The sequence below is a fragment of the Ciconia boyciana genome, chromosome 2 (genome assembly GCF_034638445.1).
Source record: "Ciconia boyciana chromosome 2, ASM3463844v1, whole genome shotgun sequence".
In the NCBI taxonomy this organism is placed as follows: domain Eukaryota; kingdom Metazoa; phylum Chordata; class Aves; order Ciconiiformes; family Ciconiidae; genus Ciconia; species Ciconia boyciana.
Window position 1 is genome coordinate 141838095 of NC_132935.1, and position 144179 is coordinate 141982273.

General features: G+C 41.8%; 4 protein-coding genes across 6 annotated transcripts; 2 read left to right on the forward strand and 2 right to left on the reverse strand.

The window, feature by feature from the left end:
- The first annotated feature begins 1872 nt into the window (after nt 1–1872).
- On the forward strand, nt 1873–9243 carry BET1 (Bet1 golgi vesicular membrane trafficking protein). Of its 2 annotated transcripts, none has more exons than XM_072854254.1 (4): nt 1873–2090; nt 5277–5392; nt 7396–7452; nt 7977–9243. In XM_072854254.1, the coding sequence occupies exons 1-4, from the start codon at nt 2072–2074 to the stop codon at nt 8130–8132; spliced, it is 348 nt and encodes a 115-aa protein (XP_072710355.1). In that variant the 5' UTR covers nt 1873–2071; the 3' UTR covers nt 8133–9243. The 2 variants fall into 2 exon arrangements, with proteins under 2 accessions (XP_072710355.1, XP_072710356.1); XM_072854255.1 differs by having other exon boundaries at nt 5277–5374.
- Nucleotides 9244–10519: 1276 nt separating this feature from the next.
- On the reverse strand, nt 10520–106031 carry LOC140648377 (probable acyl-CoA dehydrogenase 6). The gene is made up of 9 exons (XM_072854256.1): nt 105797–106031; nt 88563–88683; nt 46960–47089; nt 39635–39741; nt 33486–33653; nt 27039–27212; nt 21026–21187; nt 20721–20871; nt 10520–12255 (listed from the first exon to the last, which is right to left on the reverse strand). Exons 1-9 carry the CDS (start codon nt 105953–105955, stop codon nt 12165–12167), a joined length of 1263 nt encoding a protein of 420 aa, XP_072710357.1. The 5' UTR covers nt 105956–106031; the 3' UTR covers nt 10520–12164.
- A 109-nt stretch (nt 106032–106140) lies between these two features.
- LOC140648378 (guanine nucleotide-binding protein G(I)/G(S)/G(O) subunit gamma-11) lies at nt 106141–109949 on the reverse strand. Its single transcript, XM_072854257.1, has 2 exons — nt 109654–109949; nt 106141–106587 (listed from the first exon to the last, which is right to left on the reverse strand). Exons 1-2 carry the CDS (start codon nt 109747–109749, stop codon nt 106462–106464), a joined length of 222 nt encoding a protein of 73 aa, XP_072710358.1. The 5' UTR covers nt 109750–109949; the 3' UTR covers nt 106141–106461.
- Nucleotides 109950–113224: 3275 nt separating this feature from the next.
- TFPI2 (tissue factor pathway inhibitor 2) lies at nt 113225–119029 on the forward strand. 2 transcript variants are annotated; one of them, XM_072851496.1, is made up of 5 exons: nt 113225–113676; nt 113786–113965; nt 114414–114593; nt 115869–116042; nt 118361–119029. In XM_072851496.1, the coding sequence occupies exons 1-5, from the start codon at nt 113595–113597 to the stop codon at nt 118459–118461; spliced, it is 717 nt and encodes a 238-aa protein (XP_072707597.1). In that variant the 5' UTR covers nt 113225–113594; the 3' UTR covers nt 118462–119029. The 2 variants fall into 2 exon arrangements, with proteins under 2 accessions (XP_072707597.1, XP_072707596.1); XM_072851495.1 differs by having other exon boundaries at nt 113238–113676; nt 118358–119029.
- The last annotated feature ends 25150 nt before the right edge of the window (nt 119030–144179 follow it).

Here is a 144179-nt window from a genome sequence, read left to right on the forward strand (position 1 = left end):
TGGTACTTTTCCCTTCTTTGAAACAACTGATGTATTTCCCTGAAGTGATGTAAATCAAGTCTCAAGTCATCAGTGATGGCAGCCTGCAAACTCCTGTAAGAATTGCCGAGTTCCAGACAAAATCCCATTAAGATTAGCTTCACACTGCGTAGCATATGGGTGACAGTTCTGCAGTTCATTTCTTCTCTTTGGCCTTCTCTTCTGTTTTGTATGTGCAACTAATGCCTTAGTTGAAATTTTGGATAAAGCGCTTAAATTATAAAATATTAAATAAACTAAAGGGCCAGTTTCTACATTATACTCATTTTGCTCTTTATAATGCTGTTTGAGAAGTAGGCATCCAGATGCGACTGAGAAATAAATAAAGGAACAACAGCTTCTCAATGTCTGTCCTAAAGATGGGCTGATACAAGGCTAATGTCTCAACTGAACTTTGACAAGTGGAGAGAAAAGAAGCGCTGCAATTATTTGTGGTTTTATGCACTGCAAAAAGATACATGGGGTGTCTTACAGCAATTACAGGATGTCAGCAGGAGGGCATAGGCCTCCTTAATGACAGAAGTTATCTTATTCTTCCTTCTACAACTTCACCTGCCTAGATGACGACTCCTGTTATACTGCAGGCTCATTGAAGTAGGGGCTTTGGTCTGCATTTATACAGCTTGTACGATACATGTGGGTCTCGGTCCAATACTGCGTGTCTTAGTTCCTACCAGAACACAAATACCAAAGCAATTAATGATATGGCAGCATGTTGTAACTGGAAAAGCCAATGCAGCTTCTTTAGTCCAGTGGATGCCACACCTGAAATAGCAAACTCTGAATGGACTCCATGATGTTGTTTTCTTTATGCTGGAGTACTGATAAATCGTACTGGGAAATAAATTCAATCCACTGGTATACAGAGTGAGTCACATCTTTAATAAAAGCAGGTAAAACCCATTTCTGATAAAGCATTGCAAGGGGTTAAAGAATAAAGGAGAAATTATCTTTGCAAATGAAATTTAAATCATTCACAGATCTGAAGAGTCAATAATAATGAAATCTGCAGGTTTCCAGTTCAAGTTGCTGTATGCTGCAGTACTGTGCCTGCTGCTCCCAAATAAATGGGGGCGGGGGAAAGGTGGTAAATCTCCACTCAGCACTGAATTTTAATGTTTTGACTGCCTGTTACAAGACAACCACTGAGAATCTTCCCTTTCCAAATAAAATGATAATGTACTGATGGCCTCCTGAAAGGAAGGCAGAGATTTTTTTTTTCCTTTCAGGATCAATTCTTAAAAGTTTAATGCAAGCTGAAATAGGTAATGTATTGAGTAACTTCACGGCTGGTTACATTTAATAGCGTTTGCTCTTCTCCTATGGCCGCGCAGGGAGGAAGCTGCTCTGCCAGTGCCCGCTCCAGCTGGTGGCCAGGCTGCCCGCGATGCTAGCCTGCCACCTTCTTTTGCCCCCCGCAACCACCGCCTCACAGTCCAACTCCCTGAAACCTACCCTTCTAGTAAAGCACGCCATTTTCAGGGCCTGTTGGGCACACGTACAGTGCGTGGGCCGAACGGTCTGTCACACTGCCCCTGGGAAACACCATGCTGGTTCAATGCCTTGGGGTGCTGCAGGGAGGCCCTGCAGACACCGTGCTCCAGCCCACGGGAACCGTGCCCCCCGAGGCTGGAGGAGGCTTGAGGCTCTGGACGGGACCGCCTGTATCAGGGACCCGACCCGACCCGACCCCTGCCTGCCTGCCGCGCACAGCCGCTGGGGCGCTGCCGGGACGAGCCTCCCCTCAGCGGCACCGCCGCCGCCCCGCCTTTGGCGCGGAACTACAGCCCCCATCAGCCCCCGCGCGGGTCGCGCAGCCCTGCCCTGCACGGAACTGGAGCCCCGTACCCAGCGGGCCGCGCGGCGCGGAGCGCTGTCGTGGCGCTCCCCGGGTGAATGAGCCGGGCGGCCTGGCCGGAGCTGGGCCGCGGCTGCCCCGCCGAGCCCCGCTTCCCTCAGGCGCTGTGGGCGCGGGAGTCGCTCCCATCCTCCTCCTCCTCCCCCTCCTCCCTCGGCAGCTCCGGGCACAGCGATGAGGCGCGCGGGGCTGGGTAAGCGCGGCGGTGCTCGGCGGCGGGGGGTGCAGCTCCCCTGCGGGCCGGGCCGCGACACCCGCCCGGCCTGGCGGGGCATCGGCGGTGGTCGGCGGCTGCGTGGCGCACCCTCGGCTGCTGCTGGAGGGTTAAACGGAGAGGGAGAGCGGGCGAAGAGCGCGGCGGGGCGGGCCCGGGCAGCCCGTGCTCTCGTGTGGGCCGCGCTGTGCCTGGGCCTGTGGGAGCCGCTGCCGGAGCCGGCTGGCAGGGCCCGACCCGTCCCGGGGCAGGGGCTTTGGGGGGTGGGTGGCTCTGCGTGAGGGGCTGTGCCGATGGGTGTGGGCTTGCAGCAGAGCTCGGGAGCTTTGGGTGGGAAAAGTATTGTGTCCGTTACCCGTGCTTCTGTCTCTCTTCTCTTTTTAGCTCAGCTGGACTTACAGAGCAGCGCTGGGATTTGTATTTAATTGCGTTCACGAATGGTTCTAACGCACTGTTAGTTTGAGCCATGTTTCCATGGATAGACAGATTTGTCACTCTTCAGTCGAGTCCTTTCCAAATTCTCAGTTGTTTTTTAATTTTAGTACTTATGTATGTTTTCCTGCTATGTTTGGGGAAAAAAACCCATAACTGTTGTAAATTTATTACAAATATAATCTGATGCAAAGGCAGAAATCTTTGCAGAGTTCCTGCTGAATGTTTTGAGAAGCTTAGGCCCAGCAGCCTAAGTCAACCGGCAGCCACACCAATGACTATAAACTTTGAACTCCCACGTCATGTTCTAGAGCCGTGTAGGTGCTGTGACCTCACTGTAAAGCTTAGGTAATGTTTATGCCTCAGAAGTTTATGACTGAGTTCTGGTACTTCTTCCTAGAAAGTGAATATTTAGGGGCTGATAAATGCCATGTGGCTAAACCAGGTGTGTCTGTAACAGCACCCTAGATTTACTTCTACACTTTTGATTTGTGTTGTGTAATAGTATTTCCACAAGATAAAACAAGTCTTGGATATGCTTCTTACTAGATCAAGAGAGGTGTTGGGATGTTTATCATAAAAAGGTGGGCATTTGATAATGCTTAGGTCTTCAGTCCTTTCCTTTGTCAGACTAACAGCTTGCTCTTGGGTGTGAACTGAGAGGGGTTAGACTGAAGGCCATCCAGGTCAGTATGCTGTTTCTGAAAAAGTGAAGTGATGTCTGTTTATGGAAGGGAGTGCAGGGGAAAGAGCATGCCTTCTTTTAGCATGCCTCTGGAAAACAGTGCTTTAAGGAACATCCTGAAGCTACTTCTTAAAAAACCTGCTGGAAGGTCAAACAGAAGACGTGAATGTCTATTATAGCTGTTATCAGTTGCCATAGAATTTGCTGCTTTCCCTTGACATTTCAACTGTCAGTCTAGAATTCCTTTTTATGTAGTAGGCTGGAAATAGAAGCTGGGCACCAGTATTTCTGCTGTGGGCACCAGCTACCTGGTACCTGTTTTTTAGCCTGTGATTATGTTATGGTCCTGTCCACATTACATGTCCTGTCAGTGAACAGTGTTGCAAGACAGCCCATGGAACTGCCATGTTGAAGTTTCTGTCCTTCCTGAAAACAGTAGTAGCCAGGCTTCTACCTAGTGCCTTCTGTTACATATACAGAAGTGGCTGTGCCCATTTAAAAGCTTTGGGGCAGTTGTTCACATCTCTTATGACACAGTCTATGTAATAACCATAGTTACGGTATTTTGGCCTGAAGCTATATGGTATATTAACTTATAAACATATTCAAACTTGTGCGTCACTTGGTAGGAAGTACTGTACTTAGGTGCTTTTGTAAAACAAGACAAAGGGAACAACCTGACTTTCCAAATTATGTCATTTTAGTCAATTTCCTATATTGGTACTTTTGATTGGGGGGAGGGGGAACTTCTTGACTCTCATTGTGATGAAATGGAAACATACATTTCACACAGTCTTGTTGAGAATTTGTCATTAGCTTAATTTATAGAATAACATTAAAACAGTGGACAAGTACAAACTAAAAAATTGTTATTACTTACACTTGAACAGCATTATGGGTTAATATAAATGATAACTATTATGAAAGTAGCATCCTAATTCTTTCTTTTAAAATCTTAATGTTATGTATGCCAAGCATACAGTGAAACTGTTTGAGACAGAGCTTTATCTATGAATATGGTTGGTGTCTCTCTTCTCTCCTTTTTCCCTCAAAAAGAAAAAAGGCGCCCAAACACAAAAATCTTTAAATTGCATTGAAGAGGAATTAACCAAAGGCATTCAGACAATTTTAGTGTGGCATTCTGACTAGCCATATAAATATTAATGTTATAGCTGGATTCCTAGTTGAATTAATCCAGTAGGATCTTTATCATAAAGCTTATAATAGTTCTTTTCTGTTTGCCTTTCTCAGTCTTGGTCTCTCTTCTTTGGTTTCAAATCTTTGATTTGAAGCCTAAGACTGATTTTTGTCTAGACAGGACATGGCTTTAATTCTCCTGTGCCCGTGCTGCTGTCCAAGTGTTGTCTGTAGGAGATCTTTATTAGAGGTTGGAGGAAGCGAATGTGTGGAGCTGAGGAGCTTTCATTCCCTTTTGCTCCACTCACTCTGTGGAGTCAGTTGTCTGGATAACAGTCCTGAAGCTCCGTCACCCAAAAAGCAAAGGCAGGAGTGGGAACAGAACTGCAGAATGGTGACAGAAGTGGCAGTGTTCTGCTCAGAGGCCTGGCTTCTCATCTGAGGTCTTGTTTGTAGAGAAATACATGTAAGGATCAGAGTATGCTCTCTCCTTTAAATGCAGGTGTGATCAAATGGTATTTGTCTTTGTTAGAGAATGATCTCAACTTTCCTATTTCGAGTTAGGTTTACTGCTCTATGTAGCAGCCTCAATGCTCCCTTCACATCTCCATGTAATGCCCAGGTTGATTTCCATAGAAGTAATCTGAAAACATTATGTGGGGAAAAATTTTATAGTACTAAATTACAACCATTCCTCAGTTTTCGGCCTTTGATTTGCATATTGAAAGATAACTGACACATTTGAAAAAGGTTGAATCTCTATATTGGGAACATGCGGTGCCTCTTCCCGATGGCCAAGGGTGACATTAAGGAAATGCATTTTTAAATGGAAAGAGTGCTTTCCATTTAAATGTGAAGAGCACTTGCTCCAGTGGTTTTTTCTGTCTAACTGCTGACTCTTGTGTTTATAGGCGACGGAGCACCTACGGGTAACTATGGCTATACTAATAGTGGATACAGTGTTTATGAAGAAGAAAACGAAAGGTTAACAGAAAGTCTGCGTACAAAAGTCAGTGCCATTAAATCAGTAAGTATTTAATTATAGTGGTATTGTCATATTTATTGAGCTAAATTATACGGACCAGTGAAGCAGAAGACTTAGTTTAAAACATAAATTTAATACAAGAAATAATTACTGTCAACCAAAATCCATAATCATTCATTTGTATAACTGACTCTTCCCTTAATCAGATTTTTAGCTAGAGGTGTCCTTTTTTGCTGATCTTGAGGACAGCTGTGATGTTACTTATGGCTTATTGTCCCACAGAATGAATTAGTGTCCCTGCAGAAACTAGAAATTTTGAGTGTAGGTCAGTAAACTGTCTCAGGTTCATTTAAGAAAATGGATTACTTGTTTTTGGTGTTATCATTGTGGCTCATCAGCTTCTGCTGTATCTGCTGATAAATCTGTAATGTGAAAACGGCTGTTAGAAATAGCATGCCAATATACTCTGAAAGAGAAATCTGTTGTTTTAATGATTCTGATTCCTTCCAGAGAATGAGGACTTCTTTCAAGCAAGTCCAACTGGAAGACAGCTCTGTGATTAAAATTGTGTGGGGTTTTTTTCTTAACAACTTAAGATATTTTTAAAATACATTCTTAGCAATAGGTGCTGTTTCTGTGTATGTCGTACAAGCCAATGAATTCTTAGGCCTAAACTCATTCAAATTCCTATTGCTAATAATATCCTGTTGCTTAAAAGTAATTTGTTTAGTCTCAAATAGAAAATAAAAACTTGGGTTTAAATTAAGAAATTATCCACCTAAATAATTCAGAATAAGTTAAGGAGGTGAAAAGAAAAGCTTTGACCTTTGTTACAGAATTTAATTTCTCGTCTCCTTCTCTGGTATGTTATATTTCAAACCAGTGTCCCAGGGTGTCTATAGTGTGGTTGTAGCATGTGTGCATGGAATAGCATGTGTGCTCCTTCTGCAATTGCATCTTCTAGTGCAACGTAATGACCTTGGAGTATGGAATAATCTTCCTAGAAGCCTCATGTTTCACTCTTGACCTGATGATAGATTGTGGTGAAATGCAGCAGTAAGAAATAATGAGATTTAGGTTCTGTCAAAAAACATACGGGTTTTGGCTAATCCAAAGCATCAGGGCCTGGAGCACATTTCCCTCCCTTCTAGGAGTTGAGCTGGTTGTTCAAGGCCAGCATGCTGCTAAGAACTGTTACGGAGGAAGAGCTGCTAAGAAGCCTCAGTGGGGGTTCTCCCTTACTTCAATTGGGAGCGGCTTTTAAGCTGAGATTCTCCTGGCTGGCCCCTGCCTTTGCTACATTGCAGCTGTGTTGCAGCTCTGTCTGCTCCTGGTCTCACACCCTCCCTGATTCCAACCCTAACCTGCAGACTTGACTTTCTGGCTTGACCTTGGACCTGTCTCATCGCTGTGGATGTTCTGGGTGATCACCAGGCTGTTGCTGACCCTGGTTACTACCTCTGGAGTGACTCTCACTTGCATATGCAACTGGCCTCCTTGTCCTGCTGTGCCCTTGCTGTTTCATGACACAAAGCAGAGAAGGAATAGACAAATTCACAAAAGACATTCCCATTTATAGCTTAGCAGCAACTTGTCAAGAGATGAGTTAGCAGGTTATAGGTGTCGACTCCAGCGACACTGAGTCAAAAAGAGTGCTCGTGGTCGTCTGTGCTGTGTGTCAGTAGTTTTAACAGTTGTTCCAGGAAATGGGTAATTGCTACTTAGACTTGACTAGACCTTGAATTTTTGAAAGTCCATGCAATAATTCTAATAAGAAATTCTCTGTTCAAGGAGAAAAGGGGAGGAGGAGCATTGAGTACCTTCTGTGACTCTCTAGACTCATCTAGTCAAATGACAAATATTTACTTTCTTAAGGGTTATTGACAGAATACTGTGCATGTTATTTTGTTTTTTGAAAATACCAGGTACTGTTTTCACATTTTACCTGGGGAAATGCTAGTCACGTCACGTATGTTAGACTGGTTTCTCTAATCTATGTATAACTGATTAGTCATATTTAATACTTTTTGGGTTTTTTTTAATAGCTTTCCATTGAAATTGGAACAGAAGTTAAAAACCAAAATAAAATGTTATCAGAAATGGTAAGTGTTTAGTCACTAACTTTCTTTAAATATGGGGCAAGATTAAGAAGTTAGTAACGTAAACCATTCCTTTAGTATGAACATTTGTATCAAAATATTGACAGCTTATTGTTGACTGTAAAATGTGATTAGCTCAGCAGCAATACTTCTGTTCAAAAAGCTAGATGTGCAAATGCATTACTTCCAAAGCATAACCAGGGTCTTTATACTTCAGATACAACTATTTGTTTTCAATTAGCAAATGTATAGCATTATTAAAAAGGCAGTTCTATATTTAAATGTATTTCAGAATAGAAGAGGGAAGCAAAAAATAAGGAAGTCAGAAATGCCTTTTTTGCTTGCGTCCATCTGGATAAATGCGCGAAAGTTCTTCCTGGTTAATTTTCAGAAACTGCCTCTGAAATAATTTTAGTTTTCAAAAATTAGAAAAAACAGGAAAAACTACACTTAGCAAGCTTCAGAGGTAATCTTTTTTCCTCAGAGTAATGTTTTTTGTTGTTTTGTTTGTTTGTTTTTAAATGTAGGATAATGATTTTGACTCTGCGGGTGGACTTCTAGGTGCAACTATGGGCAGACTGAGAACACTCTCCAGAGGAAGCCAGACAAAGCTATTGTGCTACATGATGCTCTTTGCATTGTTTGTTTTTTTTGTAATATACTGGATTATTAAACTGAGGTGATGCATGTTACCTTCGGTTTAAATTGTGTAATTTCAACTAAAAAGCAGTCTTAATTAATGAAGACATTGATCTGAAGTGGCATATTCTGTTGATAAAACACAGTGAAATTGTTGTAAATTGCATTAACTATTAATGCAATGTTATATATAGTTCTTAATGTATCAGAATTTTTCCCATCATCCCCTGTTTTGGGGGGATTATATGTAAATATGCAGAAACTGCTAGCATAGTAGATTGGTTTTTTAGGGGAAAATAGTTTTAGAATCAATTTAAAGAAATACAGAAAACAACGATTGTTCGGATATGAAGTAACTGCAGAATTACAAGACTGACTCATTCTGCATTTCGTTCTGGGCCATGCTCTAAATTAGAGCTCCAGTTTCAGGCATATAGTAATTCCTAGGTTGCAAAAGCATGACGAATATTTAGATCTTTCTAAACTGGTTTTATCTGTGGATTTTTAAAAGGCTGGCCTGAAGCTAACACATGTAATAGTGGTACCCCCAAAAACTATTTTTGTGGATAGGTCTGATAGTATGTGTGTTTAAGTAGCTTAAACTGTGTTTTGGGGAGAAGTTACTTAAAACTGGATATTTTTTTTTTTTTTTACTTAAATGTGACAAGTCATGCTTACACATCTACTCTTTTAAGCAAATGCCTTTGATCATTGGGATCAACCAAAATGGACATAGTACAAATGTTTTCTTTATATTTAAAGTATCTACAACTTAATGATTCCATTGAATCACTAGAACTTTTACCATTAGTATGTTTACTGTTCAATCTGTGATGATCCCTAGATCTACACTGCATGATATCTGAAATATGAGGTCAGATATTTTGAATTTTATATAAAAGTATATTATGATGCACCTGTTGGAGGTGCTGTCATGTTAAGGTTTTTTATTTTGAAGACTTAGCTTTGGCTCACCAAATAGTTTCTAACAGTTGAAGCTATTACATTGCTGAGTTGAACATTTAAAAAATTAAGTTTCCTGGATATTGAAATTGCGCTTACAATTTTTGAAAAACTTTTCTAGAAATACTGTATAGCATCTTGCCATTAATAACTAATTATAAACTGACAAATAAAGTGTTCTGTAGTATTCTAGCTAGTGTTGTTTATATACATTCTTTTCTACTGTAGAATACTGGTGTATTTTTTGGAAATACTGCATTTAAGGGGCTATACTTGTGTGGGGAGCACTATTAAAATAAGAAATGGAGGTGTATGCTACATTTCTTTCATGTTAGATTTCATATATAATGGAAGTGTGACATGTGAATCACTTATACAAAACACTCACAAAGAAATGTGTAAAAGTAATTAAAGCCCAAATATTTCTAGCTGATTTAATCTTTGACTGGTGAAAGGTCTACAATACTTCTACAAATAACAGAACATCTAAGTACTAACACCAGGGTAATGCATTGTCTTTATATGAGAATTGCTAGGCTTGTTAAACAAGTATAGCATTCCCAAAGCTAGTCAATAGGATATAGTTTGCCATCCAAAATTGATGCGGTTGTATAATTTTAATGAGAGAATAGAGTGCAAGGTACCTAACAAGTGAGATGATAATTACTGATATAACTGTTTGACAACCACATGCCCCTGATAGTTGATCATTTTCTAGAAATATATTTCTGGCTGTTAAACATGGTGTCTGAACAATTTCTAGCCATGTTTTTTTTTAGCAATTAATCTGTCATACTAATAAATGGAAGAAGTTTTTAACTACCTAATATAAAGTAGAAAAATGGGTGGATGCAGTTAGTTATATGGCCGATACATTTCCTTTGTTCTGAAAAATATGCACGGGTGTCCCTTAAGTCTTGACAGAGCACATAGTGGTAAAAATCTTTTACCAGCCCTTCAGATCATGTATAAAACCAACAGGATTTTAATTTTAAATGTCAAACCAGATTAAAAGGTAATTAATGCAGAATAGGAACTAGCTCTTCTTCCCCCCCTCCCTGCCCCCATTCTTCAGCAGTGCAGAGGAGTGAGGGGAAATAAATTGGGCAGGGAATCTTAAGCCTATGTCTTCCTTTCTGTGTTTCTTCATTTAAGGAGGGTTGTGAATTTTTTTGTAGTTGTCTAGATAGGGTGGGAAATGGGGAGAAGGCTTAAGCACAAGGAATATATGAAGCCTCCAAACAACAACTTTCTACATCTCTATTAGAAAACACATAAGGGCTTTTTTAATTAAGTGCTAAAACACAACTCCATTAGGGTCTTTTAACATGAACTTCCTGAACTGAAAGGTAACTGGAAATTACATAGTCAAAACTGTGACATATTTCTGTATGTTTTTATGTTATTTTACTTTTGGAGCAAGTACAGAATGTAGCACATTTCCCTTTCTTCACTTCCAGTAAAAGGTCAATTTTCAGTTTAAAATCTGAACTGAAATCCTGCAAGTTTGCTTAGAATGGTTAAGGTGAATTATGTAAAGGTGAAACTGCTTTGAGAGTATTTATTTCACTTGGGAAGGGGAATGGCAATTGGTGGAAACCATGCGTTGCAGCCTTAGTTTCCTAAGCATCTGTACTTTACTGGCAATTTTCTGGTAGAAAAGTATTACTCTGACAGTCCTTAAGATTCACAAATAGTTAGCAAGATTTCAGGATGCTATAGTGTGATCCTGTAGAATTAGAATACACTATGCAGTGGATATGACAGAAGAATACTGGTAGCATTTAATTGTAGTTTTACAAAGTTGCAGTTAATAGCAGTTGCGTAGGAATACTGCAGTTATGTTTATTCTTGGTTTTGAAATCTGGTACGTAATTTTTACACAATATTTATATATTGTGTTTTCTCAATTTAATGTAACTTATACTCTACCTAGCAACCATACAGATTATTTCCAGGTGGAAGAAAATACATCTTTTAACTACCAAACCATTAACGTTACAGTATCATGGGGATTCTTTAGAAAATGCTTAACACATCCAGTTGGTTACAAGGAAAAGTCCACTGAAGCTTTTTTTTTGCAATAAGGCAGGTTGTCTCTTCTGACCTAAACGGCTGCTTTAGGAAGAGTTGCTGATGTTGGTTTTGAATGTATGGCTGATATGCAAGTAAACGTAAAGAATAAGATTTAAAGAAGATCAAATTAAGAATTTATGCTTATCATAGCAGATGTATATTTCAGTGAGACTTTTTATGTAACAAATCACAGTAATTTTGAAAATACTTAGTATACACTTCTGGTTTAAGATGTGTGGCATATAACATAAATTGTACCATCTCAAAAGTAATAACACACAATTTTCATATTAACATGTGGGTTTTTTTAATCTTTAATAATGACACACAAAATGCGATACCTTACTGCTGAAGTTCAGGCATCCAAAAGCTTCAGATACAATTAAACAGTTGTTTGTAGAATTCTACAAATAAAAATCAGCCCCCACTCCCACCACCAAACATCCATGACAAGAGTGTAGTACAAGTCGATGTGAACTTGGCAAAGATGACAGAGCTCATTTTGGTGATTTCTTGCTGAAATTGAAAGATAGGGAAGGTACTTGTAGTTGAGAGCAAAATCACTGTTCCAGTATTTGAGTATGGAAGGGAATAATTTGTGCCTTGATTATTGATCTTGAAAGCAAAGTTACACTGAAATTAGATTAGGCTACTAGTGAAATCATAGCTGTATCCATATGGAAGTTATGTTTCTTAATTGGTGGCTTAGATGCTCTAAAATGTAGGTACACCGTGATTAAAGAAGACTTTTTTCTGGGTGTTTAGTGTGGATCACTAGACCTGCCCAAAAAGTAACCTACTGAAAAAAGGGAAAAAAATTTGCAGGAGGCCATGTGCTTTCAGACTGCTTTGTATCAACAGAAATTGGATATTGGAGAACACGCAGAATGATAATGGTCAAAGACCCTGATAAGCAGTTCATTGGCAAAATTACTGTTATGTCTTCTACTTACGTTACCCTTGAAACATGTACTGACTGTTACCTTCATGTTACCATGCTCTTGCTTGCTTAATTTTCAAGGAAGAGTGGAAATGCATCACTTGCTTGGAAGTGTTTCCATGTATTTGCATATGATAGAAAGCATAGTTTCATCTGTACCAGCTCCTATTGACATTAATCTCAAGTCTCTGTAGAAATAAAGAGTAGATTTAAACATTTGCATGCTATACTGATGGAACAAGTACAGAACTGTACATACCCATTTATTCTATGCATTTATTATGGAGCTGCTTTTATTACATTGAAACCTCTTGTTACAGAAGTACATACATGGTGTGGACAAATGTGTTGTCAGCATCGTAAATACCCTTTTGTGTACTGTTGCTAATTCAAAATCAAAAGGCTTAAGATATAATTTGGCACATCCAATTTTCAGAGTCTTTCAAAAATAACTTTAACTTGGCATAACACTGTATTTTCATCTTGAAATAAGTTAAAACCTCTCCTAGCATACAACTGCCCGTGCTTAAGCCCAGCCAGACCTCCTGCAGCTGAACTCCATACAGTCTTCTGTTTAGGTCTGATCACTTTGGACTGGCATATAAAGCATCGCAGGCTCTTCCCAGGGTTTTCTGCTGGACTGCCTGTGCAAATGACCTACACGTTACACCCTAACACCAGTTGTCTGCAGAACACCTCATCCACTGCCTCCTCCTGGTGAGATGGTCTGCAACACTGCCCGCAACATCCCTGGTGTTCCTTTGCCAAAGCTGAAGGTGCCTAAGCCTGCAGTTGAATTTTAGGAGAGGAAGGAGCTTTTGGAGGGCCAGCAGCAAAAAGTGTTGCAGCACTTAACTTTGCTTAACTGTGTGGTAAAAAGAGTATTAGTCAATCAGTACATGAGGTGTTGGAGAACTGCACGGAAAAGGTACGTTTTCATTCAAGTTTTTTAACCAAAAGCGTCCTGGTCTCCTGTCCTGGTTTCAGCTGAGATAGAGTTAATTTTCTTTATAGTGGCTGGTATGGGGCTATGTTTTGGATTTGTGCTGAAAACAGTGTTGATAATACAGAGATGTTTTAGTTGTTGCTGCACTAGTCAAGGACTTTTCAGCTTTCCATGCTCTGCCAGGTGCACAAGAAGCTGGGAGGGGACACAGCTGGGACAGCTGACCCCAACTGACCAAAGGGCTATTCCATACCACATGACGCCATGCTCAGTATATAAAGCTGGGGAAGAAGAAAGGAAGGGGGGACGTTCGGAGTGATGGCGTTTGTCTTCCCAAGTAACCATTACGCGTGATGGAGCCCTGCTTTCCTGGAGATGGCTGAACACCTGCCTGCCCATGGGAAGGAGTGAAGGAATTCCTTGCTTTGCTTTGCTTGTGTGCGCGGCTTTTGCTTTACCTATGAAACTGTCTTTATCTCAACCCACAAGTTTTCTCACTTTTACTCTTCTGATTCTCTCCCCCATCCCACCAGGGGGGAGTGAGCGAGCAGCTGCATGGTGCTTAGTTGCAGGCTGGGGCTAAACCACAACATCTCCCTAATGGCTATGTGAGATCTGGCATAATCCGTATTAGTATTATATAGTATTATAGTATAGTATTATATAGTATATAAAGCTTCTCTGCTTTAAAAATGAATGGCTGCTCCAAGCTTATTTACTTTTGATTTGATATTTCTAATCGCACTCATTTAAAAACTGCCATTAATATCACTGAGTCATCCCTAACAGTATTGCCTAAGTTCCCTGTGCTAGCCCGATTGCAAACTACTGCAGCCTTAAGCAATTTTCTTCACAAATTTCTTTTCTCCTTGGGGAAAAGAAAAAACCCCAAAACACTAAAACAGTTCTGCTAAACTACCTCTACTTAATTCAACCACCTGGAGATTCCCCACCTTCCTATGGGCCTTGTTGAAGGCAGCAGAGCTGGAAGAATTGTAGGTTACTTGTTCTTCGTGCTGCGGTGCCATCTGCTTTTTCAAGCTGCAGAAGGCCCCTGCCAATGCTTAGCCTCTTGCATCTTCACAGCACTGTAGCAAGAGTAAGTAATTAATCCTCAGAACTCCTCTGTGATGCCGATTAAAGCCCTCCATTTGCAGCAGGAATCCTGGACACATGTGGCTTGTTTATATGAAGTTATAAATAGGCAGTGGTAAGATCTGGCTTTGCTGGTGTGTGACAGACATGTTGGGTTATTATATAGCCATTACATAACTAGATCTTAAAAAACACCAAAACACCTTTCACATGTGTTTGTGTGTCTTTACAAAATTGCCGGTGATAATATTTTTGTCTCTATGGGTGAGATAAGGAGTATTTCCTCCAGAATCTACAGGCAGGCAACTAATGCCCATCTCTTCCTCACAGAGACAAGACAGAAGGTTTACCTAGTTTAAGAGGGTCGAGATGACAAAGGACTTGAATGATGTTAATCTAGCAGCCCTCTTCTGGGAAAGAGACTTGCTTTCAGTGTAAGAAAACAAAACCTCGGGACTAACTATCCTGCCAGGAGCTCTGTGAGGAACCTGGGGAAGATAGTAAAGTAAGCTTGTATATCAGCTATTTATTGTAAGTTTATGGTTTGATATATTATATCATTAATGCATTATTAATACAGCATATAAATACTTCAATATATAAAAATATTAGAATTGTATTGCTTTAGGTAGGCTATCCCTGGAATGCTTTTGTTCTGGCACAGCAACGCTTTGCTTTCCGATCCCGCAGTCGCCCTGCCGCTGCCCCCATGACAGAGCAGCACATCCTGCGGTACCTGCAGCCCTGCCGAGGTGAGCACCGGCCTCTGGTGGCTTCACCCTGATCAAGGACAGTGAGGAACCGGCCTGCAACGCACCAAACAGCTACGTAAAGGTGTCGTTTTGAGGCACCGAACCTCTAGCCACTCGTTGAATACTGTTTTCCTTAGAGAGTGGGAGTTTACCTGAGGCAAGAGATAAATCCTAACCGTTGTGTTCTCGCCCCACAAAACACTCCCTGCAAAGAGCTTCCTCTCATTCAGGAAACTCCATGCACCTGAAACATCAATTGTAGATGATAAGACTTACTCTGCTCAACTAAATCAAGAGATATAAATGTTAAAAAGCAATCCATTTTTTAATGGGTTAAAAAAATATTCGTTTCTTGAATGCCGAGTTAAAAAACTGTATATATGAGGGAGGGTGAGGAACCCTTCTCACCCACCAAACTCAATCCAGGTTATCAGTAATTTCTAGTTAGGTAGCAAAAGGGTCAAAAAGAACCCCCCACATCATAAAACAAAGTTTCCCATCTCCATAGGTACCGTATCATGTAACTTCCTTCAGAAATGTATCAAGCACTGCTTTAGTGAGAAAAAACAAGCTCCCTTTAATCTTGGACTATCCTAATTTGAAGGCTGTCACATAACAAAGTTGTTCCTATGATCAGGAACCCTCTAATTTACAGCCTGAAAGTGTTCCTGACTAGTATAATCCGCTACAGTCCTTCAGTTTAACGTTCCTCTTCTGGCTGGTGTTGACCTCTCTGCATCCAGAGCGCCATTCAGCCCTTGTTTTGCACAAGCCAAGCCGTGTCCATCACCCTGCCTGTGAACCTTTGTCCTGGTTTCAGCTGAGATAGAGTTAATTTTCTTTATAGTGGCTGGTATGGGGCTATGTTTTGGATTTGTGCTGAAAACAGTGTTGATAATACAGAGATGTTTTAGTTGTTGCTGCACTAGTCAAGGACTTTCAGCTCCCCATGCTCTGCCAGGCACAGAAGAAGCTGGGAGGGGACACAGCCAGGACAGCTGACCCCAACTGACCAAAGGGCTATTCCATACCATATGAGGTCATGCCCAGTATATAAAGCTGGGGAAGAAGAAGGAAGGGGGGGACATTTGGAGTGATGGCGTTTGTCTTCCCGGGTGGCCATTGCGTGTGGTGGAGCCCTGCCTTCCTGGGGGTGCCTGGGCACCTGCCTGCCCATGGGAAGTAGTGAATGAATTCCTTGCTTTGCTTTGCTTGTGTGCGCGGCTTTTGCTTTGCCTATTGGGCTGTTTTTATCTCGGCCCTCGAGTTTTCTTACTTTTGCTCTTCCGATTCTCTCCCCCATCCCACCAGGGGGGAGTGAGCGAGCAGCTGCATGGTGCTTGGTTGCCGGCTGGGGCTAAACCACAACAACCTTTTGGTCCCGGTTATCCTGAAAATGCAGGCTGGTCCTTGCTCCAGTTTGACTCTCCCTTGGGTGTGATTTCACGAGCCATGAAGCAGGCACAGGTACCTATCTCGTAGTGAGTGCGTGTAAAGCTTTTGACATTGTAACGTCCTAAATAGGCACTAAGGCCACAGCTAATGGCACACTACACCTGTCTCTAGCCTCAAGCTTATAAAACGTGATGGTCTTTGCAGTTGTGCATCCCACTACCATTTACTACCTGCAGCTGAGAAGCTGTGCCTGCTCAGGCAGCTGCTCTACGCTACATTTTCCTCTTGAAAGCCATACGGTGTTTGGATCTAAAAAGCCGTTTCTGTTCACAAACAACCTGAGAGGAGCCTGCTGCACTATCTATCTTCAATGCAGATGTCTTCACATAACTTTAAAGTCCTGAGAAAACAAACTAAGTCATTTTCTTTCCCTTTTCTGGCAGTGATCAGTACCGGTCAGGCAGGAAGAAAGCAAGTTTTGGTGACTCCAGCTCTGGCTTCATGGCAGCAGTCCCTCAGAGATGCTGCTCATTGCTTCCCTGGTTAGGAGGCCATTGGTAAATCCTTCCCAAGGTTTATGTGGCTCAGAGAATCACTGCTTCCCAGAAGGCCATTTACACACTGCTTCCCTTCAGTACAACTTGCACTTGATTACAAAACGTTTACCCTTTTTTCTCACAATTATTATTTTAAAGTTGTATTACTGGCAAGATTTTTCTCTACAAAATATATTGATGTACCCTCAAGTTTAATATTTTGTGACTTCTCCCATCTTCAGACTCAGATAGACTGCTTGTAGGCTGGCCAAATTAAGCAGCAGCTAAAGGAGACTTTGATCCAGAGGGAGAAGTTTGAGCTGATACCACCCGCCGCAGCAGCAGCAGCCCTCCAGCCAGGCTGGCACATCCCAGCCACCAGCCTGCCAGTTCGCATGGCCCTGCCTGTGTCCCCTGAGGGGCATTTTGAAGGGACAGCTGACCAGGAGTGGGCATCACCTTGGCCTGCTCTGGAGCGTAGCTCTGCATTGAAGTCATCACTGTACAGTCACCTACTTTGATTTGCCGTATTAGAGCTAGATGTCATGTGCTTCGTCTCCTAAATTCCCTCTCAAGGTACTCATAAAAGTCAACCAAAGTGGTAGACAGGCATCTGTCTCAAAACCTCTGCAGAAAAGGGTTGAAACTACAGATTTATTTTCACAGATGACTGAGGAATCGTTAAGTCTTGTCCCAACAGTTAGCTACTGACTTCAAAGCAAATTGGTTTTGTCAGCAGAAATTAATAGGTTTCATTTCGTTCGGTACAACTATAAATTGTGATAATGACAAAGACTGACTAAAAAGCCCACAATTGTCTAGACTCATTCTAGCTTAGACATGTTTTGTAAAGAATGAAAGAACATAAAAAAGAAATAAAGAATGAAACTGAATAAAATATTTCAACTGACTTTTTAAACATGTGAGGAATAAAAAAAATAATTTAGAAGGAAATGCATTACTTATTCAAAAAAATTCCACTTAAAACTATATAGAAGTTTGATTTTTAGCTATGCTGAATTACAAATAAAACTTCATATTGCAATACCTAGGTGACAGTTGAGGGAAAAAAAGAAAGCTGTTTTCCTTCTGCAGCTATGTGCATTTGCAATGCTGTTTACACTTTATCTATTTCACATGAGTAGTCAATCAATATTTTTCACTACTGCCCTCTCAAGTCTTTCTCAAGTCTCAAGTCTCTTTCACTACTGCTTTCACAATGCAGCAAGTAAAGAAATTACTGCATTCTCCCCATCACACCCCACAAGAGTAAAGCTTGTAAGAACTGGCAGCAGTTAGACACAGTGTTTAGTACTTAGAAACAATCTTAATTTAAAAAAAACCCAAACTTTTTTAAGAAGATCAGACAAGTTCTTCTTACAACAATTGAAGTGTACATAATTGCTATTAAAATACGTAGATCACTACCTGAAATTTTTTAAAACTCACATTATGAAGTCTGAAAAATTGCAATATACTTGCTACAAAAAGTTTTCCTCCCTCTGATCTCTCACAACCTGGGGCTTTCATATAGATTATTGTCCCATAATTGATTTTTCCTAAGTCATGATGTCTTTGAGGTATTTCATACAGGGGAGAGAAAAATAAACACACACAACTCCAGTCTGGCGCTCTCCTTCTCCAGAATCCTGCTAGTAGGGTAAAGTCTGGAAAGTCCACTCTTATTGTTTTTTATATTGGCTTGTATTTTTCTATTAAACCCTTTGATATTTGGGCTCAAAACTTTTTTTCAAGCCCATTCTCCTTCTCAGAATCCCTACAACTGAAAATGAGACATTTACGTATATAAAATCAGCCCAGTATAGGCACCTACACGGTAAAACAGCTATCTTTACGCCTTCTAAAGAATACTGCACTTTAGAAAAGTCAGTTGTTCTACAAAGTTTAAAAGACTAATGATTAAAATGACAGATGTGAATGAAGTAATTTGGCAGACAGTTTTGTGCCAGGTCTGTTTATTATCTCCCCACCAACACTAACAACTACAATTCAAAGACTTCATGCACTAGCCATGCGCTATGCTGTGCGCTCTTTGAGGCGTAACAGCCTGACATGTGTCAAAGACTAACATTTCCTTGGAAACTTGTTAAGGATTATGCTACAAAGATCTTTGTACGCTATGAGTAGATGTCATGCTGTGCAGTTATGCTGCTCGCTACTTGACAAACATCACAGTGACGTGAATGGTTACTCAGACTTCTGTACAAAAAAGAACGGCTTTAGGAAAGTTGCTGCTTTGCTTATCGTTACAGATTAACAAGATTCCGATTTGAACCTGTAACTGGTTATTTAGGTAATACTCTACTTCTCTCCTCCTGGAGCTTACGGTTACGCAATGATGGAATTTTACTGATTCACAGAAAATTTTAGAGTACAGATATCACACCATGTTTAGCCTCATTTATAACAGTGTTTGTTTTGGAGGCAGAAAGATATGTTTCTTTAGCCGGCTGACACAGTTTATACCAATAGGAAATACTCTGGATTTCTTCTCCGGAAAAATGTGACTCTGCTGGTGTACTCTGGAATTTACACAGAAAAGCCCTGCCCACAGTTAGCAATAATATACTGGGCTAGGACATCTAAACAAATCAAAGCTATGTAAAAGCACATACACATTAATCTGTACACATTACTAGACTGACAGGAAGCACTTCAAGACAAGGATTCATTTTATTGAGAGTGCCTACTGTGGTACCTTTTAACATCTGCATCACCAGGGACCATTAGCTGCTAATGAAGAGGCTGTGAAAGAAATAACTAAGAAAAACCATCATATTGACAGCTGGCTTAAAACCACCACCATATACCAGCCTGTACCTTCACCAGAAAATTTCAGGAATCCACAAGTCAAAAAAGGTTGAGGATCTCTCTGACTTACCACAATGGCATTCTTGTTCATAAAATGCTATTAAAAATATAAAAAGTAACTCAACCTACTAAAAAGAAACAAGCTTTTTACAGATTTTTTTTTTAAGTGTTCTGCTCTCACTTTACACAGATAGGTTTACCAAAACTTTCAGCTAACTGAACCACTAACTAATCTTGCTAACCTTTGATTAGGTATTGTAAGGGCTGAACTGAAATCTGTTACTGCAAGAAAATGCAAGCTCCATTTTGGTCCTTCTACAGAATATGAAACACTGGGGCCTGAATTTTCCTAACAGCTGCCAAGAAAACTGCTTAGAGAGAATTTTGCTCTAAGTAGATATATGGCAGAATTTGAAGGGACTTCAGTTAATTTGCAAAAAGGCCTCTGTACCATTTTAATGATCTAACAACTTGCTGGAAGCAGCTAGATCTCTCATATGTGTCACACGGTATCTGGTGTGACTAATCAGGTGGAGACTGCTATCAGAAAAGACTACTGCAGGAGCCTAGTGGTGAACTCCAGTTTCACACTTCTATTTGGGGAAAAAGGTAAAGCTGATTTTCCTTGGTTTTGGAAGAAAGCTTCTGTTTTGTTTTAGTTCTGTTCTTGTAATTAAGACTACAGGCAAACAAAGAGCAAAGAGAAAAAAAATCACTTGTTGGTAGGCTTACCCTTTTTTTCCTTGTCCTATTGTCTGGCAGGTACCAGAGGACCATCAGGGAAAACATGGGGTTTACTTCTTTCAGCTGACATTCAAGCTAACCTGTGGGTAGCTCAAACTACACAGTTGTAGTGCAAAGCCAAGATTTGGCAAAGGAATAGTCAGCCTACGTCCTGACACTCACTCACACGTCACCCCAAAGTCAATGGGACTGTGGATGCCCTTGCATCCACAACGTACATCAGTGACATGCCATTCAGTGGAACAATACCATTCACACCGGTGCCCTTTTCAAGTGGGTGATCTTTTAGCGGGACATTTAAGAGGCCAAATTTCAGTAAAGCCATTTCCTGTTTTCACCACTCACTTGCTTACCTGTAAAACCTGCTCACCAGAACCTCGCTGGTGAATCCCATTCCTCCCCAAAACTGGAGACAGCTATCAGTCACTTCACGGGCCAGACGACCTGCCTTTAGCTTAGCCATGGAAGCAAATTTTGTCACATCGTTGCCTTCCACATAGAGAGCTAAAAAAAAAAGGAATAAAAAAGCACAGTTATACACACAGAGTCACTGATCACAGCCTGCCTCTCTGGCAATCACCTCCCCATGCTCCTTTAGCCTGACAACGTTCTTTGCATGAAGAGAAGCACATCTGGGAAGGCAGATGTGGGAGCTCACCAACGGTGCGGTAGAGCAGCGAGCGAAGGAGCTCCACTTCGGTTGCCAGCTCGGCCAGGCGGAAGTGCACAGCTTGGTTGTGCAGGACAGACTGGTCAAACACTTTCCGCTGGCGAGTGTAGTCAATAGTTTCTTGTATTACAGTTTCCAGCGGTGTCAGGACTTGAAGAATCAAAGCATAGAACAAGACATCATTTTAGCCAGATCTGTTTTCTTCTTGTTCAAAAATATGTTTTTTTCACATTGAACAAACAATACATTAGGTTTTCTAAAGTAAATTATTCCATACGCTCAGTTTGGGGTGCAGTTTCAGTTCTGAAAAAAAGCCTGGTATTTCCTTGTACCTTGAAGACCTCTTTACTGCTATTTCATTTGAGCCCCAAAATGCCAAAACTCAGAGGAGAGTGAAGGGGGGTGGTGGGGAGGAGGGAAGGAAAGTCATAGAGAGCAGTATGTAATGACAAGTATGTAAACTTTATCCTTAATGCCTCATTTGGGGCCCTAGCAAAAGCTTGTGGCAACTCCTGCTTTCCATGCTACCTGTGTCCTGAAGGTCTGTCACAATCCCGAGAGAAAACCTGAAGGCAGACAGAGTGCTCACTGAGGAATGCTGTCGAAATGTAAATTCAAGGAAGCTTTCAGGGAGAAGGCAGAAACCTATTCAGAGATCAAGGAACACAAGCACTCTGCATTCTGTGATCAGATCCCAGCATAGAAAGGAAGGGAAAAACATTAAGATTCACAGCCACTTTTAGTAAATGCTAAACCGTGCTTCTCATGGAAACAGAATCAAAATAGGATACTGCTGGAAGACAGGTGAGAGAGATGGCAGGCACTGCTTTAAAGCAAGAGAACTAGTTCATTGCTACTTTTTGAGCAAACTTAGAGATACCTTGTTTTAAACAAGAAGAAAAGGGGAAAGTTTCTTTTGCAAGGCAAACCAGCCTTGAAGTGAAGGGCTAGGCTATCAGTCTCTTGCAGCTTAGCTAGGATAACAGCAGGTGCTGAATTTGTGGAAAATTTTGTTTGGCAAATGTGGACCCATGTCACTATGGCAAGCAGCAGGGAGACGGAGAGAGTTCACAAATCCATCTGTATAAGAAGGGTCACATTTTCTCTTTTCAAAATATGCATGTCCACATCCATTCACATTTAGAATGTAAACCACAAAACTCTGAATCTTAAATGCAAAATACAACCAAGCCCTGGACTAACTACAAAATCCTTTTTCCCACCTGCTAGTTTCTCACATGACAGTTACTTACAGGAGCCTAGTGTGCTTCCATATTCCTTTCTGCGTCGCTTTCAAGATCACCTCTATTTAAACTTCATCCCTATACTGCTCTCATATGCAGACTCTGTATCCCACCAACTGCCCCCTGCCATGGTCATTCACCAGCTCTTCCACACAGCACTATTTTTCACGTGCTGTCCCCACATTCAGTGAGGTGATCAGCTTTTCTCATTCCTTAAATGTTTTCTCCTCCTTTCTCAAACAACTAGCTTCAATGCTTATTTTTCAAAAGAGCATATACAATAATGTCCTCATTTCTTCTGTGTTAATACACTATGCTGCTACCCTAATGCTGGTTTTCCAGACAGGAAAATAAATTGCTGTTTCCAGGGTCATCTCTCGTACAGAGGAACATCCCTGTTCTTCCAAAGGGACCATGTAACACATCACTCTAGCACGAATAACACTAACAGCTTTTTCACGTGTATGTCTACGGTCTCCAGCTTGAGAGATGCTGAAAAAAGAGCAAGAAGTGTCTAGGCATCTCTTGTCCCTTGCCCCCAAACTGATACCTGGGAAGCATACAGCCGAGTCTGAGCTGCTGGGAAGGAAACTAAACAGTACATGCCAGTGCTAGGAGAGCAGAAGGGAGGTGGGAGGCATGAGGACAAGGGATTAGTCTTGTGTTGGTCTGTCAGAGCAAGGTACTCCAGCATGGCTCATGCGGTTCCCAGCATCCAGCACCAGGGAAAGAAGAGACGGGAAACAGCAAAGAGGAGGCAGGAGCAGGACTGGGCGGGAAAGAACAGAACAGCCCCTGCTTGCAAAAGGGCTGAAGATCATGAAGGGGTTTTGTCCCATCTCTGCTCAGGCTGTCACCACGCATCAGGGCTGGAAGTGGGGGGCCTGAGAAAACTCCTCTCACAGTGTCCGCCTCTCTGCTTCACTGCCTCCTTCCTGCCCCAGCTGATCCACCCTCCTGTTTCTTAGCTGCCATCACCACCCCTCTGCTTATTCCTGGAACTGCCATTTGCAAACAGAAATAGACAGAGGAAATCTTCTGAGGACAGTCCTGGGCTGCATCAAAAGAAGCGTGGCCAGCAGGTCGAGGGAGGTGATTCTGCCCCTCTGCTCTGCGCTGGTGAGACCCCACCTGGAGCACTGCGTCCAGCTCTGGAGCCCTCAGCGCAGGAAAGACATGGACCTGTTGGAGCGGGTCCACAAAAATGATCCGAGGGATGGAACACCTCTCCTATGAAGAAAGGCTGAGAGAGTTGGTGTTGTTCAGCCTGGAGAAGAGAAGGCTCCAGGGAGACCTTGTTGCAGCCTTTCAGTATATAAAAGGGGCTTATAAGAAAGACGGAGAGAGACTTTTTACCAGAGTCTGTAGTGACAGGACAAGGGGCACTGGTTTTAAACTGAAAGAGGGTAGATTTAGACTGAACATAAGGAAGAATGTTTTGGGGTTGGAACTAGATGATCTTTAAGGTCCCTTCCGACCCAAACCATTCTGTGATGCTATGACTACAGGTATTTAGAGCTATGAGCATAGCTCTAACATGGCAAAGCTTAGCTGTGCAGCAAACAGCAACGAAACGCAGCACGTCATGAATACCATGACTGCCAACAGCCTTCTACAACATAACAGCACGCAATACCTTGCCAATCATATAAGTACAGAGAAATGCCATTCTTAACAGTGAAACTCATTTTCTCTCTGGACTTTTTTCCCCCCTGTATATTTGTTTCCTCTTTTGTCATACAATGTTCTCCACATCCTCAGACAAACTTGGCCCCATGGGTTTCAACTGACAGCACATGCAGGAAATTTCACTCTAGGGTAGCCTAAGGAATGCATGATCTACCACACAGCCGAGAATTGTGAAAGAACTTGAAGCTGCCAGATGCAGAACAGTCTTCCTCATACCTCCATCCAACTTACTTTCTTCCACTTGAAACTTCTGCTCACTGTGAACACACTTTGCCTTGCTACATCTCCTCTCAAAACAAAAGGAAATTAACGTTTTTCTTAGGCTGTTGCTGATCACTCTCTAGTGAGTTGTCCAGCAAGCTCCAAGCTGAGCAATCTGTCTCTTAAGGACGTGCATGCCCATGCAAAAGGATCTGTCATCCTGCTTACTGGCCATGACTCAATGGTGCTCATAAAACTGAGACTACAGGAACAGATAGAAGTCATTAGAAAAGTGCCATTCTGCTCTCTCACAAACACTGAACTCCCTCTTTGCCTCCAAGTTAAGCAATTCACAAAAAACCTGTTTGCTTTCTTGCCATAGCAACATTCTTTTCCTGTGATCCGTGCAACAGGTCCACAAATGGACGGTGTTTACCAAGTGTCACAACATGGGAGAGACATGTGGCAGCTCTTCTCTTTCAATGAAGCAAGAAACACAGTGACTTTTACCAATGCCTTTGATAACACGTCACTCAGAAGAAAAGACCACACCTGTGACCAAATTTTGCAATTCCAGGAAATTAGTTTTCCATTTATATTTTCAATCTGTTTGACTGAAAATTCATTTTAAAAGGAAAAAAAAAAAAGGTGAAGAAGGAAGGAAACTCCCCACACATTCTGAAATTTGGCCACAAAGAAGATAATTAATAAACAAAGAGAAGGCTGGAGCACATGATAGTTGATACTAAAAATACATAAAAACAAAAAAACCAAAACAAAACCCCCAAACATAACAAAACAAAACAAGGCCCAAAAAGGAAAGAAAGAAAAAAATGGCAGTCAACTGCCTCTTCCAAGTTTTAGGAAGCAGTGAAAGCGAGGATGCCAGGACTGGTCCCTAAAGTGTTTAAAAGCAGACTGATGATTTTCAACGTCACATGAATAGTTATGAACTGGGAAGGAACAGAAACGTCCTTCTGAGGGCCAGAAGTGAGGACTAGGATTACACATGCAGACCTAATCACAAAACTACTGAAGGCACGTACATAGTTTTGCACATCTGAGCCTTCAGCAAAACACTTGTGGTTGAACATGCGTTAAACCATTTGCAGGACTGGAAGTTAACAGCTAGAAGTCGTGGTGTAACAAACCACATCTATCAAGCACCTGGCTCCCTTCTGAACATCGCTTACTCTTTTTTCTTGTTTACCACAACTGTTTACCTCTGAAGTTTGCAACTTGGCCCAAACGATGGGTCTTGCCCCTGCTCCCAGTGCTTTCATGCATTTGGTATCATCAGATAGTGCATAAAAACAAAACCAGGGGGCCCAGCAAAACACACTGGCCACCGCGCACTGCAGGAGGCAGCTCCCTCTCCCTTGGTGAGCTCAAGGCTCTTCCTCCCTGATGGCCCCTGCCTGGCCATGGCGGGGGGAGCGAAGATGCCCTTCCCAGACTGCTCATCCAGGGCGAGGGTTCGCCTGCTCCTGCTGTGTTGTTCTGAGCAAAAAGAAGAATTGAAACCTGGTGTCCCACTTCCCGGCAGAGCACGGTGACTGGCCAGTTGTGCAAGGCTGGACAGTACCAAGCTGCCCGTGGTTTTAGCAGGAGTGATCTAACCTGCCAGGCTTTGTGTTTTGATGCTGTCAGCACGCGTCACTTTTGCCTGGGGCATGACTAACGGCCGTGGGCTACTCTGCTGCCTGGGGAGTATCACTGCAGCCCAGGGCTTCCGATTGTTTTGTTTAACTTAGACTTCAAACTGAGCATAAAAATGCACAATGCACGTCCTTGTGGTCTCTGTATGCCTCGATTAAAGCAGGACCAGCAGTAGGACCACGTCTCCTCCTTGCCTGAGTCTGCAGGGGCATCCCTTGCAAGTCTAACCTCCTGTTCTTTGCTAAAACTACTCTCATATTTACTATTTATCTCAGGCTGAACTACGAATTTTGGCCCAAACCAAAGATTTTTTAAAGCATTTGAACTCTAAAATACTCAGTCTGGGATCAACCCACAACAGGGAGTAATTTTTTAATTGGTCACTGAATCAGAAAATCACTTCTTAAGAGTTCCCAATTCCCCAGCCACACACAGACAGTAACAGACAAGATACGCACAGGAGCATGAATATGGTGAGATTATTTATACAACCCTGAAATTTAAAGAGGACCAATCTTCTTACAGTGAACCACATTACATTTAAGTTGAAGAAGCAAACGCTGTGGGGTGGGGGGGAAGGTTGGGAGGCTGAAAATGGACAATCCAGACTTGGATCTGGTTACCCGGAATATCCGGAATCTGTGTAACTCAAATATGCAGATTCAAGTACGGCCTGAGTTCAGACTAACAGGAACTCTGTGACAGCATAACTTCAGGGAAAGGAATTTGGTGCTGTACCACTTATGTCCAAAGTGTACAGAGGTAAAACAGATCCACAAAACAAAGCTCTTACATCCTGTAAGAGCCACTTCTTTACACAGCCACTAAGCTAATTTTCTAAAATCCAGGATAAACATCATAGCTTACTGTACTACAGGAAAAGTCACCGTCCTTCTAATTCATGCCAGTATTTTGATAGCCTTTGTACTATATTTGTAGCAGACATAACATGATGCCGTATTTTCTTATCAGCAGAAAAGCACCAAGAAAAAGAAACAAGGCAAAACCAGCCTCTGTGATGCCTCACAAAATATTTTCTATTTCAAGTTTTCCTACAGAAAGGGAAGGCCTGTATCCAGGCTATGACAGATTTCAAAACCAGATTGTAAGAGGTCATTGCAATTTACAATAAAAGGAAAGTGCTGTTACTCATGCAAAAGGTGACCCCGTGTCCCCGCCTGGCCCCAGAAGTACAAATGATGACTTACCACTGGCTACTCCCCACAACCGCTCTTCTTGGAATTGCAACATCTGATATGTAAAACCCTTTCCTTCCTCACCGATGAGGTTTTTGCTGGGGACCCTTACGTCTTCAAAAAAGATCTGAGCTGTGTCCGATGACCTCATGCCCAGTTTGTCTATCTTTTTAGCAACGTGAATGCCTGAAGAAAAAGGGGTATTAGAAAGGCCACAAAAAAATAGAAGCACAATGTACACGTACAGCATTTTAAGAAAGCGAAGTTTGCAGATGTGACGGTATGTGCCAAGATTACAGTGAAACCTACCTTTAGGAAAAACATAATAGTATTCTGGAATTTAAGAGTAAAATGGCCCACATCCCATTTTTAAGAGTTTTTCCATTTTATTTACCTAGCAAATCAGAAACTGCAATTGTAAAGGTCCCACTTTTCATTATGCCCCCAAATAATAATTGTTTACTAGTAGCAATAATCTTATTTCATGCATGTCTTGAAACAATGCAATATTTATTTGCTTATGTTTGATATTTAGTGCACTATAATCAAATGCTGGAATTCAATTCAGCAGTATTTGCTGAGTGCCTGCACTGCTGTGAAACAGTAGAGCAATATTTAATAATGACAAAAACAGAGCTATGTTTTAAGCTGCAATTAGAGAATTTCTCCTCCTGGAAATCCTCTTCCTTCCCTCTCTTCCACATTTATCCTCCCCTTTCTAGCCTACCCTGATTTTTTTTGGTACCTGTAGATGAGAGAGTTTATAATCACACCACACTGCTTTTTCCTAATAGTAAAAGGTTAGACTCAAATTCATAACTGCTACAAACACCCAACAATTCTGTATCAACTCCAAATTTTGTTAAAACTGTGTATTTTATGATGGCCTACAAAATACTGTTTCGTTCATCTAAGTAGTCACAGAAGGCTTCATAACGATCACAATTAATTCCTCTGAGTTTTCATGTGGACATGCTTGTGAAGAGGACTTGCTTCCCCACAGATCTCCCTACACAGCGCTAACTCTGACCCCACGTGCAACGGTCTGTTGGAGATGAACCTGGTTCCTTCAGGTTTGGCCACGTAAGACTTCAGCTACCTAGTCACACCAGGCAGGACTCCTTCCTGTTTTTTCTGTTCTCCTAGCTGCAAGTTCTTTCTTGCTATTGTTCAGATGCAAGCATGGCTTACCACTGTGCCATCAGAGTTTAACAGCCATCCACTGATTTTCTGTGGCAATTCCCTCGTCTTCAGTTTTTACCTCCTTGTTGCTCTGGGGCTAATGTGACTATTTGGGCTGGAAGTCAAGAATGTTTCAGAGGTAAACTGAGGCCAACAACCAGGTATGAGGATTTGTGCAAAACATGCTGATTACATCTGCCAAGTCGATATACGTAGAAAAACAGTCCTCCAAATCGGCATGTATGTCTTTGCAGAAAACCAAACATTTTACTACCCGCATACACGGTATTCTAACCAGTTTTGCGATGAGGAGGTATTCTGGCAATATTTCCCTCTTTATTCTATTATTTTTTTTCAGTCCTCTACTACTCTCTAACATGGCTTAGTAGGAGTTGGTCACTGCACAGATTGTGGTGGTCCCTCTCTGTACTTGTTTGTACCTTGCTATCCTTCATGGTTTTCAGTGAACATCTCTTTCTGACATCTCAACTTCTACTGACAGGAGGACTTCAGCCATGTGAAAATTACTTTGGTTTTGCAGGCAGAAGAAGTTGGCAGTCATTCCCTTCAAATTCATTCTCTCTGGCTGCATTCAATAAGGTTATGGAAAGTTTCATCTCTCTGCAGAGATGAAATACCAACACTATTTCCAAATGCCAAGACTGCTCTCAGAATAAGGTCCACATAGACTTCCACGCCTTCCACTCAAGATTTTTCTCCACCAGCCAATCTATAAACAGATTATGTGTTAGGAATACTTGCTTTGATATATGTTCAATGCAGGAAGAAAATTAGGACAGCTGTATAAAAATTTTTGACTCTTGGATTGAAAATTATCCAGCAATTTGCACCCAGCCATGCCAAAAAAAATATTTGTGGTTTGTTTCAGTATTAAAATCAGAGCTAAACAAACACACAATGAAACATTTACAGGCCCAAATGATTTCTGGAACATCTTTTCCTGTTGGAATGTTACTGCTTGGTTTCTTTGAGAGTCTCAGAGATCATGTCTTTGGTCTACTTCCAGCTGGTTTTATGCAATCACTGCTCCTCACCCATATGAAGATGCACTTACTGCTCTTGTTAGTGGGTGGTTTACTAAGGACTCTGCTTGAAAAAGTACAACTGTTGCCAGTTCTTTATATTGCTAAATCAATGCTGTTATGTACTTCCCCAGATCCACGTACCACAATGACTATTGAGGAAAGCTCTTACAGGTTTGGTTAGAGGAGCTAAATGTGTTAATTATTTCTATCCATACTTCTGCCAGATTGGGTTGCGTGTTCAAGTTTCCTGAATCTAGCTGCATCCCCACTTTGTTGTGCCTTACCAGTTTCACTTGGTCTTAGATTAATTCATGTTTCTCATTCAGAAGGAGGCCAAACTGCATCAGCCTCCTGTAGTGCCCCCTCTGTTGCTAGCACATGCTTTACATTTTCTCTTTTTTGAAGTCAATGATTCATAATCATCTCTTGGGCTACAATACGGGCATCAAAATCTTCCTTTACTTAATTACCTTCATTCGCTTCATAAGGGGTACTATATACTAAAAATTACCAGCAGCAGTAGAAATCATCTGCCCAGATAACTCCTGGAGTTTGTCTGTATCAAATAAATCACGAGCCATCCAATAACACACAAATCTCAATCTAGCAAGGCCAAGTGCCTGACTTACTAAAATCACTCTTAACAGAGCCATCTGTGCTACTTGCACCAGTATCACTGAGATGGATTGCTATATCTCTTCCTGGGCACTTTTTTCCCAGGCATCTTTGATTTTTAATTTTCTCCCACTCCTCCAGCCTTCTGACAATCTCTTTTATTTCCTATATTCTATCTTGAGAGAAAGGCAGTTGCTCTCTCCTGACACTATTTAGTGCCATTACAAATGGAAAGAGGCACATTTAAAATTGCAACCTGAGAAACATGCTCTTTTCCCTTTCCTGGATGCTCTTCTCTTTATTATCTCCTCCTTGCAATCTACCCTATCACTATCTGAGGACTCAGAGGACAAACCAGTGCACAAATAGTTACCAGATTAGGGCTGCAAGCCATTTGTCTATATATCTTACACACAGACATGTTACGACTTGTTAGATTCTCTTTCATCATAAGAGAAATTCAGCTTTTTTTTGAAGACATCATTAGTATGAGGAGTATTCACCTAATTTAGATATCTGCTGTGAATCCACACTGCCATTATCGAATTCCCTTTATGAGAAATGTATTCAGCAGTGTCTTGTCAAATCTGGACCATGATTTGCTCCACCCCAGAATAGATACTGTACACACCTAAAATTAGAAGAAGCAAATCCTACTTCATATCTCCAGTAAACCACCAGCTGTTGAAGTTCATAATTTGCTTTCAGACTTGGAACTTTTTTTTTTTAATCACCACATTATACAAGTACGAAACAATTAAGATTTTCACAAAAAATGCTGGACTAGTCTCCCATGGCCTTCCAGCTGCTAGCAAGGAATGAGTTACTGCTGCACCATGGATCCCTTCCTTACCTGGCCATATAGGCTGGTGACTGCAGCAGTTAGTCAGACATAACACACTCATTGTCCGTTGCGCTCGTTCTTGCGCTTTGACACACATACATCTACAGATGCTTGATAGTGCATCATTCGGTGATGTCCTCCAGACACTTTCCGTACAGTCTTGGTCTGCTGCCCTCCAAGGAGCACAATCTTTGGCAGACAGACATCCTTAGGATATATCAAAACAGCTGGAGCTTCCTCCTCACATCTGTGTCAAATGGCAGCCTTTTTCATACTTTTCCTCTTCCTGAAAAATCTCACTTCTGATATGACCCACCCACTGAGCACAATCAACCATCTTAATACTTCATTTCAAAAGGTCACTAATGTTGGTACAGTGACCCTTTTGGAGGTCAATATCTGTATCACACAAAAAAATGAAAGTATATACACTTTGAGGAATGCAATTTTTGTTTCTAGGAAGACTTCTACACTTCTGCAGATCAGTTTCAGGTGACTCAGGCAATTTTGCCACTCAAAATCTATTCACTGCAGGTAAAGAAGGTCTGTGTATATGCTGTGTGACCTAACAACACCCTCCTCTAAAGCTACAATGACTCACATGTCTTTCTGGAATAAGCAAAGTAGCTGAAAACCTCCAAGTCAATTTCTGTATATTTGATCTGCCTCCAACAGTGGGTTGGCTGCTTTGTTGTTTTTGGAAAACTGATCTCGGAGAAGTAGCATTGCATCTGTACTCTGACCCCTTCATGAAAAATCACAAGGAGGACTTCATGCAGATGGCTGCTAAGTGAGTTTACCTGGAAATTCAGGGAGATTCTGGCTCTGAGTTACATGTTTGCTCATCACTTATCAATACGGACAAACTCAACAACTAATGAAGCAGCTCAGGCCCATCTTCTGTGAGCTCCCATTCAAAGCCTGTCTTGCATGAGCAGCGGTTGTAGAAACTCACAACCCACTCAGAACTTGCTTAATTCCCCAGGCAACTCACTCACTTGACTTACTCTATACTGAAATTCACTTACAAGACATCCCCCTCTTTTACAACATTGGAGACCTGGGTTTTGTTCTCAGTCTGGTCTATTAAGTGAACATATGGACCTTCACTTCACTGCCATGGTGGTGTCCCTACATGTGAAATGCTGATAATGACATAAATTTTGTATGTAAAATACTCTGAATTGAATGAACAAAAATGCCATAGGTTTTAATGTTTTATATTAATATATAAATACAGCAATATACAGTATTATATATTAAACAGATATTATATATTTGAAATATGTGTTAAAATATATTATACATTATATATCAAATAAATTAATATCTTACATAATTTTCTAAATATTAAAATAAGTGAAAACCAAAAAGGTTTAAAAACTTTTGAACAGTTATTAAAACTGCAAAAGGTCCCCACCAACATAACCTTAACCGTATCCTCTCTGAATGATGTCCTTTATGAATACAGCACATTATTGCTGCAAGGTCTGCAGAGTACTCAGGAACAGACACTGAGTGGACTGTACCACTGAAACCTGTACCCTTAGATTAGGATGTATTTCTTCAGTGTCTTCACCCAAATTACTAGTCTTCTTCAAAAACAAATCCCTGCTTCCAAAATCTTTGAAGGTTTCACTCCAGCCCACATTCAACTCACAGACTGTTTTTGTAATTTAAACTGCTAACGATAGTAGTGCCCTGGCAAAAAGATCCCTTTGCAGAGCACAGCCATGAAATGCCCTGGGTATGCCTGCACTTCTCTTCAGCAAGCCCACCAGGTTGGGTGGCAGAAGATGGTTATCGGAGGAATATCAGGACCATCCACACAATACAATCACGGCACAGCATTGCATCCTTCTAGTATTCAATGCAGCTGGTCAGTAAGCCCACCCAAACAGAGTCAGATACTGCCCACAGACTCCTGGGAGGCAGGTGTTGGTGTGTGGGATAAGATTGTTTTGGGAGCTATTTCCCATGTATTTCCCAAGTTTGAAATCTCTAAACTCTTTATCCTTCTATTTTCACATGTTTGAGAATCACTTTCAGTATTTTCTGAAGAAATAAGACAGCAAGCTTAAACATACTTCTCCATTCATTGGAAAAAAAGTATATATTCTGTTCACCAGTCCTCATACAAAACAGGAAAGAGTTTTACACAATTTTGGAAAGATAATTTAAGAACATTTTACATATAGTTCATATGTCGCAAAGATCTATGTAAATAGAGTAATACATTATTTATTTTGTGGACTGTTTGCATCTTAATGCCTTTTGGGGACAGAAAACTAAGATAAAAGTTTTGTGGAACTTCTCCAAAACTAAAAGACACTGGATGTTACAACTTCCAAAAAAAAAAAAAAAGTTGGCTCTATTTTTAATTATTTCTTTGAGGCATTAATTTTGTCCTTCGCATTGACTTGTCTATTCATTCTCACAGAAAGTTATGAAATATTCCCATGCAGATGTATCTGAACAACTTTTATACATTTATTTTTGGTGAAAAGGACTCTCCATATCAAATTATTTGGGAGTCACAAGCTGAAGTCTGCAAAATATTTAACTTCCTTCTCATTTCCTCTTGTCCCCTACTTCTTTGTGGAAGTGTGCAACTGCATTTCAGAACCAACTTTGTATAACAGTTAAACACCTAACTTAGAAGACCATTTATGGGTGCAGTCCTTTCTGTCAAACACCTTTCCTTCTTGTATTGGGCATGCACAAAAACACCAATAAAATCAAATTAGAAGAGAAAGAGTTCTGTGTTATTACCAGGCAGATTCATTGGCAGACATATGAGAGATTTATTTCGATGGGGAGGTCCTTCATTGGTGTTTGCCAGCAGGCACATCCAGTCCGCTTGGCACCCGGACGTAGTCCACATCTTACCACCATTTATGACATATTCATCGCCTTTTCTCACAGCTGTTGTCTTGATACCTATTTCAAAACATAGGAAATGAAGGGTTAATTCTTGTGAAGGAGGGATAAGCTGGTCCCTGTATGACTAGCAGAGTTACTCCCTTGCTCTCAGACAGATAACTAATATTTGATTCTCCCTTTATACCCCCCAAGTCCTCTAACCCTTCCGGGCTGCACAAGGCAGACCCGTCTGGACAACTCTTGGAAGGCAAGCCAGGGAAGCCAGACCACTTCTCTCGCCCTCCTTTAGGTGGAGTCTTCATCCCAGTTGATGAAAGCAGAAAACTTTCCCTATGTAAATTTGGTCATCAAAAACTCTGGCCAGAAACATTTCAGTCTGAGGTGACCTATTACGCATTTCTGTTACTGTGCACGCTAGTCACTGAGGAGGCCATTAATTTCAGAGTCCTGACTTAAACAAACATAAGCCTCAGTATCTGTGTATGCATAAAGATATACATACACGCACTTCCTGCATGTTCTTTGTCAGAATGGCGTAATAAATTCAAAGCTAGTAAACTTTCAAAAGGCCAAGTCTAAATGCTAAGAATGTCTGTACACAAAGGAGTTCCAAACACCTGCTATTTATACCCCCTGGAAAAAAACAATCTTATTTTCATCCGTGAGTGTTCACATCACACTGCAAGCAGCCCTAGCTGCAACAGACAGCCAGAGTGAATCATTAGTTATTATTTACACTCCAGGAGAATTTCCAAAAGGCTGTCTTCTTTCCTCTGCTATTGATCTTCTTCAACTAAAACCCCAACTGAGGAAGACTCTCCAACAGATATCTAGCTATAAGTAGGTGATGGTATAAGAGAACCCTACCACACCCCTAATAGCACCTGTAAACCTAATGAGACTATCAAGTCCATAAGAACCCACCTACTGAGGGAGGCAGTAGACTTGGAGGGTGGGAGCCAGACACTGAGTGGAGTGGGCAGGCACATTTAAGTCAGCTGGTTATACCTTCATACACACCCACCTCAATCTGCCCATGAACCTTCTTCCCAAGGGCTCCAAACATAAAACAAACCAAAACCAAGTATCTGATCTTCATTTACAAGATAAACTGGGACTGAGATCAGCATGGCTGAAAAGAAGCCTTGTTAATGAAGGAACTAGGGAAAAATGATGGGAGAAAATTGTATAAGGTATAAGACAAGGGAGTATCAGATATAGCTATGGCTAAAGGAACTTAAAAGCAGGTAATGATGAACGGCAAGGGAGAGTACTAATGTGGATAAAAACAGTAGCCACATAGCTATTCAGTCAATGAAAGGACTATGCCAAATCTGTCCAAGGGACTTGATATGAAATCTGTATAATAATGACGGCCAACCAACTGAAGGAATCCGAAATACTGATGCTTATAATAGATGGACACAGACACTGGACAGTCACATACATGGAGACTAAATAATAAATGAAGGACACACAAGAGCCGGAATAAGAATTACAACACTGTACTGAAGTAGCGTGAAAAGGATGGGAGCATACACAGTGATTTACATCACACATCCCTTTGTTGTGGAACAGCTACTGAAGGGATTAGATAGAGGTCCCATGGAAGGTCTGCAGAGGAACAATGAGCACTGTGATGTTATCACAGATGTAAACAGTTCTTGCAAGCATGGCGTCACAGGAGACTAACCACCCAAACACAGATTAATGAACAAATGCCTTTCTAATGGGAATGTTCAAGTACTCCCAGATGTGATGGTTTGACAGTTTGCTTCAGACACTTGAGAAACAGCTATTTAAAATCAACTTATGAAGAGTTGATTCTCTTTAACTTTAATTAGAAGAAAGATGATCAAGTCAACAAGTAAGTTTTATGTTTAAAATACAGCAGGCTTTGAAAACCTACTTAACAATCTACTAAAGTCAAGTGGCTTCAGTCTCAGGGATATGGCTATGAAGATAATTCAGAATATTTGACTGTAATTATCCTCCCTGATAGGGCATAGCTCTGGGAAAAGGCTACTTCAGTCAGTGCTCCATAACTCATTTTTGGCAGGTCCACACCACTGGCCCTGTAGTGCCTATAACTGAACAACTTACAGAACGTGCTGTGAGGGCCCCTTCTAGGAAAGACCACAAGGCATCATCGAAAGGCATATAATACAGATGGTGCCATATAAGCAACCAGGGCTGGTCACTTCACCATTCAAATCACAACATACTTGAGCCTCAAGTTTTCTTCTCCACTGTGCTCTTGAGTCCAGCCATGCATCTAAATAGATCTGACAAAAGGCAAGGTTGGCTTCAACTTTTAAGGTCAATATGATGATCAAAGATAGGCAATGAATATCCTTAAAGTAAAAAATGAGGAACACATATCTGGAATTTACATCATCAGCATAGGAAAAAAAAAACCCAAAACTTGCATGAAATAATTTCAAGTCTCACTGAATGAATAATCACTTCAAAAAACAGGAGAAGGCCTACAGGAAAGGGAAGAGATTAGTTATCAAAGCTACAGTTTGGAGGTCAGAAGGTAAGAACTATCACAGGTCAAACTAAGTTAAATCTTGCAGATGAAAACCAACAAAATTGAAGAAGATTGAGGCAGCAAACAAAAATGTTTCAGCCACAGAAATGAAAAGAGAAGGAGAAAAAAAACATGAGACATATAGAGGACGCCTCAAAACTAAAGAAGTATTTCACACGAGATTACAAAAAGATTCACAATATAGCTGACAAAGAAAGACATCTACAGGAAGGACTGTACAGAAATTAAAATTAGTGAAAAAAGAGGTTGTTGGTTTTGGCAATCCGCACAGCCTCAGAATACATTTGGAAAGAAAAGATAATTCAGTTTACCAGTTGTATCTTATCTAAAACCAATCTGATTTATTTATAACGAAAATGGATTTTCTAGAGAAAAGCAGAACAGGAAAAATCCTGTTGGACCCAAGCAAACTAAAATTGATGCTACTAGGTAACTATGAGTTAAAATTTTGAAAAGATAAGAATTAGGACAAAAGTGGAAATGTGGGTAAGGAACTTGGCAAAAGGGAAATTGCATCAGGTTGCATTAAAAGAGGACGTGCTGATGTGCAGGGAGGGTACTATTGGAGCTCCTCCTTGGATATCAGCCTTTGGACAAAACCTATTGAATATTTTCATTAATTATCTTTAAAAGAAGAATAGGAATACACTAATGAAATTTGCTGGTGACACAAACTTGGGAGACATCACCAACACAGAAAACTGAGGTATCGCCCAGCAAGAAAGGAATGATCTTGAGTTTTCAAATTCAACATGGCAAGTACAAGTACTTAGGCACAAAGTAATAAGAATGATTGCTGTATCTTACAATGTTAATAGCAAACTGCTAATGAAGATGATCTGCATAGTTAATTACAAGATTCACAAGCCAGCAAACTGTTGTATAACATTACACATCGGAGGGTAATATTCCTATTAGGGTTGGAGAAGTATTTGTGCCATTATAGACACCATGTGCAAATTTGTTTTTTCATGCTCAAAAAAGACAACCTAAACCCAGAGAAGCAGAAAGATTGGATTCCACTGAGACAAAATGGGGCAAGATGTCTACCTCTTCAGCATAGATATGAACAGGGTTACTTCGTGCAGTTGCCCGGAAGACATAACTTGAAGAAAGAGGAAGTGTCCTCCATGATGTCTTCTTGCATATCCCCCACAGACTATCAGCAAAACATTATATAAATTGTGGAACAGTAGTGAGATAGAATGAGACAAAATCATTAAAACCTACAAAAATGTGTATGCTTTGTGGTACCAAGAATCCTGAAATTAAAGAAAGACACTTTCTATACCAACTGTTCTATACTGTTCTGCTTCTCGGGTCATGTCTGTGCTAGTTTTGTTGTACGTGGTCAATACTATGTACAATATACAACAACTACGTTTGAAAGCAGACAGGTGCTCCTTCAAATTTACTTGAAATTTATATTAGACTAATATACACAGTCCTTTTTGTTCTGTTGAATTTTGAATAAATTAATTCCAGGCACCTTCACTTCTCATGTAAAGAAACACTTTTTTGTCTTCTGTCTTCACATCACCTTTGTTCACATCACAGTTATTTTTGGAACTGGCAGAAGAAAATGCTAGAGATACCTTACTCTGCATCATTCTTCAAAATATACTGGCTCACATGGCAGAAGCATGTCCCCAACCTTAACATGTGAATAGTTGCTATGCTTTACTACCCCTTCACTTATCTAAGGGAGACAAACATCCCAATAGCGTGAGAAACCAAAGGAAGTATCAAGTGCTGTTTCATGCAGTTCAGTCTACTTTAAAGCTGGGCCACCTGGAACTTATATGTTCTCTCTGCCTCCTGCAAACCAGTGCTACTCAGAACATAAGCTAGTGCTGCTCATGCCTAACTTGTCCATTTAATTACCCTTTAGAAGCATTGTAAGCTGTTTTCTGGATTTATACTAGGGATCAGATCTTCCATGACAGGTGAAAAAGTATCGTCATTTCATCCTGTAGTCTGCCTCCCAGATGCAGTCTGGGTTCATGAGATAATCCTAGTTGATTCCAAATTTCTCTTTAACTGTATTAGTCCAAGTGTATCATACCAATTAAACTAGATGATAAACAACATGCAGCTAAAAGAATATTTATGTTACTTATTACCTGGAGCACTGCATCAAAAAATTAAAATCATATTTAGAAACTTCTGATAATCATCTAAGTAAACTAGACAGGCATTAATTAAAATAAATGATGTTGTATTTCCTACATTAGCAAAATTCAAATTTCAAATTATTTTAATGAAAAACAAGTCTATAAAAATTATGGAATTTTTTCTTATGAACAAAATCAATTAACTAGAAAGGAAAACAGCAATAGATCATAGAGGAAGATTTAGTCCCATTATTTCATTATCCCCATTAACCCTCTTGAAAACTACCTGCTGCACCCTTGCTCTAACACTGAATAATTATCTATTTGTCTTGAGAAAACAACCTGAGTTTGGTCAAGGAGGTGGACATAGGACTCTGCTGATCAAAAAACTTCTGTCAAACTCAGCGATTTTGTCTGCAGGAACACGTCTCAGTAATTTGTAAGAGCACAATGTATTCAACTTAGCCATCCTGTGTCAACACAAAACCTCTAAAAGTGGTTTCTTGTCATTCCCTTTTCCCTGAAGTCCACAATTCACAGTCAGAGGAGGTATCTTTTACTTTTTCTACAATATCTGTTTTAATTTAATTGTTCAAATTATCTATTGCCTCAGGAACTTCAGAATAATAGTTTCATTTGTCCATGTTTTTAAGCATATTCTTGCACTAAAACAAGAAAAATTGTTGCATGCAAAGTAGCTAAATTAAAGCTAATAGATTTGACATGGCAAATTCTTCATTAGCTCTAAATAAAACAATCACCAGTTCAGAGACATTTTTGCTGCACCGGAACAATGGAAGGGGCCGAGGTGAGGTAAGAATGAGCGAGAGGAACCCATCGTGAAAGTGATGCCATCATTTTCAGAACGGACTAGCTCTGCGATTTGCCCACGTTCAGTGGGGAGGTCTGTTTTAAGGAACTGCAAGTTTTAGTACAGTTGAACAGGCCCCACCCCTTATCACGTACGTCTGCAGGTTTGCACAACGGAGGGTGGCTGTGCAACTACAGGAGGTGCTGGAGTGCTCCCTGCCCGCCGTGAGCTCGGACAGAACAGGGAAGGCAGCAGCAGGACAAACACTAGGAGAAATCCAGGGCCAGCACGACAGCTGCATATTAATCTGTTGTGCTCAGCCTATACAGGGTTATAGCTATTGATTCACTGAAAATACATTCAGTTTGATTGCTTTTGGCTGCATCAGAGGCATATGTTACTGCTCCTGGAATATTACTTTTTGCCCTCACTGCACCAGACTTTCCTTCCTTTGTATTTCTTACAAATGATAGTGGCAAATGGAAGGGTCAGGGAAACCAGATTCTTTCCATTAAAATACCAGGCTGTCCAAAATTGGCAATTTGCTAGGTTAACTTACTTGCGACATCTGACCCAGCTCCAGCTTCACTGATTCCCAAGCAAGCCACAAAATCTCCAGCTATAGTTGGTACAAGGAACTGTTTTTTCAACTCATCAGAACCAAACCTGCAACAATATAATGAAAAAGATCAGATATTAAAACTTTTGAAGGTAAACTTTATTTACAAGTTAGTTACAAATTTAGTTATCCCCACAGAGTCATCAATTTTCCTATGACGAGGTAAAATCTGTCCAGAGCCAAAAGACAGAATAGATACCCTCCAAAGCTATGATTCAGAGCCTTCACCAGAAGTGCAGCCACAATCATTTTAAATAAGGTTTTTACAAGTATTCAGGAATCTTACTCCCACAGAAACGTGTGGTCTAGATGCCCAAAGTTTGATCTTTATGACTGTTGTTTTGAGAGCTATCAGATCTAAATAAACATAGTCCCTGGGGTTTCCCCCTCAACGCTCCTGCACCAGTCTGCAGTCAGTCAGGATGGAGGACCGGCTCTCTGCATATTTTCTGACTTTTGCACCAGCTCTTTGCCAGGTTTTAGTGGTGACTGAAAAGTTATGACATGTGATGGCCACCCTCTGCAAATAACTGTATTTACATTATTAATATTTCACATCTGCATTTAAATCACATAGTGAAATCCATTAGTGCTTCTTCCCAGCCATTCTTTTAGTCCCCACAAAACTAAAAAGGGAAACGGCAAACTGTTGATGGCATTTTAACACAAAAAATTCACTTGGCCATATTTCAATTCAGTTAAGAGGCACCCTCTTTTTTTCCAATGTTTAGCTGCTTTCATCGATTCAAAACATGGTCCATCTCATTTCATGGTCGATTTTGTCCTAATTAACATTCACTGATTTGGTCTTGCAACGTGAATGGTGAGCTCATGGTCTAGTTCTTGAACCTCTCTTGTGCTAGACTGAAAAATTCCTCGGGTCATGAGATACCTCTTCTGTGAGCAGAAATCCACAAAAGTCAAGTTCCTCCTCAGCCTCCTCATCGGTGTGAGGCTTCTCAGGTCAGCATCTCCACTCATCTCCTTAGGCTCGCTGGCTGTCTAAGCAGGCTGCAGTTATCTGGGCCCTCCTTCTAAAACACTGTCCCAGTACTTCCAAAGGAGTGATGCCGTTTTAGCTAAGACTCTGACCCTTCCCCTCCGCTCCAATCCTGACACAAAACAGTCAAAGGACACGGGACGGCCAGAGAACAGACTGGGAGGTGGCAGACACTTTCACTTTGTGCACATAGGGAGCTCAAGTCCCAGTCCTGTCCTTGCTGATAATCATGGCAGCAATCCCAAATAAATACAAGAAGCGAGCTTGGAGTGTTTACTCCTTCCTCCAGCATACTGGGACAAAGTCCCCATGTCTGTTATGTACCTCCCCGCCCTGCCCAGGACATGATCAAGTATGGCCAGCTGAACATTTATTAGACAAAAGAAAAAACCAAAACCACAAACAACCAACAACATGAAAAATCAGATTATGAGAGGAGCTAGCAGGGAGTTTTGGCAACGCTTTCTGATGCTTAAAATTTTGCCAACCTTTAGTTATTTCAACAGAGGATTTCTATGACAAGAACTTTCCTCAGAATGTTTCTGGTTTGATATCTTTCTTTGTTTGGTTTAAGTTCCAGAAAACAGTTCAGCTCTTCCCATAAATGAGGCTACAGCAGAATTTATTTTGCAATTATAAAAAAAGCCTGGCAACACTATCTTCAGAAGATCATGGTTCTCTATGCCTTGCAGGAAGGACATGCAGCTCAGCAAGCAGCTAGCTATTGTGTTAGAAATACGTTGTTTTGGTAAAATTCTACCCATCTTAAATGCATCCCAGAAAAACCTCAGGTTTGCACAAATGCAATACGCACTTCTTCCCAGTTTTACAGCTCCAGAATTAGGAAACTGTTTGCAAGACTTGAGCTCTGACTCAAGACAGACCAGACTATGTCTGCTTACTGGACCGGGGCCATACCCCAGAGCATAGTTTCCCATGGGATTGACTGTGCAGCCTTAGCATCGCTCTAAAATTTATTTTCATACATGTGTGTACGTATACACACACGAGTCTACAGTCAATAAACTGGAGCTCCTTGTTGATGCTGGGTAACCCAGAAGTCCCAAGTGTGAGATTCTTACACACTAAGAGTTGCAGGAAAGTGGTCCATCTCTTGTTGCTCCATGCTTTATAAGTAACATTGATGGAATGTCATGAATACAAACACAAAAATGACAATCGTATACAATCTTGTAAATGGTGGGTAAAAGGAAAATAAAACCATGGCAAAATACAGATGTAAGAACACTTCCTTGATCTACATAGTTCTGTTTATGTGTTCTGCCAATTAGAAATTTTAAGTCACCTTTATTCATCTCAAATATATATAAAAATCTGGTTTCTGACAGGTTAGATTGCTACATTGAATGAAAATATGTCTATCGCACATCACTATTCTGACTTAATTGGGCTGATAATCATCTTGGTAGAACCACAGATCTTATTCACTTTTGTTTCTTCTGCTTCTGGGGAAAAAAGCTCAGCTGAAGTGAATTAATTAAATTAGTAAGGAAAGTTCTGAGTAGAACTGACAGATACACTAGTATGATACACTATTAAGTGCAAATTGAAATTCTGAATACGAACAGCTGCAGGCAGTTGTAACACAGCTCTCAGCTTTTCATCAACTCAAGCTTTCTTGCACTGAAGCTCACACATTTGAGCACTATTCACCACCAAAGCAAAAATAAAGGAAAAAAAAAAAAAAAAAAAAGAGAGAGGTTTTCAGATGATCTATACATTATTCTACAGTATCTCAAAGACAACTCAGTAGTTTACTCATGGACTTCCTAGGAATACAAAGAAGATTTCTTTTAGGCAAAGAAGGGGATAACTCTGACCTCCTGTCACTTTCCTTCTTACACACTAGCAAGAGGTGAATTTCTCCCAATTCTCTGTCTGTTCTGCTCCTAGACTCAAACTATTAATAATCCAGCAACCACGTGCCACACTTTCGCTTCAGTGTAGTCCTGCACAGGCATCCTACCCTCTGATGTCCAAGTCCAGCTAAGCAGTATTCCTTGGATCTTCAAGATACAGGAAAAGAAGCAAGAAAAAACAAAAGGGAAGAGATGCTCTTTACAGGCACAGAAAGGGTTAGAAATGCATGGTGAACAGCAGCAAGCACCCTTGGGCAGCATGGAAGCCTCATTAAGTTCAGTAATTTACATAACCTGGATTTAAAAGAATCCACACTGCAATCAGCTTTCTCTCCTTGAGTCCCTGTTTCAGTCAAGATAAGAAGACATGCAAGTTTAAAAACTCCACATTTAGAAAACTTATTTACCTTTTGTGAAAGATGGCATAAGAAAAAAAGCAATAAGAGAAGTGCTCTTAAAAAAAGCAATAAAAAAGGCTCCCAGTTTTTATCAAGCCTTTAAGCTTCAGTTATTTGAAGATTTTATGAAATAAATTGCTCAGTTTGAGCTACTGCTACATTCTGAAAAGAATACAGATGAGAAGCCTGTATGAGACTACCTGATGGGTATGACTACCTCATGCAGATAAGACTACCTGAAGGGTTTTGGTTAAGAACGATTACGTCAATCTTCTACTTATTTAGGAATGCATTTTGCACTAAAACGCAGGTATTGTGAAAGAGGAGTCATATTAAAGACCACCCTTTTCAGATCATGCAGTTTTTAAGAACTACTCGTGTGGCTGGTGTCCTGCTGCCACCACACCAGCTCTGGAGACCTCAAGGCTGCCCACCAGACAACCTGCCACCGTAGTATGGCCAGGCTGTCACCAGGAGCTGGAGAACCTCAAAGGTATAGGAACAGTGAAGCCGTTTTGAAGAAAGCTAGTTGAGAAGCAGCTGCTTGACTTCATATTGCCCCACCGTATTGCTCTGGCCAGGTTAGACCCTCACAGGTATTCAAAACCACAAAGCAGCACAACTGGCTATGGACGTGACATAACTAGCCATCACGACACCAACGCTTAATGATACTTTTTTTAATGATGTGTTGAAAGCTGTGCCTGTAACAGTCTCTGCTCTGGCTCAGGGCAAGACCTGGCCTACCCTATGCACACTATACAAATTAAGTACCAAATGTTAGAGCGAGACAACTCAGTACGTCTGTTCTTGAAGAAGCACAAAACCAAGCTTCCCTTATGCGTTGCCAGTGGGAAAGCCACTCGGCTCTTGAATGACCTCTTCCCATTTTCACCCTTTTCCCAGCTGATCAAGGTGATGATCCTGCTTGTCAAAACCGCTGTTCTGATTGTCAGCTGCAGCTTCTCTCCTTTACAGCAAACAGGAAATAAAACTATAAAACAATAAAACTAACTTTTTGGACATTAATTCTCAGGTATGCTGCTGTTCAGGATGGAGAAAGAATCAGTGATGAGTAAGCTGATGAAATAGAAAAGCATTCTCTTCCCACTAAATAATCATCATTATCCTTACCGTTTTCCGGTAAATAATTGGGGGCTGGGGGGAAGAAGAGGAACGTTTACTGCCTATTGACAAGATAAAGGAGCTCCACACTGATCTGGTATCACTATGGATGCATCACCCCATAGGGTTTGTTTTTTTTTTAAACAAGCCCAGGGAAATGTATCTCATTCACTGCCTCAGCTGAGAGCTGCTTTCTCCACTTTACTTGTAAGCATGAAAGCAAGTGAAGTATTACATCTGAATGCATTTGAAAGACCTGACAGAGAGTTATGTTCAGAACCAGGTACATCAAAGGTCAGATCACTACTGACAAAATATTTTGCATTTAGTTCTCAAATTTAGAAAGTGCTACTGCTTCACTTAGAGGAATCTGGGGGGAAAAAATGGAGCAGTCTGGGCATCTTCAAGTGAAACAAAACTATTTTCTCCTATATTTGTCTGCACAGTAGAAGTGCATATAAATCAAAATCTGCAGGGTTGCTTCCAAGTATGACCATGAATATAACTTTCTGAAGGTTGTCAAAAAAACCCATAAAGAATGAAGGAACAGTGAAAAGGCAAACAGATAGAGGTAACATTTTCAAAACTGATTATTTATATAATTAAAACTGTTACTGCAATGTACTTCCCATTTAACTGAATATCTCAAAGACCTTCACAAACTAAGACTTGCAACAGCTTGTCACTGAAGCAAGAAACCCATGGAAGTTGCAGAAACAGTATCAGGAAGTATCCTGACTCTAGATCTTTTAAAACTTTATTTTTCCAAAGTATGAAAATTTAAAAAGCTCTATGTGTGCATGCGCATATGTGTATCCATCTGTTCAAACTACTGTGCTGCCTATATATCTAATTGAAGCAACACCTCTAATTTATGGTGGCAGAAGATCTTCATGATGTATCACATTCACTGAGTTGGTTTGCAGATGCACTCAATACATGCTTGATGAATGCTGAATAAAGCCCAAAGTTAGGAAAGCCAACAAAGGGCTCCAGACTTCTTTTTAGAAGTTTTTTAGGGGATGATGGTTGATTCCCATATTACTGTTTACTTTGTGCATTGCTGATGCATCACATGTAACAATGCATAGTTAAGATGCAAAATTTGGATTATAACTTTGAACTTGTTTAGGATCACCACAGTACACAGATACCTTTAAAAAAACCATCCAGGTTTTGAGTGCAATTTGAATCCATGACCCAGGACAAGCAGTTAGCTCGCTCACTATACTGCATGAAGTAAATCTGCACCCATACAAAATTTCCTGTAGCAACCAGCTTTCTCTTTTCATTACCAAGTCTCACTTTTACATCTTAAGAGTGGGACACTGTACTGTATAACCAGTCAGTGGAATTGACTTAACAGTGGAGGAAAAGTTCACTAATACAGATGCAAATTCAATTACAGATTTCATCATAGGAACGACATTTTCACATTTACTTTCCAAAGAACATCCACTTTAGGATTTCACTAGCACAAACGCATGTAGCTTCACCACTTTACTACAGCGGAACAGAGTAACAGAAGGCCAAAAAACTGCAATGGAACAAAATCCTGTCGTCTTTTACCCACAGATGTTTTTAAACCCTTGGGACTAAAAGGCTATAATGGGGGCAAGCTACTGTTCTCTGAAGTCTTTTAAAATACTAGTTTTATTTTCAGTTGGAGTATAACTAAGCTACTGTTGCAACAGACATACTGAACTCCATGCTTTCAGCAAGCTTTTGGTGTATTACACAAAGGAGAAGAAAACTTTTTGAAAGATCTCCCATGGCTGAGACCTCCGAAGTTGCACATACCTAGCAGAAGAATAAATGCATGTCAAGGGAACAGAGCCTACATTCCAGACTCTACAGTGGATTTACAGGCATTTTCATTCAGAATGGGAAAAAAACCCCCAAACAACCACCAACAAACAACCCAACCCTAAAATGCTCTTCTGTGCAAAAACTCCCCTCTTGTATATCTGATTTGTGCAGAGAAATTCCTGACTTCATCATCATTATTTGAATTTAATCCTCCCCACCACCTTCCAGAATTTTAGGCATATCCATATTCCAGGGGCAAACTGCTGGACCAGCCTGTCACCTCCCTCTAGTTTTGCAAACTTCTGTTTTGATGCAGAACGTCTGTGAAACTACTACATCAAGAAGAAGTTGGTAACTGCCACTTTTATTGAGGGAGGGAAAAAAAAACCAAACCAAACCAAAAAAACGGTTTCAGAAAGTGCAGGAGCCTGAATGATAGCAAGTGATAAAAGGGGAACAGTGACACAAGCAGATAAGAAAAAGCAAAATGAGTAATTGCCTGGAATGGGCGTACTTAGGAAGCATGATACATGTGCTACAACTTTAGGACTTACACCAATATTGGTCATTATTTCTGAAGAGTCACAGACAGTGAGGAACACCTTGTAAAGCTGGAAAAAAGCAAGTAAATTATAAAATAGAATTAGATTGATCCTAATCATTACAACTAAATGCATCCTTAGTATGACTGCACTGCGACATCTGGCTAAGAAAAAACACCAACATGAATAGGGGGATTCTGGAATTAAAATTGTTTTATTAGTTGTGGCACCAAGGTTCTGTGTTTGTAAACATATCATCTACTATTAAACAAGGCCTATGTTTTAATATATAATATTCTAACATTAAAAAAAAAAAAAAAAATCTGTATTTTCTCCCCTAAATCAAACTGAGAGAGGTAGAGAGCAGGTTCCTTCCTCAAGCATTACTGAAGAGCAACTAGACAGTAAATCTGCACAGTAATGTTTTTTTCTACTTTTATACAGATTGGGTTTTAGGCCTAAACACATGACAATTTGGGTTTTAGGCTAAACCAAACTTTCTGAAAATTACCTTGTAAGAGCAGGAGTAGCCATGCCAGCTTGCACTCCAATAGCCATAGGAATACCTCCGCAGCGGATGTTTCCCAGCTCTTCTGCCACTGCAATGTTATAGGAGAAGTCCAAGCCCATGCCGCCATATTCTGAGGAAAAAAACAAATCTATGACACTCATGTTCTAGACTGGCATAAGCAACAAGAAAATAAAAAAAAATATTGCTACTGCAAGGACTGGCCAACTGCAATTTCACTGCTAATTTTTAAATATCTGACAATTATCAGCTTTCCTTTCAGAAAAGCAATGCCACGCTATTCTTTACAAAACCTGAATTTAAAATTACACCTGCTGCAATCACCCATGTGCACATCAGGTCACCTCTGAATATCCTAAGTAGCATCATTACTTTTACTGGAAACAGCAGGTAAAAGTGACCTGCTGCTGAAAACGACATCAGAAAGCAAAATTATTCTTTTTAACAGCAAGGTCATATGAACAAATCCCCACAAGGTAAGAAGTGCTTTTATTTCTCCATGATAATGCCCGACACCCGCTCTCACCACCCAATGCACTCAAGCAGAGCTCATCTTTCTCACACGCAAAAGTCAAGTCAGCACAGAGCAAGACCACGTGCAGGTCATGTCCCTATATTAAGTTACTGTCATAGCTCAAAATCCACGTTAGACACAAGTACAATACCAAATACGCGTATTTCATATCCTGGCACCTGGTCGGTGCAGTCATTAAAGCATTTTTCATTAGCAGGAGGCTGACAACCTGGGGTGCCGGCCGGGCACCAGCACGGGCCGTTCCTCCTCCCCACATTCCAATCCGCAAATTCAATTAAAGAGGATATTATTCTTCACCTCCTTCCCATGCCCAGCACTGATAAATCCACCACGTAGCAAAACACAGAAAAGGGCTACATTGCTATCTATGATGGATGAGGTAATTTCTAGCTGTATTAAATAGTTTATAGTCCAAAGGAAATACTGGGAGAAAGAGAAGGTTACTGCTTGACGTCATTAGTTGACTGAGAAGCTTTGATTAGATGTTTTCCTCCTTTTTTGCTTTTTTTTGGGTTTGTTTTTTTTTTTTACTCATTTGAAGACCAGCTAAGAAAATTTCAAATAAATAGATACAATCCCCCACTCCTCACACACACAATAAGGGGCAGAGACAACCCTCTTCCATTTTCACTTGCTAACATCAAACACTACCTGAGCTCACCCCTCTACTGACCTGCTTTGAAGTTTTCAAAAAACACCATTAATTAAAAATCAAAACACCACAGTGCATATAAACACAGGGCTTTGTGTGCTATCATCTGTTTCCTAAACCCACAGAAACTATCTTTGTGCATCTTTTTTCTGCAGAAAGGAAAACACAAATGGAAAAAGCTAAGCGTGAAGTTCAATTTTCAAATAACATTTCTCCTTAGGTCACCCTGAATAGTCTGGATTGTCAGAATTAAAAAAAAATAGCTACTTTTCCAAACTTTTACCTGAAAATAAAGAATGTTTCTTAAAAATATACACAAAATTAAAATTCTGACTGAGAGCTTAAGCAGTACAGTGAAACAACAGTAATATGGGAATGTGTTTAGCATAACATATAATCCAATTCTCTTGCCTTTACAAAGCCCCCATCAATAAATAAATGCTCTGAGGAACAGTAAAGAATGTATGTGCACACAAAGGCAAAGCTATTTAAAGATGTGTGGCATGAGAGAGTTTTTGCTAATTTTATATGAACGTATAGCAGTGTTATAATAGATAACCTCAGTTTTGGCACCGCACAAATGCTTTCCATTCGATTTTATTTCTTTAAAATCAGTCAATCATTTTATTGCCAAGCTAGAGTTATTACTAGTTTTGCCTTTGGTTTTGTCTACCAAGCAGTTATTTTCCTGTCTTTCACTTAATTTCACAAATCAAAACCTTAGTTTCTTGATTTACCCAAAGCAACTTCACAGGAGGAACGCTATGCACAAAGCTGACCCAAAGAAGGGCCATTTTATGCAAGTGTAGAGCTTACATACATTCTTTGTTCATATCACAATTCATTATATATTACTATATAACAGACTTGCCTTGCTTTCATTTGAGATTAGTTACTAAGTGGTACATTTTAAAAACAAAATGCTGCAAAAGGCCAGCTCTCAAAGTGATGACACTGAAGGAATTTCCTACCAAAGGGAGGAAAGGATCAGAACGAAGCCTCAGGAGTTTCTCTGAGCACCAGTGTGGAGGGGGGAAGCCCTACCACGCAAAGAGATGATGCAACCTCCAAAGATTTTATAATCTGGGTATAGATAATGCAAGAAACAACCGTGGATGCAGACAGGCAGGAAGGGCAGAAGCAAATGGTAGAAACATTAATCAGGCAACACCTAACTTTTCATCAGTTCTGTTCCAGGAGCCAAACAGAAAGAGTTTCATGGAGAAATGTGAGTGGTTTGACAGACAATTATAGGGAACACCTCTTTTGAATCCGAAGTACTTGGTTGAGACAGAAGTTCATTGTCAGTGCAGTCTGCACAGCTATATCCCCAAGTAATTCGGGTAACTTATGCCACGGCTAAAGACAGTTGTGTCCCATCTCTTTGGAGAACTGGATCTCTGCGCTGAGACGCGCTGCCAGCAGTGTCACACGCAGCCACAGCAGGCAGCGCTGGCTCCGAGCACCGATGCAGCTTTCTTTTTTCCCCAGCACATGGTGGCAGCCTGGCTTTCACAGCCCCACTGCCAGCACCCCAGCCAGCTATTTTGGGGCTGGTCCAAGCCCCTCACCCTGCGTGCCACAGGATTCAACTCTTTAACTGAGAAAAAAACCACCAGGCCATTCTTATTACCACCTACTGCAGCGATGATGGTGAATGTTTTACGGAATGAATGTTTAATTTTTATTTGGAGCAAGACTTACTCTTTTTGGAGTAATTCTTATTTGCAATAAGGGAATAAGCTGGTGGTAGGAGGGCTGTGTTCGCCAGTCTCATCAACAACCAACACCTCCTGGAAGTATCTGTACAATGATGTAATGCTTATAGGTCAATTTAATTTTCATTCAGAAAAGCAAACACCATGCCTAATATAATTTTTGGTGAAAAATCCATAATGAAAGGAACCAAATTAATTTCAGAATTGACTGTTTTTTTTTAAAAAAAGAATAACAAGCTATATGTAAATATTCACATGTAAAACATTTCTAGGGTATTTCATTTAACTTTAAAATGAGAGGAGTGACCTTTAGAGAATTGTTTGGCTACATTTCCATTTTTAATTTGCAAGAAATATTAAGAGAAAAGCAAAGCAAAACTAGGCAGAAGGTCTAATGCACTAATGCTTCTATAATTCAAAACAGGTAGAAAAAGGCAACTCTGCTATATTCAAATTGTTACTGTTTTGCTGACAATAGCACAACTTCCAGCTGTTGAACAACTTAATTTGATATCTTATCCATTGTTCAATTTCAGGTTCTTTTACAAAGAAATTAAGTTATAAAGCCCAGAGCAAGAACACATGAACATGCAAACAAATAAAGATTCTGCACTGCAGACCATGGGCAGGACCCATGCTGGAGTAGGGGCAAAGTATGAAGAGGAAGGAGCGGCAGAGAGGAGCTGCTGTGAACTGCCTGCAACCCCCCACCGCCATCCCCCTGCGCCGCTCGGGCTGGGGAGGGATGTAGATGACTCAGGAATGAAGGACTGAAGCTGAGCCTGGGAAGAAGGGGTGGAGGATGGGGGGAACATGTTCTTTTAATTTGCCTTTGTTTCTCATTACACAAATCTATTTTAATTGGCAGCAAATTAAATTAATTTTCCCCAAGCCAAGACTGCTTTGCCCATGATGGTGACTGGTGAGCAGTCCCCCTGACTTTATCTCGACAGCTGAGCCTTGCCATCGTATTTTCTCCCCTGTCCTCTTGAGGAGGGGGAGTGAGTGAGTGGCTGGGTGGGTGTCTGGCTGCTGGCCAAGATGAACCCACCACACCATGGTCAGTATATTAACCTATTTTTCTTTTATATTGGCTCTGTGCTTTTCTACGAATCACCACCACCCACATTATTTTAAAAACCCCCCTCCTCAAAAAACCCTCCTTATTTTATACAAACCAGCTTATTTCTACATGTTAAATTTGTGATACTGTCAGTGGAGTGGGAGTCCAAGAGAAAACAGCAAGTTTTAAAAAACTTAGTTTTTAAAAGATGCAGATATACATTCTACTAAATCTGATAATTGAGGGTATCAGGACTTTTATATATGAATATAGGCAGACAGCAAAGATGATGCCCAAAAATACAAATAAAAGAGCAAGACTATCTGATCTTCAGCTGCAACATGTCAAAACAGAAACACTGCTGAGAAGATCAGTTGGGAAAACAAAGACAAAGAATGTCTATGAAAAAGGACTTATAACGGCAAAGGAGAAGCTGAGATCTTCCATACAATCGTTTCATTTTTGTGAAGACCAACACACTTCTTGTCACCTGTTCAGCTGCAGGCTCCCTGTTCAAATATGACTCTGTTCAATGATGAGACAGGCTTGAAGTCTCTAGTCCAAATTTTGTAAGACTTCATTCTATTTGGAATTTGCTTCTGAACCCCATCTAGTAGTTGTCAGTGGGAATGACAACATCTATGGTGAAAAGAGTCTGTAAGTGAGTTGCATCAAGGAGAAACAGGGGGTCTTCAGAGTGTTTTAAGAATGTGAGTGAGCCAGGAAAAAGGAATGGTAAGAACACAATACAGCTATATCAGTAACTCAGTCTTAAATGCTTATGTAATTTATCTTGTTTGTTTACAGAACTTCCAAAGTTCACATAAAGCATATCTACACCAAAGGAAACCACACAGTATTATTTCTACTATTGGCACCTAACTCAGTGCAAGAAAAAACAAATGTGTGCTCTTATTTCTAGTTTCTAGAAAGACAAATAAAACATGAATCAACTCCCATTTTTAAGATAGGTCTGAGACTCCTACATCTGACACCAAGAGGACAGAGCTAGTTGCCAGTTTTCATCATAGCCTACAATTTGAAATCAACAGAAGCGAAATTTAAGTGTTTAAACCTTACTCACCTGTCATAAATATAGTTCAAGAATTTCAACTCCAGAGGACTACAAAGAGCCATGAAGTTACATAATTGCAAACGTCACCAGGTAGGACGGATCCTACAGTAATTCCTTTCCTGTTCTTTCCATAAAAGGAATTTAAAGAATTAACAAATGGTTACTCTCCGTGTTGCGCAGTTTCCCACAAACCCATTCTGAAAAGTCTAGGCTGATCAAGCTCAGAAAATACCTACTGCCATCTTGGTTATTTGCTTGTTTCCAGATGCAGTGGAAAAAACTCTCATTTCATGTAACAGAAACACTGTGTGTCCACTTCAGCCTTGTTAAAATGAACATGTATTTTTTGGCTATTTCACCTGGATCAGTTTACCAAAAAAACCCCAAAAAGAAACAAAAAACCCTTGTACCAGATGCAAAGTTCCCCTTAACAGATTATCTCAGCCAGATGGATCAAATTCCCTCAGTTTGCCCCAAAGTAGGACAAATTATAGTGCTTTATATTTGTGTTTGATCCTAGAAAGATCACCACCACATACAGTACTTGATCTCTCACAGATACTCACTGGTTCATCCAAAAAATCCAAGGCAGATAAGGATCTCTTCTGCTAATCAAAGTTTTACTCAGTAATATTACTCTTGTGATCCAGTATTCTTTGGAAAAGGAAAAATACGGATTGGCTGCTCATTCCTTTTCAAACATACACAGTTAGCGGCATAAATACAATCCCTGCGCAATTAACAGTGCAAATAGTGTGTTCCTGCAATACTCATTGTTATAGAAGTCATTACGGTTGCTGCTTCAGAAACAAAATTTACTGAAATGAGGAAGGTGATCAGATCTGTCTAGCACCGTTCTAGGTTAAGTTAGAGCTACACTGGAAAACACAAGAGAAACTTCCCCCACAGTGTAAGGATTAAAAACAAACAAACAACAAAAACACTCACACCACAAAAACAACACAAAATGCCAAGTAGGAACTCGGCAGCACCTGCCACTGAGCAGGTAAATGCACCACGCAGACGTGGCCCCAGCTGGGAGCAGCACAGACACATTTAAAGAGGGTTCAAAGCTGTGCAGGACACTGCTTTAGAAAGCCAGAGCAGTATATTCTAAATCACTGGCTGACAACAGCTGCACTTGTTACTCTCTGATTTCCAAACACCTCCCTCACAAATGTATAAGTTTTCTTTATTTTCTAAATGGTTAGACAGTGTCACCAAGAGCCATCTGAGTCAGCAATCACATCTGCATAAATCTTCAAACTCAGAAGGATATCAGATCTCTTAAAAAAAAAAAAACCAACCCCACGACAACCCAAAAAAACCCCCACACAAATGCCCAAAATTGTCTACAAACAATGTTACAGGGAAGGAAAAGCTAAGCTGCGCAGTACAACAGAATAAAGTGTCCACATGGCAACACAAGAAACCTTAACAGTGTAAAAAGATGCAGTAGCCAAAAAAAAAAGAAAGGAAAAAGAAAATCCAAGATTGCACACAATCCCAAGCACCAGCTATCGTGTCAGCTCCAACTCAGAGAAAAACTTTATGCAATCACTGGTCACAGATTCCTCAGTTGTCTTCTTACTTTTGAACGGAGATTATTTTTCCCCCTCAGCTCTGACACAACATCAATTCCACAGAAGCCTACTTAAACCATCCTAATATTTTTTTTCTTTAAGGTTAAAAAGTACAAATCTCAATTATTGTACGTTTGAAAATGTCAGTCAAACTAAATGCCACAGCATGAAGAAAACAAGAAAAAAAAAAAACATGGAAAAATGAAGTCAAGAAGTGTATAGGCTGAATATCACACGTCTTGAGCTTCAGTGGCAAAGCCATGCTACTTCTCATGGGGTTTCTCTTTGGGCAAGCTCATAAACAAAGCATAGGCTAGGTTTTAAGAATATCACCTCTGCAACCTCCCTGCTGCTTGAGGTCAGTCAATCAGCAACAACCGTCAACCTCCTTACATACACTGAACATATACATTCCTCTTACAACCTGTTGCACTTTTGCCTGGTTTAAGCTTTGCTTGTGGATGCTCAGTTTAATTCTCTGAGTCAGACTTATCCAGCAGGGAATACAGCTTCTCTCCAGCTTGAAGGTTGCCACCCTTCTGACGAACAGGCAAACATTGCATCAACATCCTTCAACGCACTGCAGTCTACTGACATCACTGTGAATCAGCCCTCAGCAGCACCGAAATCTGCCTTCGGACTCCATGAGGCATCTGTCAGCCCCATGTCAAATGTGCTCTTCCTCCCAAGGAAACAACTCCACAGCTGCTCAGCCAGCTTCTTTTAAACATGTTCATTCATTTTGAACAGGTAATAAATCAATTAATCTCACACCTATACAAGAACGAAGCAGGTACGTCAGCTTTATGTGCTGCTGGTGCTCCTATTCAGGACTCTTCCTCTCATGTGAACTACCACAAACTACTACGAGTTCATCATGGCAAATTTTCCTCCAACAGGATCTGAAGTGTGAATACACAAATAGATATTATAAGGAATCTACAGTAATGTACAGACATACAACATCCCGTAGGTGAACACGGAAAGAAAATGGGAATAGACTTATCAATAGGTAACAGACAGAGAGAGCCCGAAGAACATTCTCCAGTTTAAGCACAACAGAGAGAAAAGATGAGTAACAGGACTGAATACAAGTGTGTACATTTGTAAGGATTTTTTAAAAGCTGGATGAAAAGGGGTCAAGGTCTGAAATCAGAAGAAATTGTACTCTGTTTCGTAGCAAGCCCTATGAGCAAAAAGCAGACTAATTATTTTCATTTCTTAAAGGCATCAGGATATAGAGTCAATATTCAAAAGATCAAAAGCTCATTCTGGCTCTTCTGAATTCCACATAAATAAATAAATAAACTGAAAAGCAATACTATGTGATTCAGGGATTAAACAGATTTATTACATCTGCTACTTATTAAAATTTCTACACTAAGATTTAATACAAAGGCTTACTATTTATCAGCTGAAAGCTGTGTTTAACTTTCTTTCCTACAAGATCTTTCATTCCAGTCCAAGCTGATAAATAGCTTGTTGGAAATCCAGATTTGTCTGACATGGAAAACTTTAGCCACTTAGCTCAACATGTCACATGCAAAGGCATAAATTTTACTAGATCACAAGTTCCAAAACTTGCAATCTCCAAATGGAGTTATAAACTGAGAATTAAAATTGCGGGCACAGGGGGAGAAACTTGACAAATGCTGGTTTTGAATAAATTCCAGAAAAAACTGTTTCAGAATGTGTGCAGGGAATAATTAAATGAACTTTGGACGTGCTCTGGAGCTAGTCTGGCTAGCACAAGGGTTTTAGTTCAGTAGCACAGAACTCTGAACAGAAACACACCACAGGAGGCTTCCACAGGAATTTCTGATCAGCACAAGCTTACAAGACCAAATTATTTTCCAGTGGCTGACCCCTTAAGTCCTTGAGAAGCTGGGCCAGATACTGAAAAAAACATGCCATGCCATCCCAGAATACCTGTCACGTTGCAGATCAACATATTCTTAACATGATCACAGTGAACAAATTATTAAAGAGACATCTATCAACTGATGCCGCAGCTAAAACTGCGGTACATTAGGTAATTTCCTTGTTTGTAAGTATTAACAGGCAAAATTCTCTGCAGCTGGTGATGTCTGCATCCGCAGGCTGATGCAGCCATCAGTGCGGGCAGGGCTGGGACCCCCAGTTCCACAGCTCCTCATCCCCAGCAAGTCCCAAGCCCTTGCCCCGTGGGCCAGCCTGTCACGCTGCTGGAGCATCTCCAGACGTTTCACCTCCCAAGTGCAGCAGAGGCCAAAGCAGAGCATCTTCTCTGTTTTGTGATTGTTTGTGAAATCTGATTGATTTACAAAACTACTTTGAGTTGGCAAAGGCAAAGCAATAAAAGAGCATCCCTATTTCTGAGCGATAGAGTGTGGTTCGCTGTTTAAGACAAAACTCAACTTTTCTGTTTTCCAGGAAGGGTCAAGAGTTTGATCTCAGACTGGGAAAAAGAGTCAAATAGAAATGCAAAAATCTGAATATTTTTGACATGAAATTGCATTCTTTTGTGGTTTTGTTGTTGTTGGGGGTGTGGTTTTTTGTCTTTTTTTTTTTTTAACAAAAGACAAACAAAGTAAATTTCACAATTAAAAAAAAAAATCCTTTCTGGAATGAAAATTAAGATTTTTCACAGTGTCAAAACAATGCATTACCCCTTACTTTTCTCCAACAAAACAGACACTTAAGTAAAACTGACATGTTCCCATGCTTTCTCTATTATTGATAATTTTTAGCAATGAAATGTTTTTTCCATTACTTTTATTTGGTTTAAGAAGTATGGACAAACACTTTAAGCACTATCCTAGAGCTGAAAATACCTGGTTTAGTTCTCATTTTTGCCTATGATTTTGTGTGCATCCTTGCCCTTAAGATTTGTCAGCCATACCAGATCATAAAACAGATTGTCCCTCTCTGTAAAAAAGCTAACGCAACACGATTCTAATCAGAACTGCAATCTCCAATGTAAAATAATGCTACACCACTATTTTTATTTACATTGAAGTTGGAAGGTGTGCCTTATATGTGGTACTTGCCACAAACAAAAGGATTTGTAGTACAGTGCAAAGCATGCCAGAAAGCGAATTCCCCATGCAAGACTGTTGTCTTCAAAAGAACTTTCTACTCAAAATATTATATTATTTCAATGAGCATTTCATCATCCCCTGTGCTATGCTCCAATAAATTATAATTTATCAGATTATCTGTTTCTTCTTATTGATTTGGTTCTGAAATCAGTAACAAATCAGCACTCAAAACCGTGAAAAGCAAGTTATTCCAAGGGGGAATGACAGCACCCGGCTGCAGAGCAGGAAAATTTATAATTCAGTTTACTACTGAAAAACACATCAAATTGCCTAATACACAATTATCTGACTGACACAGTGAGGTCTGTAACGTACATAGAGAACAACCTAGGACAAAAGGGAAAAATGACATGATTAAAGGTATCCATAGAAGAGTGAGATCAGTTAAGGAAAACAAACAAAAAAACCACCCCCACCCCCCACCCCCCAAAAATCCATTCCACCTTCCCCGACTCCCAGTCCTACCTGAATTATAACTTTGACCCTAAGTGTTTATGCACCCAGTAGTATAAATACCCTTTTACTATACAGTTTAACTGTAATTTTTTACAACAGAAAGAGAAGATAGATTTAGCCATAGCAAATTAAAGTCTACAGTAAAAGTGCATTTGCACTACTGACTGTATAAACGCTTGCAACTAAAGTCAGACCTCTCCCGATCGTGAATACCATCTCTGCTATTTACAAACCATTCAGGAACCCGAGCAGGGACGTTCATGCACTCAGCTACCATTAAGGAGCTCTGAGAACAGAGGCTGGCTATTCATCTCAATCATTTGCTTTTTTGTAAGTAGCTATACAACAAAGTATATGCTAAATTCTTGTTCCTAAAATATCATACTAAAGCTACATAGCAATAAATGTATTCTTCAGGAAAAGAATACCTTGAATACGTGGTCACACAGTAAATTCGCAAAGGAATTAAATTTTATTGTGTATGCTCAGTAATTCTGAAAGGGAAAGTATATTAAATCAACATATATATTGTATATATTCATACTTACGGGATGGCTCTGAAACTGAGATTTAAATATACACATTTGAAAATTAAAGCAGCAAAATAAGTTCATATATTTGGGAGTGGGGGAGAAATCCTTCTTTCAGGAATTAAGAAATTATTCCAGGAGATGTCTGAAAAACAATCTTAGAAGTACTGCCAAATACCAGAGTTATTATCTTCATGGTTCAATAATCTAGCCAATAACATACCTTCCTTTCAAATCAGAAGAAAAATACCAGTGAGGCTGGAGTCCTCTCCACCTCCCGAGGAGACAAGTGTTCCAGAGCCATCGTGCTTCCCCCATCTCTCTCACACACCTACAAGTAGACAGAAACTGGGGAAGATGGGCTAGGGAAAGGTAGCTTTTTCATGAAGGAAAAAGCACTTGTCAAAACTACAGACTATTACTATTTTTAAGTTGGTCTTGTACTGTGCACTTTCCATTAGATCCATCTAAATGCAAACAATTTTAAAAACACGATAGGCTCAGCAACCACCCATCAGATACCAGGCACTTATTATAGTGTTGTGTGTACTATTTCTAAATAAGTAACTGAAACATCTGAAATAAAGAAAATCCCAGTCAATTTATTGGTATGTAGGTGTAAGAATCCCCAGAAACAGAACACACAATTATAATATTATTTTGATATGTTAAGGCTTTTTGGCATCTGTTTTGAGAGTTACATTCCTTTCCATCTCATAAAAGGCACTATTTTAGAAACACATCCAACAGTCACAAAAATATTTGCCTGATTTTCACGTGCCTCCATCCATCCAGCTGTAACACAACAGTCTTCTGTGGCCATGAGACCCTGCTGAGTAGCACAGGGCTGTAAGAAAGGGAAGTGAGCAGGATTTCATTACCATAGGCACCTTTTACCGTGGTTAGATGGCTCACTGTGTAGCCGCTCTACTAAGGCTGCTGATGCATCCTTTGTTTTCCCATGGTCTCCTAGACACGCTTTCTGTTCTCAGAGAGAGAAATATTTTCTACCACCTTCCTGTTACTCTTAAGCCAGATCTCCAAAGAGCTGGCTGGTAAGCTTTCCAGTATTTCAGAGACACCCTGAAGAGGTGCTGGGCTGAACTTGTTTGCTCATTTACGGGCAGTGCATGACACAGGTGGTGGCTGGGCATGCAGGGATCATCCCCCCGAACCACTCAAGGAGCCCATCGCTGCTGGACCGTTGGAGTTCACCTGCGGCTGAGGTGCTGCGGGCTTTCCACATTCCTCAGCAGAGGCAGCAGATGTGCAATGTCTGCCCTGGAACAGCTCCAGCTTAAAGTTGCATTTCCAGTACAAAGCTTTTCTCACACCCACAGAAAAATGTAGCAAATTCAACGTCTCTGCATACTCTTAGTCTGGTGGAGACACCAGTCCCACACCGAGTCCAGACTGTCTTCATAAACTGCCCAAGAGCCAGATCAGTTGTTCAAGTTTGTGAAGCAGCTTCTTCAGCAACATTAGCACGATCAAAGTCCAGAGCTAGATGCAGAAGAAGCAAAGTGATATATAAACAGCCACAGATTTTAATCCGTGACCCATTCTGAAGCTTCTGCAATGTCTACATGAAATTATAACAAATGTATTAAAACTCATAAGCTTCACAATGTTGCGCATACTGCATATCCTTTCAATGCTGCATTATCATCGTGTTTTCTCTCCTTCTTTTAAGGACTACAACTATTTGCTAACTCATTATGCTTAACAAAAAGCCAGTTTATAGCATCTCTCAGCATTAGGTGGTCCCAAATTGAGCGATTCTGGCAACTCTAAATTAACAGCGAGCAAAGTGGTAGTGACTGTGCCTCCTTTCTCCCAACTCTGAACCATGAAGAATGAGAAAGCCCACATCAAAGACATCAATTTATGCTCAACTCTCACTCTATGTTTAAAATAGTTGAGGAAAGAACAAAAACAATGTTCACTGAATACTAAATGGCCTCAATTAGCAATAAGGTTTAAGACCATGCTATACTTCACTGAAACAATGAAAAGTTACATGAACTATTCCTCAAATGTAAAGCTGAAATTCTCTTTCCATTAACAAAAAAAACCCCCAAAAACAAACAAACAAAAAAACCCACAACAACAAAAAAAACCCACAACAACCTGAGATAAGTTTTTCTATCTGGAAAAGATCACAGCATCTCCTGGGCTACAGCCTCACCACTTCAAGTCAAGGGACATAAAACAAGTCAAACATGAATTAATGCATACCTTCTTCCTCAAAAAACCAACCAAACAAATAAAAAACCCCAAAAAACGCCAACACAGCCCCCCCCAGAAACAAAGGAAAAAACGGGTTCATTTATTTTGCTCATATTTATGCAAGCATGGTAACTGTAATGACCGACCTACAGATTTTCTGTTTTTCTTACAACACCAAGTGTTGGTGAAGAGTCTTTTCTTGTTTGAAATTCTTCTCACATTGTGACTGTGGCTAATGCTGTTTTCTAAATGGTAGAGTAGCACTGATAAAGTACGGACTAAACTGAGAGTGATTAATTAAAGCAAGACATGAAAAATGCACCAAATACAAACTCATAAATAGCATGCTAAAACACAGACCTTAGCAATAACACTTTCAAACCAAACCAAGTCACTATTCTCTGCATTTTAAGGAGGTTTACACAAAAGAATCAGATACGTTTCCTTATTGCACAGATTCTTCTTATGTGTTAGAAGGACTGCCATGAAGAGAAAAAAAAAAAACAAACAAAAGAAACCCCAACCTATTACCATTTTAGGGAAATTCCTGTGTTTGGGAGCTCTGCTGCTGCAGACTGAGGTTACCCTGGCTAATGTTTTACCACTAGAAAATGTCTCCCACTTACAATTTAATTGCAGTTCACTCTGCAAGATTTGGCTTGCTCCTGATTTTGTGTTGGAGTGGTTAGTGCTGTTGGGAGTCCTGTTTAATCCAGCCCTGCAAGTTGAAAAGATGCGTGCAGCCTGTCAGCTTCTGGAAAAATTAGTCTTAAGGCTAAATAACTTTGAGCAAAATAGGAAAAAAGCCTACCAAACTTTCTTATATTGGAATGAAGAGCTTTAAGAAACTGGTTACTCTTATTCGAAGATAAGTATGGATAAATCAAACAACACATCTTGATATGAATTTTGTTTTTCTTCCAGTAGTTTTCCATCTCTCAGTGTGTCCTCCCATGCTGACTTTCCAGAGCTAGGATTAGTCTTCAGACAAATCCTGTCCTCGCATTTGTGTTTCCCATCCTGACCTGGGATGAAACTGCTTCCTAATTTCTCCCTCACTAAAAGGTCTTCATCAGTGTAAACCCAGCTTTGGGTGCTGTGCATCACCCAGCCCTGTTCCTTATGCTAGTGAAGACATCTTCTTTTTTGCCACATCATGATGCTTTTGGAATATCCTAGCAAGATGAATGAGCGTTGCTGATCTGATTGTTTTGTTGATTACAAACACAGAAAAGATGGGAAAAAACCAAAACAAATTCATTGAGATTTTACAGCTGGATCAGGAGACCTCTCTGTTTAGCCTGCCAGCAATGGAGAATGTGCGACAACAGGGTTATATAAAAACTAATCATATTGGAATTTCATTATCCCTAATGTTTCTCTGTTGACTCACTTTTTGTTTTTTTATTTTTTTTTAATCTGACCTCTAGTTAAGTTTCTCAACTGCAGTCACCAACAGCCACAGTGCTGTGCTCTGCCGATCACTGAGCAAAAAGCCCTCACCTCCCCACACTGCCTCGCTGCTGTCCCCATTTCTTGATGGGTCAGGTTTCACTTTGGAGATACAGGGGTACTGCCTGCTATCAGGTCTTTCCTACCGAGAAAACGTCATATGAAAGAGAGGGGCCAAACACCCATACATCTTATCTCTCATTTAGTCACACATCTACCTTCATTTCCTCATCTCCTTGCATAAGCACAGAAGCATTTTGTATGCCTTTAAAATAAATGGCCAGTGAGGCAATAAAGCCATAGCATTATACCATGGACTTTCTTTAGTAAAAAGACAAAAAATTATTTCTCCTTAATGATGACAGCAGGATCCACAAAACTGGTAAAAGACATGGAAGAGGATGGCGTGGAAGCACAAAGTAATTTAGAAAAAGATGCGCTGCCTGCAATTTAATATTGTGTTGTTTATGTTCTCTATGGCAAAGTAGATGCTGCAAGATACCTAACAGAGGTATAACAAGCAAGTCTCTTGATATACAAACTAAGGGATTTCGCCACAATCTTGAAGAAGTCAAAGGAGAAAAAAAAAGCCTGAAGCTGGGAAGAGTGTAATTAAGGAACACAATAGAGGAGTAATTTCAGAGAAGTGCATGGGGAAGGAAGGCAGACAGATGGGGAGAGTGATGCTCTCCATCACACAAAACAAAGGAGAAGGAAGTTTAAGAATAGAAGTATTTCATTTTTAAACCTAATTCAGTGAAGCAAAGGGTGGAAGGAAATACGAATCCTCACAGCCAACTTGGTATGTGCTGTAACTGGAGATTCCTCCTGGTAAAAGCAAACAGTAAGAGAAGGCTGCTTGAGAGGCAGGTGGAGACCCTGGAGAAACACAACCCAGCTCCACCACTCAGAGTAACTCAGAGGCACTCCTCGAACAGCAGCAGGGCAAGGGGCAAGCTGGAGGCTTCCAGAGCAAACCAGCCCTCAGGTGGAGAGAAGAAGATGCCAGTGTCCACTCTCCAGAGTGGCAATATGGACACCACTGAGATCTTCTTGCTAAGTTAAATCCAGAATTTAAAACAAATAAAAATCTTTTCTGCATTTCCAATTTTGTAACCAGGCATCTAGCTGCATGCTTTAATAGATTAAGCTTTTTTATTGCCATCCCATAACCTTGTCTGGTATGAGTGGCCTCCATGGAAATGGGCAGACACAGGACAAACCTAACCACAGGGTGAGGGCACGCAGCCCTGCAGAGACTGCCACCCCAAACACAGATTTGGGACTTTTACCAGCTGGGACTGTCATTTTCCTCATCCCACTGTGAAGATTGGTTTGAAGATAACAGATTACCTCTAAGTATGAACCACAGTCCCTTCTGCAAGCAGAAGTCAGCAGGAGGGGAATTTTTGACTCCTGGAGCAGTGGTGACCGTCACACCATCCTGCTGTCAGCAGCACCGCTGTTATTTCAGCCTAAGCATAATTTGCCTCTGCCTGTTTTCCCCATCCCTCAGCCATACAATCATAACTGCCTGAACGCAACAGAAGGAGTTAGGAAATAACTGGTACTAAGAAGTGGCAGATTGGTTTAAATTATAGTACAGCATACTTCAGTGGTTACTCTGTCTCCCTGCGCAACACAGTGGGTCCCTACTTTTAATTCTTAGAAGGATACTTTTCTTTTTATTTATTTTTTTTTAAATGAACCTGTAATATTTACATCAGCTTTCAAAGAACCTTTGTGGCAAGAAGGTATGCTTCCACTTAAAAACTCCCTTTTTCTAATGCTAATAGCCACACTACACACTTCAATGAGCGTCACTAACCACAACAGAAGGACTGTCTGAATAAGGCAAAATCAAATCAGATGTATATGAAAAACCTTCTGTCCCATATCCAAACTTCGTATACAAAGTTTCAGATATAGTGTTTAACACCCTAGTCGGGTCTTTTAGATGACAGAATAGCAAAAAACATGAACAAAATCACACCAATTTTGGTGGTTTGTTCCACAAAATGTACTTTAAAAGTCTTTCCACCGCATATACTCTCTTAACTTCCATGTGACTTAACAAGCTGCCTAGAGGGAGTACCAAGAAAACTAAAGACTGATGTTTTTCTTGTTTATCTTTTTCTGTTTACAGCTGAGATTATTTGCTCATTAGTTTTGTGATAAATTACTTCACATTTTTCACTACTTTCAATGATACCGTGAGACAGGTTTCTTTTCACAGGAACAGAGCAAAACTTCCAAAAAAATTTAAAAAAATTTAAAAAATTCACAAGAGAATTCACTACTGAGAATTATGTATGTGACTGAAATGTTCATAGCAAACAATCTGCAGTCAGAAATGGATGGTCTTTCTGCCTGTTTGCTAATGGAAAACAAACTTCGAAACATGTATTTGAAATTGTTTAATAAACACTTTCTCTGAACAAATTTATGAAGATTCTGAAGACAAACTGCCTATTGTCAATACCAACCTGATTCCCTTTTAATTATTCATACTGTGACACTTTTCACTGAAAAGAGACTTATTTATGTCTGTATTTTATCTATAAAGAAAGATGCTCTTACTGATGATTAAACAATAAAGACTTGAGGACATGAGAAATAAAGCCAGTAACTCTAGAGATATATTAAATGTAAAAGAGTCTGTATATAAATTAAAGAATATTCATTTCTTGAATTCCTACTTATATATTTCATATGTAATTAATATTGACCATAGGACCTCCTCTGTTTTTGTCTTGACTTACTGACATTCCTACACTAAGTTATGAAAACTGGATTTGAAATGACTCATTGCACTGTTATTTCAAACACAAAACCTTTAAAGCATTTCTTGAGTTTAATGGAAAAAAAGATATATGTAGAGAATTCATTTAAGTCACTGTTTTTTTAAAAAAATGGAAAAAATCATAAAAAAATTAGATAGCATCATAACACAGAAAGCATCATAGATAGCTGCACCACTTAAAGATTAGCAGAAGTCAGGACCCCCCAGTCACCGATATTAGGCCAGTGCTTTAGCAGCTCCATCACAGTAAAAATTCAGCCTGGATCAGGCACAAGCACATTTCTGTCACATTAGCCAGAGCACACAGTATGAGGTTACCTGCCCTACACCGACTCCAAAAATGAAAGATGCTAGCTGATCTGGCCTGAAATCTGCTGGAGATGTTACCCTTTCAAATATTTGTGAGCAAACTTACATTGGTATGTTACTTTTTCATACCTCTATGGTAGTTTCTAGTCTCCCTGCTGTTACCTTGACTCCATGACCAAAGTAATGATTCAGGAGAAGGAAGAATACCAGAAGAATACCATTCCTCTACAAAAATTAAAATCTGATGTCTTTCCAAGCATATACAGACATATGCAATATCTTTACTGCTTTCATTTGTTTTATTGGGGTTTTTTTCCCCCTCCTTCAGGGACATAATTTTTTACAGTAAATATTCGAGCCTACTGACAAGAAGTTTGCTGTCCTCATTAACTTTTTGTGTTCATCTTGGAAGTAATCTACAGTGATCCACAGGCTTTGAGAAAGGCTTTCTTCTTTTAGAGAAACCTCCTTCTCTAATTTATCCACAAGTACTGGATTTGATCAGTTGATTACTGCATGGAACTTAATTACCCATATTAAGCCTGAAGTCAGATGACATGCTCAAGCAGTCCCCTGCTTGCCCCTATATCTGAATTAAAGAATCAAAGAAATTAAAGAATCCCATGAGTTCCAGAAGAGTGAGTCCCAGCTGCTTATCTTCTCCTGCCCATTTAAAACAACTGGTATGTCTCCAGCAGTAAGGTTTCCAACTTTTGGTGGTAAGTGATAATCTCACCAGTTTGTTTGCTGGCATTTTTTCAGGCTATATTTCTCCTTTTCTTCCACTGTCCTAAACAGCTCCTCCTTTCCTTATTTATGTCTGACACAAACATTGTAATCACATGCCTTTAATCACTCCCTAGCTCAACTACTGAGCTCTTTAATTGCTCCTACAAATCAATCCTTTGAGCTTTCTTTGTTTCTTCCCAGAACTCATTAGTTTGCCAAAAACTTTCAGGCCAAGACATGCCCAGCTAAGAGCCCCCATTCCAAATCTGTCTCAGTGTTGATAAAATATGCAGTTAATTTGGCTTTGGGCAAAGAGTTGTAGATGAAAACTCACTGAAACACAGGAAAGGTCGATTCCCTCTTTTTTGAACTTTCACTAGTAATTATGGTGATGACCTTTGCAACATGTGTGGTAAACAGATGCAGAAAGCAGCCCTGTAGCAATGAGAAAAAAGAAATCGACTTCTTAAAATAAAGAGGGGATCAAATTCTGCTCCCACTTACATAAAGGATAACTCCAAACTTTTGACAGCAGAAAGCAGTTTGGTGCTACTTCCTGAACTCAGGTCTTTTCCTGGCAGAAGCAGTCAAACACCACAGCAAAGTTATCCCAACAGTCAAACACGAACAGCTTTCAAAAATGTCTCTCTTGCTGATGGAAAGATGTTTTATAAAAAAATTTTGAAATCAAGATCACAGATCAAATAAGACTATAAAAAAATATACACATACATATATATATATATATTTTTATAAAAACTTGTGCCTGGCAGCATGTAAAAAAAATAAGGTTGTTTTTCAGTATTTTTTATTTGGGAAAAACAAAAGAAGTATAAGAAATTAGGCTGACGAAGCTGAAAACAGATCTAAGTTCTTTTTATTGCCACTAGACATGGCACATGCCAGGAAAAGGGCTCTGTTGTTTCTAAGCTCTTAATCAAATAAAACACAGCTTTCCTAGTCAATAATGTATACTGCACCAACTATAGATAACTGACTAAAAGACACTTCACTTAAGAATATCCTCAATCACTACTTAGGATTTGGAGCAGCTCATGTATGGAGATCCAATAACCAATTTTACTTCAAGTAAGCAATCTTACTGTTCCTTCTCCTAAATATGATGGGTGACAGAAAATGCAGTCACCCTTCCTACTACAGACTCACGTCGTTCAGCCTCCAAGCTCCTCCAAGAAACATGAAAATAGTTACACTTGATCTCCTACATATTTCAGGAGACAGCTCTGCTTCCATCATTCCCTCCTGAGATGGGAAGTTGGGAAACCAATGTGAAAGCAGCCACAGTTTTGATGACAGTGTGAAGAACAACCCTTCACACTGTGTTATTGCAATTTACAGCAGCTGAGGATCTCCGAAATGCAGGGCACCCTTCCAAATAGTAATTCATTTGGAAATATATGTGGCCACCACACCAGGAACAGTTGTAAACTCGCAGAAAAAAAGTCTTGCTAATATTTTCCCATCATAGTTACTACTGTATTGTTTTTAATTGGGCAGAAGGTGAGTTCATGCTGCCATTTGAACAAAACGATGCACAGAAAAGCCTAATCCCCGTATCACTACGTGACCAGACCCACAGCAGTGGAGCAGCTTCTCAGCAGGCTCTCTGCTCTGCCATCCATACCTTTTGCTGCCTGGTAGGGTTGCAGGTCCATGGAAGAATGGCTAGCCAGGTGCAATTTGCACAGCACACCGCAGCAATGCTTCCATGACTGCAAATTCAGCGCTAACAAGTCACATCTGAACACTCAGTAAGATATAAGACCTCAGACTAACAACACAGGCGAGAACCAAGTTATCAGCAGAAAAAACAGACAACCTTGTTTTGGAAAATGTAAAAAAAAAAATAAATTTCCAAACAAAAACATTCACAATTTTACTTTTTATTCTTCTAAAACTGAGAGATCTGAGCCTCTGCATTGTTTCTGACCTAACGAGGAAACTCAGGTGTATGTTCTTCATGATCAGCTGAGATTGCTTAAGAAATTCTTACACAAAACTACAAGAGTTATGAAGCATAAGCAAGCTTCCTCACTGGAATCAAACTGGCAAGTTCTCAAATTTCAATATGACACATTTATTGCAAATTTACAGTAATGTCCATCTACCCAGTAGTGAGAATGCAAAACTTAAGAGTCTGTAATGCTTCACTGAAATTTCACTTGCTGATTAACAAGACAAGCATCTCCAACTAGCAGTATGTCTACTAGCAAAAGAAGCAGCACCCTGACCCTGTAAGAAACAAGGCCTCCCCCACAGATCACCCATATCTGTAAATCCAGTCAGGAAAGGGCCTCAGAAAAAAGATGATGTTCCACAAGCAATGCAATTGTTTCACCCTTTAAAATTCATGGCTAAATAAAAATTGATCTTTAATACTTCTTTAAAGCCCGGAAAATATATGTATGTCTGGATGACACTTAGTCATATGGTTTAGGTTTAGGTAGTCCTGTGAGAGGCAGGGAGTTTGACTCAATGATCCTTATGGGTCTCTTCCAACTTGAGACATTCTATGATCCTGTGATGTGTCTTAACATGCATATACACATACACGCACATATATGTATAATAAGACACACATGTGTATACCAAGTGTATGCACATATGCACGCCAGCAACATGTCTTGCCACTATTGCTCACGTTACGGACAGCGTGCCTCAAGACCACTGCTTAGGGCTTACTTGGTTCTGCTTGTAGGACAAGCACCAAGCACAGCATCAAGGCTGTTAAGCCACTCACCTCTTCCCCCTCTACAGATGACAAAAAGGGGTAGGGAGAAAGCTGGAGAGATTTCCCTAAGTCTACTCAGCCACACCTGAGCTTCCGTCTTGACCTAGAACTGTACCCAGTGTCTTCACAGAGACCAACTTCCTACCATTCCTACATCTGCAAGTCTGGGTAATTAATAGTCAGTGCATTAGTCCAATTAGTTTCAAATTAAATCTTTTAAAAACGCACTGAGAATTACAGCAACTAAGCCATGCTAATTAAATATTGAAGCAATAAGTGGAAATAAGCATCAAGAGAGGTTTTTTCATGCCCCACTCCCAATGCACAAAGGATTTAAGGGCATTTACTAGAACTCATTAATTGGATCTGTGAGCTTCTGCTTGACCCTTAATCTTTCTTTAACATATTTAGGCCATGTAAAATATGTATAAATGCATGAATATGTAAAGCAGAGCTACTGAAAATGGCTTTATAAAGATTTCCTTAGAAAAAACAAACCAGTGAAACCTTTCCTAAAATATCAAAAAAGCTTCATTGCTGTGTAACTACTGTAGAAAAAAATACATTTGACAATAGTAACGTACCATCTCAAAGCAATACAGAAACACTCTATTACCAGGGTGCACAATATGTAGTAAAAAAGCACTCCTTCAAAATAGCACAATAATTCTTCTCACGATAACCTGAATATATGCAATATTACAGTAGCCCACAAGTGTAGAGTGAGGAGTAGATATGATGAAAAATGAATCAGATGGGTAATTTGACAATAAGCAGAGAAACAGTGAGGATAAAAAACATCAGTGAAAGCGGAAGATGGGATGAAATTTTTTTTCCATAAATATTCATGGCATCAGTGATGATCATTATTCTGCCTTGCGACCCAGCAAAGGAAAAAAGAATTAGATTGTGGTATCTTTTGCCATCACGTCAAGGGAAATCCTGTCCGAAAGGCAGAGCTCCAGGTGCTCTGCTCCCACCGCCCTGGGCTCCGCAGGGCTCTGCACCACCAGCCGCCCCCTCGGCAGTGGCCAGGCAAGAGGCAGCGCACGGGGTAAGCAGCTCCACGCGAAGGTGCCCGAGCCCATGTCAAGGGAGGAGGTAAGACAGGTATCGGGCCAAGAGAGCAGACGACTTCAGCTCACACCACTGTGTTTCTCTTCTTGGTGGCAATCATTCCTGTCTCACTCCTCTCACCCGTTAATGATGTTCTCAGACATGCAGGAGCCAGTTACCTTTGGGACCTCGAATTATGCTGGCTAAGCTTGGTACCATCCAAAAGTATTAAAGGAAACTAAGCACTTATCTTATTAAGAACCTTTTTTTAGGAAATCAAGCTAAAACACATCACAGCTTCATAATAACAGCTCTCAGTGCCCCCCTCCCTCCCAACGACCACCGCTGCAGTCCAGGTGGCATCAGTGCTATTTCAGAGGTAAACCTCTGCCCCAACTTTAAAGGCTGTTCTGGACAAGAAAGGGGGTATGGTGATATCCGCCCCTCCCCAGAGCTGGCACATCCACGGGTGGCTCAGGGAGCTTTCCTCAGTTATACAGAAGTTGCAAGAGACGTTTCCTGCCCTTTAATCCAGGGCTCATTAAAGGCAGTGAGGATGCTGCCTTTAAAAATCACTGCGAGCAGGACTCACCACCTGTCTTGCTTCCCCTTACTCTGCATTGCACCAGCATCATCCTTCTGGGAGAGAGGAAAGAGCTGCAGCAGTTAAACACTTAGGGCAGACCAACTGATCTGGTTACGGAGTTCAAGGCAGCTTGAAGGCTTTGTTAGATACCAACAAGGAAAGATGTGCTAAGGAAGTAAACAAAGAGGAAGCATAATATTCACCACATCGCCTCCTTTTTCTCATTACAAGCTCAATTTTCAAAAAACTAGAATTGCAAATATGTGCCCAACTCACATTGATGTTCAATAGGAAAAAGACAATAACCAACACTCAGGCCTTTGAAAGTTTATCTTGCACAGAGGTTATTTAAACAAAGGTGATATTCAGCCCTAAGCAGATAAAAAGGCCCAGGTAAGCAACAGGGATGCTATATTCCATTATCTGAGAGTCTCAGCCAGCAGCCTGAATGTCTAAAGCACTGCTGCAAGAACAAGATACAATGCTGACATATGGTCTTCACAGAGTATCGTCTTGAAAATGAGCTTAACTATAATCCCTCAAGTTTGTGTCTTTTGCAGAGCAGGTTGCAACACACATCTCACACAAAAAATAATAAAGCAGTGCTTTGAGTCTGCTTTTTATTGCCCATCTTCACAAACATGATGAATTAAAAGCCTATGTTGAACACGGATATTTTCATCTGGCCCTGCACTTTAGAATGACTTCATATCATTGAGCTATTTTTCGCCCTAAATGATTGGTTGCAATTTATTACTTATGAGCTGACCATTAAAAATGCATTTGTGGTATCCTTCAGATTCTCCAGGGTCAGCTGAAATAAAAACACCCCTGCCAAGTGATTTCACAGCCTGCTGTCTGAGCAGCAAGAACGCTGTTTAATGTTTTAAAAACATTCTCCATCTTTCTGAAATTAACCACTCTCACAACAAAAATAACTTGACTGAAAAACATCACAGACAAAAATGGGGAGGGAAAGGGGAAGCTGAGCAGGTATGTAAGGAGATGCCGGAGGTAAGCACTTCTCTGCATGGTTCATCTGCTGGGGTCTTTCAAGTCTTGGGCTACAGTAATTCCCCCAAGATTTTCTGAAAGCAAACACAAACCATCCTGATCAGGAATTTCCCATCTCCCATGTTCATCACAGCCACCCAGCCTCCTAAAATTGGGGTCCAGTTTCTGGCTCTGCTCCAGACTGCCTTTGCCCCCTCTGCATTTCAGCTCCCAGCTGTGAAGCCTCCTCCTGGCAGCTGGCTCAGGCCAGTGACGAGCTCTGCGTGGGCACCTACCAGCCACCCAGCATCATGGGCCCTGCTTACAGGCCCTGGCCTCCAGACACAAGCAAAAATAATTATGACCATATGAGAGTTTCCATCCCACTTTTATAACCCTGCACGTGTAGCTCTTGGGTTGTTTTTTGCCTTTTAAAATAAGCCAGTATTTTTCTGGCATAAATAGAGATAAAAAGGAATCACGTAAGGGCTTGTGCAGCTCCAAAGCCAGAGATAATTGCAAAACATGAGCCTTACCTTACAAGCATTTGCTTTACTATGCATTTTGCAACTGTGGTCACAGACAAATTGGTGCCTGCTATCTACATTAAGTTTTGATTTCTCCTCTTATTTGCTGTATTAATTAAAAAGAAAGAGGAAAATTATCAACTAAATGTCAACCCTTTGTTGGTTTTTTTTTTGCAAACTTTCATGTTTATATTTGCATGTCCATGACATTAACTACTTCACAGCTACTAGATATTTGGGATTCTGAGAAGAATTTGGGTATTGATCCATTTCACCTTTTCTCACCAAGCTATGTTATGACTAAAAATTACTGATTTCAGTTAAGCCCTTCTTCATTATTATTCAGCAGAACTTATACTTAAATTCCTTTTCCCCAAAAAACTGTTAGTATGCTTCAATAACTAACTTTAAGGATATTCCCTTGCCAGAAATTAAACTGCAGAGCTTTGTAGTTATTTCTGAGTGTTGTCAGATTAAACTTAATATTAAATTAAAAGTTGTTTCACAATGTCAAAAAGAATGTTCTGTATAATAATCTGCCTTCTGATAGTAATTTTGTATAATTAACACCACCTTTTCATGCAATCTTTTGTGTTCTGAAGTTTATTCTGTACTCCCACATGGAAAATGAGATCATTCAGCATGTGGAGGCATTTACAGAACACAGCTCACTACTACCCATTGAATCAATAAAATACTGAAAGGAAGGGAAAATTATTTTAACATATCAACTAATTTTTGCCTTTAAGCACTATTAGCGTTTCCATTCAAAAGACAGGGAAGGGGACGATGGTAGCTAGTGTTAGAGATCACCACCCTTCACGTGTGCTGCTCCATCTCCACATCAGGACACTGAAAGTTTCTGCTGGGGGTTTTCTCCATCTTTTGTTATAGACAAGCTTGTTACAGTGCTCACTGGAGCGGCAGGCAAGGGGGCAGGCTCACCCCCCAAAACTACCAGCCATCTCAACATACCCACTCTCTGTGCAGTTTCTCCTCACTAAATCCATCAGTGGAAGACGATCCACACCACACCAAGGGACAAACACAAATCTACCCAAAGACAGGCAAAACATTTTAAAGCCATGCAGGGCAGCCGCATCCACAGTACTCAGCATGAGCCCCAGACAGCTCAGAAGTAGGACAGAAGACCTGATCCTGTCTCCTGATTCCCCATCATGTAGGCACAACGTACAACATCGCATGTCCCCCCCTCTCCACCCTCCCCACTTTGCTCCACACTTTTCCTTGCAGAAACCACACTATGCTACAGATCTAGATAATGGTCACTGCAATGGTAAAAATCTCCAACGTTAATAACCTCATATTTTTAGTTTTGGAATCATAGATTTTTTTCAAGTCACTTGGCTTAAACCTGGGAGCAATTAAAACCTGTTAAAGCTTTAGCAAGATCACAGTTGGAAGATTTGAGAATTTTCTACATTTACATGTTTTATGTTGCAGACACATAGCTAAACTGAAAAATATCCTCAGAGAAAGTCCCATTCATTTTGTTCCACTGTGTTTCTCTTGTTTCCAAACAGAAAACTCGCATTTTCCCTCCTTTCCCTAATTTAGTGGGCAGCACCATACAAACTGTGCAATGGCCAGATTCTGCTCTATCACAGACAGGTGCAGCTTTGAAATCCCTGGAGTCGCTTAGGGGTTACAGTGCAGTGAGCCTATGGGCCAGGCCAGTTCTCGTACACGTCAGTTTGCATGAGCATCTTCAGTGGGCATCTCCAAAACTAAGGGTTCTTTCAGTTTTAAAAGTACCACCCAGCAGAACTCATAACACCTTTTTTATACATTAAAGATCTGCTGGTGACTCAAAGTTGATGATCAGTAATAGCAGACAAAGTTTTCAAAGACCAAAATACACATCGCTCTTCTAGGAGAGAAGAAACTGGATTCTCAGTAGCAAGAAATAAATGCAAAACTGGAATAAAATGAAATTAGCATCTTGAAAATAGTTACAAAGCAAGTTCACTGAAAGGAGCAGAACATTTCCTGTTGAAATGATTCCTACTTAAAGAATTTACTTCCTGTTATTTGTTTCCTCTTGTATTCTCCTCTCTCCACATCCTCCTCTGGGACTTATGGGGCTTGATGGCATCCAGCTACAACTTGGGCAGAGACAGAGGACAGGATTCCCAACACTGTGTTAGGAAGGAGGTAAGGAGAAAGTGTAGGAAACTGCTTTTACTCTTGATAGAATTTGGTTTATCCAGACATCTCATTACCGTGGTGACTGGGAGTCCAGGAGAGACCTGTCCAACGCAAATGCATCATACTTTCTTTTACAGGTCCACCAGCACAAACACAAACACAAGCCAGGACATATGGTTTACACAACTTTTCCCATGCAGAGGCATGTAGAGAGAACAATACAATCTACAAAGGGGTCAGAAGATGTACCATGGTCAGTTCAAACCCTCCCAGAGTGCAAAGGTGCCAACATCTTCTCCTCCCCCTTTAACATGCAGCACTGCTACAAGCATCAGCTGGCATAACTATATTTTAGCAATGCAGAACCTGACATGTGCAGAACAGGATTTAGTCTGTTACCTCAAGGAGGACAGCATACACGTGGCATGGAGGAGAAAGCCAAGGGAGGCTTTCAACAGCTAAAAAAAAAAAAAAATTACATTTTACACAGTTCTTTTTTATTCTTCCAAACAACCCCAAGCACAGTGACACTGTCCAACCAGCAAGGCTATCCTCCCTCCATGGTGCCAAAGGACCTGGCTAAATTCAAAATAAAAAGCAGTCCAAGTGTGATTTTTTTTTTTTTTCCCATCACGTGCCAAGAATGACACCAGCCTTGTGCACAGGAAGCATCTGGACACACTGGAAAGAATTTCCTGACTCGCTACGAGTGACAAGCTCAGCTAACAGCTTCTTTCCATCAGCTACAGAAGAGCAAGTTGCTCCCGTGCTGCTTCCCTTAGAAGCAAGGGGGAAAAAAACCCTCAGTATTCTACTTAAAACAAACAAACAAAGCCCAAAAAGCTAGTAAAACTGATTCAGAAGTTTTTTGTTTTGGTTTGTAAACATGAACTTCCATGATACCAGGATTTAGCCTGAACTGCTCAGCTATGAGAAGAGAGACTTGGAAAGCAAATCCCTATCAGAATGCCGAAGGATAAATATTCTATTTATCTTCCAAAATAAAACTCCTCAAAAGGTTATTGAGCAAGAACAAACAAAAGACCAGGTAAAGGAAACACAGCATGTTACTAGCTTGAGGAAAAAATATGCAATTTCATCTTTAATAAGCTTTCCCCACAAAGCAAAGTCCATCTGACTAAATTTCTCTTAAATGGCACTGGCTTTGAAGAATAAATCCACAGCAAGCAGATGATAAAAAAAGCCTCAATTTTTTCAGCCTTCAGGACCTTAAGGTCTTTATAATGCCAAGAATATCTGACCATAAAAGATGATTTCCCCCCCTCCTTATGCCCAGGATTTCATTAGTTTTTTGCAAAATATTTTTATTACCCTTTTATTACCCTTAACTCCGAAGTAAGTTAAAAAGGAAGAAAAGCAAATAGCAGTTGTTTGAGAAGTAACATGAGGACCCACCTGAATCCTCTTAAGAGGGGAAAAAATGCAAGAAGAAAGAGATAAGAGGCTCAGTGGGAAAACACGAGTAGACAAACGTGGCTGAAAACAACTGGTAAGGTTTAGAGAACAAATGTGGATAGTAATGACCTGTAAAAAAATGTGATCATAACCATTCCAATATATGTAGAAGGAGGGAAGTGCAAAAATTAAAAGCTTCCTTTCTTGGGCTGGGGGAGGATCCTGAAAAGCTGAAATATCCATTGAGGGGGTTTTTTTGTTTGTTTGTTTTTTAAATTACTTGAGCTTTTCATTTCTGGAAAAACTGAGCCTGGAGCGAATCTTTTCCTGGTAGAAGTAGTTCCCCAGGAGATGATTTTCTTTCCACAAGAGCCCTGGCTGAACCCCTACCAACTCTGGACCAGCTGGCTGCAGCCTTATGTCACCTTCCCTCTGATGCTCCACCAGCACGTGGAGAGGGCTCTGACGGGGTGTCCGTGCGAGCCCAGCCTCAGATGGGGTTCATCACGTAGCTCTCAAGTGGGTAAGAGCACTCAACCCTTTCTATCATAGTCCTGCAGCTGCAAAGCTCCCCATGGGTCAACAAGGAGAAAGAAATATTTCAGTCAAGAAAATTGGACCTTCTTCCAGAGCTCTTCAGGGCCATGTGCCATCCTCCCCAAGTACCCACGCTGTCCAACCGAAGCACCAGGGCTGCACCTTGCATCTCAGTGAAGCACTAAACTCCATCCAGAGGAGCACAAACCACCCTTGAGCTGCATCTGCCATAACCAAAGGCTGAACTCTGCTCTCAAGCAGGTTGACGTGACCAACATCCTATACCACATCTCAGCCCAGAGCATTACTAATGTCATGAGATAAAGTCCAGATTTCTGGCATAAAACTACAACCTCTTGCTGGGACTAAAGCTCAAATCCACCTACTTGCTACTTTACCCATGCCAGACTTAGACCCCAGCACACAGAGCAGTGCTAGATGTGCTATTCAGGGGGGTATTAGTGAGCCAGTAGAGGCCACAGAGTATAAGAAGCTGTGAAATGGTGTATCCACCAGCTGAGTAAGTGAGCAGTTGGTGATCAGAAATACAATTACCCTCCCTGAAGTAACTGTGGATGGTCCCACCATCTATAAAAGTATGTAATAGCTTCTGGATTCCTATTAAACTTTGTTCCTTGTGACTTCTGTGGGATGAGTTTCATAGGTTATACATAATGTAAAGAGAAAAAAATTAATTTCAGCAGGCTTATTACTTACTGATCTCCCACTCCACCGAGACCCCCATTCTTGAATAATAAAGCGAGGGTGAGCATAACAGTCTCATTCATTTCCTCTGATGTAGAGGAGAGGAAGCAGAAGAAATGCTGACTAAAGTCACTTTCAGAGATTTTGAAACCATTTAATGATGCCATAAAAAACTCACATACCTGCCCCTGTGATACTCATTCAAGGAAATTTACCATTAATTCCGCCCTTTGTTTCCCGGTTCAGCTGTACAAGTGAAGCTAATTTGTAAATGCTTGAGGTTCTGGGCGAGTGCACATTTTCCACCAGCTTCACAGGCTCAAGGAAAGCGCACATACACAGGTCATGGTGTTTCAAAGGTCCTTTGCAAAAAAAAGCCCCTGCCCTTCTCCAGAGCCATGCTGTGTTCCTGGCTCCTTCCTCCCAGCACTGAAGACATTTCCCACAGCAGACAAGACCACAGAGTGGGTTTGTGGTCTTATGGGAAACAATAGCTATTGCACTAGAGATGACTAAGAAACCAGCTCTTCTAGGCTACCCCAGGAAAGGCAGAAAGGTAACAATAGGCATGTTCTTCAGGAAATACCACTGTCCTGCAAGAAATAGTTTGTCTGTCCCAAATAGTCTCCCATGCATCTGCTTGAGAAACAAAACAAAAAAAAGAAAAACCTGACACTGATGTCTGATTTCAAAACTGATTCTGCAAAGCAGAAAAGTGGTATTAACTTTCAGTGTATGTACAGTTCTGGTGTTTAGAAGAACGCTTTCTGTATCACACTGTCCTTCACAGTTGGCCAACATTTCAAATACTTAAACAGATGCTTTTTAACAACTCTCTGCGTTCCAAAAAGGCTCCAAGTTCTTTATGTTACTGAAAAAAACCTAGAAGATTAAGGTATTAAAAGGGTTTCTTGAGTGGACAGAAGGAGAATATTAAAAAAACCCAAAGTTTTAATTCAGCCTTCCTTTTCACAATTTTTTTTTTAGCTGACACAGACTTTTCCTATTTTTTGTTTTCTTCTCTTCAAACAGGGTGAAGCTGTATTGCCTCCAGATGATCATGACTTTGAAATGACAGCACAAAACCAAACACACCTGGAATAAAAGTGTCAAACAAATCTTCACACCGGCTTGCGGCTTCTTTCCCCCATTTCCTCCTGAAACCTGTTATCCCATGCCCACTCCCCAGCCTCTGCCCCAATAAACTTCTGACGCATCTCCTCCCAAGGTCTCTGCCAACAAGGTCAGCTGCAAAATAACTGAGACGGCTACTCAGATTTCACTGGCACCACACTGCAGAGGCAAGACTGCAACAATCTCTGCCCTGCACACCAGTCCTGCTCAGTGCTCCTTCCACCCCTAAAGACTGATATTGTTTCACAGAGCCTTGGAGTTGTGTTTTCTTCCCGTCCTTCATTCTTACATTGCACTGTGCACCCATTCCCCACAGAGACTGCAGTGACGCATGATCCAGTTTGCCCTGAATGTTAACTGTGTGTGTTTCTACTTAGAGATGCTCTCTGCACCATTCTTTTAAAACATGTGGGAGACCAGATAAACAAAACCCACTAAGACTGCTACATTAAACTTCCAGCATGTTGATGCTAGTCTATAGAGAGCATCTTACCTAAGCAGGACTCAAAACAAAACAAAAAACATACAAACCCAAAACCAAACAAACCAATCCCTCAGAAGCTTCAAAAAGGCACATTTGTTTATATTCTTTTTTGGTCCTATGAGGTGCACAAAAAAGGAAAACCTGAAAAACTCGAGCACAAATCAAATAATTTCCTTTGCTTTCATTCAAAATTCTAAAAAAATAGCTATCAATTCATCATATCCTATCAATGTCCTCTCTATATTGGATTACAGTTTGCAGGAAACATTTGCGTTGTTCTCCTTGGACATTACAGATTACATTAGAAAAAACAGCTGAAGTGTGAGTACCTGATATCAAGTGGCAACCAGTTCACAGCCATGCCCCTTAGGAACCAAAGCAATAAGACCAGACATTTAATGCATTTAAGCATATATTTAAATAAAAGGGCTAAAGGTATCTTGTGCTGCATGATCAAGGGTTTGAGGAGTAGCTGACAGGCCAAGGAGCACCAGCTTTTCTGGTCAACTCTGTCAACTGCCAGGAATATGTTGTCCATGAGAAAAAGTCCAAACATTTATTTTGTGATAGATTTAAAGAGACTGGATAAACTTGCATTCTAGATTTATTTCTTCTTTTAGCAAAGGGCACTCTCAAATCTTATTTTCTTAAAGCACAACATTTAAGCATACATCTAAGTGCTTTGCTGAGAAGCTGTCTGCTTGGCAGACTATTTATGGTTTCTTACAAACAGGGCAATGAACCTAATTGCAAAAACTCTCTAACCCATGAATAATCCTTATTCATGTGAAAATAATCCCAAATAATGATTACTCATTTAGTGGTGTACAGAAGACTCCAGATTAAATAATCTTATGCATCAGGCAAGAACCCTGAGCACTGGCTGGGACAGAAAACTTGTAGGTCAGACAGACAGCTTCCTTCTGGTAGGTCCAAGCTCCAGATACAGCTCAGCCTGGCCACCCCCTGGGAGAGTGCCAGTGCTGAGGCATCGCCAAACCCCTCAGCTCCTAAGAAACGTTATGGAATTGAGTAATTGACAACAAATTTCAGAGCAATGCTGGGGAACGTGATGCTGTTTCTCGTAACACCAGAACAGGAGAAGTGGAGCGCACACTTCTCCTCTGCTGTACGTATGTATGGCTGGCTGAGGCTATAGGGAGATGGTATGGATAACAATCACAGTAGTATGTTTTTAAACACTGATTTACAGCTCCTTTTTCATCCAACAGAGGCACAATGTGACACAATTCCTCTGGAGGGAATAAAGAACTATGAAAAAAATTAATCTCGGAAATAATAAAAAAATGTTGATTAGAACTGGTGAGCGTGAATCATCAGCCCATACATTCTTGAGCACTTAAAATAGTACATTCATCACTTTTGTTTATCCCTGTGAGTGAAAGAGCAAGAGTCCCAAAAGAAGTCTGTTCAGCTAAAGAGTGAAGTGCCCTAAAAGTCAACCCGGACAAGCAGTCTGCAACAACCAAAGCTTTGGGGTCAGGAAGGTGCACCGGGGGGCATGGTGCTCCCCAGACAGAGCTTCGTGGCTGGGTCGCAAACTGACAGCTGTCCTCTGCTTGAGGGAACCACACATGTGGGGGGACTAATGCAAATCTCTTACTGACTCCAAATCTGGGTGTGGGTTTCCATATATTCAGATGTTTGAGGCATATACCTCTGAGCACCTCAAAGAAGCTTTCCCACCAGCAAACCCCGCAGCAGTGGCAATTACTTGAGAGAAAAAGAAGTGAAGTCTTCACTGTAGAAAGCCTCCCTGTTGTAGCAAGTCTCCTGAGTAGTGCTTATGATATCAGCACTGGGCTACAGCAGTATTATTTTAAATAGTAAGATTTGAAATATGAACTTTGCACAGAAAACGGGGACAGGCCTTTGAAATATGTTAAAATCAAACAACTGGGCAGCATTTGGCCAAATGAACTAGATGAATATTTCTTTCTTTAAAGTTTTATAGAGGTTTAAAAGAACAAAAATCATCAAAAATTCCTTCTCTATACATACAAATATATGCATAAAATGAAACATACTTTACTGCAGTATATGTATAAATTTGTAACGTATATACAATCATGCTTATCACTATAAAGTACTATGCAGGACAGAGTATTACTTTTCCATATGGGGTATGCATTACATATGGACAGCGCAGTTGCACACACCTGAGCCTCCAGCTCAGTTTGCACACCTCACTTGGGAATTTACATAATCCTCAGAGTTACACAGCACACAGTAAATAATGCAATTCAAGTTATGATGGCACCAAATACCTGCTGGCCTCCCCACAAATGAGCCAGACAGTTGTCTTGCACTGGTCAGATTGTTCACCCAAAAGAACAAGTTTTGAAGTTTTAAAGCATCACTCAATGTCTCTTCACTTCAAAAACAATTCATGTGTTCTTAACATTTACTAATCAACTGAGAAACTGAGGGTACATGGATTGATTGTTTGGACTGACCACAAAGCTACAAATCAGTGCATTATTTGGACTAAGCCTATAAAAGACTCTCAACATGGTTGTGCCAACACACCAGAGTGTAGGCTCCAAATATTTCTCTGACCAGTTTAATAAACTTTAGAATTATTTCAGAATAAAACCAATTGTTAATTTCCTATTTCACTTCCTAGAGGATATCATGCAGTCTCTGATGTGCGTATAGTATTACATGAGGGTAAACAATGAAATCAAAGTAGACCTAAAAGCAGCATAAACATGAGCCCTGTGTCACATAACTAGATATGGTTAACCTCCAGGTTTGTTGTGAAATGGTGATCTCTATTCCACACAATACAGCATGATTAAAAACACTGCAATTTCAGTTCTCTGCATCTTTACCTCAAAACTTGCCTGTTCCAGTCCATCAAATGAGAAAGCCACAAATGGCCAGCTCTAACCTTATCTAAGTATTAAACCCCAAGGAGCTACATTCCTCATGCTGCTATCCTTCCCTGACATCTTTTTATTACTGTGTAGCATAGGAAGTTATTAAGTGTTGTGTGCATTACTTATCCTGTAAACAAGTTGCCTGTCACACACAGATTCACAAATACCGGGTCCACAGCTTTGCCTGTCCTCCTTTCTGGGAGGAATGCCAAAAAGGATTAGTGCTATGCCCAGGAGTCCAGTTTACGGCAGGGGAAGCCCTACAGTTGTGTTGCAAGGGTAACGACAAGATTCACAGAGGTGGCTGCAATGTTAGCTACCCGTCAGAAAGGGAGAGAGAGATTGCCAAGACCTGTTTTTCACTTGTATGAAAAGGCACTTCACTGATATGGGGACCTCTGAACTTCCTTACAGATGCTGGAGTGACTACAGGCTTATGCAAGACCTCCAGGGATTAGACTATTAATGATGCTTATGATTTTGCATGAACTGGGTCACTAGGGATTAGAAATCTTATGTCAGAATAGGAGAACCAAAACTGAACACATTTCTTTTTTTTTCCCTTTCATTTCTTCTTATTCAGCTACACATGTTCAGGTTTGCACAGCGTGGACACCAGCTTCTCATCTTGCTCAAACGTTGTGGACAGAAACACTTACCTAGGAACACCACAGTTTTATTGCAATCTTGTTAATCCTCTCTTCAAGCCAGATGTCATTCAAAGTTTGTGATTTGGTTATTGACCTATGGGATCTGCAAACATTGACAAGTCAACAGCTCTTCAGAGATTTCCCATGTCAACCTCAGAATGACTGTTTCACAATATGTTTCCCCATTTCAGCCCCAGGAAAGAAATCAACCTTCACTCCCAGCAGTTAATAATGCAGAATTGAGTGGGTAAAAGCAAATCAAGCCTACGTTTCACAAAGATAATTTTCCCATGCTCACCACACGGTGTACTGACATGTCTCAAAGTGTAAAAGGTGCATTTATACCTTTCAGGAAGCTTTCCAATTATGCCATCTGGGTATATGACAGATGTCAGGAATCTAGCATCAGATTTTTGAGACTGGGAAAAAACAGTTGTGTAAATTAGAGAGACTTATAATACCAAAGTTATTTTAGTACAAGCTCATTCATTGGCCCATGCTTTGTCAAGAGACAGTCTTGCCATTCTATCCACAGAAGTAAAGGATAAACTCAACTCCTCTAATGGAAACTCCCAAACAGTATGTCTTACTTGATAATCTCAACCCCTATATTCTATTCAGGTGTTATAATATGAAATATTTCTGTAATCTATTCAGCTGCTCTCTCTAGTGTGCACTCTTTTCTGTTCACAATTATAAAATTAAGAACACCAGATTTTTAGCGGATTTGCCTCTTCAAAAACCCCCAAACCCAACAATTTTCTACAAAACTGAAGGAAATTCAAACCAAAGTTATAGACAGAGACCTTCAGAAGCATGGGAACAGGAGGAAAACAAAAACAAGAACACCCCACACAAGGATAAAACAAAGACGTCACAAAAGTTAATTGAAGTATTCAACTCAATCTAACAGTGGTTAGTGCACAGCTTCTGAAACAGGTTGACCTCCAAATAAATGATCACAAGGTACTACTAAGAGTCTTGATTGCTTCTTCCAGTGTTTTATCATAATGTTATGGTGAGAAATACCATCTGGCTTTTGGTCCAGTTCAGTGCCCACTAGTCAAATTAGTTCTCTCCCAGAGCTTAGATCTGACTCCTGATTCAACACCTGGACTTCAGAGCAGTATGCAGGTCCCCCTCTCATGTTTTTATAGAAGTAAGAAAACTATTATTATTGCAACTTCAGCATTAGGGAGAAGAGAAAACTCTAGTTAGTGATGAGATTCGTCTGTCCTGAAGCTTGAGGCATTAGCACGTAAAAAAGTCAGAACCAGTTAGGCAGTAGATAGGACCACCGTTTGGATTCTGGAAACCGAGGTTCTCACTCTGACACTCCATTTCAGTATGACCTTCCAACAGCATCACAGCTGTACCTTTACTTCACCCCCCGGCTTTTCCACCTGCATTTCTGGACTGCATTCCCCCAAAGACACATACTTGGTATGTGAATCCATACAGTTTTGTGCAACTTTGAAACCTTGTTAACAAGCCTCATACAAAGCACTCAAGTTGGTGCATACTTAAGCTAAAGTCACTTACAAGAGAGAAGGACAGACTCTCCTGCACCACACGGAGCACAACCCCGCATGTCATGCGGAACAGGGACAGAACAGTGACAGCTGCTTGTGACTGTCTCTTATCTACAAACGGAGACTAAGTGCTCCTTCTCAGCTTCAAGACACCACGTGGATCTGCCAGTTTGTGCAAAGCCTGGGATACACAGAAGCGAATTTGGCACGGCAAGAGCCTGTGCCAAAGGAGAGAACTGTGTGTCAAGAGCTCAAGCACTCCTTAATTGCACATACGTAGCTGAGCGTTTGTTCCCAGTTAGATACTTCTAACATCTTCCAGGAAAGAGGCATTTTTAATTTCTTTCTCAATACCATTTTGACCTAACCTGTAACTACCAGTGGTACATGTAGGAGATTTCAGAAATTCCTAGTCTGCCCCTAAGTTATTGGTATATGCATACCTGAACTGGATGAGTTACTGCTGTGTTCCCCATTACAAGTCACAGGTGTGAGGATCTGCCTTGTCTCATGTACAAAAGCAGAATCCCAGGAACTAATCCAATCCCTCTATCAACAACACATTTGAAGGAAGATTATCTCTTCCACAAAGACTTGCCGTCCTTCAGTAAGTCTGTTCTCTGCTGGATGTTTCTACAAAACTGCTGTTGATAGCTGAACAAGCTATTCCCAGAGGTACTGCTGCACTTCCTAACCAGTCACAAAGAATGAAGCACTCGTATTTCCAAGTCATGTGCAGAGTCAAGAAAAACCAAATATGAACTCAAGCGCTCACTTCCTTGTCTAATCAGAAATATCTGATGATCTGTGAAGTGCAGCAAACAGTCTCCCCATTACCATTTTCAATTGCATTTCATTCTGCATTTGCAAGATGCTAGGCAGGACTTGCATTGTCAGCATTTCATAAAAGAGGAAGGAAAAAAAAAGTCTCACCCACACAGAACTTGTATCTACACATACAAAAACCTGTTTTCTTGAGATTTCAATCCAATCTACCAAATTAAGAAGGTCAAATAGGCACCTGAAATTTCTTATACTTATCTGATCAAGGTCTCCAAACCACTGCCATCCATCACGAACTTTGTCATCAATTTGATTCAAATAAAGTAGTGACTAATTTTGGTCTATCGTTTTTTAGAGGCTTATCGAGATTATTTCTTGATTGCAAACCAGGTATATCTCATAGCTGGTAAACATTTCAGAGCGCTGATTTACTGGCTCATTGGTACCTGAAAACATGGCACAATGGCTTCTCTCTCAAACTCATAGAGCGCAACTATTATTAACTAACTACTACTGCACTCCCTTGTAAGCAAGAAAGAGATCAAGTGATTAGTTCAGCTCGCTATACTTAAATCTCCTAAACCAAGCACAAGCATTGCAGCTGGTCCACTCCTGACATACAGAAATGGTTTTGGGCAAATGAATTCTCTTCTGACAAATATATACCTTTTAGCTTCTATCCATAGATACATTTGAAAAAGTTTGTTTCAGTTACTGTCTCAGAGGCCATAAAACCCTGTTTCACCTGAACTACTAAGTCTCTTTCCAGTGATAGAATTCACTGCTCCTCCCAGGTCCTTCTTTTGCTCATTCGATATAATAATAAGGCTTAGTATTACAGAAAGGGAAAAAGAAAGAATGAACCCCACACACTCTTTCAAGTGACTCTCCACTACAAAACTCTCATAAGGTCTCATTTTAGCACAGAAATGTATACTTGTGAAGAAAACAACAAAATTAACCTTAGAGGATAGTCTAGATCTATATTCCCACATTCAACACACAGACACTTGCAATAAACAGGCTTTCTTAAGGAAAGATATTGCATCATTTTCCAATTGCAGTGTAATCAATCATTTGAAGCATTTATTTTGTTTCATGAGATGTTTATCTGGCTCAAGTGACAAGAAAGTACTGCTTATTACTTTCTCCAGCCCCGTATCCAGCACACATCCCAGCAGTAGGGGAAGAAGACAGTGTAAAACTTACTTTACCATCCATGTGCAAGTCTTACCACATAGTTTCTTGATTTTCCTGATATATTTAAGAACATATTTCTGCAAGTGCACTGCTAAGTGTTTGACAGGAATAAATGAAGGCTACTATTTGGACACACCTGTCATACTTATTTCTACACACTAATGCATTCTGCTAAATATTCCTACAGGACTGCCAGTGAAAACACTAATGAAATACCCAGAGCGGGCATCATTATCACTCATGTCTCACAGTGATGCTACGCGAACATGCAGGACGGCAGACAAACCTTTCTCTCCCCTCCTCTTTGCTTTCCCTGAGCCTTTACAAGATTCCTGTACTTTTGCATCAGCTGATAAAAACAACTTTTAATCATCTGTGTCGGCATATGCAGGCACATAACCGTACGTTTTGAGCCTGCGTCTTTGGCAACACATCCTAAAATTTAGGAACAGCCAAGGCTTTGATTCATAAACCATAAGATCACAAATGACCACATAGATCTTTTCAGCTTTTACTCCAATATCTCATCTAATCTGCACATAAAACACTCCAAAGAATATGTCTTGCCCACTTCCCTTAGCAAAACAGACAATGGCCAACTACCAAGACTGTTTAAAATATTTTTGCTGCCTACCCTAATATTTTCTGCCCTTAGTTTTGGGACTGCAGTACCTCAATATCCCAGGAACTTTATAATTTGAGGAGAAACACACAGTAAACATAAATGAAGAATAATAAGTATATAGAGATGTTGGGGGTTTTTTTCCCCCTCAAACTAAATACTTCAGGCTGAACTGAGTGATTCTATAAAACATATTTTGCATAGAACAAAAAGACACTTTTTACGCATAAATAATGTTCACTTTTTCAGCATGTATTTTACTAGTAGGAAGAATTTCCTAATATAACAGAACAACACACGCTTTTTCCCCAAGGAAAACCAGTGTATGCACTAGTTTCAAGTTCTGTAAAAAATACCAGAGCAGGGAAATGATTCAAAAAGAAAAATCCTCCTCTGGCAGAGGACAGACCAGACAGTATAGTAAGTTAAATCCACTGATCATCTTCAGGATTCTCCAATGATGGCCTTGCCCACAGTGTTTACATGACCCCTCCAACTAACATCCTGAACTACTGTAACTACAGCCCATATTCACTATAGCATAAACAACTGTGAAAAAATATACAGGAAAATCCCTGACAAGTTTGTAGCCCACAACTGTATATGGTGGGAATTGATGGAGCCTTTGCAATACAAATAGTGCCCCAAATCAGTCCTCCAGATAGAGAAAGTTCCCAATGATAAGGGACACATGTAAGGCACGTTCTTTTAAAAACCTGACTCCCATTAAGCAGCTCATTGTTCATAAAGGGAATGGTGTTTACACAGGAAAAAGTCCAGTTTCAACAAATCTGAAATCCAACAGATGTTTCCTTCTGTCCAAGCAAAACAAGTTTGTGACCCGTTTCTGCCCAATCAGAAAGCTTTGAAATTAATTCTACAGGAAAAAAAAAAGAAGGCTACTTGACAGAATGACCCTGGAAAACAAAATCAGAAAAACCTGTATTTCAAAATTGCAGTTGCTACTAAAGTGAATTCACTTGAAAAAATTTATTCTTTAAACAGAATGCTTTATGATCTGGGTTGAAGGGATATAACATGATAATTACAATTTTGGTTTGTGCTGGAAAGAGAAAGTAGGGCAGGTTGTTACTCACACAGCTCCATGTCATGAACGCTCTCCTCAAATCAATTAACCTCTCTTCTCCAGACTTCTCCTGACATCCCCCCAAAACTCCCGGCCGCTCTTGGCTTCCTCAAATCTCTTAAGATCTCTCTTCCTCTGCACACAGCAGTTAAATACTAGAAGTGGCTGAGCAGAGTACAAAAGGTATATCTTTTTTTTTTTTTTTTTAAATCAGTACTACCAGTACACACTAATCACAATCACAGCAAGCATAAGCACTTTGTAGAAGGATGACGAATTTCAGGCTTTGCCAAAGTCCTGTTGTTGAGACTGCGCTGTTAGACACCTGACTGTTTCACTTACCACCATGAGAAAGTTTCGGTACTTTCAGGATGTGCCTGGTGATACTACACGATTACAGAGCAAAGCTGGATCCAGTGACATTCTGTTGCACAACTGAATGCTGCGAAGGCAGCATCTTACAGGGAGGTGGTGCATTTTCTGTACCCAACAATACCTTGCTCCAGAAGATGAACTGAGATGGACCACGTGTCACTGAGAATTTTATCCAGTTTTTTATAGCTTTTATAAAATGCAGATGCAGAGGCCCAACAAATTAGATTAACAGCTAGATACAAGTGCCAAAGCCAAGGCTACAATATTCTTAATCATGAGTATAACAAGCGTAGTCAGTGCATGAAACCTTCTGTGCCCATCTTTGCCTCCATAAGTCCCTTCTTCACTAGCTTTCACTCACATTATTTCTTGTCCTAGCTATTTTGTGAGCATTATACAAAGTTCCCACCTCCACAATATTTTATGCACAGCATGCTCAGCATTGAGGTTCCTTACCCCAGCCGAGGCCTCTGCATGCCCTGAGATGCATGTAACAACATGACGGGGCTGTAATCGGACAGCAATGCCACACCATTATTACAACCAACATGAATATTAGCGGTGTGAAGGAGACCCCACTGAGACAGATTTCAAATCTGCCTATCAAACAGTTACAGCAGAAGGTAGAGGTGGTTTTCTCCCTCCCCCAGTAATCCTATTTGTCCTTTAAATAGATCTTAGGTATAATCTCAGACTGTCAGCATTTTTGTAAAGAAATACCAGCTCAGACCTAATTGGATTTGTCAGACAATCACAGCTCAACAGTTCTGCGAGCTCCAACAGCTGAACAGCTAGAGAAAAAATCTTCCACGTCGGAATGTACAAGAATATGAAAGTTCATTTCAAGAGGAAAAATTTCCTCTGAAAGTAAGTGGTAAAAAGATATAATTTGTTCCACAGTTCAAACCCTGTCCCTTAGCAACATAACGATGTGGTGTGGCATAGCTAAGGTTGTGTGAGCTGCTCCATATAGATGATTATCTGCAGTTAACTGTCCAAATGTTGCCACTTCAGGCTGCTCCAAATTCACCACGATTGCCAAAGGTTTGCCTATGCAAAGTTGCTTTTGTTTTAAACTTTTTAACCATGAATAAGAAAATGGGGGAAAAAAACCCAGAGAATTCTGACAGGAACACGTAACAGTAGCATTTGAAAAGAAAACAAGTATATATTACATTGCATACAAACAAAAAAACTAGGGGAATATGTATTTTAGCTGAAGAGCAGAAATACCTCCTATTCCTCTGGACTTCTTGACTTTTTTCCTCACCAATATATATATGTACACATGAAACTTGCTCTGTCCTTGCTGTGTGTATCATCAGCTTCTTGTTCTGTACATGCTTCTGTGGGCTGGAATAGTGCATTTTAAAGACAGTCTAGGATATAATGGCCTAAAACCCACACAAACCTCATCCTCTGAATGGCGAGACAGAATACAGTACAATGTTGTAGAGGTTACAGGTTAAGGAAGTGTAATAGGCCAAATGTTACAACACTTTCAATGCCTTCAAATTGGGGGTTCTTTAATGAAGATTGAGATTATTCCATACGTGTCCGGATCCAGAAGAAAAGAAATTGTATGTTGAAAACTGAAGTGACATTCACTTCACTGACTTTAAAATAACAGTCATGCAGGTTTTTAACATTTATATTTAGGAGAATATCAACTTGAGCACTCAGCAACATCATTTGCTGTATTTGAACAGTTGGTAACCAGCACGCCTGTGACTGAGGAATATAAGTAAACTTTGCACTGAATTCCAAACCATGTTTTGATCTGGAGCAAAAGCTATTTGAGATAATGTAATGAGTCTATCACCATCAACATCAACACTCAGGAGTTATACACTCTCCTACCTGTTGGCTTATCCACACCAAGGAATCCAGCCTGTCCCAGGGTTTTAAATACTTTATGTGCTGGGAACTGTCCTTCTTCTTCCCACTTGTCCACAAAGGGATTAATCTCCTTGTCGATGATCTAGATTGGAAAAATAAATTTTAAAAGTTATTAACACAGACATTCCTACAGAAACACCTTTAAAGTTTTTAGACAAAAAGTAGTTAATTTAAAAAGAAAAAAAAAAAAAGTACAGCGAAAATTTTGAAAGCACATTAATTTTCTTACTTCCTGTTAGATATCCTTATTCTCCACCCACCCACAACTATTACAACAGATGCAATGAGGCAAATATAAGTAATTCTTTCAGCAATTACAACTACTACAAGAGGAAGTCATCAGGGCTGCTTTAAGCCTCTCCAAGACCTATGGTGAGGCAGTTCCCCCTCACCATTTGTTACCTTTCTGGGTACAGTTTCTTGAAAGTGGCAGGAAGGGAAACCCGGATTGTCCTCAGAGGGACCTTGCCAAAGAACGTTAAAGATCTGCTCACAATGACCACACACAATACGCAAGACACACAAGTAGGAGACACCTCATTTCCCCTCCCTTTGCCTGAAACGCTCTCAAGGACATAAGCGCTGTTCAGAGCACTTGTGTCCAGTCTGCATTTAGACTTCCCTAGGGTCTGACAACACACGTACTGGAAAAATCTGGTCTTCTTCCAGATTTTATAGCATTTCCAAGTCTAGTCCCTGGGCAACTCTCAACTGGGCTATTGCTGCACACCTTCCAAAAGTCAATGTCCTGAGCTGCCTGGCTACTGCCCTTGCTCTGTCTTCCCTGTCAGGCTGCTGTCCTCCCTTCCCTTTGCTGTCGTCAGCAAAACACATCTGGAGTACAGCCACTACATTCAGGAACACTTTCAGGTTTCAGAGCACAAGGGTTGGACATCTCACCCCACGAAGTCCCAGATTTCCATGGCCATGGGAAAGGAGCAAAATGGGCAACCTGTGGTTTTGCAGCCAACCTCTAAGCCTGGAAGTAACTCCTGAACAGAGCCAGCTCCGTGCCAAACGGCCCCACGCTGCAGGGTGCACCGGGCCTTCGCGCTTCTGCCACCTCGTTCTTGTTCCCCGTGCCTACCAACCCGGCACGAGGCAGACGCGGTTTCAATGGCTCTCAAAAGGAGTCAGTTGTACAGTGCCCACCCCTGCCTACCTCCACAAGCCAAACCAGGGGTTGGCACAGGCTGCTTCTGCCGTGCCGCCAAGCGTGCCATACGCCTGGGTCAGCACGTACAAGAGGGTCCAAATGCGAAACAGAAAAGTCACCCTCCTTCCCCCAAACCAAACCTCACCAAAACAAACACCAATTCCCAAGAGAAAGTTAATGCCTTTAATCCGTGACCACAATTTTACTGCTACACTGTTTCACGAAGAGAGAATTTATTATTTTAAGAACTTACTCCTCTTAGTCTTTTCTCCACACTAAATAAACAAGTCCTGTGGTGCTAACTATTTCTTGAGCTGGAAATAGACTCCTCTCCCTCCCAAACTGCTGTGCTCATGAGACCCTGCGGAGCCTTCTTCCGAACTATCTATTTATTGCACATTCTTCAGAGAATTTCAGCCCATATATGGCTGCTTTCTGCTTCCCAGTCAGCCACAGAAATAAGGATACTTCACTGTTGGTAACAGAAAAATCACTTTTTCACTTCTCTCACCAAATTCTGAGAAATGTATATACTGAATGTTCAGCTCATTTGGTAATTATCATCTCTCTCCCTTTCTTATACTGAATAACATAGGCCTCACAATCAATAGTAGCAAAATACTCACCAGGACACTATCTAGGAAAGCCCCCATTTAATTTCTATACTGCCATATCCTGCCATAGATGCTCAGATTCTAGGATGCTGACCCTCAATGTTGACTTACAGGTGGTGAAACACCTTTTTGATTGTTTGTAGTAACATTGGATAACCTCTTTCAGGCATTTCCCTGGATGTTATGAAGTATGTACAGAAAGTTATCCCAGTGTTTTGATGGATCTTGGCAAAAGTATGAAGTGAATGTACTAGCAGAGTTTTGTGCTTCTTATGGCTGGTACTGGGCCAAATGGTTCACAGCTTACATAAAAAGCTACCTTTGAAGTTAAATGGAGTCAAAAGAATGACTAAGGCATTAGAGAAGTGGTTTTACATTTACATTTCTGCAAAATATGACCTGCTTGCTCCTGTGCCTTTGAGTAAAACTCAAAGTAACAGAGCCAAAGTTTAATTATTACCAGATGAAGTTTGCCATGTCGAGTAAAACAAGATCTTCCTTGCATGACACAACAAAAAAAATGAAGATAGCCTCGCTGCACAAACCACAAACAATGCATGCCTCTAAGTTCAAGGGAAAAAGAAAGAAAGAAAGAAAAAAGAATATCACAGTCCAGATACTGATATCCACAGTTGTTTCTTAGCCACTGGACTGTCCACTTTAAACTGTATTTTTTGCAAAGAAATTAAATAGGTTTTGTGAAAAGCTTTTTACATTTTAGACACAAATTGTTTGCAAAAATCACACATGCCATTTGCAATCATAAATAAGACTCTAAACAAACTAATCTACTTTCAGGCATGCAATCTCATTCCTTTAAAAGTATCATTCCTCAAAATAAGCCTTCAGAAAACGCACATCCTTCGATAATTTGTACAGAGGGGAGGAGCAGGCTGTGGGGCAGAGGCAGACGGCTTGGATGGGAGAGGGGATTTTGGGAAACACCTCCCCTTACACTATCACACACAAACATAACCCACATTGCTGGAGAACTGCAGCACTGGTCAACTGGCTGATGCTTCAGTACTGATTATTGGATATTATCATCCCTTCATATAAAAGCAAACCGAAACAGAGATATTTTCAAAGGGCCAAGCCAGCAATGACTGAAGGAACACAGGCAATTACAGAACGTGTGCTTAAAACATTGCTAAAGACAGGTTTATGTGGATGCAGATCAAATAATGCTGCATATCTAACCATTTAATTTGCCCCTTCCCTTGGTTTTGGCCACTTCCTCACATCTGTGCCCCCAGAGAAATATTTCATGCTTGAATTAATTTAAATCTTGACTAATTAACTTTGAATTAATTTAAATTTTTGTGAATGCACACAACTTTTAGAAGCAAACACTAAGAGCTGCAGGCACAAATTATGCAGGCACCTTAACCTAAATCATAAGGTATACATGCAGTGTTTGACAAATACACAGAAGCAAGCTTTCAGCAGTAGGTGAGCAGCTGGTCTGCTTATTTTTATATGCTTTATCATGAGAAATGTGGAAATCATGGGTGATAGCATTTAGACTTGCATCACTAGGATACTGACTATAGCAAGACCTAAAACTCCTCTCAGTAGAAATATTTTAACACAGCATACTACAGATGCTATCTGACAGATATTCCCAGCCACGAAAGAAATCTTTTCACCTGATCTAGCAGGCCAAATCTCAATGGCATTTGGGATGTAAAGTTGATTTAGGAGCCACATGTCTTTGCCACCTGCTGATAAAGTACCAGTACATCACAACAGAAATGCTGTTATTTTCCCGACAGCAAGGGCACAGTAAGTCTCATATAGGACTGGTGTTTTTCTCAGGCTGCTTCATCTGAACCATGAAGATGCACACCTAAAGGACTCAGCTCTGGAGGCAGCCTTGGTTTAGCCTGCATCCCAGCGAGAGCTTGGGCTGCGCTCCAGGGAGCCTCCAAAAGAATGGCTTCAGGGCTGATATCGGCCATGAATTATTTCAAAAAACACTGTGGAAATTTGCCCAATCGGAAACTGATTGAGCCAACAAGCTCACTTTGTGTTGAATGATGGTAAGAAAAATAAAAGTGTGTTTATTTAAAATAGTCTTGACAAAGTTTTGTGAAAACAGCACCTGTAGCTTCCTGCCCAGGAATGGGGAAATGCAGTGGCACGGTTGGGGAGGGGCTAAAGACAGAAATTTAGATTTTTTTTTTTATATATAGATTATTCTAATTTCTCTCTAAAAGAGAGCAATTAAAGTATCTCCCCAAAATATTGCCAGATAGTTGCGCATTTTGATTATTTTCCACTGGAAGTTAGCATACTATTTAAATGAGAAGAAACAAAAACACACATCTGGGGATTTTCCTTCACATGATGCTCAGTATTTTGTGCTGATATTGTACCAGCACCTACCCAGAAACATTAGCAATTGTCGTTTAATTCTCACTGTATTCTAAAATAAATTCCCTATTTCTACAACTAAAAGTCTAATTGAATTAATTTGAGTACTGAGAGTGTGTACAGATGTCCTTTACAGCAATTAAAGATTTCTTTCCATTATTCATCAGCAAGTTTACCTTCTATCAAGTAATTCAAATGAGAAATTAAAGGCCATACCACTTCTACACACAAGTCCTCTTATATCTATCCCTTATAATACTGTACAATTTCAGCACACAATTAGCAAGATGATGAATCTCAAAAACAATAAACTGAATTCTTACAAAATGATATAAATTTTTACTAAAGCTTCCTGTGAGTTACACCTAAGCTGACATTAGACTGACTTACTAGAAAAGCAAGAGAAAATGTCTGAGAAAAAGGGATTTTGTACTAAGAAGATTAAATGGATTTAGTGGTGCCACATAACTGTACCATATTACATTACGAGGAGCATTTTTTTTTCTCCTTTAAATCAAGTTACAGTAATTGAACTTAGCTCTATTAATATAATAGCCAAAGATGACACAATTAATGGGATCTTTAATGTAACAAAAAACCAAATAAATAAGCAACAAACCATTAATGACAGTTCTTCAATGGTTATATCCAGACATTAGCATAACACCAACTTGAAACGAAGGAGGTAACATACCAGAGAGCCCTTTGCCTTCAACACCAGCAATAACTGAAGAAAATAATGAACAGCCTGCAAAACAACATTTCTCCTTGTAGTTTCATTCACAACCACCGGCAGCAACGACTGCACTGCGAGACAACTTGGCATCGTAGGGACGCCGGTGCTGAGGATGAGGCAGCGCTTTAGCAAGACGTAAGGCAGAGCTGAGGTGGTCAAACCCATGGGCCACCCGTGGGTGCTACCAAACCTCGCTGCCAAAACCCACCCCATGGGTGCAAGGCAGCCAGGACCCTGCCGGCCGCCATGCTGCAGCCTGCGCAGGGCCTCTCAGCTGCTCCTCAGGAGGGCCTCGTACATCCCAACAGCAGCTGTTCATTTCCCACACGTTGGCCTCCATTTGGGTCGCCCCCGAGGCATGCATCCCAAGCACACCAAAATGAGTTTTCTAGTGTATATTCCCTGTTTCTTCTCACTCCTGGGCTTGGGGGCCATGGCCCTCCTCGACCCCCTCATAACTCCTCCAAAGCCCTAAATAATGTTTGGTGGCCAAACCTTTCCCAGTCATACTCTTCAGAAAGGTAGGGAAAGGGCACAGGGACGAAGATTGGGATGTGGAAACATATTCGGGACAGAACCAGGGTGAATCCAGGCGGGTGAGAGAAGGAGGTTAGCTCCTCATAGCTGCTACCTACTAGAGAGGCTGTGGAGAGACTGACGCATCTGCCATGGCACCTCGCTGATGAGGACGTCTTACCGGCACGCGGTGGGCAAAGCGGGGTCCTGCTGTCCCTCCTGCACTCCTGAGGTCCCTCCAGTGCTGGCAGGCTGGCAGCTACTCCTGGGCTTCCTCTCCCCATGACCCGTGCTGGGAGACCCTAGCAGAAGCCAGGAGGTGCCCGAGTGCCCGGATCACCCAGCCTGGACCTGCAGCAGTCAGTGCCCCGAGGGAAGAGGCAATCATTCAGTCTCTAATGACATCACGTGCAGAACCAGAGGCAGTATGTGACTTCGAAGACCACAACAGGTTAAAAATAACCCCATGGCACAAAGATGGTTTAACCACACAGCAAGCAGAAAACGTTCCCTGCAGTGCTAACCTTGCCTGCTCATACAAAATTATTTAGTGCCCTTTCTTCTGGCAACCAAAATCCAGTATTACCAGCTTGCCTGAGGTCTGAAGTGATCTAGAGGGCAAAGCTGCAACCTACTGCTTCCTCTTTCAGGATGCATCACCACAGGGTGAAGATTTCCAGGAAGTTTTGCAGGAATGTTTTCTGGGGATTGGTTGTTTTTTGGTTGGTTTTGTTTGTTTGTTTGTTTTTAATACTAATTGAAACAAGGGGGATAGCCCTCACTCCTCCTCTTAAAACATACACACTCTCCTTAGTTAGAACTCACCTAGGAGATCCATGTAAAAAAATGACTCACTGCTGTGCAAGGGGTCCTGTCAAGGTAGCAAATGTCCTAGATGCTGCCAAAACACTTCTCCCCTTTGCATGAGGAAGGCAAGTCTCCCTCTTGCCCACAACGTGGAAGATGTGGCATTCAGATACAATCTGCGGATACACTCGACTACCCAGCCAAACGTACGATGCAACACCTGGGCAAATGGCTGTCTACAAAAGTTGTCACTGAAGAATTTGCCCTGTTTGAGTACGGGATGTGGGACTGGGCCTCAGTGATGATACGGAAACTTCTGTACTCTGAGCTGTCATCAGACTGTTGCTGGAAACAAGCCAAGAAAACATTTTCCACAATAGTACACGGGTTGAACTGAAAAAGTTCAATTTAAGTGTAGACATCCATTTCATGACCCTGTGAAAAATACTTGGCAGGAAAACAAAAGTCCTAAAAGCAGAATATCCAGATAATTAAAATAAAGAACAAAAATGAAGTAATTTTGACTTAAGCTTTTTAAAGCAGCATGATTCATTTTACAAACCCCAAACCAAGTTATAAAATTATAATCTAGATGGCAGTTCCTTGTAAAGCCTCAATATTTTCAAGCCATCATTGAGATACTAAATAATAATGTGAGTGCAGCACATAGAATATGGAGGAAACAGCAGGAAAAAACCACAGTATTTAAGTATCCATCTAACTTAAAACTTTACAGCTAGTAGCAATGAATCTAGAGTGTGCTCTAAACTTTCACATAAAGGTTTGAAATAAAACAGCTTTGATTTCTTTCCATATTTTTCTACGATTACTGGAAACAATTTTTTTCAAAACGTTGTTACTCTACTCAGAATTTTCAATCTCGTTTACCCCCTGTGAAAATCTAAAATGAATGAGGAATTACCACACATATCCACGTCTCTTTTTTAAAAGCCTTTACTGCATTTGAAGGAAAAAATGCCCTTCAAATTGTACTGTTGGTTTATTCTCCATCTCTTTTTATTACGTTTTTTCCCCATTATAATTGAGGACTAACAGGTCTAATCTGAAATGTGATTGATTTCGCCCATATAAACAAGCTCACTGATATCACCCCAAGCACATTCCATAGAGGAGAGATGCACAGACTAAAATTCATGGACTAAAAAGCAATTGTATAGCCTGGGTAAATAAATGGTATTAAACAGTGGGATGGGCTGTTCTTATTAGCATCTTTTTGAACACGAAACAAACACTTCTGAGCAAGAAATGAGCGGTTGCAGGATTACTTCAAAAAGAGAAGCTAGGAAAGTTGCTCTCAAAACTTTGTCCTTCATTCATGAACTTTGAAGACCGTGCCAGACACTCATACACCAGGCAGGACGGCTGCCAACGCCCAGCCCTTGAAAAGGTCCAGAAGACCATGCTCTGCTGTCTTTGCCCTTCAGTTCATTTTGGTCTCCCCAACTTCTCATGCATTTCATGCGCAGAACCCAACCGCTCTACGTGGCACCTGCAGGACAAGATGTCACCAGCCCAGTGAAAAAAAAACAACTGCTGGATGAAAAGAACACTTCAAGCCAGCCAGAAGATATCACTGAGAAGAAAAAAGAAAGCCAAGTCGAATACAACTGTATTTCTCTGTGGTTTTTTTTTTTTTTTTAAATTCCATACCTAAAAACCTTAAACAGATGTTGAAAAGCAAAATAATGGTTCCACCTACCCTATCTAAACATATTGCCAGTCCCTCTGCCTTGGTGGGATTACACAGAGATAAGGTTAGGACCACACTGAAGTAGCCGGCTGAGCATGGGCTCCATGGCAGGCACTTATGCTCACCACCCTCTTTTTCCATGGACTGCATTGCTGATCTTTTATTCTGCTTGTAAATGTACCAAACACTTGACAGAATAAAGAAAGAGAGGCATCAACCACGTCAGGTGTGTTACACATAATCCCTCCTGAATCTTCTCTGTGCACGTGTGCGCATTTAGACGTAAATACACACAGGTTTCAGGTTGTTTAGCTTTCCTCTTTTCCCTTTCCCAATGGGCAGTACGTAAGCTTGAGACATTAAGAATTAAGGAAAAAAAGTAATTCCAGCTTAGCACTATAAAGCCGGTTCAAAGGGGCAGAGAACACGTCATCGCTAGTGCCTTGGGTATCTTTAGGATACTTCTACTTCTCTGTTCAGTGCTGCAAAGCGAGGGTGAACAGGCCTGGCTCACGTCTGGGTTTCTCCACTGCCATTGCACATAGCTGTGGCCAGAGCTGAGCTTCCAGTGGATTCAAAACCAATGTTCAGTACGCTCATATAAGAGAAAAACAGAAAAATTTCCTGAGTGCTGGAAAACGTAAGGCTGAAATCGGAAGACATGTATTTAAAATTGATTAATTAGAGCACCACAATTCCTTTTTGTACCTTCAATTAAGCCCCGCCACAGGCAACAAAGGAATCATGCAATCTGCTACAGCACTGGGTACTAAAGACCGCGGTGATCAGCAAATACAGGAACAAACTGTTACTAAATGAAATTTTCCCTTTCTCAAAGGGAAAAAAAAATTAGGGGAGGGAAAAACCCTATTACTTAAGAGTTGGCACCATATCATTATATAATAAAACATACCTGTCCTCATCTATTTTTACAAAATCTGATTTTCAGGAAAAAAAGCAAGCACTTTATGAGTATTCTGTAATTTTCCTGGTCTATTCATTTGGCAGTAACTGGACACGCTTCTGTTTTAATCATTGCGTTTCTTCCCTTTCACTGTGACACTGTTCCTCGCAACACACATAATACATAAAGCAAAGCTGATTATTGGTTCAGAAATTTGAATACTGCAAATCTTTTGGTCCCACACAGCTGGCTACAGTTTTTACTTCAGGAGACAAAAAAAAGAAACAAACCAAACAAACCCTGAATCAACCACAAAGTTTTTGCCAACGCTTACCTAAAACTTAAAAACCTACAAGTCCACCAGGGAGTGCAGAAGCATGCGCTGGTCCTCCACCCTGTGCAGCTGCTGGCACATCTGGGAGCCCCACCGCTGGAGCAGAGGGCACACATCATCACCACACTAAGAAAATAAAACGTCCAGTCCAGGACCTGGGAGCTGAGCCTAGCTTAACCTTTTCCTGAGGAATGAGATGCTGGAAGAGTAGCTCCAGCTGAGCAGGGACTGACATGATCCTAGCCAACCCTTCCTCCCTCCCTATGTCCTTCTTCCCAGGATACTTGCATAGTCAAATCCCTCCTGCACAGACCTGAGTGTCTTGGCAATCCCTGCACACTCCCAACCACAACCCCTTCAACTGCCCTATCCAAGAATACGGCAGAAAAGGGAGGATCCCAAAATCACTTCCCACTGTGGACTCCAAGAACTGCAGCTACCATACTGAAATCTGTTCTCCAGCAGAGGATAGGAACACATTTGCAAAGCCTCCCAAGACCGGGCAATCAGTTCTGTGTTTAGTTCCATGGTATTTCTCACCTTCTCTCCTTCGAGCACACGCAGACTGTATTTTACTTAAGCTACTGTCGGTAATATCTACTGCATCTTCCATTCAGCCACACCACAAGTGGCAAAGCAACAGGCCATCGGAAGAGCATTTCTCACTCGATACTCAGCACCATAGGTTTTAAGCCATGTGGGGCCCTGTGTTTTTCTTGGACAAGAACCATGTGTGCATGTGGTGTCATTATGAGGGAAAAAATAGATCAAGGAAATCCCCTTTTCCACCTCCAATCAGCCATCGATTGAGCCAGACTCATCCACAGCAATCACAAGTTCTGCTCATAAGAAGTGTGATTCTTTGTGTTTGGTAACAAAGCAACCCCTCCAGGTGCCCTGCAACACTGTCCACAGCACCAACTCCCAGAACACGTGATTTTGCAGTTTTAATCTTATCACTAATCTTCCCCCCCACACAAATTACAACATATCTAAAAACTCCCACGTGGGACTGTCACAATCAACTTGACCTTCAACTGGAGGGCTCATCCCAGAAGGAACCAGAATGAGCACAAACCACACACTTGCACAACATAATAGGCAAAGACATTTTTTCTTCTGGCCTGGCACACAGGGAACCCAAAATTCGTGAGAACAAGCGAGTGCCAAGGGCATGGCTGTTCCTAGGATCTCAGGGCAGATGCTTCACACCAGGGTAGTCCTACAAGAGCAAAAATGTGTGCCATGTCAATCTAGGTGCTGACCTTGGACAAGCCTTTAGGAAGACTGGGAACTCTGGCTACTTGTATCCAGTTGTGAAAGTGATGCAGAACTGAGCAAGTGAAGCTTTTTTTTTTTTTGCCGCTGCAACTCATACTTTCTGACACAGAGACACTGAGCTGAGGTATACTGTAATGCTCACCAGAGGCTGGGATGGGGTTTGGATCTTGCTTTTGACTCTCGGTTACAACCTTGCAGGAACAAAACAAGTTATCTCACTGTGGCCCACACCATCCCAGGCCACCTCTCTGCTGCAAGGTCCTAGGACATCATGGAATTATATAATGGGATCCAACCTCAGAGGCATGTGCCTCTGGAGTTTATCCATCTTTGCCAGCCACACGCTGCTCCCCATCAAAGGGCTCAGGACTTAACCAGGCAGAATTGCAAACTGAAAATTGGGAAACAGTTGGAGAGACTGCTTGTGTTAAGCAATGTTGCATCCAGTGCTGGCTGGGCTACACCATTCGCCTGGACTGATGGATTTCCTTCACCAAGAGATCTCCACTAGCAGAGCTTTCAAATGTTCATTATGCTTTCTCACCAACCAGAACTAAAAGTGGCAACCAGTGCCTCCTGCCATACTTCTAGGACTCCCCAGTGCACCAGTGGGCCATGTTCAGACAGGTGCTACCACACCTGTACCCAGAGCAGTAGTCCTGGACATAAAACATTGTTTATTGACTGCATCCAAGAGGACACTCCACAGTGACTGCATACTTTAGATAAAACAAAATAGTCCTACGAACTGATCCTAACTCTATTGTTGCCCTCACCTTTTCTTTGTCTTGTGTCACTGAAAGAAGAAAAATATCCTCTGGAGCTATTCAAAGAATGGCTCTGCACATGCCAAACTGTAGATGGAGACCCACCACAGTCCCACAGCTTATGCCATTTTATATATGTGCTGGCACTTAAACTATGCCCATCACCTATCAGCCAAGTATGTAATAAGTTTGGGGCATCCTCATGGATTAAAACTGACCTCATTGAAGGTCTGCTATTTCATAATACTGAATCATCAGCTAAAGATTTGGACTGTCATCTGAACCACAAGAAGCTTACACAGGATCTACTTACTGCATTGCTCCAGCATCATGCAAAACATTTTTATTCAGCATGCTCTAGTTAGTTCCTTCTATTTTCCATTTATCTTTTTGTGTGTGCGTGTGGCTGGGAGAAACCTAAGCTGAAATAAAATGTTCCACATTTCTCTCCAAACAAGGTGATATTCCTCCAGGATTTTATCAGTTTCCCCTGGGAAAGGTTGGTTTCTTCTCAAGAAGAGAGGAATTTCTAATTTCCTTTTCTGCCTTTGAAAATGCAATCACAACATACACTGTTGTGCTTATCCCACTGCACGCTTTTAACAGCAATACTTGTGACAATGCATCTGAGAGGACCCACTCCCAAGAAACCCTCTCAAACCTGCCTGAAGAGCAGCTCTGCTCTCAAACACTGCAGTGCTTCTCCAACCCAAGCCTTCCATCCACAGCAGGTTTGGGGGATGCTGACAAAGGAGAAAGAGGGCTCCCGACGACAGACAAAATCCTGCTGGTTCTGCAGCGGTACTGGAGACCAGACACCAGCAGGCATGGTCAAGAGCACATCAGAGCATACTCCGTACTCCAGCCTTTCAGTCCTTTAGCTTTCACAGAGCACATACTCCTGAGCTGCCCCAGCACGGGCAGGGAACAGAACATCCACCACCAAAGAGCGGCTTCAGGTGTGACGATTTGGCTACCCCACTACTCCCTTCTCCTTAGGACCTCTGCACCTCACTGTCTCAGACACTTCTGGCACTTTCAGGAACGCAGCATGCCACCCATACCAGTTTGCCCAACCTCAAGTTTACATGGCATATTTTGAAGGCTGCTGTATATAAAATGGCAGATTGCAGATATAATGGCATTTCTGGAAATACTTAAAATTATTAAGTTTGCTCTGACTTATTCCTACAGAGAAACTAATGTACTAGGTTTTTTTGTGAGAACTTAAAAACTAGTCATTGAAATCTATCTGAGGGAACATACAGCTCAGGTGGTGCTACCAGGGCTAGTGACCAAGGATCTTGGCTCTTAAAGCACGTTGAAATTACAACAATTGCTGTCTAGATACACAAGCCTGGCTGCATGACAGAAAGTAAATTTAAGAAGCACACCAAGTATCCTGGAGGTCTCCTCATGTAATCTATCAGCGTTCATCTGTCAAATTTCATCTTCAAGGACTGGAGTTGGATGTAGGCTTTCACGCTCCCTCTGAGTCCAAACAGGGGAAAAAAATCTCCCAGAAAGTCAAAGTCCAGAGCAAAGTGAGCTGAAACACAGACCAGCTTTCAGAGCACCCTGATGCCCAACTGGGAGAGATGACATTCATTAGTATGGGTACATGGGCAGGGGGAGAGATTTAATTGCACATTTCCAAGCAAATGCGACCTAAAAAGATTTAAGCAAAGTTACATTTTCTGAACAGTCATGGCAAAACCTATATAAACCCCAGACATTTGCTCAGTCATAAACTGCTTATTAAGACACAATTTTAGTTGCCAGAAGTGCGGAACTGTATTGCCTAACCCAATCAGGTGTGACAATGATAAAGCAATATAATAGCTAGACCTGAACCACAAAAATATCCCTTAGGCCCAGCTCTCCTACTAGAAGATGCTCATGGAGAAGTCTAACTAGATGCAGTGGCAATTTGTTCTAACATGAATATGGGGTAGGAAAAAAAATCCAATGTTTGGACACAGTAACTGCAATCTCAGATGTATGCACAACTGACGCTGAATAACAAGAGCATTGCTCATAAAATTGCCTTTACTACATTTTTGCTACACAATGAAGCATTTGTACATTAAGTGACATTTTTCTGATTATCAGAAAAAGCTTTTTACAGAGCTTGCTTGACTGTGCCGAAGCTCATTTTTTTTCTCGCCTACTCTCCTAAACTGATTTAAAAGCAACTCTTGGTAGGGCACTAGTGAATGTATTGGATGGTCCTCTTATTACAGTGGTAGATCCCAGCTGCCCCTTCCAATAAGAACAAAAATCAGTTATGAAAACTTACTCTCTTTTAAATTACCAACGAAAATTCTTGGCAGTAGTAAAGGATATTGGTGCATTTATCTATACTAGCAAGAGCACTAGCCCCTAAATGTTTATATAATATTTCTGTCAGACACAAGATGACAAAGGCTATTGCAAATACCGCAGAATCTGGGAATACATTTTACTTCCCTTAGACAGAAGGGCACTCAGTGCAAAATCTATGAGCCTTACTAATGTCACATTTTTTAACTGTCTCCTTCCCGAAACGTTTACCTCAGATGCATGACGAATAAGGTTTTAAAATTACAGATGCAAGTCATGTATTTTGCAGATTCAGCTGTGTCTTTTCTCCCTCACAATTTAGTGAGAAACTAACTTTTAAGTGATTTATTTGTAATACCAGCAACCTACTACTTTGCTGTTCTGTTATTGGGTTTTATGATTTGCTACAAAGATAAATAAACCAACCTCATCCAAGGTGCTCCAGTGGCAATGGTGGTCACCCTTCAGTATTTTGCAGAACGTGAAAAAGAGACATATTCTTTTCACAGAGAATTTACAGTAATTTTATTGGAGGTTAAAGTGAATGTCAATATTTAATTCAGATCCTGCATGCTCTAATATGAAAAGGCTTTAATTCTTGTAAAAATACATATATTAATAGACAGAAACTCATGACATACAAGCCAAGAGTGGCAAATAAGGTAGCAGTGTCCCTTGGTGGAGTCTCACTGTCGCAGGGGAAGTCCCCCTTATCCTACAGAGAAGTAACACAGCGTAACTAGACTAAGTCACCACTGGATATAAAATGAAATCTCATTTATATTACATGCAACTCCAGCAAAATATATGCCAATCCTTTTCAAACCTGTTTCCCAAAGCTTCTTACTACTAATGCCAGAGGAAAAGAAAAATGGACAGCCTGTATATATCCTATATGTATATGCATACTGGTACGCATACACACACAGAGATCTTTTTCCTTCAAGCCAGTTATACTATAATTTAATTGCTGCAGCAAGCTGTAGGATACCACTGCACTGCAAGCATTGTTCAACAAGTTAAGGAAAAGTTACGTTTTTGATTTCCAAGAGGAAGGGTGGTAACCTATAAAATTGTAAAGGAAACCACTCACAAGCTTATTTCAATACCCTTGCTAAAAACAGCCCGCTGGAATAGAAGAGTCTCTTCCTCATCCTGCTCAGAACAATTGGAAAATTACAGACTGTTTAAAATACATTAATTTAACAGATTAAAAAATAAAATTAATGGAAACAAAAAAATAACAGCTCTCACTCATGGAATTGCACTGCTCATTTCTGCAATTTCTCTGGTAGCTGTACCTGGATTTAGCTAGAGGAAAAAGTGCCTCAAATTACGGAACAGTTACACTTAAAATGCATTACAGATCCTGAGCGGTCATTCTCTCCCAAAGACTTTACTTTTCAGTTTATCCTGAAGTCACTGAGGACAGGTTTAACTTAAGCCAAAATAAACATCGATTGCTAGAAGCTTTGGGGTAAACAACATCAGACTGGATTTGACATAAATTGGTGTGGGTTTTTTTCTATATGATCAGATAAAATCTAAAATAAATTCTATACAAGCATTTCGTAAAATACAGGACAATGATAAAATCTGGTTTATGTTGCTTACTGTAATTTCTTCTACAATATATTCATCACAGGGATTTACGTGATAAATGCAGCATCCCATTCCCTCTTGGCCCGTGATGCAATTATCTGCACTAAGCCCAGCAAGGTAGGGCATACTGTTAGCTGCACTTCAACAGGCAGGGGGAGAATAAAAACAAGGAGGGGGGGAGGGAAGTATTTGTAAAAAAAGTCATTGTGTCACAGAGCAGAGCAGCAAACACTGCACCAGCAGACACTAATACAGCCACTTCCCCCCCTCCTTTTCATCTGATCCCTCAGTGAATACACAGCTGCAAACATCTGAGATACAAAACAATGTGTGTCTTAACCTATCCCTGACAAAGCAGGACTTTTAAAATCTTCCAGATTATCACCTTCACAAGGTCTGGCCTTGTCCTCTGTATTTCAGAAGGACATTGATTTTTCACTAATGCAGTTGTAGTGCCCGGGCAGGTAATGGGGAGCAGTGTGCCAGGGAACAAGTTCATCGGGCAGATGACTCTGCAGATACACAGAGCGAAGGCTTGCTCCAGATGGGATCAGCACAAATTTGACACTATCGTATTAGCTACAAAACCCTGCACTATTAATCCAGATGAGAGAAGAGGATTCATTTCCAACTTCTACTGATTCTTTCTCTAGCAGCTTATTTCTGCTTTGCAGAAGGTCCAGGAATTTAGACTAATGAAACTAATTTCTTAGGAAACAGACTGGTCATGCATCTCTTTTACTGCTCAGGTTTCTTTTGTATAACACGGAAGATGAACCCACAATTGCTAAAGCTCAATGATAACAGGCATTATCTTAGTGATATAAAACTTGATTAATTAAATGGCCTTTGGGATATCTTGTTTTAATATTGGAAGTATGAAATTTAATTCCTAAAAAAAAACCTGAAGGAAAGTAAAAGTCACATCAATCAAAAGTAGCTCAACTATCTTTTGCCTACAGTGAACTCAGAAAGTGGTGAAATTTGGAAAAGGTTAAGCTTATCTATGAAAATAAAAGATTCCTTGAGTCATTTTAAAAAGCATCTATAAAAGATATGGCAGCACAGCTGCAAAGTCACAGAAATGAGTTAATGTCTGGCACTCCAGTGCACGCTGCTTTTAAAAAGCTACAGCAAAGCACTGCAGCACCAGCTGGGATTTGTAAGTGTATCTATAGGTAAGTGGGGGACAAGTCCTTACACTTCATAATGCCTACCTCTGAATATACATCCTGCTTGTTTATATGGGGCTGACACAATAACGTGGTCTACTCCTTGTAGCAGGTACCAAACTTCAGCACTTTTCTCATCAGGCCGTAGTTTAAAGGTGGACTTCTCTCACATACAGCTGGTGCTGGCCCCGGCCCCCGTGTGCCCCACAGCAGGGCTTTCTACGTCCAAACCACCTAATTCGCTACCTCTGACAGGTGTGCTTGATTATACCACAGCCTTCCACAGGTGTCACTGACCTCACTGTTGGGAATATACAGAGTTCACCACCATTACTTGCCGTTCGGCATTCACTTCACGTGTTACCTGACCAGAAGTGCCTCCTTTCCTCTTGATTTATGATTCAGTTTTACAGGAACCTCCCGTCACTCCCCTTCTAGAAACAGCGCAATGACAAACAGGCTCTGGTCTGCCTTTTCTTGCGCTCTGCCTCCACGAACAGACCTTAACCTTGCGTTCGGCAGCCGCGGGGAGGGAGCTCCGGCCTCCTGCGTGCGCCCAGGGCGGCAGCAGCGCGGCAGCACCGCGGGTGCGGGGGGGGGCACACGGAGCCGCCCGCCACCCCGCAGGACTAAACCCACCCGCTCAGCCCCCGGCAGCACACGGCAGGGAGCGTTCTGCCGTTCCACGTGCTGCATGCAGGGGACACATGGCTTCGTTTCCGACACCGGCAGGGGGAAGTTTCCTTATTTAAACGCACCCCGAGCCGTTCCGGGCGGCTCGGTGGCCTTGCCCCGGTTGCTCTCCCCGCACGGGGCGGCGCGGCCGGGTGTCCCACCGCCCCGCCGCGCTCCCGGGCCCGCCCGCCGCGGGGAAGCGCCGCCGGCCCCCGCCGGTACCTTCCTGAGGGCCGCCCGCAAGTCGCGGTGCTGCGGCGTGTCACCGACGCCGCCTCCGTCCCGCTGCCCCGAGCTGCCGCCGCGCCCCAGGGCCGCGCCGCCGCGCAGCGCCGAGGCCAAGCGCACCCAGCGCCTGCCGCCGCCCACCGCCATGGCCATGGCCGCCGCCGCCGCCTGCCCCCCTCCGCCCCGCCCCGGCGAGGGCAAGGGCGAGGGCCGCGGCCTGGCCCGGCGAGCTTTAACGGCTGGTCAGGGTCGCCGCGGCGGCCCCTGCACCGCCCCGTCCCTCCGCCAGCTCCTCTCCCCCGCAGCAAGCCACGGCAGGCTCTCGGGTTACAGGCAGGTTTTCTTTAATGCCAGCGAACAGCCATGAAGCGACCGATAAACGGGTGGCGAAAGCGGGCGCCGCGAAGCGAAAGGAGCCGTCCCAGCCGCGGGAGGAGGGGCGGCCACGCCGGGGAGCGGGGGACAGCCGAGCGACCGACGCGGGTCTCGGCTGCTTTCCGGTTGGTTTCTTTATTTTTGTAAGGAAAAAAAAAAAGAAGAAAAAGAAATCCGCTCCTGTGCTCGTTCAACAAGGACCGGCGGCGGTGGGGACACGCTAGTGACTCCCTACAGGTACAACAAGAGCGTCTGCTCCGGTGGCAGGCGCTGGGTTCGTTTTCCTAAGCGATGACACAGCCTCCCTTCTCCTTGAAGGGGTTCTTGTCCTCGGGAACCCCCTTCACCAGCGGGTCCTCGCCCGACCGCTCCTCGATGTAGTTCTTGATCTCTTCGGAGCACTTGGACACCTCGAGTGAAATAACAGAGAAGTGGCTGCGTTACGGCCGGAGCTCACTGTGCACACCAGAACAGCGACCCAGTGAATTCACACCCTTCTTTCTCTTATTTACCTTCCCATCAAATATAAAAGATATGACCGCAGAGCCAGCACTAAGCATGCGCTCCCTTCCACTTTTTCACAGCCCAGTGTTCACAGAACGTGTGAGTATCACTGGGAATGTATATGCCGCTCGGAACAGCAGTTGCTGCATAGTTAAGCTTGCATTTTTTTTAGTTAGCCAATATAGTTTTATTAAGCTGCGGATCACACTCTCCCTCGGCATCAGCATGACTTATGGTTAATGGGTTCAGGAACAGTAGCTTTCAATTCAATTTCAAAGTATTTATGACTTTACCTGTTTTCCCCAAACAAAACATTCAGTAACGATTTTTCAGTGGTAATACAAATTCTCACCTTGCGGTTCTATAATAGCAACCACGCGCCTTGAATGGGAGTAAAGACCTAACTAGGAAGACAATTTACTTACAGGTTACCTGGGGTTATTAAGAACAACGGTTAATAAAACAGCCTATTGTGTTATGAGGGAACATAATATGCATGGCACTTTGCATGACATTCCTAGCAAACTAGCACTGATGTAGGTAAGCCTGCACAGAACCCGCACATGAAGAACTGGGTTTAGTTGGTGTTCACTGAGACAGGAGCACATGCAGCACATGTAGTAAGAGTGTCTGTGGAGCCTGAGGGTGCACAAGCAAATCCCACCAGCTCCAGAGGATCCTTGTCCACACACACCTCTCGTTTCCCTTCCCTATGTCAGCAGAAACTGTCCTTAGGTGCTCGAATACCTGACATGCCTGAGGACACGCTCCAGGCTCTGTCTCCACCTCCTCCCTTCCCACCCGCAATCCCTGTGGAGGCACAGCAGTGCAGAATCAGCAGCAGGAACCAGCTGTTGGCCAGGCCACTAGATGACTAGTATTTCTAATTTAAGGCCCCTTGCCTTCTTTGTTAATTATATTTTACTCCATAGGTAAAATTATGACAAGAGAACCAATGAATTTACGTGCTGTATCACAGACCAACAGAGCATGGCCTGTGCAAAATTAAGCTTTAAGCTGCCAGAAAGAAAGAGTTAATTCCCAATTAAACAGTGCATAAAATAAGGTCTAACTACCTCTTACTACCTTACAGCAAAGGAGAATTTGGACCTACAAATCCCATTACACGTGCCTCGCTCTTCTGTGCCTCACAAAGCCTGGTCATTCAAATTGGGGCACCTTATGCCATAGTAAAGTTGTGCTCCAAAGTATATGTGCAGGACCAGGGTTTCTTTTACTTCAGTCAGCACCATCAGGATCTTTTTCACATATAAGAAAAAAAGTGCCTGCTTAAATACACATTCAGACATTTTTATTCATTTCAAAATTATTCAAAAGGATATTTTCTCTTTGTGCTGTAAAGGTATAGGAAGGGGTCAAGAAAACTTTGGCTATACGTTTTTACTTTTGGTGACAACAGAAGTGTGGCTCCTGCATTTCCCTGTCCCTGTATCCCTGTACCATACAGGTACCAGGGGACTGTGACAACTACAACACAGATTTCATTCTCACAGTGAAACTTTTGTTATAACGCACTGGTAAAATTGAGGATGTTGTCTGTGCTTTACTACAGGTGATTTGAAAATATCAATTTCCCTAAAGTAATCAGGGTTTTGGTTTATTCCGAAAATTTAAGCAATAATTTTAAATTATTATTATTAAAATCAAAATCTGTACATCTTACAGAGTATATTTCAGTTGCTTGGGAACTCTCTGAGGAATGATATAGATATCTATCATTCTTGGATGCGGAGCCCTCGATACTGCTGGAGCTTCAGACTATACCATGACATCTACAATCACTGTGGCTTTCTCATTTTCTGGGCTAAACACCTAGAGCTGCAATGTAATTAACGTGACTAATGCCACTGATTCCCACATATAATGTATTTTTAGTCCTAACTAGAAGCGTTTATTTATATGTAGTTTGCTTCTGCTGGCATGCAGAACAAAAGAGAAAAGAAAAAGAATATTAGTTTTATCATGGAGCAAGATCAGTTCTGCATGTCTTTCATCTATAGAAAATGTGCAAAAATACAAACATTTCACTGGAAACTACCTCACCTGTGGAAAGAAAGGAACAATCAGTGTAAACGACTAAAAGTACGATGTTTCTACCGGACAAGGCTGGATGGATCATGGCTCTGCACCAGCTCTGGATGGATCATGGCTCTGAACCGTTGGCTCCTGCCCTCCGCCCGGGCACTGCACGGCAAGCGAAGCGGGGGAGCGGTGCCGGGGGCAGAGGGCGGCCGTGGCCGCGCAGCTCCTCCCGCAGCCCGGCGGGTGCGGTGCGGTCCCGGACGGGACGGGACAGGGAGCGGTGCCGCAGCAAGGCTTCCCGCCGGCACACCGCCCCCTCACCTGGCACCGGCAGATCCCCAGGCGTTTTACAGAGGAGGGGAACTGACCTCGAAGCGCTCCTCCCTCGCCAGGCAAGACTGCCTTGTGCTGGGCTCCAGGGACCCGCCAGCGAGGGGAAGCCAAGGGCTGCCAAATGCAACGGGAACGGCCGCAGCCGGCGGGCCCGCGCCGGCCCCTCGGGCGCCTTATCCCGGGGGCGGTGCGCCCCTTCCCCCCTCTCTCCACAGCCGCCCCCGTGCAGGACCGGCGCTCCGACACGGTGGTAGCGGTGACATGTCGCCAGCGCCGTCACCGGTCCCTGCCCCAAAGGGGGTGGCTGGACCCGTCGGTGCAAGCTGCGGTCGTCCCAAAACAGCCGGCGCTCTCCCGGAGAGCGGCTCCCGAAGCCCCGCCGCCCCTACCTTCGCCGGGCCCGCCGCGGCGGGACGGGGCGCTCCCGCTCCGCGCTGGGCTGCCGCGCCCGGCCCCGCCGCCCGCCCGACGTGCTCCCGGCCGCCGCATGAGCCCCCGCACCCCCGCCCGGAGAGTAACGGGCTTCTCCCCGCTCCGGCCCCGCCGTCCGCCCCGGCGGCCGGGCAGCCTGGGGCCCCTTCTCCGCGGCCACTCACCGGCTGCCTCTCCAGCTTCACTTCTTTCCGGAGCTGCTCCACTTCCATTTTCAGTTTGTCCTTCTCGCTCAGGTCCTCGATGTTGATGGCTGGCATCGTCTACACTGCCAAAGCGCGGAGGGAGGAGGACAAAAGGTTACCTCTGGGCAGCGAAGGCGCCGGGGCCGGAGCCCCCGGGCGGGCGCGGGGCGGCGGGGCGGTGGGACGGCCGCCCCCGGCCCGCCCCCGGGCTCACTCACACGGTGCCGTCCGGGCTGCCCCGCTGCTCGGCGGCGGCCGCGGCCGCTTCCTCTCCGGCGCGCCTGGCACCCCTTCCCCGCGCCGCTTCGCTCCGGCCTTTAAACCGCCACGCTAATCCCCCCTAACCGGATTAAAACCCGCCGCCCGATCCGGCCCCGCTGCCGGGGCGCCGGGGCGTTGACACGGGCCCTGCCTGCACAGGGAGGGTCCGGCCGCCCCGGCGCGGCCGCCGGGCAGGGCGCTCGGCCCCCCCCGCCGCATCGCCCCGGCCCCCCGCGGGGCAGCCGGCGGCAGGAGCGGGGACCTGCAGCGACCGGCCTGTGCTGGCCTCTGCCCTCCTCTCCCTCTTCGCCACCGCTGTGGGGCAAACGCAGCGAGGTCGGCCGGGTGTTTTGGGCCAGCGGTGAGGCGTTTGTCCCCGCCACCTCCTTCTGCTTCTCCTGGCCTTCGGATGATTCGTGTTTGCCTGTGCCACCAGCATCCCTGGGCGCTGTGCTCCTCTGCCCAGCAGCTAAGGCAGCAGCAGGTGGCTTGCATGGGCACATTCTTCGATACTTGTGCATTGAAACTAAGAATGGACTGAACTGAAAGTAGGGGAAGGAACCGCTCTCAGGTCAAGTGTCCCGGCAGGTGGCAAGGCCGTCAATGGCAGACACAGCAACTTTTGTTGGCAGGTATGTCTGCGAAGCAGAGTTACAGCTCTGTGTGAGAGGGATGTCATGCCCATCCTGTGCAGAGCATCTCTGGAGCCATGGAGTTATGGAGGGTGTAGAGGATGGGGCACTGTCTGTAAGAGAAATGATGGGTTAAAAGAAGGAACTAGGCCATTCTTCTCCTGTGGCTGCATATACTTTCGAGGTCTAGATTCCAAACAGGCTGCTATGCTCTGTGGAACAGGGTGGTCATTCCTTGCGTGTTTGTACAGCACCTAGCGTCTCTGATCCCAGCAGCTGCTTTCCTACAAAACCAGTGGAGGCAGAATGCACGATCCAATCCGTTACACTGAACAAAGCTGCAGGCCATTAAAATGGGCTGCTATGAGTCCTTCTGTTATCTGGCACTTCAAAGGTCCCTACAGGCAGTTGCTCCTCCCTCCTTCCACCTCTGGCTTTTTCTGTTAAAGACACTCCTTTCTCATCTCCCCACTCACCAGATGTAAACAGCTGTTGGCAGTGTGTAAGATTTACATCTTTCTTCTCCAATGCTGCTCCTATAGCACTCTTGGGGTTTGTATTTGTTTTATTTTAGCCAGTTCACTAAAATACGTTCCTCTTCCTTTCCCTCTGGCTATTATCCCCCCCTTCCCAGCTGTTGGTACGCAATTCCTACACCCCTGTAATCTACGCTGGCAGCTGCATCCCCAAACCCCACCAGTTGCTGGTCCCTGGGCCAGTCAAAACAGGTGGAAGGAGCTGGCCGGCCAGGGTCTCAGGGGAGCCAGGGCTGTTGGGGGGAGCAGAAACATTGCGGTGTGGAGAGGTAGAGAGCGTGTGGTGTGGTGGTGGCAGGCGTAGGGTGTGGGAGTGATCTGAGGCTGGGCTCTGGCACATGCTTAGGGTGGGAAGGACAGATGCAGCTTGGTATTGATAACCCTGTAATGGAAAGCCTGCAGTGAGCGGTCTGCTGACATGACTAGCTCTGCTGATTGCAGTTAGTAAAGGACTTTCTACCACTTGCTATGTTAACTTTCACTCTAGTTCATGTATTGTTAAAGATACTTACCTAATCTACATGAACTTCTTTGCTGTTACAGCAAAGGAGCAGCTGAATCAATACTGCACTGTGCTGCAGCATTGCTGGGTAGGTAGGTTTAGCTCAAACTTTGATTTGTATGTGTGCATGCACAGAGGAAATGGAAAATGTGGAAAATGGTATTTGCATGACAGCATTCATTTTGCTGCTATTGTTTAGGGTAGTATTTCAATGACTTTCTTTACAATTCCAACAAAATCTGATGAAAACTAAAGGACATAAGTCTAGTCATATTAAAATCACTTGAGAGTTTCCTAATATTAGGAAGATGGCCTTTTGATTTTTTTTGGAAATAGAAAATGTATGTTTGTTTGTGCTTTTTCTTTTTCCTGCCAGAGGGACCTAAGCTTTATTATAGTTGCTGTGCTTAATAAGCTTAAAAAAACCCCTAAAAATGAGGACACCTGTTACTAACAGTTGTAGCTATAAGATTCTAAAACATGGCAGACATGTCCCATGGTGATGTCTCAAACTGTATCAGGGTTTACGGGTTTTTTTGTCACTAAAGCACCCACTTGTCCTTTGGCAACTGGAGATTCTGAAGAAAGGAACAGTACTGAAAAAGGAGGGAGAGAGGTGCCATTCATATCTTCCCAAAGCCCCCTAAGTGCGGTGGGGGTTGAATTTGCTCCTCTTTCTTGCCTTTATGAAAAATAAAATTATGTCAGAAAACTAGTTGTAATCCTCCGTGAGATAAGAAAAGCAGAGAAGCCACGGAGAGAAAGTCAGTTCCTGAAATAATCAGGGTGCTGTGAAGTTCTCCTCCTTACAGCCCGTACGGACTGTGGCTTCTTTCCTGCAGGCCACAGATTTCCAGGGCCCTGTATCGCAAACCCATCGGCAGCAGCGCCTGCCTCAAGGACAGAGGCCCAATACCGTTGCTGTGAAGGGAGTGGAGAGGAACAATAGGAGATCAGATTAGTTTATTGTTATCTATAGAAAGCACGCCTAATTTGCAGCCACTCTTATCTCTCTTACTGTATGAAATCTGGAGTAAACACTAATTAATGTAACGGCTCTGATAGATTAGAGAGGGAAAGTACGCCGCTCGCTGCGCACCCCCTCCTCCCCCAGATCACACCGGATTGCCCGGTGGGGTTACAATCTACAGAATAAGACAAGTCATGGTATTTTCTGAAATCCAGCTCTCTTTGAACTAGGCAGAGCTTTCATCCATTCAGCCTCTCGGGTTTCCCAGGAGTCCAAGCCCGCTGACGGTGCCTCGGTTTTCTCAAGTTTATTAGCGTTATACGCAACGGCATTAAACTCCTAACCCGGGTTTATCGGTGTTATCGCCAGCGGCACTCGCTGAGCGGCCTGTGCGTGACCCGGCTGGACCAGGGCCCGCCCGAGGCTCCCGTGTGGGATTTTCAGCGGCCTGCCGCCCTCTGCCCGGAGCCTCCAAATGGGGAGCGGCCGCCACGGGGGCGAGGGCGAGAGGACTTTCGCTAAGTGACCCGTCCCGGATTTCGCCGTGATTAACAGGAAATGCTCTTTGAGCATCATCCCGTAACGTGCGGGGGGCGGGGAAGGGGGGAGGACGGGATGGGATGGGGCAGCCGTGGACCCCGGCCGGCTCCCCGTAGCCCCGCGACCGAGGCCCCTCCGCCGTGGGCGGCGGAGCCCGACGGCGCCCCCCACCTGGCCCCGGCTGCTCCCCCCGGCCGCGGGCCCCCCGACGGCGGCGGGGCGGGGGTCGGCCCGCGCCCCCCGGCGCTCGGGCTCACGCAGGCGCGCAGCCCGCCGCGCCCCGGTGACGGCCGGGTGAGCGGGGACCTGCTGCCCCGCTGAATCAGACCTTCCCCTCCCACCACATGCGCAAGGAGGGAGGCGGCCCGGGGAAGCCGTCTCGGCGCATATAAAGCGCTGCCGTCGGCCCGGGCAGCACCGCTGGCTCCCGGCACCCCCGCTGCCACCCACCCGCCCGCCCTCCCGTCCGCCGCCGCGACATGGCTGCCGGCCGCCGCCTCCCGCTGCCCGCGCTGCTGCTGCCGCTGGCCTGCGCGGCCCTGGCCCCGCGCACCCTCACAGGTAGGAGCGGGCCCTCGGCGGGACCCCGCGGGCGGCTACGCGGGGCCCGGGCCGCGGCCGCCTCCGCCGCCGAGGTGGCTTCAGCCCCGGTCGCTGGTGTCTCCCGCAGAGAAGCAGCGCGCCTGCCTGCTGCCCCGCGACGACGGCCCCTGCCGCGCCCTGGTGCCGCGCTGGTACTACGACAGGTACACGCAGAGCTGCCAGGAGTTCACCTACGGGGGCTGCCACGGCAACGCCAACAACTTCCTCACCCTCGACGACTGCGAGAAGAGCTGCTGGACCATCAAGAGTGAGTCCGGGGGCCGGCCCCGCCGCCCTCTCAGCCCCGGGGTGCCCCCCGGGTGGCAGGGGGCTGGAGGGGGCCCGAGGGAGCACCGGGGAGGCTGCGCTGCTTGCGGGACGCTTTGTACCCACCCCGTCTGTCCCTCCTGCTTGTCGCAACTGCCTCACTGGTGTCAATTTTATGCAGAGAAACCGGAGCGAGTTGTCTCAGAGGCGACATGCGGAATTTAACTATTACTATTTTAAATGTAATGTAATATTATAACTAGTTGCTAATTAATGCATCAGATTCTGCCTGTAAAGCTTATGCCACTTTATTAAAGGATGCAGGTAGTGGGACAAGCTGTGACTTGCCTGTGAACGCAGTAACAGCGTTTTGTCGACACTGCTATGTTGTTCAGTACGGGGAGCACAAAGGGTTGACTTTACAGAGGATGAAATTATTTTTGTTGCAGAAGTGCCCAAATTATGCCGGATGGAGGCTGTTGGAGGACCTTGCAGGAGTCATCTAAAAAGATACGCCTTTAACTTGAGCTCGATGAGATGTGAGGAGTTCATCTACGGCGGCTGTTATGGAAATGGCAACAACTTCAGAGATTTGCAGTCTTGTGTGGACCACTGTCTGCCAGAGAAAAGTAATGGTTGTTCCAAATTTTTAATAAAATAGATGGTTTGAAAGCGATATGAAGATGATATTTTATTTGATATTTTCCTCTGGATACCCATACTGTGGGATTTTTAAAGACTTCCGTGAAGCAGATGTTTATATTGTCTGCAGACTTTCATGTGTCACTTGTCTCAGCTGTTACTGAAAGAGCAAAAATGCTGTGTTATTTTAATGTTGTGACCTTAAATATGCCCACAGCTACACCCAACCGATCTCTTGACTTCTAGAGAGCTGTACATGTGTAATGTGAAGGAAACTAAGGTTGGAGGTCTGTGTTGAGGTGGATGTTTGAGACGTTGTGGCAGTCATGCTCAGGGCAGTGATATCCTATTATAAAGTGGAAGTGCCTTTCTAAAATTCGGGTCTGGGAGATTGTATAAGGTGGCTTGGGTTTTTTGCCCTCGCCAGCTCAACTGATAAAAGTTTTTTGCCTGACATGACTCTTCACTGTCTCTCCCTACGAGCTTTGAAGAAGAGACATGGTAATTATGAGCAGGTGACTATAGCTGAGTGTTGTCATAAACAGCAGGTTAATTTCCAGTGCAAGACAGGATCTTTGAAGAAGAGAGATCTACCAGAATGTATAAAAGCTGTCACTGCCTAAGCCTTATTAGTGCTTCATGAGACAGTTATTTTTGGCTGATGACAGATTGCCAGCATTTTCTTAGGTGAATGCTGAATTATTTTTAATTTCTGTTGCACATCCAATAAATTGATAAAAGGTCTCCAGCAGGGAAAGTAAAATTTTGTTGAGGCAAAATGAAACACGATTATTTTGAGGAAAGTGGTGGGTTTTGTACTTTTTGCTGCAAGTGGGCAGGATTTGCTGGCAAAATCATAGCAAGGATAACCAAAATATTGCCTTTTTCCTCTACAGAGGTAGTTCCACTGGAATATTGTTATAGTCCTATATATATGGAATAAGACTTCTGGCCAGACTATGTAAATATCTCAGCTGTCGTATGTGTGGCACCACAAATGGGGAAGACTGGTGAATGTCACTTGTTGGATAGTAATCCTATTTTCTGGGGCTGTCTGTTGCTTTCTCAAATTCATAACTTGCAGGAATAAGATGTAGTAAGTCTCTGAAGTCATCGGTAACAGTCATGTCAGTTCAATGAGAACAAGAGCTGTTTAGCCACAAAATTTATTGCAGGGTAAACTTTAAGAAGTCAGGCATAGAGATTACACTTATGTAACTTTTCTTTCTCTCTTTTTTTTTTCCCCCTTCTTTTTTTTCAAGCTGGTCCCTTGCTGTGCTATAGCCCAAAGGATGAAGGATTGTGTTCTTCTTCTGTACCTCGCTATTACTATGACACCACGACTAAATCATGTAAGGAGTTCAAATATACTGGCTGTGGTGGAAATGCCAATAACTTCGTTACTGAAACTGATTGCTACAACGTCTGCAGAAAAGGTAAGATTTTTTTTGTATTTTGTCAGTCACAAGCAGATAAAGCAATCCAAATACTTACCTTGGCTTGTTACATGTGTATGCTTTTTGCATTTTGGACTCAGTGTTTGCAAAGGCAGGGAAAACTGAGGTGCAACACTAAATCATTCTGACAAGAACAGCGCGATGCAACGTGGTTACTCCATTTTTGAATGAATGTAGAGAAGGGTACACAAAAAGACTAATTAACTTACTAGAGCCCACAAGGAATCAGTCTTTAAATTGTTCAGTACCAGCATCAACACTAATTAAGGTCTCATTTTCTTCCAGATACTTTAAAGTAGGATTAAAGTAAGTTGTGAAATCAATTTACTTTTTTCCTTCACATTTTCAGCAGTTACCATCCTCCCTTGATTCCCTGCTGCCTGTTCCCATTTTCCATTCCCATTCCTAAAGATTTCTGCCTCATCAGTTGTGCTGAGTCAACTGTTTCTGTGGCTGTGGGGGGAAGAGTTGGGAATGATAATTGATTTTTTTGTAATGGTTTTATTCAAACCAGCTGCTGGCTGTGCTTGTAAGTCAAAACAGTTGTGCTTTTACCTCTAGTCCTATGTTCTTACTGCCTATTGCAAGCTTTAATATTCTGCTTTAATTCATTTGATATGTAAATCAATGAGAGAGAGAAAAGCATAATTATATGTTGATCCCCAGAGCACTCAAGAAGCAGACACAGCACAATACTTAAAAAATTGATACTAACAGGGAAAAAATTTAAGGCTATATCTAGCACGTACATTGACTTTGCGGAAAAAAAAAGCCAAAAAGTAGCTCTGTTTTAAACATGAGATACGCACAAGGTTCAAGTACTTTGGTGTTTAAGATGTGTAGTCAGAAGGCTTAAGCAGGAGATGATTCTTCAGTTCTGGGCTGGAAATCCAGGGCTCGGGCAAGAATTGCACCCCAAGCACAGTCCTCAGGAGTAAAAATATTGTCTGCCAGTTAGTCATGGCAGTAATATTTCTGTGGTTGACAAGTCTGAGTGTGTCTCTGCCATTCTAGTATTGTAAGGGAGTCTTTAATAGCATGCTAAGTCTATCTGAGATGCTTGTGATTATCTAATTTGCATCTATTACTACCTGGGAAATGGTAGGGCCAGGCTCCAGCCTAAGTGTGCAAAGAGAGAGGAGGAAGGAAGCTGCCTCTTCAGTGTCTCACCTCTGTGCTCTGCCCCTGCTCATACCCAGCCAGAACCTCCCGGGGGGTTCTCCCTTCCTCACTCTTTGTGGAAGAAAGAAGTGAGGAAATGCTGTCTGTCTCGTAACTAGAGCACCACGTAGCCAAATGTAAAAGATGATAAGCTTTTTCACTAACTTTTGGATTTCACAATTCAGTGAGGCTTGGTACAACCAAAGCCCATAGTTAAAGGCATAATTAGTGCTGATTAATGTTGTGCTATACATATTCATTTCTATAGCTTGGGAGTGTACAGCAACATTCAGCAAATCTTTAAGGCAACTTAAGCCACTCCTTCTGTCCTGCTGCCATAATTCCCTCCGCAGCATCTTTCCTGTTACCTTTTGGACTCTCAAGTTGAATTCAGTTGACCTTCCCTGTGCAAATATGCAACTGCTGTTTGAATTGATCTATAGCTTTTGGAGTGAAAAGGTTTCTGATTAATTTCATTTAAAAAGTTTATATTGGAAAAGAAAATAAGTACGCTGGGGTGACAGTGAAATGATTGGGAACTGGCCACAGGGGCTCCACGTGCAGGTAAACAGGTAGCATAAAGACAAAAGATTTTCAGTCAGGTTTGCAAAGTACTTGTTTTCTGAACTGCATTCACACATTTCACGTGGCCTTTGTAAGCATTCCTGGAGATAACCCTGACTGTCTTTGGCCACTCTGCAGCTTCTGTGTGAAACCCAGTTCTGTGCAGAAACCCAAATCATGTTACCTTTTCATCTCCCACAAGCACTGGTTATATTCTAGACTTTGCCCAAGTATTGTTCAGAGAAATGTAGTAATATTCTTTTGTTTTTTTGCAGATAGAGCAGTGTGTTTACTTCCATTCTGCTGTCACTGCAGGACAGCTAGAAAAGACTTTGATGCTTGCTCAGGAAACGAGCAGCAAAGTAGGGCTCCAGTGCCAAAGGTGGACACATTGGAGACCTTACAGTGTGTGAGAATAGGGTGTCCAGGACACATTTTACAGTTTCTGATATGTTTGTTATTATTGGATCAACTGCTTAAACAGCATAACATGAAAAATACCCCAAACAATAAAGAGTAGTAACAGTTTTGTCATACTGTTTCCCTGACTGCTTCCTTTGTTTTCTTAGCAGGAACTCAGAAACCAAGAATCAACAAGCCAGCGAATGCGTTCCGCAGAAAAATGATGAGCAAACTGATTAGAAAACCTCAGATGTATAACCCGAAGTCTTAAAGCTGATGTGCACTTGGATGTTTGAAACACCTTCTTTTGATTCCACTTTCTTCTTTTGTAAGATAGTTTCCACACAGTTTTATACACCGACATAGTTCTGTCTTTCAGAACTGCTTTTTATTTCCAACTTATGTTTTTATAAAGAACTGCATTTAATAGAAGAAGAATGAACCTAAGTTTGGTTCTTCTGCTCTGTTGTCTTAGCAGTAATACTTTGGCAAAGCCAGATATTTAGATTTCCATGTTTTTATGGGGGAATGTTAATGCTGCCTTGGGAGAATGTCAGCTGTTACAAATCAATTAAGATTTGAAAAATCAATTGTCTCTTAGTGTAACTAAGGCGAGTACAAAGCTAAATCTCTACCATGGATTTTTTGGCATCCTCTGCTTGTTAAAGAAAAGGAACCTTTTTGGGGCACCCCAGCTGCATTTGTTGCAGATTTCTGACCATGGCTTAAAAAAGCACAAGCCCGTTTTGGAAGTCAAAGTTCAATTTAAACAGTTTTTAACTGTAGAGGATGGCCCTCTTTTAACAGCATCACTGTGAATTATAATCTCTTGTAACATGTTTGAGAAATGGACTATCACTCCTTACCTCTCTGAGTCTTTGGCTTTTATAGGAGTATCTTGGGGTGGGATACAAAAGTGGACCTGGGATTTAAATGGAGCCCAAAATCTGAGAGCAGCTCCATCTCACTTTACTTTTTGGTCTCAGAATTGGGTGCCTGGTCACACATTGCAACATATCCTGGGCAATGCGATACCCAGATGGTGTCCTGGAAGGGATCCAAGAGTTTGATAATCTTCTGCTCGTGCACCCTCAGCAAGAGCCTTCTTGATGGACTGCCTCCATCCACGATGCAGGAGTGGCCACTGCAGCCCTTTATGTGGCTGCTCCGCATGCTCTTTCTTTTCTTGCATAAAAACATAATTCAAAGTCTAAGGGCTTACTGCTAGGGTACTCAGTGAAATATCAGAGGCTTGGGTTTTAATCCCTTATCTACATGATATCACACAGAAATTTAACCTAAACCATCCATAATTCTTGCAGGGTTTCCTAGTGAGCGGGCTGTAGAGTATTCTGGAGAACTGGGGGGGGGGGGGGGGGGGGGGGGGAAGAGAAAGGAGGGGAGGCCATGGAAGTTTCTTTCAGTCCCTTAGTGAAGCTATTCCACTTTGTATAAATTGTACCTTTTTTCCAGGTAAATGCCTTAATCTCTTTTTTTAGTTACAAAGAATTTCAGATGCCACTGTGCTGCTTTGCTTCATGCTCTTACATTACTCTAATATCCCTCCAGACTCCTGTGGCTTTGACTAATCTAAATAATTCTCTATCATCTACAGCGCTTTATATGACTCATGACTTACTTCCTTTTTCAGTTTGCTGATGAAACAACACTGACCCAAGGTTGGGTCAACTGTTAGCATTTTGCCACGTTGAAAATTAATGCAGCCCATACCATCCTGCAAATTAACTTTTATTATAGTAGCCAGTGTCCAGCAGCTGGTATCGTGTGTCACAGCATCAATTTCTGCTGCAGAGGAGGAAAGCAGTGATTATAATCAGTTGGGTTCATCTTATCTTGCATAGGCAAACTGCCACTGAAACTCATGACTAGTGATTTGCATGGGACAGTCATACCTGCTGCTGAACAGGGATTGCTGAAATAAGCAGATTTGACTAAACTCTATTGCAAGTAACATCACTGCTCTTTAACTTCCCGTTGCAACCCATAATTCCAGTTCTTTTCTTAGTGGTATCTTGTGAAGAACTATATCAAAGACTATAAAAATGACAATCTGTGCTGATTCTTCATCCTTAGGCTGTGGAAACACTCAATAAATTGCTTTGTAAAGTATTCAGGAGTTGGAGAGTGGCTTCATCTTTATATTTCAGTGGAATTTTAACTATCAGAAAGAGAAAAGAAAAAATCCATGTGGAAACACAATTTTTTTTACTGATAATCTAAATGATGGCAAGCAAAATTTCACCACATCTGTTTTAACAGTGATTGGCCCCAATAAAAGACACTCTCACAATTCCATATGTTAGGAGCAAAACGGCAATGGGTTCGGCTTGTATTCCTGGAATCAGATTTCTGACTCTCAGAAGTGTCCCTGGTCTTCTGTTGATTCTTGTCATCTGAGGAGGTGGAAAACGTGGAACATTTATTTTAAAAAAAATCATTTATTAGACACAATGGGCCACATTTAGAAAAAAAAAAAAAGAAAAAATTGCTGAAGTTTTGTCTCAGCTCCCGGGATTGTGTCCCCAAGCTTGAAGTCAGCTATACTGCTGAGGGCAGCAATTCTGGATCTAGGCAGTGACAAGAAATCTGTTCTACTGGATAAATGCAGTCCAGCTATGGTCATGTAAATCTGAAAGAACCACGTTGCGGATGTGCCGGAATTATTATGCCTTTACATTAGTGTTATTGAAAGCAAAGTCTGCCTCATTATCTTTCTAGAAAGCTTTTTATTATTATGCATCACTAGCACTGGTGATAATTGGTGCAGAGATACTTGCTTCTGTTGAAGTGAGCCTAATTTTTCAGTGTATGGTGGTCCTGTACAGTAATGTCTATAATCTAATAAATTACTTAATTGCTGAGGAGAAGGGGTGTTAATCATAATATATAAAGCCTAATAAACAGCAATGATATTAAAAAAAAAATCTCTGTAAACAAGATACATCAAAGCATGCTGTTTGAGGTATTAGCAACTGATGTGATCATGAGCTGTGATTTCCAAATAAATGCCAGAGAAATGAGCATTCTGAGCTCATGTCTGAACTATTCATAAAAGAGAGATCGTTCAGGCAAGTTAAAGACTAAGTTATGACATGTAAAGTATTGTATCTATTATGTGGGAATAAACCAAGTCACTTTTAATGGAGGTTCCCTTTGTACTGGCAGCACTGACCATAATTTCAGATTAATATGGACAAAATGGATGCTCTTCCAGACACAGCTGTTTAGGTGCCTAACTGCTTTTGTGTGAAGGGTTTTAAATGCAGTTTGAACTCAAAGTACATCATATTGTCTCACTTGGTAGGGCCAAACTTCAAGCTGGTAGCATACAGTAATTTAAGCCTTACTTTTTCTCATGCTAGATCCTCATTAAAGGCCTTAATATATTAATGACATGTTAAATGCTTTCATATAACTGCCAGCTGAATTACAACGTTTTTGCTCAGTGAGCTTTCTTTGAGGCTTACTACTCACTAAGCAAGTGTGCAGCATCTTTTCTAAGAGGACAACGCATGATTAAAATTTTTAAAGCTTAGTATGAAATGCAGTAATAAAACTCATAGTAACTAATAAATGCATATGAACGCTATTCGCTATGGGGTATTTTTCTCTGTGTGTGGGAAGCAAGATAAAGAGGATAGATTATACTAATAAAAGCTATTTAAAGAGTCAAGAGAGTAAAGGGTGAAAAATATACCTCATTATCAAATCAGGAAAAAGCTTTCCATCGTCACAGTAGTTTTCAACAATGAGAAATCTTGAGTTTTACTGATGCTGAAAAAGAATACTTTATAAAAATGCCTCCAGTAGAAAGTAGCGAGACTAGCAAGACTTTTTTTCCCTTTTTTTCCTCTCTAAAAGTGGGAGGGAAGTCTGCTGAGAAAAACAGTGATGACAAATGGTATTTACTGCTCCCTCATGGCTCCAGGCTGCTGCACTGGAGCGCAGGGAGCCTGTACAGTTCCCGCTGTGCCAGCCGGAGGGACTCTACCATGAGTCCAACAGGACCTGGAGTGAGACCAAACACCTCGATAACCTCCTTTAAGTGCAGAAACGTGATCTTGCATAGAGCAGCGTTCTCCTGCAGCAGTGCCTGTGTCTGCTTTACCTGAGCTGCTCTTTGTCAATTTTCATCAGTGGGTGCAAGCAAATAAACAAAGGCTAAGCAAACATTTCTGACCTTTATTTCAGCACCCACACAGTTGCTGGATGTATATGTGAATGATTGCACGCTGTGGTGGGGCAATAGGTTCATTTCAGGTGGGAAAGGAAACTAATTCATTTCTTTACTCCAATATGTCTTCAAATAGGACCAAATAGGATCAAAACTGCTCCGAAGCCTATTACATAAAACCACTGGAAAATATCTGTTTTAATGTTAAAGGCATTTCCTTGATTAGATTTTATCAGGGTTTGTTCCTTCCAACTTTTTCAAGACTCTTCTTTTAAAATCTAAAACAATATTCAGATAAACAGAGATTGGTTTATATTGAAGGAGGAATTTTTACATCTCCTTAGTTTGGTTTAAAGACACTAGATACCTTGGATGTTCTTCCTTCTGATACATTATACGTTAACAGACACCTATTCTAAGTGTCACTTTTGTACTGGAAGTTAAACTGGGTTCCTTAACTGATCTCATAATAGCAATTTTGCATCCTTCTAGTGTGAATTAATCTAAGCCGTACTAAAATAAAACTGTACAGTATGAAGCACAATAAGTTCTAATTCTCATGTAACTATTTAAGCTACAAACACCTAAAAAAAGTAAATGTGTCACTGAAGTAGAGCTCACCTCATTTTGTTTTTCAATTTTGTATTTTCTTTTTAAAACTGAGACCGAAAAAAGATTACAGACTGTACTCTGCAGTTGTGCTGATGGAAAGCTTCTCCAGATATACAATAAAAAAGCTCTTTCCAAACCTATTGCAATGGAGCTGACAGAGAATCATCCAACTTTTCATTGCCTCATTTTTGAACAGACACCTGTAGTTAATATTTCTATCCCCAACAGACAGAATTATGCCTTTGAATGTGATAGTGAGCACTCAGTAGCATTTAGGATTGAGGTTTTCTTCTTTAAAAAGCTCACTTTATTTTATTTTGTCTCAGTTTATGACTGAAGCATTCTGAAGGCTTTCTCATTTCAGCCCAAAAGGTGTTAGGGATGACCGTGCTGAGTCTCAGCTGCAGAGGGTGAGGCTCTGGACCTCAGAGCTACAAAACGCCCTTGAACTATTTATTGCTGAAACCCTCAGCCCTGTTCAAAAACCACTGGGAAACAGCTCAGATGGCTCCGTGGAGGGAAAAGAGGTAGGACATATCTTAAGCACTTGAGAAAGCTAAAGCAGGGGAAAATAAAATAGTCAACAGCTCTTGCAGGCTCCCTCCTGGTCACGAGAGACTACTTTTGCAAGTTGTGCAGCGATGTTCATTCCCTGACCAGGGAAGCCTAGGCTGGAAGGAGGAGGGCAGAGCCTTCTCTGACTCACTGCACTGCCTCCTGCTTTGCCCTCGTGAACAGCCTCTGCCCGCACCATGTTCATGCAACAGCCAGGAAACGCTGGACCTGGCTGTTCTCTTGGTGTTTATTAGCCGATGACCTCCAAGCTCCTTTCAGCCCAAATTTTCCTATGAGTATGAGTGACTGTCTTAAGTGAAGATTAACGTAATGTTGGAAATGCAAATAAGTTTTTCTGAGGACATCACAGAAAAACTAAGGATCCAAATGAGTCCATCCTCCTGGGCACCCGGGGCGCTTCCCATCGCCCTTACCTGTGGAAATCCCTATTCCCAGTGCAAGTCACAGCCCGTGCTGTGAGTTTGCTTTGATTTGGGGAGGACATCTGTTCCAGTGCTGTGCAGGGCTACGGGCAGCTCAGTGCTGGGGACACGGGCTGAGAGTTACACACCAAGAGGAGCGAGGCACGGGGAGGGACACAGTGCTGGGTGCATCACTGGGTGGGAATGGGGAGGTGGCTATGGGGAGAGGGAGAGCAGGAGCCATCAAGGGGGCTCCCACCACGCCACCTGGCCTGCCAGGGTGCTGAGGCTGGTGACGGAGCCCTCCTTCCCTGCCCCTTCCAGCAAATCCATCCCACTGCCTTTTCTGTACACTGCGCTCTATGGTCGAAGCAGCATACTTTATTCTAAGGAACAGTATTGATTTACATCCTTTGAGCACTATGTGATAAACTTGTTGGCCACATGTCATGTTACAGCACTGTCATACACCAGCTAATGTACAAGAAGCAAAAGAAATACAAAATTCAGCTATCTGGCCTCTCAGGTGGGTGCATACAGTATTAACAGAGCTTTGAAATGCATCACTGTACTCGGCAAAAGCCTAAAAGTAGCATTTTTCTCCTTCAGACATCCAAAACCATAAAATACTGACTATTTTGTTTTCCAGCTGATGCAGTAAATCTCAGCAGCACTGGAGTGAATGCTCCATAAAAACACCAAAACATGACTTCGAGATTTTTGCAACTGCTGAATGACTGTGGCAGCTCTTCCTCTATTTTATTGCATTCAAACTAAGCAGACGTGAAGAGAAATTGAGATACATAACTAAACACATACCTAGCAATGGTATGCATTATTGGTAGCATTAATTCACTGTTGTCAAACCTATTCCTATTCTCTTACATACACTTGTACAGTCACACTCCGAAACTTGATTAGGACTCAATCTTTCTGTGTATTTTGTCTGCTACTTTCCATTTAACAGTCAGTCAACATTCAAGAAAAATGGTTGTTTTCCTAATCAACAGGTGTGGGAACTCCATCTTGTCTCAGAGAGACCTTATTGGATATGTTTGCTCTGTACAATGTCTCCTTTACTAGTAATGCAGATTTTGCAGTCTGTACTGTGGTCTCTGTCATTTCCTCAGTTTTAGTAACGAAGGAGAACCAAAAGGAGGTGGTTGGGGAAGGACTGTACTGTATCTGTACAGAGAGTGTTTGTACAGCTGAAGGTGAAAACAGAAGGGATCAGGAAACAAAGACCACATTTACAAAGGTGTTTGATTTATGGGATTTGTGGGAGCTGTCTAACTCCTATTGATAGAGTGGGAATTTTCCAGGCAGTTTTTAAAAGTGTCTAGAGCACTTTGTCTCTGTTCTTGGACATTTTTCTCTATCTTTATTTATTGAGGTAAGTACCTTTGAAAATCTGGCTCCACCTCTCATTTTCAAAATGATTGAAGACCAGATGGTTCATGATTCATGCAAATTGTCCTGCTCAGAATTGCACACTTTGGCATTGCCTAATGTTGAGACTCTCTTCTTGTGTGCCAAGGGCCAGGATCCCACCATGCAGTACTCAGTGGGCTAGGTGACCAAGAAAAGGATGTGCAGAATTTGGCCCATTAGGTGGGCAGCTGTCTAGAACGGGAAAACTGAAAAACAGGAAAATAAGTGAAAAGGCATGTGCGCATATAAATGCCTGACTTGGTGCAGCTGCTGAATTGGCCAGAAAAGAGTATCTCCCTCTATGCAGAAACCAGGGCCAGATCTCAGTCTGGCCTCTGCCTCAGATCTCTGCCTCTGCATTTGAGTCAATAAATTTGGGTCAGTGCATTTTGTAATATTAGGAGTTGCCCAAAATTTAATTAATTTGAATAAAGACAAAAAAATAGTAGAATTTCCATAAATGCTGCAGTATGAGAAGATATCAAGATGTGAACCACCCCTGGTTTCAGTTTTGCAAACCAGAAACCTGTCTAGCATTTTGTGCAATCAAAACCACACCCTTTTCCATTCAGCTCTGATTTATTCACTAGAAAGCTCTCATATCATTCCCTCTTTCCATGGCTGCTGGTACTATCTACAGTTTCAGATAACATGAAAGAAAGCTTGCTGTGCCAAAGATGGCAGTGATTACCATCTTCATTCTTTAACACAGTTATCATTTTCACATTTCTACTTTCCATGTTTTCCAGTTCTGAAATGAATCATACATATAAAAAAATAAAAACCTTCGTATTAAATTGGTCTCAGAACATTAAGAAAAAACATCCACTGCACCCTGTGATTAATTCATTAATCCATCTTTCAAAACAAGGAATCTAATTAGCTTGCAAACAAGAACATGACGCACACGTGGCTCTTCAAATAGTGTTGACATACTGAATAGTTCAGATTCCTGCAATACTCAGCCTTTCACTTGCTGCTTCCAGTTCCCGTAAGACCCAAGACCACAACATTTTTGTTCTTGAAGCTTACTTGGTGTACAATATGGAACGAGCTTGTGGTCCAAGGCTGGGATGCAAAGAACAGAGCTCTTTGAAGAAAGTTGAAATTTGAAGTGCCTCTAACTGACAGCCCTAAGCACAGTTCACTAAAAAAATATGCAGATTTTAAAAGACGTGAGAATTGTCATTTGTCCTCTTCATGAGCATTAAAACTCAATCAAAAGTTCAATAGCTCATGCCATATATATGTATTTGTATACGTGAAAGAGAAGGAGAACTGAGGGAAGCAGACTGCCTGGTGAAGAATGCAAGGAGAGAGAGATCTGTCAACTCAGTTAAGAGAGCTACACCATGTCAAGAGGCCACAAAGCAGTGTAAAGTAAGGGTGATAGTTTTGGGGGGAGCAGGACTGAAGCTGAATTTCATATATGCATATCATCCAATTGAAAGGCAATCCAGAAAAAGTACCCAATAAAAACATTACCATTCTATTCATAATGATACAATTAGCTTTAAATATTTCAGAAAGATCAACCAGGATAAATAGGCCGTTTTTAATCTGTTATTGTAATATATTTTTGTCCTTAGGTGGTTTTTTTCCCCTTTTTATATCAGACTCTGCTGTGATGTCACAAAATCTCAGAAATGGGACTGAGGTCAGCGTTTGGTAACTGTCAAGGTCTCTGTCATTGCACCTACATTCTCAGTCCTTTCAGCTAATGGAGGTACTGCTGCACTGAATTAACCCTTGTCATCATCCAACAGGGAGGACTTCATTTTCTGGTGTTGACTTCTTGGCTTTTTACTAATATTTTTTCGCACAGACTCTGATATAACTGGAAATTATTTCTCTTTTTTTTTTTCAAAGTTCAACCCAAAACAGAATTTAGGTGCTAGCTATGTTGTTCATTACCTTCTTTATTTTGGAAATCTGTAGGGAACACAACCAGTTTCTGAGAATTAAATTATCCCATTGACTGCTGAAAAAAGAGGAAAGATATAAATGCTACAGCGAATACAAGGAAGCTGAATGATCTATCAATCAGATTTATCCATGTCTGACAAGATGTCTTTTGTCACACCTAATACTTGGTTAGTGGCTGAGATGGGTGGAGATTAGCATGGGAAAATGCATATACACCTTATGTGTTGTGTAATGGTTCTTGCATTGGTTCCTTGCACATGAGCTGAATCAGAAAGCTCTTATGGGTGGCCTTGTAGCAGATTATGAGAAAGGCTAGAGATTTCGGTTCATGTGTATCCAGTCATGCTAATAAAACAGCAGGGAGGTTCATCAGTGCATTGATGGTTGAGAATGACCAACACAAGAGTAAATAACAAACTGATGGAATTTGTCCTGTAGAAGCTGCCCAGTAAGGAACTTCCTGAACTGCCAAGAACACGGTCTGGAAGCAATCAGAGCGCTCAGTATGTGTGAAGTGCAGGCCTGGTAAGCAGTGCTGCTTGTCAAAAAACAAAATTCCTGTCCTTTGGGTAATCCTGAAGTTCCAAATATTTTCTTCCATTGCTGGGCTGGAACAAAAAAAAAGTAGAAATACCAGGTTTTTAGTGAAAGACTAGTTTTGTAAGATTGAATTGCATTTCAGGTGTATCATTTTTACTAAAAGAAGTACAAGAGTGATCAAGTCCAACCAAAATGTATTGAATGTCAGGAAGCAAAATGCATTGTTCTTTTCTCCCCTGTGAAGTGCAGGGAGAAGTATGTTCTCACTAAACAGTCAGTCTCACTCAGATTGATATTTCTCAACAGAAAGGTTGTTCCTTTTGTAATGGTGTGACAAAGCCTTGTCAGAGATTTCATGTATACCCTGTTTGTATATACTTCTCATATCAATGAGAAATATTGGAAACTTAGCAGATGAAAATTCAGTATGGTCGTTTGACTGAGGATACCATGAAGAAATATGGGCAAAAACCAGTGTTACAGCATTTGAAGACCTACAAGGACTAAGAGTCCTTTCAGCGTGCTTATATGTACACCATTAGTGCAGTTATTAGGGATGTTTAATCTACAGACAGGTTCCCTTTATCTGGGGCATTGGGGCTGAGGTTGAGTGGGTAAGTGGACATAAAGAAAGTGTTTCAGCTTCTGCAGGCGCACAAATGCCTGGAGAGCCAGCTCATCTGTCTCTGCATTGTGTCCCCAGGGCTTTCAGCCTGGAGTCAGCAGTTACCAGTCTAGTCTCAACCTTGCATGAAAGCACCAAGGCTGCTGCTGGCCTGAACTGACTTTGAAAACATAGTAAAGCTGCATTTACTTGACATTGCACATGAGCTAAGAAATCCTATCAACAGGAAAACTGGAGACACCTCCACACCCAGCACATGGCTAAGCCTCAAGGTGATGTGTTGTTGGTTCTACTTATGCTCCCCTGTGAACGAGGGGCATCCTTTCACGATCATTTTGCAGAGCAGAAAAGATGAGCCATCTCCTGAAGGACAGCTAGACATGTAGCTTTCACAAAGTTAATGAAAATTATTTACAAGTTATGTCATAGAAGAGCTAACTGATTTGCCTAAAACAGCACAGAAAGGCTGTGGTAGAAGACAAACTTCATTTTCGGTAATTCTGGTACCTAATGCCAAGAAAACCAGCCTCTCAAATAGGTTATTGGTTTTAGCACTAGTACAGTCAGGTCCAGCCAGATCACAGCACAAACAAGGCAAAGTTCGTCTGTCTGCAGAAAACAAGACGGACATACTCTTAGTTTATTTAGCCAAGTGTTTCCTATTTCCAGCTTCTATGTTAATGCAAGTTTATTTTATATTTAGTCTTCTTACATACTTTTTTTCTGCTCTACATTGAATATTTGGATTCTTTTCCTTTAAACACGTAGGTTTGGAATCTGGTATAATGGAAAGAGCAGATACTGCAGCAATATTTGACATAGGCAGACACAGGTGAGAGTCTCCTCACATATCGTTGACCCATTCCCATACCTAAAAAGTATTTCAAAAAATAAAATCCCACCAATCTTTACAAGCTGCACAAATAGCCATACAATTTTTCCCAAAGTTAAATATGCTCAGCAGTTCCTCTTTTTGCACAAGACTATCTTTTTTTACTTAGATTAACAACTTATTTGATGTTTTGCAAAAGATCTGATCCCTAAAGGTTTGTCATCTAGAAGACAGATGTATTTGCACAGGAGTTAGCAGGGCTCATTGAAAGAGCTTTAAACTAGATTTGAAGGGGGAAAGGGATAAAACCAGGCTCGCTAGAGATAAGCCTGAGGGTGGCACGCCAATGTTTGAGGGATGATGTGCTAGCGAGGTCCTTCGGTCTGCCATCTCAGTGGAGGCAGAAGATGGAGATCCATGTGGCAGCAAAAACACAAGGATTATTGATACGTTAGAAACCATGGAAGCACCTGAGAATGGTCACTAGGAATTAGGGCTTCTTCCTCCAAAAAGGTGGCAGGATCAATAGCCCAACTGAAGTGCATCTACACTAATGCACACAGCATGGGCAACAAACAGGAGGAGCTGGAAGCCATTGTGCAGCAGGAAAACTATGATATAGTTGCCATCACGGAAACATGGTGGGATGACTCGCACAACTGGAGTGCTGCAATGGATGGCTATAAACTCTTCAGAAGGGATAGGCAAGGAAGGAGAGGCGGTGGCATAGCCCTGTATGTTAGGGAGTGTTTTGATTGTCTAGAGCTTAATCATGGTGACAATAGGGTTGAGTGTTTATGGGTAAGAATCAGGGGGACGGCCAACAAGGCAGATATCATGGTGGAAGTCTGTTATAGAACACCCAACCAGGATGAAGAGTGAGATGAAATATTCTGTAAGCAGCTGGGAGAAGTCTCACAATTGCTAGCCCTTGTTCTCATGGGGGACTTCAACATACCAGATGTCTGCTGGAAATACAATACAGCAGAGAGGAAACAGTCCAGGAGGTTCCTGGAGTGTGTGGAAGATAACTTCCTGACACAGCTGGTGAGTGAGCCAACTAGGGAAGGCGTCCCTCTGGACTTCTTGTTTGTGAACAGAGAAGGACTTGTGGGTGATGTGACGGTTGGAGGCCGTCTTGGGCATAGCGATCACAAAATGATAGAGTTTTTGATTCTTGGAGAAGTAAGGAGAGGGTCAGCAGAACTGCCACCTTGGACTTCCGGAGGGCAGACTTTGGCCTGTTTAGGAGACTGATTGACAGAGTCCCTTGGGAGGTAGTCCTGAAGGGCAAAGGAGTCCAGGAAGGGTGGACATCCTTCAAGAAGGAAATCTTAAAGGCGCAGGAGCAGGCTGTCCCCATGTGCCAAAAGATGAGCTGGCGGGGAAGAAGACCGTTCTGGCTGAACAGAGAGCTTTGGCTGGAACTCAGGAAATAAAGGAGAGTTTATGACCTTTGGAAGAAGGGGCAGGCAACTCAGGGGGACTACAAGGATGTTGTGAGATTATGTAGGGAAAAAATTAGAAGGGCCAAAGCCAAGCTAGAACTTAATCTGGCTACTACTATAAAAGACAATAAAACATGTTTCTATAAATACATTAGCAACAAAAGGAGGGCTGAGGAGAATCTCCATCCTTTATTGGATGTAGGGAGAAACATAGTGACAAAGGATGAGGAAAAGGCTGAGGTACTTAATGCCTTCTTTGCCTCAGTCTTTAAAAGTAAGACTGGTTGTTCTCTGGGTACCCAGCCCCCTGAGCTGGAAGACAGGGACGGGGAGCAGATGAAGCCCCCATAATCCAAGGGGAAATGGTTAGCGACCTGCTACACCACTTAGACACACACAAGTCTATGGGGCCAGATGGGATCCACCCAAAGGTACTGAGGGAGCTGGCAGAAGTGCTCATGAAGCCACTTTCAATCCTTTACCAGCAGTCCTGGCTAACCGGGGAGGTCCCAGTTGACTGGAGGTTAGCAAATGTGACGCCCATCTACCAGAAGGGCTGGAAGGAGGACCTGGGGAACTACAGGCCTGTCAGCCTGACCTTGGTGCCGGGAAAGGTTATGGAGCAGATCATCCTGAGTGCCATCACGCGGCGTGTACAGGACAACCAGGTGATCAAGCCCAGCCAGCATGGGTTTAGGAAAGGCAGGTCCTGCTCGACTAACCTGATCTCCTTCTATGACAAGGTGACCCACTTAGTGGATGAGGGGAAGGTTGTGGATGTTGTCTACCTAGACTTTAGTAAAGCCTTTGACACTGTTTCCCACAGCATTCTCCTGGAGAAACTGGCTGCTCATGGCTTGGATGGGCGTACTCTTTGCTGGGTAAAGAACTGGCTGGATGGCTGGGCCCAAGGAGTTGTAGTGAATGGAGTTAAATCCAGTGGGCGGCCAGTCACAAGCGGTGTTCCCCAGGGCTCTGTGCTGGGGCCAGTTCTGTTTAATATCTTTATCAATGATCTGGACGAGGGGATCGAGTGCACCCTCAGTAAGTTTGCAGACGACACCAAGTTGGGTGGGAGTGTTGATCTGCTTGAGGGTAGGAAGGCTCTACAGAGGGACCTGGACAGGCTGGATCGATGGGCTGGGGCCAATTGTATGAGGTTCAACAAGGCTAAGTGCCAGGTCCTTCACTTGGGCCACAACAACCCCATGCAACGCTACAGGCTTGGGGAAGAGTGGCTGGAAAGCTGCCCAGCAGAGAAGGACCTGGGAGTGCTGGTTGACAGCTGGCAGAATATGAGCCAGCAGTGTGCCCAGGTGGCCAAGAAGGCCAATAGCATCCTGACTTGTATCAGAAATAGTGTGGCCAGCAGGACTAGGAAGTGATCGTGCCCCTGTACTTGGCACTGGTGAGGCCTCATCTTGCATACTGTGTTCAGTTTTGGGCCCCTCACTACAAGAGAGACATTGAGGTGCTGGAGTCTGTCCAAAGAAGGGCAACGAAGCTGGTGAAGGGTCTAGAGCACATCTCTTATGAGGATCGGCTGAGGGAACTGGGGTTGTTTAGCCTGGAGAAAAGGAGGCTCAAGGGACACCTCATCACTCTTTACAACCACCTGAAAGGAGGTTGTAGTGAGGTGGGTGTTGTTCTCCCAAGTAACAAGTGATAGGATGAGAGGAAATGGCCTCAAGATGCTCCAGGGGAGGTTTAGATTGGAGATTAGGAAAAATTTCTTCACTGAAAGGGTTGTCAAGCATTGGAAGAGGCTGCCCAGGGAAGTGGTTGAGTCACCATCCCTGGAGGTTTAAAAGACGTGTAGATGTGGTGCTTAGGGACATGGTTTAGTGGTGGACTTGGCAGTGCTCAGTTAACGGTTAGACTTGATGATCTTAAAGGTCTTTTCCAACCTAAATGATTCTATGATTCTATGATTCGAACACAAATTATACTGAGAAATGTGTAAGTATAGTGAGCTCACTGGGACTCCTTTTTCTAATCATAAAACTGGGCCCAGAAAACTAAATGTGGGTAATAAGCTATTCCTGTAAAGTCATAATCTTAGGAGCAAGCATTTTTTCAAACTAAGGGTTATTAATATACTGAAGCATGAAAGAGGCTATTGTCTCCCACTTAGTTTACTACATAAAATACTGGCTAGTTAGAGGTATTTGGAAGAAACATAGACAGTTCTTTCACTTCCTAAGTCAAATTTTTCCCCAAAGTTAAAATAGAAAGATTGTTTTATAAAGTGTTTGCAGTTTGCTTTTATTATGCACCTCTGGTTTTATAGCCTGCTATTTTATGATGTTCCATAAAACTAACCCAGAAGCATCCCACCATGTTCTTATTATTATCAAAAAAACTAACCCCCCAGCTTTTTTCCAGGCAATACTTCTACTGAAATTCTTGGGATTTTCAGCTGAGTAAAGACTAAATTCATACCATAGGATTTGGCTTTAAAACCTTCTTAGCTAATTTGACTTTTCCATTTGCTTCAACAGTTTTAATTTGAGGCATGCCCTACCACAACCAAATATGATGACAACATCTTTCAGAAAATCATACTAGCTTTCCTCCATTAGTTTGCTTCCCCTAAATTTTTGCTTTGCACTGTTGTAACCCATGTAACTCAGCTCAGACTTTACTGGCTTTTACTATTGATAGACACTACTTAACAACTCTTCCCACATGTTTGGTAAAAAATGAAAACCAGTTAGCAATGCCAATGAAACCAGGAAATGTTCTTAAAAAAATAACAACCAGGAAAAATGCTAAAATAACTCTTTGGTATTGTTTTTTTTTCCAAGTTCAAAAAGTCCTTTGAATTGTCCTGAGGACTGTCCATTTTCTTTTTTTCTTTTGGTTGTTATGACTGAAAAAGATGTAATGTATAGTCTCCAAAATACAACTTTTCCTTCTGTAAAATCATTCTTTTTCATTAATGTTTTTGAGAAGCCATTTTTATGGCTCAGAAGGGGGGATAATACACTTTTAGCAACAGATACCCATCAGATTTCCCAGGTCCTGCTCGCACAGTGCCATGAAGCTCCGCCCTTGTGGTACCGTTTTCGTTCCACTGGGGTTTGGCAGCAGACTGGGCTGAGGAAGTGATCACCTTATGTGTTATTAGAAACAAGGTTTGGATCATTCTTGGACAGGCCAGTCACATGGCATTGTGGGACAACCACACAATCTATATTTCCACTATGGAGCAGACCTTACCCTGTCCCTGATATAATTCCTCCTTTTATTCCATTCTGATTCCAATGCCACACAGAGCTGCATACTCCACATTGAAATGAGATACCATTTCACTAATTACTGGAAAAGAGAATGGGAAATTATGTTCAATAAGCTTGACTGAGAAGTTTCTAAAAACACAAAATTGAACCCAATTGGAAAATCATTAAAAAAGCAGATTTATCTAATTGCTCATTACAGTCAGAGGTGATTCTTGATCAATGCTGAACTACTGCAAAGCACAAATTCCCTCATCTTCCAGGAAAGCCAGTTTTCTGTGACATCCAACCTGCACATTATAATACAGCAAGAACCTCAGAAGTATTTAGCTGTCCAATTCCCCGTGATGTACACACAGCTTCTTGTGTTGTGCCTCCCTATCAGTGTGCAGGGACTTGGAAGCCTTCCAGAAGTGCAGCGTTGGGCTGTTTTCTTCTTCTCCAGAGCAGGAACTCCATGAGACGTGCTGCTTCCCAAACAAGCGTGGTGAGCACTGGCCCCAGCTGCTGCAGTGTCCCCTCTGTCACGATCCTGCTTTGCACTCTCCAAAATCTGGCGAGAAGACACCTTCCCTACATGCTCCACAGGCTCCCTCCTTGCACACAGGCGTGTGCCATGCGACTGAAGCCTGCATTTGGTGGGTCCTGAGGCACAGCAGCTTGAAAAGGGGCCTCAAAAAGACAAGATTCAAATTATACCAAGGCAGAATCTTTTCCTCCTCTCCTTCCAGCCTGTTAGAAATACCAGGGAGTTTATCTTCAGAGCTTCCAGAGCCTTTGAGGTTATTTTTGTACAGACAAAAGAAATCCCTCTTTTCATGTGAGGGATATTTGGCTCATATGCAGGTAATCTGAAGAAATTAATATTTCATATCCATGAAAATTTATCATAAGCCTTGATCATGACCTGTTAATGCCATATAGTGGGTGACTAATTTTGCCTATCATTTAGCAAGGTAGAGCACTGTTAGGCTGTAATGAATGCACCCAACAAGGCTTAGTTGCTTAACAATCACAGCAAAGTGTTCGTGACGTCTCACATGGACCGCTATCATGCTATTGCTGTGAAAAGGTCTTTACCTGCTACAAATTGGCCCTGGTCAGCCGGATGGGTCATCTGAAGACCTGTACCATATCCTTAGTGAAACAGTAGTACTGATGTATCTTTCAGCAAATTTCTGAGTTCATTGCTGTCTTTTACACAGGAGCTGCTTTCCTGCTGACAAAGAAATTAGTGACTCAGTGGCTTAATAATGCAAGGAACTGTTTAATAAGGCAAGGAACTGTTTTAAACCATTTTGATCTCTTCCGAAGTGGATGGCTTAAATATTTGGAATAGTACTTGAGCTTCTGTCTGAGTCTTTTCCAAGATGTAAGCTACATTTTCTTTGTTTCATGTTTGATTTTGTGAGCAACTGCATCTAGTATCTCAAGAAATACTCCAAGGATGGACAGGTAACAGGACATTTCCTTGCTACCCCTACACTTCAACCTCTTGCATGCTTGTTTCAGATGAATTACAAGGGAAGGGAGGGAAATGCCTCAGTTAAGGTAAGCTAAAATTGTTCTTTTATCTAATTTTATCTGTAAATAGCCCACCTGAAGAAACTCTGCTGAGGCTATGCCTGTGCAATGAAAAGCCTGTGCCTAGCTAGAGTCACTAAGAGCAAGAACGAGAGGATTGGGAGAATATCAGGTTAGAAAGGAACAGTGAATGATTGGGAAGACATGAGAGAAATGACACTCTTCTGGCTAATGCTGTTTCACCCACAGTCCTATGAACATGGCATTTACTGAGAGGTATTAGCTGCACCTCTGTGTTCAATCTCCTTTTTATCTGTAGCATTTAACCCCAGATCTCTTTGTTGTCCTGAACAGATAAATAAACATTTAAAAGGATGTTCTGCCTGAACTGGTAGAAAACATTATTTCAAGCTGCAAAAAGCCCACACAAAACCTTAAGAGAAACAAGCTAGAAATATTTCTGGCCGAAGGGCCCTGTAGCAGGCTGACATACAGCATCCCGTGGGAGGCCTGCCTTTCAGAGCCACTGTCAGATTTCTGCTCCCCAGGCAAAAGAATTTGGAAACATTTAGAAGCTGATTTAGATAGTTTCTAGAGAGATGACACAAACACATTACAAGCACTGGCCAAGCAATGATGGAGCGCTGTGAATGTTGCCACTGGGGGAGTCTGCATGTCTCAACCTCCTGACTGGGGGGTCAGATACCATGATGTGTGCTTGTCTGCGTGCCAGCAGAAGCCTGGAAGTATACAGGAAAGATTCAGCTATGTTCAAAATGCTCATTATTAGTTAAAAGGTGATTCACCAAACAAAAGAAAATATAAATTCAAGCATACTTATTCAGCCTCATCACAGTCCAAATGTAGAGACCTGTAACGTCCAATGTCATTCTTAAGGCCCCTGGATTGTACATAGGGAAGGTTCACTGCCAGCAAATAGGATCCATCAAAGCTAATATTTAAGGTAACCCATAAAAAGTGGGCTGCAAGTAGGCCAGTGGGACTCGATTCAGTCTCATCAGAGTACTGGCCTATCATTCCAGTTAGGATCCCCACCCTGAACCCTTCCTTGGAAGGAAGTCTGTACTAAATAAGATTACTCTTACTGTTTCATCCATCAGCTCAATGGTTACAGCCCCTACCTAGACGTGAAGACCCACAGTCAGTTCCTTCCTCTGTTAAGAGATTATGAATCCACACATTCTTCATAAATACTCTAGCCTCACAATATAGCCTATTTGTAGCCGAGTTTCTCCCGATTTCTCCTGTTGAAATTATTCCATAATTCAGTATTCATTGAAAGAGAAAGATGTTATTAAACATAACTATATTCCAACGGAATACAAAAAAGAGAGACCTGGATTCCAGAAACCTGCTTCAGGGAACATTTCGTGTGAAAAACTTAAGTATCATCTGCCATATGAATCTCTGCCTCTCCACAAAGAGCAGCTTTACAGTCAGATTCTAGCATCTAGTTCATCTCCCATGGGCCCTGTGTGTGCAAGGCTTTTCTCATGTATGTGCTCTAAGAATGCCGACGTCTAGGTGATTACGAGACATGAAAGAACGACAGCTTGATAAATCTCACCAGGGTGCTTATAAGTGAGATGTTGGCTTCCTTCTGACCATGGCTGAATGATCTTTATTCAGTTGTGGTCTTTGGAGAAAAAAATGTGAGTATCTACAGAATTTAGGATCTCCAACGTTAGCTGGAAATTTGAGGACCTAAATTTTGAACGCAGACAACTGTAGAGCAACCACTGAGAAATACACAAAGTTTCTTGGGTGTGTGCTTTAATCTTGTCCTTAATAACAATTTCCTGGGCTGGTTCTCCACTCTACTACTCCTCTGAAGCCAGTGCTGTCATACCAGCATACTCTGCCAGTAGGGTCTGACACACTGCTTGCATGTTTCAGATATGCTTCTGCAGTGAACGCCTTCAGCACCAGCCTCTTTTCAGCACGAGCCTCTTTTTAACATTTTCAGGTTTTATTCTGTATTGCTAATCAAATAAAATAATCCCTAAAAGTGCCCGTGAAACAAAGTGCAGTTACAGATCAAGGACTAAATAACAGAGATTAAATGTTCCCCATGTCAGATGAATTACTTCACCCTAAATATTTCACATGTATTTCTAAGTAACTGCATGTTCCCTCCAGAGAGTATAATCTGACTGACTTCAGTTTTCAAATGCAATAAATTCTGTAGGTTAAGTAATTTCAGCTGCTGAGCAATCCTGTTTTATCCGTTCTAACTAAACATTGCACAATGCAGAGAAATAGCCAAGGAAGTTGTTCAGCTAATCAGTTCCCAGTGGTAAGGCCACCTAGGCTAACTTGAGGACTCCTCACCATGCTTTAAAAACCTGGTTTTCATGGCAATATGTCCAGACCAATTGCTAGACCAATTCCCTGTCCCATGGAAAGTAAAGCATCATCTTGTGTTGTGATTTCAATTACCTTATGCTGTCACAGTGAACTCCTCCTTAGGCTGTGCCTCTGCCTCTTTGAGAAGTGGAGGAGGTTTAAATGGATCAGTTTAGAGGACAGTAAGGTTAGATGAGTGCAGAGCTCTATATGGAGATACTTAATTTAACCGTTGAACATGATATCTTTATAAAAAAGATTCTTGGTTTTGGGGGGTAAAATAATTTGATTGCATGTAAAATCCTGCTTTCTCAGTTATTTCTTAAAATATACTTAAGTCCCAGGTGTATTCCCTGGACAAATCATCTTTGAGCTAGGCAGAGAAATTATAAAATACCTAAGAAAAGAATTTTGGCAAATGAAATACTGCCATGATGAGTCCATGATGAGTTCATTCCTGAGTACCTCCATAAAAATAGCACAAATAATGTACCGGTTACATTTTTTCTCAGATGACTTTTAAAATAAAGCTTAGTGAAGTAATGAATGCATTTATTGCTACAGAAATAAGGTCATGGATGAAATGTTGTTCCTATTGAAATCAGGGGATGGATATAATCTACCCAGTCTGGGTCTAGTGTTTCACCTTATTTCTTCATGCTTCTAGGAAAGCTGACCACCTCACCTGCCCAAGTAGGCTCCAGATATCTTCTTCTAAACTAAATACATTTTCATGTTGAAATGATTAACTGAACACAACATGAATAAAATCCCCAGTGATGACTGATCTACATTAAAATACTGATTGATGCCTACATTTAGTCTCAAAAGCAGATGATCATGAATGTATGTAAAATGGTTGTGAATTTGATAGACAAAAGGTGGTACACTGCTTATCTCAGAAGCTGAGGAGTGTCAGAAATTGAAATATCTTGCTAATCACAGGCATAGTGACTTTTTTGCACCTCCAAATCCTGCTCTGTTTTGCTCCATATCTTAAGCACCACAAGTTGCCTGAAACAGAGAGTGTGCAGGACTCTCAATAATCCCCTGCCATTGCTGTGTACACTATTATGGACTACCCTAGAGAGCAGAAGGAAATCGTCTTCTCTATCCTTTCCTTCTTGTTTTATATGTTCTTGTGCTATTATGTTTTTACTCCAGCTGGGACAACTGTCAAAGATTGAGGAGACCAAAATGGAAGAGGAAATGGCTTGCTAACTCTAGATTTGTGTCTACCAACTGGACAGTCTTAAACAGCTAATGAGATTTAACATGTGGATGCAAACTTTTTGTGAAGTGGCTGAAACTCAGCCACTAATAGACTTGTGCGTATGGAAAACCTTTCTCAACTTTTCTTTTTCACAGGAAAAACCTGAGTAGAGCATCCTCACTTATACAAACAGGTAAAAAAATAGGGCAAAAAAAGACTAAGCAAGATGCTCTTTCTACTGAAAACTTCCTCTAACTATAAAAGGAGAGGAACTTCTCTCTTTTGGTGGACAAGAAAGCTCTTAGCATCCACTTCTAGCTCTGGGTCTCAATGAAATAAGTGGCAATCCACACCAAACCAGACCAAGCTGCTTAAATACTTGGTATTGTACGTCACCTGGAACCTCTAATACAGTCTGCCAAATATAAGTGGCATTCATTTCCCACTGTTATTACTGCTGGGTGAAACCACAGCCTCCAACAGTTGTAGCTGCTAGCTAGGGTATCATCACATTTGTCCTGTAAGGAGACTGGTCTCCCAATGGCAATGTCCACATCTAAGCAGAATCATTTTTTATTGTCACTCTTGTGTTTGTTTCCACATGCTGTCCTTCTATCCCACTTATGTTCTTGCAGGGTTTGGGGTTGTTTTTTTTGTAATGTCATCTTGATAGCAATTGCAAAAATGCAAACAGAAATTGTTGGATTTCACAGTTCAGGCTGGACTATGAGGAGCCAGATATTTTGTCTGATGAGTTAATGCCCAGTACAATGACAGACTATGCCTCTCTGGTGTGGGGCCTCTGTATCGGCTTGCCTTTTGTTTTGACAAAATCAGACAAAACAATGAGTGTTGTTGCTCCAGCAATTATATCTGTGCAGATTGCAAGTGGTTTATTGTGTGATTTGGTTTTTGAGGTGTCATTTTTTTCTTTGCCCTTTGCTTGTACAGTGCCTCCCACAGCAGTGCCCTGCTCTAGCAAGAGCTCCCAGGCACTCCAGGGTCTTGGCAAAACCCCCCAGTCACAGTAATGTTGAATATTGAATTGATTCCCATTTAGTAGCAAATGGCGATGCATCCTTAGGCAGTTTGTTCTTACACTTACTAGATCTGGGATCACTTTTCTACTTCAGTTTTATAGGTGTCCTGAAAAAATGCTTCCAGCAAACTGAGTTAAATGTAGAGGATGTTCAGTGTGTTGTTTGATGATGTCCTAACTGTGTAAGGAATGAATAAGAGGAAAATAGCAATATGAACTTGAAGCACTTTGCAAAAGAAAAGAAAGAAATTGTTAATATCAACAGAGCAGGTGCAAAAAATTTGTTTCCTTCTGTTTTATAAAACCGAGTAAACTTCATGGCCACTACTGAAACAGTAGGGAATGACTTAACATTTTACAGACTGTTTGGATATTATAGCAATACAGAGCACAGGAAGAAGAGTACAGAAAGGAGCTTTGGTACAAGCACAGTTGTTTTGCAGAAGCATATTTATCAGTCAAATCACCTGGAGAGCACCCAAAGAAGCCAGAAGAGCAACATGGTTCGCTAAGGTCAGCAAGAATTATTATTTGGAGAGCACACACGCTACAAGGAGCCAGCGATCAGGGGAGTTATGAGGAGGAACTACATATTTAGATGTGGGGAACAGCTAGCAGAGATAAGAGAAATATCTGTTCTGTTGAGGAACCCAAGAGGGGGAGGGGAACAGCTGGCAAAGGAAGAAGAGAGGAGGGAGTGGGAGCCGCTACTGCAAAGCTGACCCAGAGCATACTGACATTATTCACAGCAAGGTTAAGAGTGAAGATGATCATATTTTAATGCATTTTCTCAGAGGAAATTTCAGAATTTTGTTTTCATTTTTTCCCTTTCATTCTGCAAATATCAAAATGTTTTCTGATATGTCAAACTTTAACTTTATTGCATAGTTTCATTTTAAGTTTTATTCTATGCTTATTTCAGTACCACATTTACCTCATGTCTAAATAGTTAATACTGAGTTATGTAGGATGTTTGAAAGTTGAAAAAAAAGGGACATTTATCTTTCAAAAATGGCATTTTATCTTTCATAAGGGCATTTCAATGGGAATTCCCTTCAGGTTCCTTAAGAAGATTTGAACTGATACAAGTAAAATAAAACCTAAACTGGGAATTTTATACAAAGTTTAGCCAGTTGAGTTTCTATTATTACCACTGTCAGGTTATAGAGACTGTGAATTATGTTAAATAGGGATAAATTATTTTCAGCATTAAATGAGATTAAATGAGGCAGAAGTAAACCTTCAGGCAACCTCTGAAAATAAGCACGAGGAGAAGGAGAGCAGCAGAGTTCAGATGGGAAATTGTCGGTGCACCTGCACCAGCCAGCAAAGCCTGGGCAGCGATTTCTCCTCTGGGCAGCGCTTACCTTCCAGATCTGTACTCCATTTCCATAATCCAAGAGCAGGGAAAGCTAGTCCCCTGCTTTAACCCCATAAAATCGAGGAGAATTTCACCAAGTGATCTGAGATAGAGGTGATGGAAGTCCATGCTCAGCTTTCTCTTTAAAAGAAAAAAAGAAAGAAACAAAAAGCTCTAAACCTTTGAACTTGCAGGATATTGTCACTAGTCCTGATCACTGTGTCACCCTTTTGGGGCACTGACACACTGTCCATGCCATATGCTCTCTGCGTGTAGAGGAAGCAGGGTTGACCTACTGCACGTGTTACCAACAAACTGCTGGAAAGATTGGCCGGTTGGGTTGAGTACCGTTCCTCTTGCCTTCCGGAGCAGAGGATGCTGTGTTACGGACCTTGGAAGAGAGCAAGCTCCCATCTGTGTGAGCAGGACCTGCAGTAGTGCTCCTGAACTCATTTACAAGGGTTTGTTGGAGCGCAGGATCAATGCTGTTTCCTTGGATTTGCAAGCAGAGGGTTGTGAGCCAGCACCAGTGGTGCAGACAAACAGGCCCTACAGGGAAAGAACCACCAATGGAGCAACTTCAGCTGTTAAGCTCGTTGTAGTAAAGGGATCGTATTGCAGAATGCAGACTTTGCAGATGTAGGGGAAACCTGAGAAAAATACCACAAATGAAATTATAACCAATGCAAGGAAAATCTGTGAAGAAACACACTTCAAGACTTTTGAGTAAGAAAAAGCAGGGCATTTTAAAAGCACTAATTTTCTAGAAAGTTCTGAATTCCAGCCCTTTTGTAAATCAAGCCTTTTTATTGTGCAGCGCATTTTCAAAATCAGATAAAATGGTTCTTTAATCTCAGCTTGTTTGGATGCTGTAGCAAACTGAGCAAAACCAGGTTTTATTAAGCAACTTCAGTTTTTCTGCATAGTTATGGGGAAAATACGTATCTGCCCAGCTTCATAAATGTTTCATCAAGCTAAAATGGGGCTTATCAGTGATAATTTCAATTTGTTCTTGAAATGACAGACTAGACATTAAAAGATTGCTTCCCATTGCATCAATGCGACTCTTAACAGGCTCCTGCCGGGAAATGGTAGGTCAATGATAGGTTGAGAAGCCTTAGTAGTGTCAAAACAAAACAAAAATAAGTTCATGAAGTGAGTGATACAAGGCAGTTGGCTGGAACAGCTGAGGTCCAGAACATGGGTTATATCCTTAACCCGAGTTTTGACTGTCAGATGTAATGGTGTTATCACTGCTCCTTTCATGGCAACATTTTAGGTTTTCAGAGAAGGGATCAGAGTTAGAAGAGACTCATCATTTAAACCAGTTATGTGGTGGTGTCATCTTTGAGAACAAAAAATTCGATGTTGCGGGAAAGTGCTGCTGCTACAAAATTCAGCTGTCCTGGAAGCTGTGAGTGCTGAACTCGCTCCTTCTGCGTGGGAAAGCAGGTAAGGAGAGAAAGAAATTGTAGCATTGTTATGATGATTCATTATTTATCCAGCTCTGTCCCCCCTCAGGGCATCTTCTGGTGATTCTTCTCCCTCCTGTGATCCTTCCCACGCAAGACCTTCTGAAATATCACGTCTAGCAGTTTATAGCGCCAACACCAACACAGCTTTTATGTTTGGCAGCTGCTCGGAGTCTTCTTCATTAACTGGGGCCTGTAAGGAACCACCGGTTCGTATTAAGTTAGGAGAGAGAGAACTGGACTGCATGAGCATTTTACACCGTCAGCTTGAACTACATCATCAGTGCCACTAGTTATTTAGGAAAGGGTCTTCTAATGAGCTAAGCTGTCTATGTTTGTTTTGGCTGTCGAAATTCTCTCATAGGTACAGAACAAAAGATTCATGAGCAGAGAGTGACAGGCTCCCTGGAAAAAGCACTCTGAAAAGAAAAACAACCTTTTGACCTTAAAGAAAAATGTAAAGCTGGAGCAATTCTGTCATCTAACGAAAAAGCCATGACAAGGCTAGGGCTCAAGGGGTGATCGGGAAGATTCATTCACTTGCTTAGATGCAGTTAAACCTGCCAACAGTATAGTAGATCTGTTGAAGGACAAGCCTGGATGATACGTAGAGGACACAGAATAACATAATGCAATTCTTTTACATGATGGCATAAGTGCATTAAAAAAAAAATCTTTCATGAAGAAAAAGATATTTGGACAAAACCAGTGGCATATCCTGGTATTTACTAGCTGTATGAATGGAAGCTGCTGCTGGCTGGGTGGACCACGCTTTGTCAGAGCTTCTGCACATCACGGTCAGTCAACTCCCCATGAGGTGCTGCAGCTGCCTGGGGAGATTTGGAAGAATGTGTTCACTTATGCGGCAGGGGCCAATCGTGAGTTTGATGGTTGGGGGAAACACAGAGCCGACAATTGCACAGGGATGTTTTAGACTCTCTTCCCTGTGCCTATGATGTTTATGTACTTAAGCTTAGCAGTTATCAGTCAGCACCTGAGAATGCATAAATAAAATATAACCTGTTCTTCATCCCCACCTCAAAACTTAATTTTTCATTCTGCGCACAATATTATCCATGCCCACAGGTCTGTGGGTCTTTCTCTGCTTAGCAGATGACTGACAGCACGTTTTTTTCTCTACACATATATTTTTCATGCCATTTCAGCTGTAGAAAAGTCACTTTTTGCT

Coding starts and splice junctions, on each gene's coding strand:
- BET1 (XM_072854254.1), top strand. Junction 5,393..7,395: donor AAGTCAGTGCCATTAAATCA/GTAAGTATTTAA, acceptor TTTTTTTAATAG/CTTTCCATTGAAATTGGAAC. Junction 7,453..7,976: donor ATAAAATGTTATCAGAAATG/GTAAGTGTTTAG, acceptor TTTTAAATGTAG/GATAATGATTTTGACTCTGC.
- LOC140648378 (XM_072854257.1), bottom strand. CDS start 109,749: ATGCCAGCCATCAACATCGAGGACCTGAGCGAGAAGGACAAACTGAAA. Junction 106,588..109,653: donor TGAAGCTGGAGAGGCAGCCG/GTGAGTGGCCGC, acceptor ATTTCACTCGAG/GTGTCCAAGTGCTCCGAAGA.
- TFPI2 (XM_072851495.1), top strand. CDS start 113,595: ATGGCTGCCGGCCGCCGCCTCCCGCTGCCCGCGCTGCTGCTGCCGCTG. Junction 113,677..113,785: donor GGCCCCGCGCACCCTCACAG/GTAGGAGCGGGC, acceptor TGTCTCCCGCAG/AGAAGCAGCGCGCCTGCCTG. Junction 113,966..114,413: donor GAGCTGCTGGACCATCAAGA/GTGAGTCCGGGG, acceptor TTTTTGTTGCAG/AAGTGCCCAAATTATGCCGG.
- LOC140648377 (XM_072854256.1), bottom strand. CDS start 105,955: ATGGCCATGGCGGTGGGCGGCGGCAGGCGCTGGGTGCGCTTGGCCTCG. Junction 27,213..33,485: donor TCTGCCAATGAATCTGCCTG/GTAATAACACAG, acceptor CTTTTTCTTCAG/GCATTCACGTTGCTAAAAAG. Junction 12,256..20,720: donor CTGGTGAGCAGGTTTTACAG/GTAAGCAAGTGA, acceptor TTATTTCTACAG/AGACTTGAGATTAATGTCAA.